Source organism: Myripristis murdjan, chromosome 18 (assembly GCF_902150065.1).
Source record: "Myripristis murdjan chromosome 18, fMyrMur1.1, whole genome shotgun sequence".
NCBI lineage: Eukaryota > Metazoa > Chordata > Actinopteri > Holocentriformes > Holocentridae > Myripristis > Myripristis murdjan.
In genome coordinates this window covers 15,363,660-15,507,084 of record NC_043997.1, presented here as the reverse complement: position 1 = coordinate 15,507,084, position 143,425 = coordinate 15,363,660, and the positions used below count along the sequence as shown (strand labels likewise).

At 41.6% G+C, this 143,425-nt stretch overlaps 8 protein-coding genes and 1 long non-coding RNA gene across 11 annotated transcripts in view; 4 read left to right on the top strand and 5 right to left on the bottom strand.

Annotated features, from left to right (window-relative positions):
* The first annotated feature begins 6,970 nt into the window (after positions 1-6,970).
* Positions 6,971-9,954, top strand: LOC115377089 (homeobox protein HMX1-like). Its single transcript, XM_030076967.1, has 3 exons — positions 6,971-7,559; positions 8,313-8,510; positions 9,489-9,954. Exons 1-3 carry the CDS (start codon positions 7,310-7,312, stop codon positions 9,908-9,910), a joined length of 870 nt encoding a protein of 289 aa, XP_029932827.1. The 5' UTR covers positions 6,971-7,309; the 3' UTR covers positions 9,911-9,954.
* A 36,311-nt stretch (positions 9,955-46,265) lies between these two features.
* On the bottom strand, positions 46,266-54,533 carry LOC115377084 (carboxypeptidase Z). Of its 2 annotated transcripts, none has more exons than XM_030076960.1 (11): positions 54,431-54,533; positions 53,206-53,235; positions 52,024-52,398; positions 49,728-49,946; positions 49,399-49,625; positions 49,032-49,193; positions 48,726-48,884; positions 48,323-48,455; positions 47,931-48,070; positions 47,261-47,360; positions 46,266-47,024 (listed from the first exon to the last, which is right to left on the bottom strand). In XM_030076960.1, exons 3-11 carry the CDS (start codon positions 52,358-52,360, stop codon positions 46,669-46,671), a joined length of 1,833 nt encoding a protein of 610 aa, XP_029932820.1. In that variant the 5' UTR covers positions 52,361-52,398; positions 53,206-53,235; positions 54,431-54,533; the 3' UTR covers positions 46,266-46,668. The 2 variants fall into 2 exon arrangements, with proteins under 2 accessions (XP_029932820.1, XP_029932819.1); XM_030076959.1 differs by lacking the exon at positions 54,431-54,533 and adding an exon at positions 53,707-54,141.
* On the top strand, positions 54,276-76,835 carry LOC115377090 (uncharacterized). The gene is made up of 4 exons (XR_003929879.1): positions 54,276-54,407; positions 55,154-55,287; positions 75,924-76,001; positions 76,510-76,835. It is a non-coding gene; the product is annotated as an uncharacterized LOC115377090 (long non-coding RNA).
* On the bottom strand, positions 59,311-63,303 carry gpr78b (G protein-coupled receptor 78b). The gene is made up of 3 exons (XM_030076966.1): positions 62,151-63,303; positions 61,881-61,994; positions 59,311-60,879 (listed from the first exon to the last, which is right to left on the bottom strand). Exons 1-3 carry the CDS (start codon positions 62,816-62,818, stop codon positions 60,642-60,644), a joined length of 1,020 nt encoding a protein of 339 aa, XP_029932826.1. The 5' UTR covers positions 62,819-63,303; the 3' UTR covers positions 59,311-60,641.
* A 7,402-nt stretch (positions 76,836-84,237) lies between the features above and the next one.
* Positions 84,238-98,834, bottom strand: trmt44 (tRNA methyltransferase 44 homolog). Its single transcript, XM_030076962.1, has 11 exons — positions 98,424-98,834; positions 98,218-98,332; positions 97,164-97,383; positions 96,976-97,044; positions 95,588-95,695; positions 94,959-95,030; positions 92,376-92,482; positions 91,735-91,918; positions 90,301-90,649; positions 85,084-85,200; positions 84,238-84,497 (listed from the first exon to the last, which is right to left on the bottom strand). The coding sequence occupies exons 1-11, from the start codon at positions 98,764-98,766 to the stop codon at positions 84,256-84,258; spliced, it is 1,926 nt and encodes a 641-aa protein (XP_029932822.1). The 5' UTR covers positions 98,767-98,834; the 3' UTR covers positions 84,238-84,255.
* Positions 98,835-101,063: 2,229 nt separating this feature from the next.
* Positions 101,064-115,394, top strand: tnk1 (tyrosine kinase, non-receptor, 1). Of its 2 annotated transcripts, XM_030075610.1 has the most exons (15): positions 101,135-101,181; positions 101,307-101,410; positions 104,242-104,431; positions 106,164-106,234; positions 106,331-106,516; positions 107,403-107,555; positions 107,658-107,935; positions 109,439-109,565; positions 109,723-109,869; positions 110,598-110,692; positions 111,971-112,243; positions 113,087-113,154; positions 113,397-113,887; positions 113,990-114,085; positions 114,752-115,394. In XM_030075610.1, exons 3-15 carry the CDS (start codon positions 104,269-104,271, stop codon positions 114,926-114,928), a joined length of 2,325 nt encoding a protein of 774 aa, XP_029931470.1. In that variant the 5' UTR covers positions 101,135-101,181; positions 101,307-101,410; positions 104,242-104,268; the 3' UTR covers positions 114,929-115,394. The 2 variants fall into 2 exon arrangements, with proteins under 2 accessions (XP_029931471.1, XP_029931470.1); XM_030075611.1 differs by lacking the exon at positions 101,307-101,410 and having other exon boundaries at positions 101,064-101,181.
* A 2,323-nt stretch (positions 115,395-117,717) lies between these two features.
* Positions 117,718-127,814, bottom strand: LOC115376141 (phospholipid scramblase 2-like). Its single transcript, XM_030075612.1, has 8 exons — positions 127,402-127,814; positions 126,192-126,279; positions 123,292-123,623; positions 123,002-123,044; positions 122,517-122,737; positions 120,710-120,871; positions 119,335-119,496; positions 117,718-118,536 (listed from the first exon to the last, which is right to left on the bottom strand). Exons 2-8 carry the CDS (start codon positions 126,202-126,204, stop codon positions 118,477-118,479), a joined length of 993 nt encoding a protein of 330 aa, XP_029931472.1. The 5' UTR covers positions 126,205-126,279; positions 127,402-127,814; the 3' UTR covers positions 117,718-118,476.
* An 8,730-nt stretch (positions 127,815-136,544) lies between these two features.
* On the bottom strand, positions 136,545-141,618 carry phf23b (PHD finger protein 23b). The gene is made up of 5 exons (XM_030075613.1): positions 140,982-141,618; positions 139,684-139,715; positions 139,451-139,543; positions 138,704-139,322; positions 136,545-138,518 (listed from the first exon to the last, which is right to left on the bottom strand). The coding sequence occupies exons 1-5, from the start codon at positions 141,007-141,009 to the stop codon at positions 138,325-138,327; spliced, it is 966 nt and encodes a 321-aa protein (XP_029931473.1). The 5' UTR covers positions 141,010-141,618; the 3' UTR covers positions 136,545-138,324.
* Positions 141,619-141,639: 21 nt separating this feature from the next.
* elp5 (elongator acetyltransferase complex subunit 5) overlaps positions 141,640-143,425 on the top strand; it is a 2,977-nt gene continuing 1,191 nt past the window's right edge. The window contains exons 1-5 of the mRNA XM_030075614.1: positions 141,640-142,032; positions 142,123-142,183; positions 142,307-142,387; positions 142,474-142,685; positions 143,342-143,425. The exon at positions 143,342-143,425 is cut by the window's right edge and continues 92 nt beyond it. Coding sequence (XP_029931474.1) covers positions 141,978-142,032; positions 142,123-142,183; positions 142,307-142,387; positions 142,474-142,685; positions 143,342-143,425 — 493 coding nt within the window. The 5' untranslated portion in view covers positions 141,640-141,977. The remainder of the gene's footprint in view (positions 142,033-142,122; positions 142,184-142,306; positions 142,388-142,473; positions 142,686-143,341) is intronic.

The window sequence follows — 143,425 nt, the reverse complement described above, 5'->3', positions numbered from 1 at the left end:
CAAAACAAAGCATCAAAAAAGCCATTAGTCCTATAAAATCGAATTTTTAAGACCCATCATTTGCTTGCTGATTTATTATTTTTATTTATGTGTATTTTAACTATGGCTGTGCAGAAGAGAAGTTTCATGAATGACAATGAATGGCATTAACAAAGCATGGAGCAAGCCAAAATAACTCATCCCATCTTCAGGAAATTTCTATTACCTCTGTTTATATGTTTGTATACTTCTTTGATTTTTTTTCATATATATATATATATATATATATATATATACTTATAGACATTGCCCCACATTTTAAAGGCCAAAAAATCCATGACAGCATTTTTAATTGGTAATAATGACTAATATATAGATGGGGATCTATATTGTATATGTTACTTTATATAACATATGAGACCGTCTTCAAGTGTTTATTATCAAAATTAATAACTCACATTTCTTTGCTCATTATGTGCCTTTTGGTGGAAGCAGGGGTCCTACAGGCAGGCTGAGCAGGCCTCACTGTAGCCGTAATGGCCCGGGTATTCCCAGCCATCCTTCAGGAGCATGATTTATTGAAAAATATGGACCCTGTGTATAAGCTAATATGACAGAAGTGCTTTGACCTTGGGGGCAGTGCACTCTCCAGTCAGCTGTTACATTCAGCGCACTCCGCTTCTTTCTCACGCAATTCCTGTGTTTGTGAGGGACTTCAGACATCAGGGTTATTTCAAGTTTATAGGCAAATACAATCTGAGCCACCCGGGTCAGTGAAAGTGTGCTGGGGCACAAGCAAAAGATGCCTCAAATGACACAAAAAAAGCTCCACTTTGAGTTTTTCTAAGTTGAGAAGTTCTGAAAGCCTCTATTAGATTTAAAGTTTGAACATGGGGTTTGTTTGTTTTTTAAAGCAAGATGAATTGATTTATTAAAAAAAAAAAAAAAAAAAAAAAGTGGTCACAGTGTTATTAAGCTGAAATGATCTGAAGAATCAAGTGCTGTCTTGACATCTGACCTCAGTTCCTGGCACAGCTACAGGCATTAGTGGAATTACGCGGCGCAAACACAACCTGTCTTGGAAGCAGCACTGATGATTGCTCATTGATCTGATGTCCCATAAGCCTCGGTATTTGTGGTGGGCCTGTAATCCATCAGAGGTGCTGCTTCATTCCCACCCCACAGGGATAAAACATGCTTCCTGTGTATGTTGTACCTGCTGGCGGCTGCACTTATCTCATGTGATTAACCTTGAGTACTTAAACTTGCACGCATGGGAAAGAGCCAATGATTGTTAACGCCGGGAGTGCAAAGTGAAGAAAGGCGAACAGGCTCGGACGAGTTTCCAAAAACTTACTTTTTGTGAAGATAAAGCACATAATGAGACGCTATTAAAGGCCATGAAACCGATGCGGCATATGATCTGTTTCTTTAAACCTGCGGCTTGAATGTTTCTGACTTTTGAGGAGTAAATCTTTGGTCTAACCTCCCCCTCTCCAAACAAGGAGAGAGAGAGAGAGGGAGAAAGACAGGGTGCAGTTTTGTGGTATTAAGCTGTAATGTGCTTAAAATATCATGCCTTTTCCTCCTTTGTGCGGAACTGACAAGCTGTCTCTAACAGAGGTTAATTTGCTGTTAAAGGGTTAAACAAACTGGCATTAGCAGTTTATTCCAGGCAAGACTCAAATGACTTTCGTTTGAAGCTCCAAGATTAGATCCACACCAACAAAGCGATACAGCAAGGTCGTTTTCGTTAATTGTTTTTTGTGCTGGTCCACTCAGGCTTTTTGCAATCTGTTGAATAATGACCAAAACCAAACAGCTCCCAGAATGCCTTTTGCTTTGTGCAGATGAACCGCGGCTCTGGGTGCACTGAGGTGAGAGCTAATAGGGATTAAGCTGGAGAAGTATGTGTCAGTTTGAATGGTGGTGATCTGGAGTGTTCTTTTGGAGTTCCTGAGCGAGCATAAAATGCAGATTAAAGAGCACTCTGATAAGTGACAGCAGCAGCCCCCGAGTCGTGTTTTCATGTGGGGTCCGGCGCTGACCCGCTTGACATGGACTGCACTGGAAACGACGTGGTTAAAGTTTCAGCGGACTGCCGTGAACCCAACATACACCACAGTGGAAACGGGACATGGGGGGAAAGTAGAAGAGTGGAGAATATCTGGGAAATTCATCAATAGCTTCACGTTAGATAGGACATAAAGGGGCCTTCTGGTTGACTGCCTCTGTTTAGGCCAATCCAAGATGTCTAGACCTTGCTGACCTCATATGCACTATTGCATTCTGGGCCGTGGCTTTGACCTCAGCAGCCTGCACCACCACAGTGGCCTATTATTGTCTCTCCCTGCGCAGTAATGATACGGAGGATTCCCAACAAGACTATTAATACAGTCATCCTCTATAATCCGCATGGCATATAGTATATGGAAAGACAAACATACATTACTAATGATACGGGATTGGAATTCCATCTGGATGAGACTCGCAGCGGTTTTGTTATGGATGAGCTGTCTCAAGATTAGCACTGAAAATCAAAATAATCACTGGGCAGACGGCAGAATGAGAGTTTGAACAGGGTTTTTTTTTCAGTTATGTACATTTTCACTGCGAGAGCTGAGAGCTTTTCAAAGGGATTAAGTGATGAGAGTTAATGTATGATTAAGAATGTAATCTTTTCCAAGAGGTAAATAAGGATAACAATGCTAGGCTGTGGATGCATTATGATCGAGACTGGAAAACGCCTGGAAAATAAACCTTACAGTAATATAGGAGAAGTGATTATAGTCTGGAAAAGTAACTAATATTAATATATATCATCTTTCTTCATCACATCCTTTCACAGCAGTGGTGCAAAGTACAATATTAGACATGTTGAACATCTTGAACAGCCTGAAACAAACTGTTATTTTTGGCTGTTGGCAAAATAGAAAGAGATCATTTCAAGGCTGTATCCAACTGCCTTAAAAACCTGACTGTCTGAATTATTGTTTGAGGAAATACTGCAAGAAAACAGTAGAATGTAAAAGTTTCTACCATTCATTTTTTTTTTTTTTTTTTTAAATCTCTCTTCAATTTTTCAATTTAATCATATTTGTCTGTATGGTTATAGGTTTTTGAAACAGGACTGTCCAAGCTGGGGCTCTCCACAAAATATTGCAAATGTTAGAGTAATAGAAATAAAATATGACACAAGGTTAACCACCTTAACTCTGCTGCTCAGTGTTTTCATCACTGCTGCTCGCAGTCAAGCTTTGTACAAACTAACAGGGCTTTAATTTAAGTTCTAGTGGAGATGCCAAGGTCTCCAAAGACACCAAACATGTGCTGGTGAATTACAGAGAAATATGTATAAAATGATGCACAAAACACCTATATATTTTCTGTTTGATGTGATGCTGCAGCCCACAGATACAGAATATGTAACACTGTTGTACAATATGGGCAAACATGCTTTGTTATTGCTGTTTTTTTTATGCTACTTAAATGGAAATTCAAAGAAAACAGGAGTTTAAGGATTTAAACTAGTAATTTTCTTTAACAAGCCTGTATTTGAACCAGAATGGTGTCCATAATTAAATTAACGCCAACTTTTCACATACTACCTGAATGCAGCTTACACATAAAATGTTAGATAAGAGTGACAAACTCTTATATGTTTTGCACCTGAAATCCTCTTGCACATTGGGAACACAGTGACTCTGGCCCTGTTCAACTGTTTACTCAGCTAGTAGAAGCCAGAGTATCAGGTCGATATTTGCAAAGAGGCTTTCATAGAAGTCAATTTAGTGGTACAATAATGAACAATTGTGAGCTTTGGGTAATTCCTTTACTTACACAAAAGGTTTGTTGTTCTCTCCTTCTCATGCTGTACACGGATTAAACTGATTATTATTTCTCCTTTCTGATTCTTTGAGTACAATTAATTGCAATGCTGCATGGCATTTGCAACACTGCAATTAGCTCCTGGAAAAAAACACACTGTTACATTCAATCTATTGTTGATCAATACCGCTGAAAGCTGGAATGTTCTGAACAGTTCCTTACGGATGAAAGTAAGCTTTTCATAGTGTTTTAATCCTATTATAACTCAAACTCATGGTGTTTTACTCCACTGGTCGCAGTTTTTTTTTTTTTTTTTTTTAATGCCAAGCGGACTTTTTTTTTTCCAGCTTCTGCGTTTCTTTACTGGTGTTTCCACTGACGCTGAATTCAGTGGGACCTGAGGAACGTGTAAAATTATTATTGCAGAGGGAAAAAATAGCGTTTTATAGATTTTATGGGATGAAAACAAAAATGTGCGCAGAGGAAAGTGTGTGTTGCGGGGCAGGAGGGCTTGTCTGTGTCCATCAGGTTGAAAATGAAACAAGATGTTTTGTGGTGTGTGGGCTGGAGCTGGACCCTTTTCCTTTTCCTTACATTTGAATTAGGCTACCGATACTTGTGTAGGCAGGGCATAGTTAATACAGAACTGCATATCTATAAACTATAATCTATTAGGTGGCATATTATTTTTCATATTTTTTCGTGAGATTTCCACGCTAGAATTAATTTAGAGGGTGTTATCCTTTCCCAGGAAGCGAGTTTAGTGAGTTTGTTAACCCTGACAGGAGGCAAACCCTTGGTCTTCAGTTCCAGAGAGAGGGCTAACTTAAACTCTGGGTCAGATAACATGGTGACTTGCTTTGTGAGCCTGACCTGCTCAAGAAGCCCTGACTTTCTCAGTTTCCTCGTTGGTTCAGTTCAAATCAAAGCGCATATAGAACCGGGTTAACTATCGGAGGTTTATTTTGGGCTATACTTATATTGGGCTGAATATTCGTTTATTTATCAAGAACTAGCCCCTCTAAGGATGCCAGTCATTTCTCTGAACAGCAGTTTGTGTCTTCACATTCAAATATCAGGCCGCACAGCGCGAATTCACTGCCAGCTCAGAATAAAACCCCTGCAGGTACTTTTTCCACTGAGACTCTGTGCACACAGACACCTGTCAGTTTGTTAGGGCATAGGTCCTGCACTGAAATGTGTATGACACTTAATGTCTAAAAAAAAAAAAAAAAAGCATCGACTAATAACTCTATCACTCATGATGTGATTGGTCGCACTGATAGAACATAATTCTTGTGATACTGGAGATTAGGTCTACATGTTAATCTAATATAATCTGAGTGAGCGCAGCTGCAGGATGGAGATGGAAAGTGAGTGTTTTGATTTGTTTAGTTTTGTTTTATTTTGTTCGGTTTGGTTTGGTTTGATTTGGTTTGGTTTGGTTTTGTGGGCTACGTATAGTCTGGGCGTGTTTTAACAGCATTTTGGTGGCTGTGGCTTAAATTTAGGCTACTCAGCTACATTTGTTGTGGTAGTTTAAATACAAATACTGAATGCTGTTGAGTCAAGATAAAAAAAATATATATTTGTCCAAAAATCTGAAATCTACTGGATTTAAAGCTCGTCGCCTTTTTAAGTGCAAATCACCAAACGCATGCGGCTATTATTTATATATTTCATCTTCAGTTGCTGTCCCCTGTTTTTTTTTTTTTTTTTTTTTTTTTTTTTTTTTTTGGACGACGCCACCAGCCTGGTGTGCACAGTCACATATCATCCATTGAGGAAATGTAAGTCTGGTTAGAGATGAATTAATGGACAACAATGAATAAAACTTTGGGCTATGGTGTCAATGTGGTTCTACACATGACTCACTTTTTTTTTTTTTTTTTTTTTTTTTTTTTTTTTTAAGATAAATGTGCACCGTCTGCATACAAACTCATTAATATGTTTACATCCACTGGATTAAAATGGACTCCCTGCCTTTTATTCATTGATGATAGATAGATAGATAGATAGATAGATAGATAGATAGATAGATAGATAGATAGATAGATTGGCTATTTATAAAAAGTCTAATAGGCTATAGGCTATTACACCTCCTCGGTGGACATGGGGCCTTCTGCGCATAAAACTGGATTTCAAGGAGTTTCAGGGAATTTCAAGTCAAATTATTTTTTGGGCTTATTTTGGGCTTTATTTTACTTCGCACCGTGGGGAAGGCCTAAGATTTGACGCCTAAGATTTAAATCCACTGTGATTAGGCCTAAAGTAGGGCTAACATGTGACAGGCCTACCCACACTCACAGGGAATCATGTTCACCAAGAAACATGACCTTTTTTTTTTTTTTTTTTTTTTTGCACGCTGCAGTGTGAGGATACACCGAGCAATATGATCGGTTCAATTCTTGACACTTACAATGCCAACATGCTATTCATCTAAACATATAATTAAAATAATTATTAAATTCTGTAATACTACTACTACTACTACTACTACTACGACTACTACTACTACTACTAACAATAATAAGAAGAAGAAATTCGACTCAAATTTGTAGGCCTAGTACTCTGTAGGTTGTAGGCTTATGTGCCCACTTTCTCATTGCCACTTTCATCACTTAGCCTACAGCCTATTTTATAAGTTATAAACTCTCAAAGATTTGTTGTGTCTGTTAATTGAACTAAGGCTTAAAGTATAGTAGTTTAGGCTACTGCAGTGTGTTTTTGCTCAATAAACTTAAACCGTTTCCCCTGTATAGCTAATGAAGGAAAAATAACAGCATTAGCTATAAGACATGCCTTGTCAAAGAGCCAGAGCCTCAGTGGGGGTAACCCTTTCACTTAAAAAACCCTTACACTTAAAAAAAAGAAAAAAAAATTATTTGCCAGAGAGTGGCCAGTCAAGCGCCTCTCTCGTTGAGAAAAAAAATAAAGTGCATCAGAGAAAGATTTTTTCACGGTCTTGGCTTCTGCTACATTAAAATAAGAGTGTAATTAAGAGCGTAATCTGCATGACACAGTAAATTTATAGTGCGCATAATAAATATACAGTGTGCAAGGACCGATGTAACCAATAGGCGGTACTGTGCCATTCTCCATGAAGCTCTGCATCTTCAGCCCTGAGGACAAGACTGTATCTCTGCTTTGGTTTGCTCCCTAATTGACCTAAATAAAGCATCTCTGCGACCCCCCCAAGGCGGACTATCACACAGCGAACAGGAGGGCATTAGACGAGGAATTCTCTGATTTTTCTGAAGTAATTCTCCTCGCTTTATGCTCTGCTCAACCTAAGACGAAATTTCTGGCTGGATCTCGCACAACCGGACAACTGGCTCGGGCTATGCTGGCTCTCATGGATCGCGTCGGTGTGGCTTGTGAGGAGCTGAAGACACCACTGCTGGGAAACAGAAGAAATCCACGGGAATGACTTTATAGTAGCTACAGCGCCATAATTAAAAGGTTAAAAGCGGGTGGAAAGGGACAAATAGAAAACCTCAGTATGCTTGACGATAAAGCGCCGAGATCACAGCGTGGTCCTGCTTCGAGAGGCTCGTCGTTTTACATTGAGAATTTACTTGGGACTGCAGACAGAGGGGTTTCCGCTGAGGACCGGACTGAGGCCACGGAGCCGAAAGAGACTGTCCACAGACAAGTGTCCTCTCCGGGGCTGGAGACGCGACGTCTGACCGGCACCGACTTACTGAACTGGTGCGAGACATCACCCAGCAAGCCGTACAGCAGCTCAAGGAGTGAGTGTCGAGTTTGTCCTGTGTAATCTGTGTTTTTTTTTGTTTGTTTGTACTCTAATCGATCAGCTATGGGCGCAACAATCATAGTTTGTATATTACGCCTTTCATATATTGGCGCATCTTCCATCTAATGCTGTATAGCCTATGTGGATAATCAGGATCAGACTAAGCCAGACGTGCCAAACGGGGTCGTGACAGCAATTATCTGTGATGTAACATATCAGCGACCATTTGCAATGGTAATTTTCTCAATTCAATAACGTTAAAAATAATTACATAATGCAAGAATCAGTCCCTACCCCATGCGTAAAAGTGTACACGCATTATTTGGACCGGGGCGACGGGCAACCGTCAACCTCTACATTTAACAAAATCACATAAAATCTAACTCTGATGCTTCAAATAGACCAGTAGTGGACATCATATCTGCTATAGGCGAATACGTGAAAGTCTGTTTACTCGTGCGTAAAACACAGCAACTCTCCAAATATTACTCCATAGGTTGTAGCAGCCTTTACGCTTTTCACAGTAATCTCACCACGGTGCTTCAAATAGGGTTTGCCAGCAGTGCAGAGAGTTGATGCATAACATAGGCTATTTATAATATTGGAATCAACAGAGGGCACGAATGTGTGTGATTCTCATGCTGTTAACCAATTTGAAAGATGCGAGATTTTGTGCAACTAATTGTGGGCATCTCCAGAGTGATGGGTGTTCAACATTTGCAGACTTCTCCCATAACATCCCTCTCAGGCCCACAGTATCAGCACAGCCACTCGGATGAACGGGGACTCCCTGTGCACAGCAGCGACCGGGATTCCCCGACTTTATCTAGATCTGCGGAGGACGGCGAAGAGCCGGAGGAGAGAGGAGACTGCAGTGTGACGGACGGCAGAGAGGAGGAGGACGCGCGGTCCTCAAGCTGCACCAGAGAGGACGGCAGTGAGACAGGTGACACCAAATCAGTGAAAAAATATAAATAAAAAATCAGAACTATTACGCACCCTTTGGTCTGCAGAAATGGAAACTCATCACGCATGCGCTTTCCCCGCGAATTATTGCCTCACACACAGCAAAAGCATAGCCGTTACCATAGCAACCGATTTGATACACACCTAAACAAATGTCGCTGTCAAAAACAACTCGGGAAAAACACACATCAAGTTTTAATGGTGGATGTGGCTGTAACCCAGTTTTGGCTTTGGTATAATTGTTCTTGTCAGAAGGTGGTGGACGGTATCTGTGTCAAAATTTAGCGTCTGAGTTTTACATCTTACATTGTCTTTTAAGTGATCTATATAGAGTAACATTATTAAGCGTTAATTGTCTCGAGATTAGTCATCGTCTTGTTTTGGCTGCTTTTCGGAGGCCTAAAGCTCTCCTTGTCCACCTCTGAGGCACCTTGACCTCTGCAGGCCTGCCTGGTGATACAGCATCCACTTAACACAGAACTGCCTACAAATATAGGCTACGGACTGTGTCCATTTCCGGACACACTCTCTAACATTATTTCGCATCCTTTGGTACGATTTTGTGTCCGATGATGATGATGATGATTACTCTACCAAGTGGTCCGACTTCACTCATTAGAGACATAAGAGACTTGAATGGGCTATACCCACAGTCTACAATTCATACAGCTGTCTGAAGATGTGAGTATATGGGAAAGGCTAATAGTCAAGGTGATTTGAGGGATATTCTATTTTAAAACTGGGCACTATTGGGCAGACTAATGACTTGTTTGAAAATGGCCTAAAATTATGGGAAAAGGTCAAACTGTGAATGGTTAGGCCAACTACCCGAGGCCATACAGTTCTTTCTATCTATCTATCTATTTATCTATTTATTTATTTATTTATTTATTTATTGGGGGATTATGCTGAATTGGATCCAGTAACTTTAAGTCAAAATTGCATCTCTCCCTCTCAGGTGACACGAAAGCGGCGCGGAAGAAGAAGACGCGCACGGTGTTCAGCCGCAGTCAGGTGTTTCAGCTGGAGTCCACCTTCGACCTGAAGCGCTACCTGAGCAGCTCGGAGAGAGCAGGGTTGGCCGCTTCCCTGCAGCTCACAGAGACCCAGGTCAAGATCTGGTTTCAGAACCGCAGGAACAAGTGGAAGAGGCAGATCGCAGCGGACATGGAGGCCAGCGGAGCCGCCGTCCCCTACCCGGTCCAGAGGATAGTCCGGGTTCCCGTGTTGTATCGCGAGAACCCCCCGCCTGTGCCACTGACCAGCCTGCCTCAAGTGTCGCCACCCGTGGTTGGCTTCTCTAGTGCTATTAACTATCCTCTTACCCATTTCGCTCACCCGGTGTCTTTCCTAACTTCGCAAATGACTGGACTGGTGTGACTTTAATACATTAAAAGCGGGTAGTGGGGTGGAGATGCTGCTGGTGGTGGTGGCTCTAATGATGTAGGCCTATATGCTGCAAAATGTCCATAGTAGCATTTGGTTTCATATTTATGTCTTCAAATTGCTTTATTATTGAAGGAAGGGGTCAGATAAGTCCACTTGTCTTGTTTTATTGTTTGTTTGTTTTAATATAGGCAATACTCCAGGTTATTGAATTATATCCCTCAAAGAAGTGGATTTACATCGGAGACAAGTGAAATTATCCCACCTCTCTGTCAGATTTTTGTTTTCACGTATTTTATGAAAAATCAGATTTAAAACTCAGTGCAGGCCTATTTGGTTCAAAGATGGATTTTTTTTTCACTGCAGTAGGCTGACCAAAAATCCTGTCCACTGGTCCAAACTGTGGACATTTCACACAAAGTCACAGAACTGTCAGCTACTCTATTTTGTGCTGATTATTCACACAAAATGTATGAATGCTCCACTGGGACATCTATGCACTATAACCTTTGATTGGGCTTCGACGTAGAAACTTGACAGACGTTTGGGTGTTTGTGTGTGTGTGTGTGTGTGTGTGTGTGTTTTTTTTTTTTTTTTTTTTTATAGCGAAGAGCATGGGTATGTCATACAGCTATATTCTTTGATTGCCACATTCTTCTTTTTTAATTTAAAATAATTTCTTACAAACTTTTGTACACTAATATGTCCACATGTGAATAAAATAGTTCGTTATGCACACAGTGTCTTGTGGTTTCCTTGACAGGGCAGCTTTTGCACAGGTAGAGCGTTTGCCTGCATATGCAAGAAGTCAATGCATTCTCCACGTATATTTAAGATTTTAATGCTGAAAATATGCAGCCACAGTGACAAAGTTATTGTATGTGGGCAAGAATAGACTAACTGGCCAATTCAGAGGTTGGATTACATTTACAGAATATGCCTACACACCTCTTGGACAGCCGAATAGGCTTCCCTGGAATAAATGACACGAAAAACAAAAAGCACCGTAGGCTATAGAGTGGCCTTTGTTTTCCTATTTATTGTAGCTAGGAGAAAAAAATATACAGTCGCGCAATATATTTAATTCCCTGTGCATTACGGTGCATTAACCAAGCAGGCATAATCTCAGATGACAGAAAAGTGTTTAATGCTAGAATTTTGCAGCCAGATGTAAATATGCATCCCGCCCTCATCTGCCCCTCAACTTCACCAATCAAAAGCTGCTAAACCACAGTCTTCCGGTTCATTGAATAACGGTGCGCCGGCTGCGCTGTCCTCTAGTTGCAACCGAGGAGCAATGGTGCTTGGAGCATCCAAAGATCCACGTCCATGTTTTGGGAATCTTGCTGGAGCAAATTAAACGCCAGAGAATATGAACAAAGAGGATACCCCATGTCGGACTGCCTCTCTGACGTTCACCATTGACAGCATCCTCAACCTGAAGGGCAGCGGCAGGGACTTGGATGATCCGAGAGGACAGACTGACAGTGGATGTAAAGGTGATTTCAAAGCCCGGTATGATGAGGTGTGGGACGTCCGGAAGAAGCATGCGTCTGACAGCAGACCAGGAGAGACAGGTGAGCACCACATTACCCAGGGAATGTAAAATCATAGAGAGGCTGAGTCAGTGTCTTCCCAGCTAAACTAATATTGTGTGCAGGGGTAAAGTTGAGGGTGAAGCCGCCTGGACCCCGTTTACCCAGACGGGGAATACGAGAAACACACATTTGTGGGCTGATAAATCTTTGAATTAAATTTAAACCAGTGAATAGGTTATACACAGAGGACTGAAGAAAGTTTAACCCCCTTTTTAGTTACATTAAACACACGGATATCTTTACTGTGCAGCCATTTGCGCGCAGAGCTTTTGTCGCAAACACACCATGACACTTTACTTTTATACTGCATCAAAGCAAGTCTTGTCGCTTCATTTCCACAGTGCAGACAAAAGCCAGGGTCCCCTGTCCTGCAGAGAGCGGGGAAAACGCCGCCCTGCCCGGCTCGGACTCCTGTCCCAGGGCGGAAAGTGCGCACAGCGCCGAGGACGCGTCGGAGCTGCAGCAGCAAGACGCCAAAGCGGCGGTGAAGAAGAAGACGCGGACCATCTTCTCCAAGAGACAGATTTTCCAGCTGGAGGCCACCTTTGACATGAAGAGGTACCTCAGCAGCTCCGAGCGGGCGTGTCTGGCCAACTCGCTGCAGCTCACCGAGACGCAGGTGAAAATCTGGTTTCAGAACCGCCGCAACAAGCTCAAGAGACAGCTATCCACGGACATGGAGGGACCCCTCGCCGCAGACCACTTCTCAGAGGCAGGGAAAAACGTGCAATTACCGACTTTTTACAAAGATAGCAACCTGCTGGGAGGATGCTTGTTACCCATGCCTTTCCCTGTCGTGTACCCAACTGCAAACGCTGCGCCTTATATCTACTTTTCCAATTCTGGTAAATATTTTGGCTTGTTTGATGCAGACTGATGATTTCAAGCGGCTGGGATGTGGAAGATGACTTGTGTGGACAATGGCAGCCAGCCGGACTTAAGTTCCCAGGCATCAGCCATAGGCCTGTCACCTCTGTTAATGGGGCTCAGTAAATCAAAAATAAATCTCCAACTTTTTTTCTCAACATATCAACTAATCCAAAACATGCATGTGCCACTTTTTGTCTTTCCCCCAAATAACTTTGGGTTAGTTGAATTATTATTATTATTATTATTATTATTATTATTATTATTATTACGTTTGCGTACTTAAATTATTAGCAAATATGCATGCATTAAAGAAGGCCTATCACACATTCACCACTCTGAGCAGTAATGTCATATGAATGAATGAATGTAGCTTCATGTTGTCCCTCAGAATGACGCTGAATCTCTCATCTCACGTGATCAGCATTGTTGCTCCGCCGCTTTAGGCCTCTTTGTAATATTTTCCAACTTTTTTTTTTTTTTTTTTTTTGTCTTGAATCGGTTTTCAGTCTTTGCGCTGCAGTAGTGTTTTTATTTGTATTTATATGGCCTTACTCTTATTCATGACGAGGACGATTTCTTTTCACTTGGCATTTCACATGCCAGATTGTAAAGCTTTGAAAATACAGTATATCATGACAATGATGAATATATGCAATAAAATATGTAATATTTGCAATATCTTCGAAAGTTTGTTGAAGCACATTCGGACTGAAGAAAGTTTTTTTTTTTTTTTTTTTAGCTAGCTGGGGCATTAAATTATTAAATCTATCTACTTATTAAACAGTCATTGAATGCGTGATTTGTATTAGTAGTAGTAGTCGTACCATTATTAATGTTATTATATTTTGAATTAGGCTACTTGCGCTGTATTTTAATATTGTATTTATTTGGTCCCAGGAAATAAGTTAAACTTTGTATATCAGGAAGAAGTCTGAAAGTTGCTCATATGCAAAAACTTAATCATCACAGGCACCGTATTCAACAGTTGTTGGAATTTTTATTTATTTATTCATTTGTTTCTTTAAGAAACTTAGGGAGGAAAATAAATGGATTTTATTTGCAAAGTTTACCTGCTGTAAAATGTGTCAAGACGCGGCCTTTTTGCTTAAATTGCAAGAAAAAACATGTGAAGTTTGCCGTGAAGTTACCCTGAGGCAGCTGAAACAACTTGTGGCTACATAAAGTTTAATCAGCTGCCATAACAGCCCCTTCCTGAGTTATGGAGAAGGCTGAAGCTGTAAAGGGTCAACAGCAGTTTGTTTGGTACTTGTCTTGATTTAATTGTGTTGCTGTGGACATCCTCAGCGTCTTAAATGGCATCGTGGAGCAACAGCTGCTTCGACCTGCCTCACTGTCAGGAAAGGCCCGGGGGGGAACTGAAAACTCTCTCAGCTCAGTGATAAACATCAGGAGCCGCTCCCACATGATGATATTGATGCTGACAGAGCAGCTCATCTCCTGTCAACAAGTACATGTAAAATTGGGATTTCTTTTTTTTTTTTTTTTTCTAAAAGTTTCAAAACAGGCCTCTCCATGCTTCTCTAGGATTTTTCAAGTTTGCTCTCTACATTATAGTGGTTTAACTTCTTCTTCTTTTTTTTTTTCTTTTTTTTTTTTTGCAGCATAACCTGTTGAAAATAGCCATTATATCACAGCTTTGATTATCATAAAATACATTTGGTTTGCACTGGCATTGTCTTTGGCATACTGGTACACTGTTTGCAGTGTGTTTGCACTGGCCTGCATCACTATGGTGTGTGTTTGTCATCTTCCCTGCCTGTGATTTCCCAACTTTTCACTGTTACACTGCAAAAATATTCTTTAGAGTTTACAAAACTCATGCAAACTCACCTGAAGTGTCTGAAAATTTGATTAACCGAATTGGTTTAGCCTGAATCATTTTTTAGTTGAAATGATGCAGTTCAAACTCAAAGTAAAACCTCCAAACTTGTGAATTGAAACATGGGCTTTGCATGTTGTTCCAGCACTATCTCACCTGTCCTGTCACACTGTCTGTTAAACATGCAGGCCACACGTGCCATAAGGAACTAAAACCATGTACCTCCCTGTGACTGTAAATTCACTCTGAAATTAATTTCTGAGCTTTCAAAACTATATCTAACAGCATCTGATGGATTAACAGTTTTAAGTTACATTACATTGATTAGCAAAAGCTGCAAAAAGGGGTTTGTTTGTATTTCCAATGCACAGTGGAGCGAACACACCTTAATCTTAAACTGTGATGGTCTAAGAAAAATATTTCTTCATTCATAAATCAAATTTGTAAGTAACCTATAACATTCATTAATATACTTAAAGTTTAGATGGTAAAAAAAAAAAAAAAAAAAAAAAAAAAAACTTTGCATGAGTATAAGAATGACAGCATTGTGAGCTTAAAATTCCACCCAGCTTCACACCATATTTAGTCTTCAATGTTCTTCATCAAGCACTAACAAGTTCCTGTATCTGTAACTTTGTTAAAAAATAATGATTTAGCATTACTGGGTGCCAAATTGGGATCTAAAGTAAACCAAAATGTGTTTTGTTTTGTTTTGTTTTGTTTTGTCTTTTTGTTTGTTTGTTTTTTGTTTTTTTGGTGAGCTGTGGAATACGTTTGAATATAAAGCCAGCATTTCAAAATGCCATGATATCCCTTTACAGGCTCAGTCCTCCAGATACAACAGAGGGGAAGCAGCTGCCAAAAAGTTTGGTGACTATTTTTTTGTTCCCATTCTCAACCAGTTAAAATAAGTGCAGATACAAGTTTAAAATGTACCATGAAGCTGGTGAATATCTCTTGCATTTTAAACACTGAAAGTAGCAAAAAGCTTTTCGAAGTTAGACAGGTACCGAGTCTGCATTTATACACCAAAAAATAATACTGAAAGTTTATTTTAAGCTCCTGTTGAGGCTTTTTTGGCCCTTTTTAGGCTCTATGCATTGGCTATACTGTAGTTTGTTTGTTTTTTTCAAACAGGCAGATCATCTTTCTGCAGAGGACCTATAATGTTCCATTTTTGCAGACAGACAGGAAACACGAGAAGAGAATGCAATTTCGTACATGTGGAGTAGAAAACCCGAGTGGTTTAAAAAAAAAAAATCTCACCCCAAAACAAACAAAAGAAACAAACCACAGACAATAGTACGTCATTACGATGCTGATTGCTCGGCAGTTTACACATCCTGCAGCAATAAGCAGCAACACATGCATATTTAAGTAAAGGCAAGCGAGTTTCAGCCAAGTCTTTCTCTGGGAAACACAGTGAGAGTAATCTAATGAAAAATACACTTTTTTACCACTTCGAGAAGCCACTGTAAGTCAAATATCCATCCATACTCTTTATAAACTAGTTACAATTGAGTGTTGCTTTAATTACACCAGTGAAGCTCTCATTTAATTCTGTGAATATGAAATAATACTGAGTATTTGTTACAAGCCTATAGGTGACAACCACAGTTGGGATTTCCTTTTTTCTTTGCCCGGTGTGTGCACCGGTGTAGCAGAGTAATGCATCTCTGCCGAAAGAGAGGGAAAAAGAGAAATGTGTATTTAGGTAGACTTGCATCAGTGCTTCTGGAGAGACTTTTTTTCCTAAAGGGCCCAGCAAGCTGCACTTACACAGTGTTTCCGGGTCACTTCCCCCTTCAGTGCTGGAGCCTCTCACTGCTTTCTCCCTGTCACAGCCATTCAAAGCCCTGCCGCTGTTAACCTGTTCACTCAACCACTTAGTCTGCCTGCAAATCAGTTGTTTTCTCTACTAAATTCCTGTCTACCTTCCTTCTCAAAAGCCTGCGCTGCATGTCGATTTGTTCCTTATAAAGAACCGTATCCTTGTTATGCGCAAAGGAAATTAGAAGTTGTTGCGGCGGCGGCATCAAGTCCAGGAGTATTATTTGATTTGATCAATTCTCTGTCTGAATTTTACAAAAGAATAGTCGCTTCAGGATAATGAACTTGACCTCATTAACTACACACAGCCATACTGTACATTCTTGAATATATAAAGGGATGCTGTTGATTTCTGATGTCAAAAATGCAAAAATAGTTGAAAGAAGTGACAGTAATCACTTTTTTTTTTAAACAAAGTACACATTAGCTTTATTTTAATTTGGAAAAAAGGAAAATTCATAAAAGCATTATTACTAATACTTTCCCTATGTTTTTTGCACAGTTGGGTGTCACATGAAACGGAAAAAGTATTAAACCTTAAGAGAATGCATTTCATTGTGAATTACTGTATTTCTTCAATGAAATATTTCAGCTAAAGACATCCAGACATATCACTGACATATTTTAATTAATAGATCATCTATAACTTGTACTCTCACATTAAAATTCTACTGTTTTCGGCTATAGCTTTCCATTTCCAAAGCTGTGTATCTGAACTTAATCCAACACACCAACAGACAAAAAATAAAACGCTGCTCTTGTGTTTTCATGTAAGCGAGAGCAAATTTGTGGATTGTAAGTTTTAAAGTGATTATTTCATGAATTATATTTTATTTCATTTTCTTCTTCTTCTTTTTAGTTTTATTATTATTATCATCATTATTATTATTAAGAAACCAGCAGAATATTAATTTTCTAAGATGATGTTTCCTTCAGTGCTACACAGTTGGATTGAGTATTGGTTTATCTTTGCCCAACAGACTAGTACTTTGTAAAGGTCAATAATCCAACTCAGACTAGGAGTGCTATTGCTTCAACAACTACTCTGCCATCACTCACTTTAATCCCATTCAGATGATTAACCCTTCATGACACTGTGGTCCGAGCCACTGAGGATAACAGAGTCTGGTCTTTGCTATAATATCCTGACCAGTGTACACTGAGCAAAACAACAAGAAGAAAAATGTACACAATTTAGGCGGCATATTTTTTTAGGCACTGACAAACATCAGGGGAGTCAAAGCTTATTCTGTAGAATAATAATAATGACAAAAAAAATTCCACACCCATAAGGCATCTTTCAACACATTACAGTGCCGCTTGTGTGTCTCAATGCACTGTTAAAAACACATTTGTAATAGTGTGAAAGCCACTTTAACAATGATATAAAAAGCCTTAGAAGTGAGGTGTGAATGATGGAATTTATAGCCAAACTCATCACTGTGACTGTTTATAGCATTATAATGCATTATGGGGCTTTATATGCACTTCACTTAAAGTCTTAATTGAGCATTTAAAGTTCCTGTGAGTGCTGGTGTGTGTATGTGTGTGTGTGTGTGCCTGCTTGCCTGTCATGTCTTCATGTGTGTCTTGGCTGGGGGTGGGGCCGGGTGGGGTTTACAGTCGCCAGACTTCCTGACTCTTCCAGTGTCGGACACTTGTGAACGCAGCGTTGGCTCTTTGTGTCTCAGCACTCTGCTCTCCAACCACAAGGTTCAAATGACCCCGCCGGCTGCCTGCAGTCTGCCCCGGGCCACGGTCTAATCCCCAGCCTTGTCTGTCAGAGGCGAAGAAAAATCCATTAAAATCTCAACCTGATCAAAAAGGATCCCAAAGCCGAGACACCATGTGCGCTCATTTAGGGCTATCGATGACTGGCGAGCACCGTGGGGTAGTTTAATACATGCGATTGACTTCCTGCCAACAGTGGCTACAAAAAGAGCGCTTTTCTACAAAAGAAATGGAGCTGCGAGTTTGGCAGAGTTATGTGGGGCTGATGTACACCTCAAGGCCATCCAGAGCTGTCAGCACTTTCCTCGAGTTTGACCATCAATAGCCTGCGCAGCACATGGTTTTGATTCTGTCTTAAACGTATGAATGTTGAGCGCTATTGTTTGAAATCATTGATCCCAAATTGCAAGTGATGATGTGGTCCCGTTGAATGATTGTGGTGGGAGTCTTTCTCATGCTGCTGGCATGCAAACACTTACACTGGAATGGAGATGTGACCAACTGCTTTGGCCTCTTTTTACCATCAGCGTGCCCATTACTCTGTTCAAATGTCTGTCTCTGCCTGGACAAGTCGTTTTAAATCACACTGAGAAGGTTAATAGATGCCTGTTTTACAATGTGTGCTAGTATGACTTACTGTGGGGTACAGTGTGTGTAGGTGAGCGTGCATTTGTGTGTGTATGTGTCTGTGCGCTAGTTAAAGGATCATCATCTTACTTGTCTCCATCTCAGAGAGGATGGCATGTTGTCATATCGCATCACATCTTCCTAACAGGGGCTGACAACTTGGCTTGAGATTTCCGTATCAATCATTTATCAGCGGCCTTGGTCGTAACTAGACCTGAACATTTGAATAGATGTTTAATAACCCTGATAATGAGTGATGAATCTGTGTTCCCACATCCTTCACACTGCGAGAAAAACAGGCCAGTTTTGCCATGAGCTCTCCGTGCAGTCTCCAGTGGGATTCATAATTACCAGCAATTACTGTTAAAGCTGCCTCAAGATAGGCTGGCTTTGACACAGCAACCACCATGAATGTGCTATTATTCTTAAAACGACAGTTGTAACTGCAGTACAATAGCTCTACTATTTTTTTTTAAAGATAAACTTAATGGCACTGGTGCAGTTTTGATAGAAAACAGTGGAGACCTGACCTGAAAGTTATCAGGAAAATAACCACATATCCCAAAAGTTATTTAATAAAGTGATCTTTCTAATAACTTCTCAGTCACTTTAGCTCTGTTTGCACTGGAAGAACAGCAGCTTGTTTCCTATTTTGTGCTGTGTAGCGACCTCGCAGATCTCCTGTGAAATTTGACCCACACGTTATAAAACATACTGCAGAGACTGGTAAAGGCTGCCAATCTTCTGGGGATTGGTCTTACTTGTTTACTGTAATTATACTGATGTTTCAAAATTAATGAGGTAATGATTTATGGTGGTAAAATGCATTTAATGTACATATAATGTTTGCAAATCAGCACACATATGCTCTCTCCAACACCAGATTCAGTCAGAACAAAGGTCTTACTCTGAGTGCGCTTTTCACTCTCCCTCTCAGATTCTGCCTGGCAGGTTTGGGCATTTGACCTTTAACCTTTAGGTCACACACACACACACACACACACACACACTAACATCTAGGCTTCTACAGCCTTATGATGACATGCATGATTTTGTAGAAGGTGCACAATCCATGAAATCCATAATACTGCTTGTATGGTGCAGCATTACCCTCTGAGCCATAGGCACATCCCAAAATTGCCCAATTTGTGGCAGAGTAAGCCTGTCCTTAATTGATTTGTCACCCAAAGCAAGTCTCACAATTGTTGTGACATGACCTTAAAGTGGTATTCCGCTGAATTACAATTTCAGCATCCAAATATGTTTTGCTTATGCCTCAGGACAATTCAGCTGGTACTGGCAAACATTAGCTAATGACCCCCCAAAACCAGAAAAAAAGAGAGGGTTTTGTACCGAACATAAATATGTGCTGCCACACTAGTGCAAAACGCAACAGAGAGTGAATTAGTAAAGATGGAAAACACAACAGTAGGAACAACAACCCCAGGGATTTTCTCTATAATGTTGGCATGATGATTAAACAAACCTCATCTGACTTCAAAAGCTCAAACTATTGTTTTGGTGTAGACTCAGCATCTTACACATTATTAGCAATAAGATAGATCTTCATGTGTTCAGACATGGAATGAACTAAGTCAAACCACAGGGAATTAACACACACGTTGTATTTCTGGCTTTAATATGTTTTGTGCATGAATTTTTTTTTTTTTTTTTTTTTTTAAATTGTAGTCTTTCAAAGGCACTTTCGTGACACAAAACGTTTCCATTTCCATTTTTTGGAATTATCAGTCCTCTTGGAAGGACAGGAACATTTTTAAAACGGGAATTGCGTAAGCTGGCTCTTCTGTGAGCTCTTGAAGAGATTGTCATTTTGCATTTTGGTAAAGCAACTCCAATACATCTCTAATGAAAATTACTGTTGTCTTTAATTTTGCACATCATTTTGTGGTGTCCTCATCACAGCTGTGAAAAACATCTCTTGTGGTGTACTAAGTTCTCGCAAAGAGGGTGGTTTGTTCAAAGGACTCAATGATGCTGCACTTTACAACATAAACAACACCCCATTCATTATGCCTGGTAACCTGATAGCGACTGAGGGGATCTCGACCCTCCCGCAAGGCTTTCAGAGGGCTTATTGATCCATTAATTTAGTCGACTTTAGTGGTCTGGAGTGACAGAGTGCCTCTGTAAATTGAATGGGGGCTAAGGGATTACAATGACCGTATCTCATGAAAAGGTCCTGCATGAGTGGCAACGACATAAATAAAGCCAAAGGTCATCCATCTTCCGCTCTCAGGGACCGGTCCTCTGTGTTGAGGAATATCTAATCTCATCCCCTACGGCCCCCTAGTGGCAAATCATGTCACTGAAGCACATCCAAACGTCAGCATAGACGCTTCCATGTTTAGAAACGGTCGCACAGTGGGGAGCACTGGGAGGAAGCACTGGGAGGACCAAATGACCAAGACACTGGACTCTTCAGACACTTGGGGTATCAGGTTTATATTTCCTGTGCAGGTTCTGTCTACCACACTCTGTACACCCACTGATAAAAATGGCATTGATGTAATTTTCCAAGCTACTCCCGCCAATAAAGTCTCAACATCAAGGTGACGCATTTGTCAAAGCAGCCTGACAGATGTAGGCAAGTGTTTGCATCTATACTCTCCAGGGAAATGTGACCATATTGTGCCCCATATTTGCTGTGATATCCTTCTATGTGTGACAACAACAGGTCATTTCATCGTGGCCTCAGAGATGAAATGCTCTGACCTTCTGGGGCTCCCGTCTAGCTTCCCCCCCCAAGCCTCATGTCATCTGCAACTCTATCAGATGTCATCATGCTATCAAACACATCTGCTTTTAGCTGCAGGGCAGTTATGAGCAGGGATGAGGGTGCCAATGCTATGCAGAGTGACAGAGGTATTTAGAAGGTAGGAAACTCAGGAACGTCAACGCCCCCACTGACAGAGACCCACCTTGCACAAAAATTGTCCCTGGTTTTAAGATCATTACATACTTACATACTTTGTACTAAAGACACACAGAAATCAATACTACAAGTTGGAGGAAACAGATACTTGAGACTAATGGACACTGGGAATTGCGGCTGACTGCTGCAAGGGGCTGGAATTCATATTGATACGGACATCACAGGCCAGCAGGCTCCAAGGGGGCGAGAGGAGGTCACAGGTTGCTTTGACAGCCTACCCCATCTTAATGGAAGCCTATCGACTGGATTGTGAAGAGGCTACTGTGACTTACATGTTACTGGGAGGCACTGAGTCTGTGTATGCTGCACTCAAATGTGTGTTGTGTGTGTGTGTGCGTGTAAGCACATCCGTGTAAATATGCACATTTTCCATCATGTACGTGTGTCAGTGTGGACATATCAGATTCATGGCTGTCTCGAGGGATTCTCGTTCGGATCAATAGCGGGTTATTAGTTGCTCATTACTGGCATATAACATCAAATCACCATTTTGCTTGTGACCAGGATGGTATATGAAAAATGTCAAAATATCAAATACATTGTTCATCTATGGTTCAGTGTAACAGAGTTTAAAGAAAATCTGGTTGTTGTTTTTTAATTTTGTAGATTTAAGTTTAGATCTGATATCTCGACATGATCTACATGTTCCAGTCCTGTTAAATTAGGCACCCGAAAAGCGTGGCCATGGAAACATTTCTGGTGGCCATGGATTAAGGTGACATGATGACATGCATACATTATATCTGGTCCAGTTCCAATAAAGTTTCAAGCCAACCTACATCACACAGTATTTGGCTTTTAAGAATGATAAAACTGCGCCCCCTGGGCTGAGCTGTCAAGTTAGGAAAGGTTGCATTGCAGCTAGGCATCTCATCATGACTTCACTGCAGGTACGTTAGCCAGTTAATGAGATGGAGGAGCTGGGGCCAGTGCCCAAAAAATCTTATGGCAACGAGGAGAAAAGGAGGTTTCAGGAGAAATACAGCAACAGGTACTTCATTGTACCTCACGGTTTGGATAAAGTGCTGTGCCTGACCTGCAACCAGGTGAATGCAATGCACATGGAGTTTAACATAACACAACGTTATGATACAAGTCATACAATGTTATAAATTGTGTTTATTTTACATAAAGCAAATCTTTTCAAAATCATAAATGTAGACCTTGGTCATTAAAACATCTACATCTGGACAAATAAGATTTTTTTCTCCTCCAGAAAATACAACACAGAGTTGTTTGCAATTTCTGTGTTTCTTTTGTTCTTGGGCAGCCCTCGATCCAGCATTAGGTCCCTAAATTGGCCCTCAGCCATCAAAACTTTGAGAACCCTTGAGTTAACTGCATACCACTGTGTGAGTGCAGCACTATTTATGAGGTACAGTAGACTGCAGTGGCATGAGGTGCAATAGTGACCATAGACACTGGCCAGATTAAACTCTTAATTGGATTGATTTGGTATCGAACTAGTGTGAGATTTCCAAAAAAAAAAAAAAAAAAAAAAAAAACCTCTTAAAACAAAAATGGCATACAAGGCTGTGTTACAGCAATAATTAACATCAGTATTTTCTGCACAAACCAGTTCTATCTCATTTGAAAGGAGGCTTCCTAGTTAGGCATCATTTCTAGGACATATGGCTGCTGATACAGGACCCTTTGAAAATCTTTGGTCATATCTGTTGCTGTGTCTCCCACAGGGTCTTGTGCTGCTCCATAGGGAATTGTTTTTACAAAAGTCAGAAAGGTTTATGGCAAAAAAAAGGAAAAAAAGAAAAGTAAATCTACATTGAATTTCACAGTCGTCCATAATCCTTCACCTAATCCTTTGGTAGACATAGCCAATATGACCTAGGATTACCAAAAGGTCCTGTATCAGGGCTAGGCTGCTTACAACTGTCTCATTATGGAAGGAAACATCAGATACATCCTTCTTAGGTTCCTTAATTTGGCAAAATTTTAAGTGAAGATCAAGTGATGACAACTGTTAAACTCCCTCTGTGTAAAATATAACTTTGGTCATAACATAATGTGACTTGCCTTGCACAGCCATAAGTTTTTCTACCAGAAGTAACCTAATTCAGTGTCATGTACCTCGCTGTGTGGTAGCTAAGTTATCTTTATGTTGCATTTTTTCACATTCGAGTTTGATGTGAAGCTTAAGAGCCAATGGAAACTGATGACATCTCACTGCATGGAATTAGTCACGTGACAGTAGGATCAAAATTCATGTGACCTTTTCAGTGAAAATAGGTTCCTCACCCCTTACTGTTCTGACATCCCACCCGCAGGCCCGGCTGACATACTGTCTTTCAGAGGATGTCGTGATAAGGATGTAGGGTGAAGACACTGGTGTCATGTGAAACTAAACAATCTAAGGAACTAGCTGATGTCCGTATGTCATGGTAGGTTATTGCTAAGTGGGCTGAATATTGCTGCAAAGTTTGGCTAAATGTTGGCGAGAGAAAATCTATCATGGCTATTTTCAAAGGAGTCCCTTGACGTGCGACCTCAAGATATCTGAATGAAAATGGATTCTCTAGTTACCCACAGGTCTTTACTTTGCAGACATGCCCACCTTATGCTAATCTCATGCATCTTGGGGCACAAACCATGCAGGGATTTGCATGCAGTGCAAATGTATTATTTTCACTTGTACTAAAATGGTGTATTTGTGCAAACTGGGGCCTAAACAGTCTTGGAGTTGCATAACATGGGCTTGACTGGAAAGCTGAGACTCCTGAGGTTTCAGCGAGCCCAATTTTTTTCATGTGTGACGATGTTAGCTCATATAGGAGCCATTTCATTGTAGTGAGAACATTTTTTGAAACTTGACATCATCATATAAAATGACCTATTGGGACCTCTAGGATAATCACAGCGTCATGAAACTTTACGACCACGAACGAGAGACCACGGGCAAGCTGACAGGAAGCTTCCTTGCAAACAAGGCAGATTCATACTCTAGAGTTCATTGTGGTATGAGCAATCAATCAATTGCAGCTTTGTGTAATTTACAAATATGTGCACGAGCACAAATCTCACATGAAACTCTTGGAGCAATTAGTGAGCTGGTAGTTGCACCAGAAAGGGAGCCCCTCTTTTCATTCAGTCTTTAAATAACCTTTTTATTTCCTGTGATGTAAACCTATACAAACTGCTGACTCAATCTGGGGTTGTAGTGTGAAAGTGACAGTTAATTGACAGCTGGTGTATTTCCTGTTGATTTACCCTCCACTTCCAGACAATTGGCGACAGGACGGTAACCTGACCCACATTTCTTACCACAAAAACATAATCATCTGTGCTGGAACCATTCTGCTTCCTTCTGAATTGGCAGCATGTGCTCGTAGTTGAGCGCTCCCCGAGGGCTGAGCAGCTGTGCATCGCTCAGCTCATCCTGTGTGACAGCTTCAAATCACAAGTGCAACAGCCCAGTCATGGGAATTTATCATTGGGAAACACATATCACTGAGCAATCAGCGACTGAGTGGAACATAAACGGAGCTGTGGTTGATGCAGTGAAAAGGACAACTCCTACCCAAACAGGGATCACTGGATTGTGGGCTAATAGCCTCAGTGGCAGCCTGCCAGGTAGATGCACCTGCGGCTCCGAAACAGGCTGTGTCATCACAACAGTTAAACCATTACATAGGGCTTCAGTGTACCAACAATCTCTATCAACTCTAAACTGCTGACAACCTTTACTCTTACTAGCACAAATGCAGCCTGTGTGAGCTAACTTCTTAATCTATCCATGAGGTATTACATTTCACAGCTCCCTAATTTTAGTATTAAAAAAAAAATGTTTGTTGTTGAACTATGTTGTTGTTGTTGTTTGAGAGACCGCCCTGTAATTTGGGGGACACATTATTTCAGCACACTTGTGCTGCATGCATTGCAACTCGTGAAAAAAAAAAACATCTAACTTCAGTCACAGTCACAAACTGGAAATATTCAGGTATTATTTTAGAGATGTGGATTCTCCTGTTTCAGTTCTTGTAAAAACAATTAGCATCTTGAACAATTAGCATCTTGGTGTTTACAGTGATGTGATGTTTATTGATGTTTATTGATGTTTTGATGTTTATTGTTTATTTGTATGTCCATTTGTTACCTAAAGTAACAACTAGTCTTCGTGGGGTCCACATTAAAACATACATGTAAGCTACAATTGCTAACAATTATACTCCACATATATAATACAATTAAAACAACAATCCAGTAATTTAATCAATAAAAGAGTGTTTAAATACTTCTTGAAGGAATACTCCAAAGTTTTGGACAAAATATGCTTTTTCCAACTTACCCAGACTGAGTCAAGATGTTTGATACCGTTTTCACGCCTGTACGTCTGCTGGTTCACTTCATATGGGTAGGATGTCCTGTTAGCTTAGCATAAAGACTTGAAGTCTATGAGAGTCATTAGCCTAGCTCAGTCAAAGTGAAAAAATAAACCTTCCAGCAACTCCGGAGCTGTCTTATTTACACTATGTATCATGTGCATTTGAAATACACGATTTGGGATTTTTTTTTTTTTTTTTAAGTCATTTTAGGAGAAGTTAGATTGTGGAACTATAACCGCTGAACACATGTATCCTTCCATCTATTGCAGTGATCTGTGCACTGCCAAAGGTAGAGGTAGATCAGGCACCAATTAACTTCTCCTAAAACAACTTTCACTTTTTTTTTATTCCAAGACATAAGTATATTTCAAATACAGCTGCTACACTGTATGAATAGGACAGCTTTCGGAGGTTTATTTTTTCAGCTTGACTGATATAGGCTAATAACTCCTATAGAAATCAAGTCTTTATGCTAAGCTAACACTAAATACTACCCACAGGAACTGAACCACTAGACATTCAAAGGTGAAAATGGTATTGAACATCTCGTCTCAGTCTGGGTAAGTCAGAAAAAGGGTACTTTGCCCAAAACGTTGGAGTGTTCCTTTAAACAAATACTGCTGCATCCCCTTTTGGTATCCCACATGGAGGAAAATGCACCGTGTCATGCCAGCATCCATTTTCTTGAGTTTGAACAGTGAAGGTAAAGTTGCTGCATGTCAAAAATTTTCAAGTCAGAAATTTCAAGTTCCAAGTCAATATGAACACATCATCAATATGTTCACCCAGAGCCATGTGTCCTGTCAAAGTGTCTCATTGAGCTGTCTGCGCCCTCATTGAAAGCCTGGACATGCGCATCAGTGAAACAAAGAACCAAACGACAGCCACAGCCACTCATCATCACATGTGGCGATGTGCCATTCTGTTTGAAATCAATCGAGGTACTATGAGAGTACTACTGTGCGAGTGCCCTCAGATTGTTTGCGAATCGGCAGCGTGATTAACTAATGAACGGTTTGCCATTCCACTTGCCCTCTGAGTCGGGTCTCTGAAGCAACACAGGTCACATCAGTGCTAAACAGTGATGCTGCCTCTGTGCCAGGGCTTTGACCCGTTCACCAGCTCTTTGGCCCTCACTGGAATCCCAAGTGAAATGCAATTTGTAACACTCCAGCTATTTGTGTTTGAACCACTCATCTGAAACAAATCCTATGTCTCTGACTGATATGCAGATACAGATGGTGCAACAGAACGAACCACACATTGCTGCTCAGTGGGCACTCAGCTACTGCCATGCCTCTTCCAGAAAAGTGGACACCCACAAGCTATATCACTGGAAGGATTCTCATTGCAACATGCAGATAATGCTTCCACAGGCTGCATTATCTGGTGTGACAACAAGCAGGGTGGGCATGTTTAGTGTGTTCATATAATATTCTGTAACCAAAACACACAACATGTCTTTGCACTACGTTTGCCTCTCAAGATGACATCATGAATTCTTATCACACACACACACACACACACATTGAATGCCTATAATTATTGCCTATAATTAGCACAATCACAATCTACTGCAGATGCTCAGTACTTTATTCAAATTAATGCATTGTAAGCTATAATGCCAGCTAAGACATAAAATAACAAAGAACTACTGTGTATATGTGCACTGAATGGCGAGGAAGGCACAAAGATCCTCTGCACAGGACATTTCACTTGACAAGTGCAGCCTTCATGACAGCAGCCTGAGGTTGAACTCTCCTCAACGTCATGATCTGCGCAAGGAAGAGACGCTCAAAAGACTCTCATATAATATGTCATCCGCTATTCAAGCCACCATTAACACGGTTGTCGAAATGACTCGTCAGCCGAGATGAATGATGTGCTGTAAAGGTCAGAGTTCACTGCCACTTTAGGCTATCAGCAAAGGTCTAAGAGTCGTGTCACTTGTATGTGGAGAAAAAATACTGTACTTGATATACAGTCTGTGAAACACCTCACTTCAATCTGTTGTAGAGCGTTTGATTTACAAAAGGCACTTGAGCTGCTTAATGTCCTGCCAGGATAACCATTTTTTACATTTGGTCTTTAGAAAGCTTAAAACACAAGTTTAAATGGTGAAGTGTCACTGCTAGACCACGTAACACTAAAAAAACAGGGTTAAATAGTTACGATTTTTTTTTTTGCTGGATATCCTTTAAATAAACATTGCACAAAAAGTAAGGAAATTTGTGTTTGGTAGATTATTTCTTTGTTGTAACAATGCTTCTTGGTAATAAATCGTATACTGTTGGAAAGCCTGTTTATCTCCCTTTTAAATGGTGCCACATTTGTAAGGAACATGCATTTGTGGGATGAGCAGCAGAGCTGAGTATGTGGGTTGCGCCCATGAAAAATTTGCCAAATCTTCTCTGCCAATGCCAAATAGCTTATTCTGCCATTGACTCTTGTTTGGTGTTTGGTGGATTGGAAGAAACAAGACATATTGGCAATTTAACAATTTATTCATTTAACAAACAAGAACCTCAGTAGCGTGTGGAAGAACCATACACAGCCACAACAGCCTGGCACCTCCTCCTCATGCTGGTCACACACTGCTGTGGGATGCAAACCTGCAAACCTTGACTACAAATCTGTAGAAGACAGCCTATGGTACCTAAGTGCTAACAGGGTGAGGAAACGGTCTTCTTGGGGTGTTGTCTTCTTGGGACGCCCACTTTACAGCCTGTCTCTGACATCCCCCGTTATGTGTAACTTGGCCATCACTTTGGAGATGGTACTAGAGCTCACTTCAAATATTGCCGCAACTTGGTTTTGCGGAACACCAGCTTGAAGTTGCCCTATCGCACGGGCCCTATCTAGATCAGTCAAACGTGGCATGCCGATTCTTGGAGCAGACACCTACTGACCACTGTAGCAGGGCCCATGCTCACAGGTGCTGCCAATCGGGTGCCAATCAGGCTCCTGATTGGCAGCACCTGGGGGTACCAGAAGCTCAAAACAAGAGTCAGTAGCAACAGCAAAATAAGCTGTTAGGCATCCCACAAATGCATGTTCCTTACAAATGTGGCACCATTTAAAAGGGAAATAAACGGTATACGATTTATCACCAAGAAGCATTGTTACAACAAAGAAATAATCTACCAAACACAAATTTCCTTACTTTTTGTGCAATGTTAAGTTGAGACTTGAGAAGAAGTCCTACTGTTTGATTGCTGAGCTTTTGGCAACAAACCCTCTAACACCTTAAAACAGTGGTTTTCAAAGTGGGGTCTGTGGACCTCCAGGGGTCCTGCAGTGTCTACCAGAGGATCCTCAGCAAGATTAGGATTCGTTTATTTTCACGATAATTTCATTTACTGGAATCTGTTTGAATGTGAAAAATGTGTGAGGAATCATTTTAACATTTTAGCCATGACTTGTAAGTGTTCAAGTATGACACTGAAAGAATTTAACCCTTTGAAGCCTGAGCACTTCACTTGATTTCTTTCAAAAACATTGGAAAAATACAATTGGCAAACAGTTACACATACGTTATTGATGGAGTTATAGATGGAGTATGGTTACATTATGTTCAAGGCTGTTAATATCTTTATAGCCCTTCATTCACATTGAACAGCATCCCTGAAATCTAATCCAATCCAAGTTCCCTGACCTGCAGTATTACCTCTACTGTCTCTGTTTTATGTTTTTTTCCACGGTTTGCCGCCCTCATGAGACTATTGGAAATGGAAGTTTTGCCACAAAGTGAAAGGACACTTCCTATGTTGTCTTCTCAGTGTGGCGTTCTCGACAAGGAGTGGGGTTAGCTGATAGCATAGCCCATCTGTTTGTTCCCAAACCAAACAGCACTTCATAAATATCAGTGCTTACTTGCCTGCAAACCCCCTAGTGTCCAAGAGAAGATGCAACTGAGGAAGACGGATGCTTTCAGCCATGTATTATTCACCACTTTAATTCCACAACCCTACAAAGAGACAAAAAAGAGTTTCTGTTTATTTTATAGATCTCTAAAACCCATAAATAGATAGCTGTAAAATGTTCCTTGTTAAAAATTCATTCACCAGATGATAAGTAGTGTACTTTTGGTATAGCTGCCCCTTAAAAGATTATAAGCAATATCTGTATTTCCTCTCATGGGAAAACCTACAACTCAGTCAGTATTTGCACAGAAAACACAATCGTCAAAATAAGGCCTTTCAGTAGCTCATGTCTGGATATCTGTGGGTAAAATGAGCTGATTTGAAGCCATATACATCCCAATATGGGTTATCCACTGAATATTTTAAATGTTTCTCAGACATTTCTGCAGCTCATTTCACAATGCTAAGTTTCCATCCTATCTTTTCATCTTTTATATACTGCAGTTAGTATAGAAAAAGACTGGTATTTCTGATTGAAAATAAATATTTGAGGTCGACAGAATCACACAGACAGAAAAATTGGAAATGAGCAGTGATATCAGGATGTGTATTGCTCTGACATGCAATCCAAGCAAGAAAGATTAAATAAAACAAATGAAAGCTGTCACCTGAGGAGCAAGTCAAACACATCTTTCAAATTCAGTCGGGTTTAAATTCACTCAAACTGAGGCGTTCTCAAATGCTATCCTCTCCATCCTATCCTTAGACCAGAGCATTCTCCAAAAATGCTTTGAGATTTGGGAGAAAGTGGCTGAACAGATTGTTATGTCACCATTAGGGAGCTGTAATAAAGTCATATTTCTTTTGCATTTTGCATGACTGGAGGGCCTTCCACTCTCGCCTGTCTGCTTCTTTCACATCAGCCTGCTTTAAGTGGAGCAGTTCTGGGCTGCAGGTTTTGCCTCACTGCCGCCAGAGAGTGTCTGTGCCAGATAGCATTGCATGATTACACTCAGTAGCGCAATATTTTGTAGACAGCATTATAGCAAGAGAATAAAATGTCTTAGGCCTCATTAAACGCCCACACTTGGAAATTATAAACCAGTTACTCATCTTTAGGAGGGAAACGAGAATATCCAAACGAGATGCTTTATAACTGGCTATAGACAAGCTGCAAGGAGATGGACTGCTTAAACAAACCTGTCCAGGCGTCACACTTATGTATTTGTCGAATGGGACAGAAAATCCTCTCCTATCGGCACAGAGATCAGGTTATCATAATTGTTCAGGCAGCAGGCCTCTCTCCGCTGATGAGCTGCTATAACTCTATACATTTCACATAAGAGAAGGGAGATTTTATAGGCAATTATTTATAGGTGGTAGGCAATCATGTGCTTATATTTGATTTTATTTCTGTTGCTGCAAACCATGGACATTACATCTATAAGAGTATATTGCTGATGTTCCACAAATATTATTTGCCTAGCAACCAACATGAAGTGTGAACATGACTATTGTAGGTCATCAGAATGGAATATGAAGTTGCAGAGCATGTTGTCATTTTAATCATATCAGTCATTTTAAGTGGTAACCTGAACATGTGACCCAAAGTTTGCCTGCCTACTAATTAATATTTTACCTGTTACTAAATTATTATCAGCTAAGTCACTGACTTTCAGTCAGTGACCGGACGTGTGTATCAAATTCAAATAAGATAAGACCGCTTCAAAGCTGCTGTAAGGTTTATTTTTTCACTTTGACGGAGCTAGGCTAATGACTCTCATAGACTTCATGTCTTTATTGCTAAGCTAACAGGAAATGCTACCCATAGAAACTGCACCACTGAATGGTATTGAACATTGCATCTCAGTCTGGGCAAGTCGGAAATGGGCTATTTTGCCTCAAGACATTGGAGCATTCCTTTAACCCCAAATAATCCTTGCGATACACCACTTTACCCTAGGTTGCTTAATTTGCCCTTTCCTGATTTCATCCACATTAATCTCAATTCATACATTAAAAAAAATATATATATATATATAAAAATACAGGTTTAAGGTTCCATACAGCTTCAGAAACTTCAAAAACACAGCACTTCAGTAAATAATGTTAATCTGATAACCTGCTTCTCATTTCTTTGAGCTACACTGTCATGATACTGTAGACTCCTTAATAGGTATAATTACCGACAAAAATGAATATCATCAAGCCTCTGTGATCCAAGCTGGACTTGTTGAAGGATCCCATTACCAACCATTCTCAAGTTGGCATCGCTGCTGCTTGGTTCCTCCTCACGCCTATCTGGCTTTGATTTCAGCCAAAGAACCACAGGATACAGCTTCTAAAGCATTAGCATTCTCGGCAGTCAGACAGCAATACTTCAGATCACGCTATAGTTTGAAGCGACAGGCTGCTTTAACTACAGTACATGCAGCGTGGAACAAGTGCCTCTTGCTAACTACAAACATGTAAGGAACAGTGATGGGCCCATGCATTTTCATCTGGAAAAAAAAAATCTGTCTTTCATACAGTATTTCCCAACACTATAGAGTTACACCTCTTGGGTACAGACATGCTAATGCCCTATAAGCGCTTGTGATTTTGTGACATGGCATTGGAATAATGTGACTTGTACTGTGCATCTAATGCCGGCTGTACTCTTCTCAAGTTCTTGCAACAGATATTCTTTGAGGCTAAATGCTACTTTGTGAAAACTGGCCACCATCTTTTTCTTTTTTTTTTAAGTCTTTTAAAAAGCAACAAGAACACTCTCTGCCAGAGAACAGCCTGCAGATACAATTAGGTGTAATTGCACTGTGGGTGAAACCTTTGAAGACCCAGTTTGTCTTGAGACTGCAGCAGAGTTGACTGGACCTTGTTCGCTTGTCAATAGCAATAAAGAGGGCGATCACGTTTAGAAAGCAGAGCTCTGGTCAAAGTATCACAAGCAAGTAGCCCATAAAAAATAACAGTTTAAAAACGAGCCAGTAGTCTATTTATAAGAAATCTGCTTAAATGATTGTAAGATCCTATAGTGAGCAGGGTTTATTTGCACATTTCCAGTTGCCATAATTATCAGAATGGCTGACCAAGAGGACAATCTAATATTTAGGGACATTTTAGAATATATTCACATTCCAGCTGTGGGTTTCCTATCACCTTTCAATAGAAAACAATATACTACATGAGTTGACTTGAAGCTGTAAAGGCTACTGCTCACACCACATGATATAGATTACCTTTCGAGAAACCTGGGCTCCCATTAGCAGTACTGTTTGATCTCAATGGCACAAATTGATCCAAGGTGAAGAAATTGTTACGTAATTATGATTGATGATGACAAGAAGGGGAAATGATTTGCGCCTTTACATTCTCAGTGAGAAAGGCTGCCGTGTTGGGGCTTTTTGGGAGCTGCGATGCATGTGAAAATGCATCTGTTATCAGCAGAAGTCAAGATACAAGTACAGGATGAGCCTAGACGATGTAAAACACATCATGTGTGCATATAAGTTTAGCATTATTTGTCCTGGTTAAGCTTTATGTGACATATGGTACATTTATTAGAAGCTGTGAAAAGTGGATTCAATTCCCAATTGACTCTCATGCATTTTTTGTTATTTTACAAAATGTTTCAATAGCTTGGCCCTAAGGTCATAAAACATTTTGTACATATGGAAAACCGTTACCCCATGTTGTAAATCACGAAGAAATGGGATATACAGTTTTTGTAGGAAAGTGACAATATGGAACACATTACACACAACACATCCGGAACACATTAATACAAGTACATTTAGGTGTATGGTCAGGGCTCAAGGCCAAACGGTGGTGTGAACAAGAGTGGCCTACATTTTATGAAGGTTTCTGCCTGCTGAGAGTCAGATTTGTAAACTTTATGCATGCCCCAAGCTGTATGCTCACCCCATGTACCAAGCAAAGAGTATATTTTCAAACAATAAATTTATGTAATTATGACAATTGCTTGTTCATCCAATATTATAGCCGACAATCTCAGAAGGGATGCAACGTCCACAAACCAAATCATTCTGTGACACATTTACACATGAAAAAAAAACATTCAAAGACAAATGAAAAACCATAGATAAAACCATAGCATTTTTTACTTTCCCACAGAGACCCATGCCTTCAACGTTTTCCTCCAATAGCATCAATTGAGCAGGCAGGATTTTACAGTAGCAGGGCATCTGTGTGACTCGCTGTCTAGAATAACTCTCTAAATAAAGAATAAAAGCAATCTGCTCTTGTTTCACTCGATGCACCTTTCCTTCCCTGTTGCCAGGGGGATGACCAAATGCATTTCATATGCAAGCATGCGCTTGACTGCCTCTGAGCACAGAGCCGAAACATGTTCCACTTTAAAAACGTTAATTTTACATTTTTAATGACTGGCTGATGGTTTAAGTAAGTGAGTACCACTTGAAAAGGTAGATGTAATGCTCAAAGAGGAGACAGATGTGCACATCAACCAGGAGATTGTTCTGGAGTGCTCAGCCCAAAAAACAATGTACATTTAAGACAAAGGTACCATATTCAAAATATAACAGAGTATGGAAGAGTATTAAGTTACCACTTCATTTTATTTTCTGACTAAAACATAACAGATGCATTTCAGCCTATGTAGCCTTCAACAGCGCTATGATGACGGCTCTCTTCATCTTTAATGTAGATATAATGCCCCCACATGCACAACTCTAATCCCTTGTCCTAGATTAAATTATTTTAGTGAATAAACAGTAGTGACTTTCTGGTTCCTGACACTCGAGAAACCCCACTAGTGCATACTAATTTCCAATTTTACTGATATTTTAAGGCTTTTATACCTGAAAAAAAAGGGTTGCAAATTGTACTTCCAGTATTACTGTTGCATAAGTTACACATCACGTGGTGACTCGTGCTGAGTTTGTTGCAGTAGAATCCAGTTAGTCAAGGAAATTCCACAATTTCATGGCTGATTAGCCTGATGTCAGGATTATCTCTTGTTATTTTAAGGCAGATAATACAAGATTATAACTTAATGGGATCTGTGAAATCAGCTGGAAGATCCTGGAGGCCTATCTTAAAGAAATATCTACTAAATGCATTTCATATTAATATAAAGTATCTTATTTCAATTGTTGAATGGGGGGTGGGAGGTGGGGTGATGTAATTGACCATTACCCTATATCTAAAGGGAGCATTTGACACATAAAGCATCTATGTGCAATGCATTAAGAGTTCACATGGAGCTACAGAATGTTCACGCTTTGCACTCCCATCCTACCGTGCAGCTTTTGAGCACTATTTTGTTTTCCCCCCAGTCAACATCTTCATGTAAATTCTCCACATACCGCTACATACCTTTCCCAAGAGCAGCCCAGAGTTGGAGAGAGAGGTTTCAACGCGCCTCAGATAAGAGCTAAGCGGTTTATTACACAAAATCTGCTTTTTTTTTTTAAGGTAATTAGCTTCTGCTCGTTGCTGTCATATCCATAAATGCAGCTGCTTTTGAAAAAACAGGGCAGGAAAACAAGAGGCCAGGCCTCCCCAGGGTCAGTGCCCACCACGGCCTGGATTATGGCACCAAAGGAATCCTGGGAAGCGTGTATTGATTTGGCCTGACACTTGCTGCCACATTTAGCCTAGCTGCAGCTGACTTGCAAAGGCTTCAAGCAGTTTTCTGCCATATTCTCTACTATCTTTAAAGAGCAATGAGAAATTACCTCACGCCATAGAAGATTTATCATCACATAATTAGCTCGATGCACCTAACGGCAGATCTCTTTTGACTACTAATACAAGCTTAAAGTTCATGTGCAGTGGATTATGCTTAATTAACTTCTTAGCTTGAGCATGCTGTGATGAAAATATTGGCCTTTATAAACTACATTTGTACTACAAACTGGGTGCAGTGCTGTGCTATGTGTGTTTGATAACTGCTGGTTGGCACAGGCTATGATTTCATGTAATAGTTTAACAAGTGAGGGCACTATATGTGTCAAAGCCATCATCCAGGAGAAGAAATTTGGCATACTATGAAAAATATCATGGAGTCGGTGTCAGTGCCAGCTTTTTCTTCTCATTAGTCAGCCATTACATTCTTCTTTTGAAGGAGCGCACAGGGATTTATAAAGTTCATCTGTTTCCTTGCGCGAACGCCCTCTGTTTTTTGTTTCAGACAATTTAAATGATGGTATTTTAGTTTCAGGCTGTGCTAACTTTGTGGGTCACAAGTGACTCCTGGAGTTCAAAAGTGCATCTAAATCACTGTTAATGTGTCTGTGCAATCCAAAATAAGTGGGTTGTGTTTTCAGGGGGAGACATGGGGGCAGTGGTGTTAACAGCAGTTCTGGGTGACTTGGGCTCATCTTCTGTGCCTATGGATAGGATTTAAGTTGTTGGAGTCGATGTAAGGTCATCTCTCGTACGTGAATTAGAGCAAATAAATGAAGAAAGAAAGAAAATTCAACAGCACTGCTATTATCATATTCTTCAAGATTCTCTGTATCATGTATTTCACCATAGCAGACCCTGAAAATTGACTATAGTATCTGGTTTTCTGTCATGTATTGTTTGAATGTGTCAACTACTATGAACATAGTAATATCTTATCTTAAGAAGATGAGAAGAAGCAATTTTCAAGCTATCCATCATTTTTATCGCGGATCATACCTTGTCTATTTGTATCCACCAAGATTCACATTGTCATCTACAAACATTCAACAAGCAGCCGAGTGCCATTCTCATATTCTCTGTATATGTAATGCTCAGTGAAATTTTGTTCAGTGTCATGAGCAAATTTGACTTCTCACATGCCCAGTCCCCAGATCTCTGTTCAATTGCAAACATCACAACATCTCATCACTGGACGATTCTGGGCAACTGCTATGTGCAAAGAGCAAATCTTGGCAAATATCAAACTGGAATCATACAACACTTTACCCTTTGGAGCAACTATTAGCTTTGAGTGGCCAAATGCCATCTTATTTAATTTATGTTATGGCACTTTTGCACCCTTTAGTCTGGCACTCTCCTCGAGCAATAGTACAAGTCTCACCCTAACCCTTACAACTGTCAGCTAGATACGATTTCTGTTTTTTATCATAATGTTTTCCATTTAATTTAATTCTCAGGGCAACAGTTGTAACATCGTAAGGCATCTTCTTCCGCATTTCTGTCAGCTACAAATGCAGTTATGGGACCACGCCGGATGAAATGTGCAAAGACAGCTTCACAATTGCCAGGGGTGTTATTCTAAGATCAGGCTGGAATCAGAAGTTTTGTCGGTTTCAGTTAACCAGGGCGCTGCTAAATGGCTTAAGCCAAGCATCAGTGCACCCAGAAAAGGCACTGAGATATTGCTGCATGACAGCTAAAGTAGCTGGGTGCATCATGGACATGTACCCAGTCTAAGGAGCCCTCCGGCTTTCTCTTCTTCATGACTGACTTTTAAGTGTTTTATCCTTGGGACACAGTGATAATGTGCATTAAGATCAAGAACACTTATTTCAATTGTGCTTTATGTTTTATTCTGGCCTCTAATTCAGCCGTGTCTAGACTGTGCTTTGCTGAGAATAGCTCACATGGGGAGATCCCCTACTGCGAGATAAGAGTTGACTATGAGAGCTCAAGCACATTAGCATTAGTCTTCTCTTTCAGTGTGTTGCTAAGAAGGCACTGGGAAATCTCCCTCAACATATTTAAACGGCACAGGCAAAGCAATGTGATTATCCCCCATTAAAACATCTTAATAAGATGAATACACATTAAACTGAGACATTATACAGAGTTTAGTCAGTATCTTCAACAGCCAGATAAATCCGAGCTTTTCGATGGCAACAGAACTGTGATGCTGTTTAGTGCACGGTGCAGTCGACGAAATAATCTCTCCCAATGATGCTGGACAACGTTTTTCGGCTAAATCAATTATGCCATTTAAACCACTGAACCGATACAGGGTTAAGAAAAACATGTCATGAGGTGAAGATCATGATTCACAATTACTTCACATTAATTAGAGGTTGATAAAATTTGCGATATAAGTGACATACGGAATCATAAACATAAACAATCATAAACAAATTGAGCAGCAAATAAAAATTGTGTGGATGTCACGCTTATGATGAGTTGTAGTGGCCTAGAGGCTAAAAATGCAGACATGTGATTGAAAGGTTGCTGGTTCAAATACCAGATTTGTAAAATTTGTGTTGTATGAGTACTAAGTAAGTTTTCCATAAAATTAAAATCCCCAAAACTGTTAACTTGACTGTCAAAGTGATAATTAGCAAGATTTTTGGGGGGAGGGACATGGTTGATGATAAGTTTTGTCATTGCTTTGGTGTTTTGCTTTTAATGTTGGCAATGGTTGAAAATACTCTAACAATAAAGACATTCGGTGGAGACTATGGCTTTTAAGATTTATTTTGCCCACTTCAGTTTATTTGAAACATATCACTGTTGTTGCATGCAGAAATATAAAATACATAAGAATGTATATAAGTACTGGATGAGAGCAGCAAAACGGACATCATTTATAGGAAAAAGTTATAGTGTTTATTATTATAATTTGGATGTGGGTGATGATATTTATCAGTAGTATGTATAGGACGTTTGTATCCAGCCCTGATTTGTTTCTGAGACTGATCAAGACATGGACCTGAAAGGACAGATATCTTCATCAAACTCATATCTGGTTACGGAGCACTAGGCCCTAAGGCCAGCAAAGACACATGAGAGCTGTGTAACAGAAAACCATCGATGATGAGCCAAAACACTCTTGTTCTCTGGCAAATATGAACTTGTCTTGATGTACGAAGGCCCATATAAATTCATATATACACTGGATAAGCTCTGGGCACAGACTTTCAAGGTGTTTTCCAAATGATTGCCAACTGATGATACACAGAAACAACGACTTGAGGAATCAGTCTTACACAAACCAACCAACAGAAAAAGGGGGAAAACGTCTATTCTCCTTTGGTCATCAGTGTGTACTGTGGAACAGACAGAAGAGCCCAGCCCGAGGATGTCAGGGTTCAGTCTGGCTTGTACAAAGTTAAAAGGTCAGGAATCCAGTCTGGATAAAAACCAGGAAGTGCTTTGAAAGCAATCAGTAATACCCCAAAATGAATTCTACAACTAAGCGGTAACCAATGCGAGGCAGCAAAAATTGGAGTTGTATGATATTTATCTCCAGTTGTACATTCATGCATGTGACAAATAGAAATCTTGAATCTTGACTAGAGTCAAAGAAGCACCTATAAGATTTCAATGCTCCCCAATAAAAATGTGTTATCCTTCACTTGTCCACTCTGACCACACTGCCTCACACTACCTTTCCTGCTCAAAGTGAACTTTACCTCGACTCTCCACTGTAACAAAATCAAAGACGGCCAACATACACTCTGACCTTTTCATTGGTGCTGCACTTCCAAGAAATACACTTGCTGCCCTGAAATGGTGACAATTTGCAGAATTTGCTTTATAATTCACTCATTTTCATTGTTCCTGATGTATTCATTTTATGTCGGCTGTCTTTGATTTTGTTACAGTACTTGTGTTTAGCTAACCTAACTGAGCTGACCTGATGATAAATGCGACAGAGTGGCTGCATCACACCTACAGCAGCAAGCAAACTATAGTCATGCAAGCCTCCAGAATCAATTATTCTATCATATGTAACCCAAAAAGTTCTCCTATGTGTAATTATGCATTCTGTAAGAGAGAGAAGGCTGAAAAAAGGCTGAAGTATTGCTGCCACACCCTATTTAATGCTACACAACTACAGTATTTGGCATACATATTTGGATTTTTATTTAGTAAAGTATTTGTAATATCACAGAAAAAAATACATAAAAATCCACCCACATCGGTACCCACATATGTACATGCACACACCACACTACAGTGTATGACTAAGTGTAATTAATCCCCGTTTATATTCCTTCTAAAAACAGATATGCAAATTTCATTCCACTCATGCAAATGATCAAATCATTGTTTTTCTGTATGTTAATTAATTTGTCTCAGTGGATTTCAGTGTGCATCTTTGGAAATGCAAAATCACTGCATATGCTCTGATTAGCCACAAATAACAAATCATCCTGTCGTGTAAGGATATACTGGAAATCCTTTGTGCATAGTTAATCAAGGAGAAGAGAGGATATCTTTAGTAATCTGGATACAAAAATCAAAGCAAGCTAAAGTGCTAAAATAACCCAGCTTTTGCTGTCATTTGAGATATTTGGGAGAACAGATACATAGAAACTTTGTTTGTATGTCAGAGGAACAAGGAGTGGCTGGTATGTCATTGGTCTTACAAGGTGGATCCCTCCTGTCACAGATGATTCACTGATTCCAGCCCATCACACTGCTCAACAGGAAGTTGTAGCTTCCCAGAACCCCATCTCTCCACACATACACTCAACCCTGATCAAACTATGAATGAAGGAACAGAGATTTATACAAGGTTATGTTGCCAAACCAGCGAGTGGATTCCTCTCTCAGAAAAAAAAGCACCACACCTACAAGGTAGTCTCATAAAATTCCATGAGTACAAGTGATGCTAAATTTACCAATGGGGCAGGGTTTTTGGTCATGAAATGAATGAGAAAAACTTTGACCAAAATCCCATTGGTACACCAGGAAAGACGAAGGCTAAGCTGCAGCAGCCTGGGTTCGGATCTGGCCCAGACTCTTTGCTGCATGTCATCCCCTCTCTCTACCCTCTCTCTCTCTCTCTCTCTCTCTCTCTCTCTCTCTCTCTGTCTTTCCTGTCTTTCCCCACTGTGACCATCTCATAAAGCAGAAATGTCCAAAAAAAATAATCATCTTAAAAAAAAAAAAAAAAAACAATTTCACTCAGTAGAAAACTTCTAAGCAAGACTTGGAAGCTGAACCCAGCTTGGCAGAGTTTGAAGACAAATGCAAATGCCCATGCAGCACTGCAACCCCAGCGCCCTTACTTTCCACGCACTATTTAAACGTCAAACTACTGTGTGTTTCCAGTCATGTCTCCGCGTAATCCTTTTGTGGCACGGAAACATACTTCTCTCACTTTTCACGCATGGAGAATGTATTTGCATTTTAACACACTGTGCTCCTTTCACAAAATTTCAGGAGACCTAAAAGTTTGCAGGGCCGCAATTGAATTTGACTGCTTCTGCTCAGTGCCACCTGGCTTAGCTGTAGTGCCTATGGATTCGTGAGAGAGCTCTGTTTGATTTCCTGCACATTTTTCCACAATATTGGTACATTAGTTTACAGCTGTTCCCGGTTATCACTCCAAATGCATTCAGTTAACTAAGGAGGGCTAATTATTTTTTTCATACCTGAAGAGTACATGTTTAATTACCTTGTACACCAAGAAAATGGGAGGAACATCGATCTTGTGGCTGACCAAATCCAATATAAAACACACCAAACTGCAGAGAACAAAATGGTGAGGCCAAAGACGTTTTCACAGTTTATCATGAAACTCTGCCAGGTAATTTGTAAAGCATCAGAATGTATGGTAGGTTTAAATGGGGTGATTTTTTTTTTTTTTTTTTAATTGAGGGAACACTGGGTCTTTGTCCTCTCTAACCTATTTCTGGGGTGTAGCACACAAGGAGAAGTTGTCTCTTCACTTTGAAAAGGGAGCTGAGAATCCTTTTTTTCTGCTGGTTTCATAAATTAATAGATGCTTAAGTTCATGACCTGAAATTATTTTCACAGGTGATGTTACTGTACTGCAAAGCATATCTCAGTAAATCACATTTAGGTGCATCATCATTTTGAATTTCGAGTGGGCATGCATGATTGGATTAGAGCTGGGTGGACTTGTTCTGTGCTGCTCCGGTGCCATGAGGCACCGGCATGGGGCTCAACAAGTAGACACCGTCCCTATACAGTTCTCGCCTTTGATCCCCCAGTGTAAGGAAGTAGCAGAGCATTGCGAAAACGAATCAAAACAAACGAACACAAACGGACTGAAGAATAATATGTCAACAAACATGGCGGCTGGATCTAACTGATTCTTCATAGAAAAGAGCCAGTTGGTCAAATTAGTCTGTGTGGTCTTTTCTGTACAGTGACCTCTGACCGTCACGCTTAAAGAGAAACACCAAATAGAGCAACAGAAAAAAAGCAACAAAGAAACTTGCAAGCCCTCAATGTGCCTCACAAGTCCCTAAACACCAGCAGTCAATCAACCCGCATGCACCCTCTTATTTTCAAAAGGAAGTGACTTTCACCAACAAGCAGCTGTATTTCCTATTGTTACATTCTATTATGGCTGGGGATCCCAACACTATTAAAGTGGAATCACCTTAACCCAGTTGGACCTGCTTTTGTCATAGTTGAGGGGTTTTCTACAAGGACGATTGGTGGGTTTTTGTATACACTCACGCTCGACTTGTCGCATTATCTCTGCTTCACGTGTTCCACCCGAGTTTGTTCAGGGTCTGTAACAAAGAAAGTGGCTTATTATCACCCACTGGAGAAGTTGTCTGCACATGTACGATTCGGTAATTGCTGCCGCTTAAGGAGCAGACTGAATTGGACTTGACACTGAGCCATTATTAGGAAATGAAATGCTGTTTTTGCAATTATGCGAGTTTGGCAGGGTACAGTGAATCACCCCTATGAGGCTCATGAAAAGTTAATCTAGTTGCATTCATAGAGCTTCGGCGGTACCCTGTCATGTTAGAGATGTACAAGGTGAACACTGCATCCACAATAAAACCTGGGGAAATTATGAAAGCAAAGACATGTATTTTCGATTATGAGAATTGGTGTGGTTATGATTTTTTTTTCCACACACACAATAACGCAACCCTAAGTGCGGAGGCTGCCCTGGCTACTCCTCTTCATTGGTGACAAACAAAAATTATTTTTCTGTGGCTCGAACATCAGAGCAGCATCAAAGTAGCATTTTTTGTTTGGTTTTGTTCTTGTGCCTGTCAGATCACTGAGGAGGTGGGATCTAAAACCCTCACATCAGAGTCAGCACAGCCAATCACAGTGAATATGAATGAATTAGTAGCAACAAGGCAGCAGGCGTGGGTCATCACAACACCCACTTCATTCAGCATTGTGTACACAATAAGCAAAACAGATGATGAACAGGAAAACACTTGCATGCTTGGTTTGATAGCAGTTAAGGGGAAATGCCATTCAATTCAGAAGTTAATCTTTGTTCTGAAAGCCTACAGCAATTAGCATTTGTAAACACATAAGTGTCTTTCTCAAAGCCCAAAAGCAGAAAAGAGAAGAGGATTACAGTCATGAGGAGAAAGCCTGGAGCTGCACTGTTTACAATGAATAAAATAAAGGTTATGGAAGCATATGTTGCATCCTTGATACTACATACTGCCACTGGCACCTTCTCTAGGGTGATTCATTCATTCTGTGCAGGTGTAAACTTATAGCAAACTCCATTAAAAGTGAGGAGAAACTTGACTTTTGTTTCTGGCTTTGGGATGCACAGCTGAGCATTCACAAAAACTGCACCAGGACAAAGAAATAAGATAATTGAAAATTAAGATTCAGTAGTATTCTCCAATTAAACTGCTAGTTTGAGTAAGAACAGTGTTAAACTTTAGTCAAGTTGCTACTGAGCCTACTTTGGTGCATTTTAACCTCCTAAATGAGCCAGCTAACTTGTTTATGCAGCAGGGCTGATGAAAGGTGGGAGAATTTTTTTTTCCTTCCTAGACAAGTAAGCAGACAGTAAAGAGGATGCAGGTAAGAGTTTGAATGCAGTGACTCCAGCTCCACTGAACACAACATCTCACTTGAATTTGTTTTGGGGGGCACATAAGGTAAACAGTATGCAACTTAGTCAATGGAGCCACTCATTCTAATGATGACTAATTACACGCTCTAATAAATAAATAAATAAATAAATACAGTGAATACTACAAATGTCAAAACTTGACAGCTTCCTATATTAAAGCTGGTATCTCAACTGTTGGACATGTCCAGTCTTTGTTATCAAATCAGTTAAAAATCAGTTAATGAGTATGACATATTAAAACCAAAAAATAATTGAGGTAAACATAAACCACTGGAGTGATATTGGCACAAGGGGTGGAAGTACAGTATGTTCGCTACATTGAGGCTTGAAACAACAGTAATGGCCGCAGACTGAGTTTGACGAGGAACATAAGCATATTACAGCCTCTTTGAGAACAGACAGCAGATTCCTTGAACTGAAATGAGGCATTACTTACCTACTTGCCAGTCAGATGATGCTAATACAACATGGCATTTTAGGGGAGCTCTGTGCTACTTTCTCAGCTTCCCCAAGTAATTGGTGACCCAGCACCCCACCTCACATGGGTAGCTTGGGGAACAGGTCCCAGAAAGGCAAACAGGGTCAATCCTATGTAGGCTTGTCCTATGCATGTGACAAGTTCAACAAGTCATTCACTTAAACAGAGAATGGCACTGACTAGTCATGCCTGTCTGACTTTAATGTGGTTTGGCTGCAACCTCAGCACACTATGGTAGTAGCTTCACTAACCTTAACATCCAGTTCCCATATCTGTATATTTTTGGCGAGTTAATGATGCCCTTGGAAGTGACCTTTGCTCCTTTCATCCAACAATTTTCATGTTTTTTCACCTAAAATATAATTTTAAGATTCACCGTGATCTCTCTGAAGAGTGGTTTTCAATTTGGGGTCAGGAGGAGGACATGCCTGAGACCACTTGAGACCATCAAAGAATGTCAGATTTTTTTTAAGTCCAGCTGTGAGATGCTTGCAGGACTTATTGCTTACTTTGCTATCTATACACACTGTCACTGGTTGAAGTTTGGCAGCACGATTCTTCAATAATAAATCTAAATCCTAGACACCATAAAACCACTTTCTTTAAACTTTATCTTCTCTACACTTCCCCTTTTCGTCGCTTGCCCCTGTTTAATTTGAGAAGCTGCTCTGATGCACTGTGCCACTTCCTACTGGCAATGTATTAGCTCCCCTACCAGTCTCCTCTGTTTTAATGGTGTAGGACTGCTCCATACGGATTTCATTTTGACAAGAGGACCCCGTGGTCCTGTTGCACTTGAGCAACGTTATCCCTCCATCTAAGCAATAGTTTTGCGTACTAGACTGCTCCTTTAGGTCCACTTCCACTCAGCTGCTAGGGTAGGTGATACTTGTCATACAGTTGTATCTTTGCACTCTGTTGCCATCAGGTCAATCTTCACATCAACTTTTGGACATCTGAATCATCAAAAAATTTATAATGAGGTAACACGAGGACCCCCTTCCCATACAGTCCTCAAGAAACAGTGTTGAAAACTTAGAGCTTATCATTCACAGTACCATCTCAACAATCTTTATGAGTATCTAATTCATCGTCAATAGACAGCCCAAACAGACATCACAGCTTGACGACACGGCTTACTAACACTGGCCTTTCTCATATTTATCAGCTCTCATCATAACCCATGAATCTTTTTTGTGTCTGCAGGGTTTATTATTCCATTTTCCTGATGTTTTAAAACAGGTTTCCCCAATTCGATTGGAATTACCTCTCATTCAAAGGAGATTTCTTGGTCTTACAGTTTCCCCTTTATGACAGAGATGCTTTTTGTTTGCTTCCCACACACAACTTTCATAAGCTTCCATAAAAAAAAACAGTATTTTGTTTATCAGATTTGGGACTCCACTGGACCCTGGGGCTAACTTTGCGCTACTTTGCCATTTGGTGTCCTGGCTCTTCAGCTGCTTCAGGATATATAAAGCCTCAGCTTCCAATGCCTTACACTCTGTGTGCCTTTTCTAGTGAGCCCTGTGGCCTCTGTACCCTCTTTCTCATTTTCTCGAGCATTTCTCCATTCCTTTTTGACCTGCCAGATCTGCAAGTCCGTCAAGTTCATCAAGTTCATGTATTGCCATGACTTGGGTCTAAGGTCACCTTCTCTTTTTCTCAAAACCTATTTTATCTTGTTCATTCTTAGCTGTGTCTAGTGCTATTATTATTATTAATTCTTAAAAAAAAAAAAAAAAAAAAAAAATCTTATTTCAGTAAGTCCAATAAGTTGTCTATTGGTTCCATCATGGGCTTTGGTGTCAACACAGAAGCTTTTACAGGTCATAACATGGTGTATGCCCTACATGTCTTCAACAGTGGTAAGAAATTAACCCGCACATTACCTCATCAAGAAATTTGACAGCTGGTAATACACATAAACATTAATTAAGTTTGAAGTAGAAGTTTACCAAACATCATTTCTGGTTAGATGTGTGAGAGATAGCTGCCACCTTTGAACCCTGTATGTACTATTTGATGTTCTACTTGAACTATAACAAGAATTATACTTAATTAATATACTTAATTATACTGAACTATAACAAGAATTCTACTTAGTTGTTATATTTTTTTTTTGTTAGTTTGTTATTTATGTGTGTAAAACTGAGAGTTTGGGTGTTTCCACAGAGAAAGGATTGGGAAACACCATGACAGAAGAGATAACAATGAAAAACAGGTAAGGAGAGCATTCTGAACCTATCAAAGACACAACACAATGTCATGACTGACCTGCTGACTTTATAGAAGTCTAATGGATTCCACGGCTTCTAAAACTAACTTGGACCAGGAGTAGAATCAGCCTGCCCCTTAGTGGCCATCGTGTTTCATTACCTGCTTTACAAACTTTCGCAGCATTGGAAACAGCATTGGAATATACACCAATTACTAATCTGATAGTGAACACAAACGTTCTTTATTTATGCTGAGTTGTAAATATTCAAATATATCTGTATTTCATCATGGCCATAAAGTGAAGCAATGTGCTTTTCAAAGTAAAGGCTTGTATATTGCCCACAGTAAAAATGGTAGTGCTTACTGACTAGACTGTGGGACTCAGACTGTGGCTTACTACAGCTTGCATGGTGTTATGATGAACTTGGCAGGAAACGCAGGATATGCTAAAATTATGTTAAATGGTAAAACTGTCAAAGCTAACTTGATGGCCGACCAGCTAAACTTTCCGCTTTTCTGCAGCAAAATCCCAACAATTAACAGCATGTGTTTTACATGATAGCCTGGCTTGTGTGTTCTGTATATTGAAAGTAAGAGTAAGTGCTCGTTGACTTCTTTGGAGGAAGCTCTAATAGTGTCTGAGGAGCCAGGTGGGGGCGGAACCTCCTGAGCTAACAAAATAGTTCCACCACCAGGGCTTCTCTGCCCTCTGCTCCTGGATCTGAGTCATCTCAGCAGCGGCGTAGCGCTCAAAGTGATTGTAAGGGTCAAAACGTTCATAGGTGCCCATAGATGGGATGTTGATGTCGTCCTCCTCCGTGTCTGGCTCTAGCACAGATTTCTGCAACACAAAGTCCACTCGGCCCGCTTTACGCATGCGAGCAGGTAGGTGGACTTTCTTCATAGCTCTGGTGTAGCCTGGGGCTGAGGCTGTCAGGATGTGGATACCAGGAGTGAGAAGGCGCCAGTAGTCTCCGTTTTCAGCTGGGGAGGGAGGGACGGGCTGTGTTTTGAACTTGCAGATCACAGGAATATCTTTTTGTTTTTCACTCAATTAAAATGAAGTGCTCAGGTTACCCACAGTGTACTGAAATAACAGGACTTAGACACTGAACAAGAAAACAAAGGCTAGGGATATGGCTTTCATTCGCTTGACACTTTAAAGACAAATAAGCATTCTTCTAGGAAAAAAGGCACAAAATGTGGTTTAGTGTTTTTACCTGTAGTAATGTCATGTCTTATTCCTCTGACTGATACCCTTGCACCTTTGATTCCATTTCCATCCTCATCTTTAACTATGCCTTTGACACCACGATGGACCTGGGAAACAACATCAAATAAGAAAAATCATTTGAGAACAGGTCAATTCAAATGCATGAATTACAGCTAAGAATTCAACACATACAACTACCTCACCATCTAATACCAATGCAGAGGATACTGAATTGATATGAGGTCAACTAACTGTACTTGTACCGTCCCATGTGTATGGTTTCACCTCAGGGATCCACCAATACATTGGCAGACAATTGCTATTGGCCAGTCGCAGCTTTAAAAAGCAATATCAATATTGATCCATTCTTACTTTTAATACCAATATTTGGACAGCTGTGGGATTGGCACTTTTGTTAACTTTTTTTCCAACAGAATGAAACTTATGTGGTCACTGTGGTTAAAATAACGACTGTCTGAAAAGCTTAGTCTATCTTGGAACTGCATTTTTACCACAGTTCTCACAAATATGCATATTGTGCTTGGTCCATTATGGTTGGAAACATAATCAGATATTAATACCAAAGTCAAAAAAACATATCAGTGCATTCCTAGTACCCTCCTAGATTGTGCAAGCTAGAGCAAAATTCTGTAAATAAACTGATGACTGATTCTTACTGCCTCCATAAATGTGAGTAAAGCCTCCTTGTTTTCTTGCCAGCCGGTGTACAACTCCTCCTCAGCAGGGAATTTATCACAACCCAGCTCCACGGTTATCTCTAAACAGTTGGTGTGTAGATAGTTGAAGTCTTGCATACCTGACCAAATAAAGAAAATAACTTGCTTTACTCAGGAATGCATGATACACTGCAGCATGCTGTCATTTCCCCTCGACCTCACATAGGTCCTTGGCCCTGCAACTCAGGTCTCAGATTAGCTGAATAATCACTGGTCTTAGAGCAGCCTCTAGTGGCACCATCGACCATTTCACTGGTGTTTCTGAGACAGTGAACTCATACAATACATGCACCCTAGGTTTTGTAGAATATTTTTAATTTCTTTAAACTTACCCCCTGCAAAGCTGTACCACTGTGCACCATTAACAATTCCTCCCTGACTGTCACGAGATGATCCACACCACTCACTATAGTTTGCCATTGTTTCATGAGCGTTTGCGTATGTTCTTGCAAGAAACTTGAATACCTGTGGAGTTAAAACCTATGGATTATTTTCCTCTTGAAAGAACATTCACAGTGAGAAGTTTACCATTAACTGCACTTTGAAGAGCAATCCCAACAAATTAATGAGGGCTGGGTGTCTAGCAATTATTAATTATATGGTTTCATATCATGTATGTCTGGGATAGACAAGTATTTTCTTATGGCCAACAAATCCATAGCCAGAAATAGACACCTGACTATGTAGTCGCAAGGTAAACACTTAAGTGTTTTGTGATTCAAGGAAACTGTTCACCTGATCATCTGGAGTCGGGGAGAACATGTTGCGTTCCAATGGGTGTTTGGAGAGATCGTAGGGGTAGGACACCACCAGGTCCCCGCCATGGAAGTTAGCGGACAGCACAAATGGGATGGAGCGTATCCATTTCATTACAGCATAGGTTTCTGGTGCAACCTGGATTGTAGCATTATGACTTACTGGGACTGACAAATTAAGTCAAGTCAAGATGATGAAAAATAGCTTGCTCAAGGGTAACACCCATTAAGCCACAAATGATCATAAGAGACAGAGGATATTTATGGATAAAGATTCATACTGTACCTTACCAAGCCAGTAAAAGTCTGGGATTGGGATGTGGTCAGTGCGGTAGCCCTTGTGTCTGCGTCGACTGTAAACAATGGATGTCAAATCGGGAAAGTTTCTATTCAGGTCAATGTTCTGGGCATTGTTTCGGCCAATGTTCCATGTATCATATCTGGGACCCTGTGGAATATGCTTGATAATTACATATGTAAATTTGTGACATTACCAAAACTTGCAGGACAATACTACTGAAAAACTATCATCAGAACAACTGGATTTCAGATATCAAAAGTAACCGTTGAACCTAACAGAGGAGCCTGATTGGTGGTATGTTAATTGATGGATTTTTGTTGTTGTATAAGAATATAAACATGAAAAAACTGACCTCTTCATCAGCGTAGTTACTGTCCTCAACCCCGGAGGCAGCCATGTCGTATCCATCAGGGTTCATTGAGGGCAGAATGTGGATGCGGGTGGTGTTGATGAGAGTCTGGATACGCTCATTCCCCAGAAGATACTCAGAGCACAGGTACTGAATCAAGTAGATCAGCAGCTCACGGCCCATGACCTCATTTCCATGCATGTTGCCGATGTACTTTATTTCTGGCTCAACTATAGAGGGTCACATTGATCGAACTGATTCTTATTTTGAAGTTCCCAAAAAGGCTGCAGATTTGACATTGCAGAGTCAAGAGGTTGAAAAACATTACTTACGCAGTTCATGTTCACCAGGGTTGTTGGAGAACTCGATAACAAGTAGGTCCTTGCCTTCCACACTGCGGCCGATACTGTAGGTAGTGGCTATGTCGGAGCATCGAGCCTCTGTTTTCTTAATGATGCTGTTCATCTGAGCGTTGGAGTGATAGGTGAACTGGATCATGGTGGAGGAATCCTCAGGGGGAGCGCTACTGAAGGCTTCCACCTCTTCCTCAGCTGTAAGGAAAAATTATGGTGTTATTTATCATTTTTGCACAGTATTCTTTGGGCTCTAACACTAACTGGCAGCAGTTCACATTTTCAGAATGCTTTCTCCATTCTTGTAGGGCAGCCAGGCTATAAATTGTGGATTTGAGTGTACAGCATAACTGCATAAAAAAAAAAAAACGTGTGGAAAGTCTGTGTAATGCCTGATCAACCAGTGTACATATTTCAGCTAATACATCAGGCTGTATAACCTGCTGATGTTGCATGTACAGCTGACCCATTCAAATGCAACAGAAGTTAATACTTCCTATGGAAGTTCAGTGTAGTTGCCATACTCTAAAAATCTATTCAACCCTGCTGGTCCCATCGATGGGTTTTTAATTGCTGTATTGCCAAGCTTTGTTTAAACTCACAGACCTGTATTTTAAATTGTGGTGGAGATCATAAAGTTTCTGAAGATACAAATATGTCCTGAATTAGAGAGAAATGTGATGCACAAGATATTTTCTATTTGATGTAATGATGCAGCAATAAAACAATGGCATATTGGGCTTCGCTCAATAGAGGCTTGATGTGAAGCTACTTAAGGGGAAATTTAAGAGAAAACCAGGGTCTAAGGAGTTAAGTTCTTCTGTACCAAATTTGCATATGGAAATTTGCATATGAAAAATAACCCTATTGTGGTTAGATTGTTTCTACTCGCTTTTATCATATCCACTCACTGGCCACTTTATCAGGTCCACCTGCTCAATCTAATGCAGTTCAATGCAACAGCTCTGCCATAAATTCTACCATTTAATAAAGTTTATAAGAGAATGTGTAAATATAAAAGCAGGTTTATTAGTGAGGTTGTAGTTTGCAGAGGTCTTGTGCTGGACTACATTATATTGAGATGTTTATAATTTTTGCTTCTCTCTATTTATATACATGAGGGTGACAGAATATTAGAAACACCTCTGAATAAAATGCAGTCCAGTACAACAGCACCACTAACTATGAACTCAATGCCAAACATAGGATTGAATGAACACCTCCATTACTGACAAAAAGAAAACCTGAGCATTATAGGCATCACAAAAGTAAACTTTAAGGCAGAACAGCTGTATTGGTTGTATTGGATTGTGCGGCTGTACCTAATAAAGCGGCCACTGAGTGTATAACATACCATACTGCACCACTAATTAGTTAAATGCTTCCAGTTTGTTTGGGTACAATTCTTTGGAATCCAATTTGTGATTTGTCAACTTTGAAATTCTTAGTCACCAGAAAGAAAATGTCATCACGTGGAGTGAAATGTACTCAAAACAGGAACAGGGACATCAGTTTGAAATTAAAATGAATATGGGAATAATTATGCAGGCCCAATGGCCAGACATCTGAACCAAATTCTGCTTGGGGAAAAAATGGTCTCATCCACACTAAAAAGTGAGCTGCAATGTTGGTCATGCAGATTAATATACTTTGTACCAACAACTGCCTATCATAAAAACTTTTGCTATACACAAACAGTAAAATGAGTAGTCTAAATGTTCAAATCAGTTCCTTCTGCTGAAAGCTGACATCTCATGTTTATGGTCTCATATGGCTCACACATGATACTGTTGAAGTTGTGGGGGCGGGGTCAAGTCACATTTTTTGGAATCAGTTTTGGAAACTTTGTGTTCATTTTATTTATATAGCTTTTAGAGGTACTCCTAAATATATTGTCAAACCCTGTGTAGGTCACCATAAGAAAATGTTTTAAAAAGGTGTAGGGGAGATAAAGACACTTGAACGTAACCACAGAACAAGAGTAAGTAAGGGTTTATGTGGGGAATGAAGGCATTTCACTTGACCGATAATAACTTTGAGGTGCACCATATGTGCATAACCAGATGACTGCTTAAAATCTGCTCGGGAAAGCAAATGGTCTCTTGAAATTCATGACTGCTGACACTGAGTAATATTTTCATATTTTCATTTCATCACAACAGCCCATCTTTCTGCAACTGTTTCTGCAAAGGATTCATATTCACATTCAAAAGACACACTCACAGACAGGTTCATCATACCAGTGATGTATCACTTAGGCACCTGTAGTCCTTACCTCTGAGGCCCTCCAGGGGGTCATAACAGCCTTCTTGGTCACTGACAAAGAACCGATCGCAGTCCAGGAAGTAGGGCCATGCCATATCTATTCCCTCAAAAGCATGGACACAGCTTTTACGCACTGCCTCACAGATGCTGCGGCAGGGCTTCAGTACCTTGTCCTTCTCACAACGTGGGGCCAACACCGAGCAGCCCAGCATGCGGATATCTGGGGTGCACTCTCCACCAAGCAGTGTTTCCACCACACTCAGGAGAAGGTACTCCGTGCCCAGCTCCACTTCCTCCCGGGTTTTGTGGCCGACGATGTTGGGAAACATGGTCTGGGTATAAGCCATGTCATCGCAGTAGGATAGCAACAGGTCTGTGCATTTAGCTGGGATTTAAAAAAAAAAAAAAAAAAAAAAAAAAAAAAAAGGTAATTCAGTCAGACTGATGTGAAAAGACCCTAGCCAGCAACAAGACATCATTTTGGAAACTATGCCCATCTCCTCTCTGAGCTTAATCTGACTGCACAAGCTCTTCAGTAAAAACATGAGGAAGTGCAAGTGGATATTGAGAAATAGTCATTTACCTTTAAATAGTGGCCAGTATCAATCTAATTATCATTTACATTTTCAGGGATCAAGACATGTATCTCTATCTCTCAAGCATTTAATCACACACTTCCCACTACTGTCTTCAATCATCAAGTCCCCAATACTTCTATTATCTCTGGAAATTAGAATCTGAATATTTCATACTGCCATTGATCATCTAAAAATACACCTGATGGTTTTATGGCCTTTGGGACAGATTCCATTAAGGCTACAGCCAGAGTGACTTATGATCTCATCCTTTTTGTTGTGGAAAACACTGTCTCAAATCTAATCCAATGGGATTAGATTTGAGACAGTGCAGAGTTAAGCATGCACTTCACTTGTTCAGCAGGGTGAGGTGATTTTAGGGCCTGGACTGCTGCCATAATAAGCACAAGTATTACTGCAATCACATGTCATTAAAACAACATTAGTTAAGTGCTCAATTGATCATAGGTGAGAAAACCCGATAAACACTTGTAGAAAAGATAAACATTTCTACAAGTCAAACAATTTAAAAACAGATTGGCTACAGTAATATGCAAGCCTGATGTCAAACAATTCACATATGACACCACTCTTCCTGCAGACTGAGGAATACTTACGTTTTTCTTCAACTATTGGCTTGCATCTTCCTGCAAGACACGACAGTATGTTATTGTCATGTGGCAGACACTAGATGGCACAGTGGTTTCTGTAAATGTTTCACTGTGGCCTAGGGGAAAAAAAAGCCTGCTGATAAACCTGTGCTCTAGCTCCAATAACTCTCCAAAATGCCTGTCTGTCAGTAAAGTCTCATTAATTATCAAGAAGCTTGCGATTTTGCACTGGATTACTATGGCGGCTGAAAAGGCACAGTTACATGCAGCAGTTAATGCCATTAGGCAAGCTAATAGGCTATTTCATCTAGTTATATCTCATCAACCAAAGTTTCTACATTGTGGATTAAACACTAGCTTTCTGCAATAAGCTCTATGAAAAACACTTCTTGTAAAATGTAAAAGTAAGGTTGTCTTCAGCCTGCACATACAACGATGTCATGTTCAATTTATGCAGCAGGTCATGCATGCATGCACGTTTATTCATAAGAAGCTGAACAACTTTACCTAGAAAATATTGTCCTGAGTCACATCTTGGAGGAGCCGACGAGACAAGAGTCAACAACTGTAGCAGGATCAGCGCGAATTCGCTCCTTTTCCGCGATTTCTGTCCCATTTTGATGCGACACCTCACACACATACACACCCTCTGGCTGCGTTTGACTCTCAGAGCCTGCAGAAACTCCCCTGAACTTTCCCGAAAGCGGCTTTCTCACTGGCATTACGGTCAAATATCAAATTACATAGGAAATGGCTGCGCGGAGAAGCATCTGACTGTAAAATAAATGCAAGTGAAGGTGCATGCAGATTTGGTGAAGACGGCGCTGCAATACTTTTGCTACTTTCTATTTGAGTTGCGATTAACATTTAAATGGAACATAATAGCCACAAGACTGGAGTGAATTTTATGACAGGAAAGGCAAAGTGAGTGACCATTTTTTTTACTGTTCATCTGCCTCCGGGAGATAGTGTTTAATTGGGAAAAAGTTCCTGTGTGCCAGCCTCCAACTCTCCAGCAGCATGACCTTGTTGAGCCAATAGCTGCACGTCAGGCCGCCGGCATCAGCATTTAAAATAGAAACCAGAGCCGACACCCTGCTGGGAGAGCCGCTGACAATTTAGCCTAGTGGAAGACCAGCGCCTCTTCCTAATTGGTGCCTGTTACACCTAACTTAAATGTCCATATGAAAAAAAAAAACTTTGAGCAAGTATGACCCTCATTCCTGCTTACCTTGAACGCATATTAGGCAGCAGCTGTACCCAGTTCACGGGACTGTCAAGTTCAGGAGCCAAAGTGTCATTGCTAGCTAACAGCTAGTTGTTTGGTAGCTAGGCTAATCAACAGCTGTGCGCCCCGTGCTAATTTACGTTTCCCAGTACAGCGACGGTTGTTTTTTTTTTTTTTTTTTTTTAACTATTTAGGGTGGTCAATTTGGCTGTCTGGTTAAGGTTAGGTTTAGGTTAAGATTATGGTTAGGGTTAGGATTAGGCAGAAGTCTGTTATGGCTAGAGACAGGCTGTAGAAAATTAATATAAATCAATTGGAAATTCCGCCGCTGTCCTAGGAAACGCAAACTCGTAGACTACCCCGTGACTTATTTCGTGTTGCTAGGCAACAAAGTAGTAGATAATGTTGTATGCTAGCAGTAATTCAGAGGTTTATTTCTCTACGTGGAGTATATTTTTTATAGAGTTAGTTTTGGTAAGTTAAAAAGTACTCAGCAGATGTGAATGATATGATGCCACCGATTGCCCAGTTTTAACGATTTCTGAGCTATTTTAAATTGGCCTACTCGTTCAGTTACCGCATATCTACTAAAGGCCAAATGAGCAGCGTGGAGTCTTCAATTGTTGTCTTATGTAGTTGTTAGTATACTTATTCAAAAACAAGCAAATAATAAAACCGGTCATGCATTCAAAGAAACTACATGTAGTGTGTTATTGTCTTACCCAGGTGAGGAGACTGCTGAGGGAGGAAGCGTGGTACTCCACTTTGTCTTCAAGGTTTTCAAGAGGTAGTAGACCTTGGTAGTTCGGCACAGAATCATCAAGATCAGTGAGACAATCTGATTTATCGTGCCTGCCAAGGTGAGTGGATGTGATACTGTCTAATTGCATGTTCAGTGAGTATATGGCTATGACCCAAGCCTGCTCTGTTTCCTCTCTGCTGAACTGTTTTTTGTTTAAAAGTCTGAATGACCCAACATCCTCCAGCTGTTGGGACCCATAAGGCCATGATGCCTGTTGGCCTGTTTGATTCATGATTTCTGTGTCAGACACTGAGTAGATGGACAGGTTGAATGCAAAGGTTATGGCTCTGCAGGGTGCAGCACTAATTGGAGAATGTGTGAGAGTTAAGGGTGAAGGCCTCTGGGCTCTCACATCTGAATTCAACTGTGCAATCAGCAGCCACTCTGACTTGTGGTCTGTATCACCCAAATTTCACTGGCATTACTCTTCTCACCTTGTCACCTGTTCTTTATGTTCATCCATATTGAAAATGATCCCAACACGAGGAACAAATAGTTTGATCATGTGATCTTTGATGCTGTTGTTGAGGTACTCACTCCAATTATCTATCTAATAACTCTCTCAATAAGGGCAATACCTAGACACCAACAGAATATGAAAAAAAATCATCTTTAGGCTGTAGTTTGTGACTGGAGCCCAGCTTTATGTATGTTTGATTGCATGATTATTAGATATGCAGGCAGGCTTGGGTTCATCACTTTGCAGAGGATCCCGAGAACAAGCTTAGCCCTCTGGCTGGAGCTGCCCCTGTAATGAGTGGAGTGGTGATGCTGCATTAATTTTGACTTGGAACTATTCAAAAACAAGCTCTGGCTTGTAGAAAAAATGAGCTGAATGGTCATGCAACTCAGAATTACATGCTGGAAAATCGTGTATAGCTCTGGTTTCTCCAAAGTTCAGTTCCAGTTGCCTCAGAGCACACAAAAATGGCCAAAAAAAACTTTTTTATTTGTGCTAAGAATTGAATCAATGAGAGTATGTTATCACTACTACAGGAAATACTGCTGCATGCACTTTGGTTATTCCCCTTGGCAGAAAATATAGAGTTTTTGTGGGCATCCGCTTTCCCAACAACACTGGACAATTTACTGGTGAGAAATTCTGAGTTTCGAGTTGAAATAAACCCACCATGAGACAGGGGATGGTGGGTACAGGAGCTGAAGTCTCTCCTGAGGTAGAAATATCCTTTGGCAAACTCAGGAATATGAATTAGCCCTTTAAGGTGGTCATTTATTATGCTGACAGACGGTGTTTTATGGGTCAGAAATTAGGTGGATGTGGAGCCTCCTGGGACAGATGACTGCCTCTGGGAGACATCCATGGACAAATACTCAGAGAGTCTGATTGTGAACACATGCAGATCTCCCTGCATGGTAGACAGGGACCATTGTAATGTGCTGCGTATTTGTACTGAAAAACTGAAGGTAAAAAATAATGAATGGCATAGATGGATCCTGTTAGTCTGGCTTTTTATGGTGCAGCTTGGTTGTGTGGAAGAGTATGATTCTATGAAAATAAATTGGGTTTTTACCATCATTTAAGAATGAGATATGGCAACAGTAAAGTTTCATTTGCAAGTAATTGCAGAAAATGTGCATTGTGTATAGCCAGCCTGCCTCAATGGATAATAGAACGGCATTTTTCTATGAACTGTTAGAAATGAAAGTGTATATCCATCTACACCTGATTGTACCTGGAAATACCTGTGCAGAGAAATAAAAGTTTATTTATTGTATAAATGGGTTAATTGAAAGAAGCTAATGACTGGTTAAAAACATTGTGGTGGTCATTTGAAGCAATAATGTGCAACACAAGGTCAGCAGCCTCAGAAGTGGCAAATGCCTTGACATGAGGGCAGTGATCATAATATGAAGTAACTGAAGAGGGCAGTTACATAAAGATCATTTGCTCCTAAGAATAGAAAAAGAAAGGGTAAGAATGGAAAAAAGAAGAAGCAAGCGTTGTAGCAAACAAGCAGCTTTTTCCTTTACCCTTTCTGAGAGAATGTCAGGGTAAGAGAAATTAGGTGTGTGTCAAGATGAGTATGATGCATTTTTTTTTTAAAATGTCTAATCTCAGTTTTATCATTCTTGCTATATTTTTATAACATAGATAATAAAATATTGAGTCCATAATGTGGTTTTTCATCAAACTTAAGTTTGAGAAGATGTTCACCTCTTCGTCTACATCTTAAATCCTTTAAATCTTGGACCCCTGAGATGGTTTTAATGTATAGGTGTAGCATCTGCAGACTGGGTCAATTCCTTGCGGGCAAACGAGTGCCTCTTTACATCCTCATTAGACTTAACTTGAAATCTGTAACTGGGACTGCATGTCAGAGTCCAATGCTACTTGTCCACTGGAGACTTGCAGGGTCACAGCACAAGCAAATGTATGACATAAATAGTTTCATCAGCGCACCACATGATAAATATTAATACTTAGACTGGGGAGCCACAGTGACTTTAGTTTAATGGGTGGTGCCTCACAGTGTACAGTAAGCCTTCCAGCTTCTCAAGACTCTGAGTAAACTGTAAACTGCACGACAAGACAAGGTGGCCTGCTTGTGGTTTTAAATCTGGGTCAACTCGCATTTTAATAGGAAAGTATTGTCCTTGCTAATTTTAACAGTGCCTGTACAATAAGTGCTGGAATTTCGTTAGGCATACATTTTCCATTTGAATAGTTTTAATCACCGGTTCCCCCTTGATAATGTTTTTTTTTTTTTTTTTTTAATGAGTGGGGTTAATAAGAGGATGGGGTGATGTAAGCAAAACCTAGTTTCAATATAACCTTGAGATGCTTTTTGCAGTAACGGCTGCTTGAATTCAGAGGTGTTGGGTCTAGGTGTGGAAAAAAACACTCAAGGAAGCCTTGTTTTACTTCATGCTGCAAGTAATTACAATTGCTCTGGTTCTATGCATCAAATTAAAAATGCAAGAATGAGTTGTTACTGGGTCAGAATAAATTAGAACGACTCATCGGCTGGAATGATCTTTGACCCGTTGCTTTAATTGCTCTTGGCAGTAATGCTGCTGAAACAGAGATTACTCATGTGGCGCAACCATCACTTTCCATAGTGCATATCATCTACAGTGTAATTAGGCTCGTGAGGCAGATGGAAGGGAAACAATGTGATGCAGTAACAGGTGTGTAGCTGGTGGTGGATGGGGTTCAATGCACTTTGCAGTTGCCAGTAATGGGCTGTGTTTCTGTGAACCTGTGTTCTTGTTCCAAAGTGACATGATCAGCTTTCTCCAATGATCTCTAATAATTTCAGATATTGAAATTTGATCATTTTGTCCACATGAATTTCCTCTCAGCACCTTAAGGGAACAGTTTGTCCAAAGTACAAAAAACAGGAATTTCCCCATTAGTGCAGCCAATCAGTCCAGATAGTTTCTGTGCAATTTGGTGATGTTTCCAGTCTGCTGCAATCTTTCCTCTCTCCCAATACAGTGGGGATTAGATGGATTTTCATTTTTGGGACTCAAACAATCAAAAGTTTACAAGTGAAAAATGACCAAAATGACCGAAAAAAAAATGGGACAGATATCCAGCATAGTCCACAGGGAACTAGTTCCTGCCAAAGAATACTGGTAAACTGTAACCATCCGCCAAATATTCATACTCCTGTGCGGTGGATAAATTGCACAAGGAGCAACAGGGAAAATATCTATTTTTGTGTGTGTGCGTGTGTGTATGTGTGTGTTTGTATGTGTGCGCGCGAGTTTAGGTCCAACTGTTTCTTTAAATATGTTTCGCATTGTAGGTGGCAAAATGTCATCATGCACAGGTAAAACAATGAGACAATGCTCCTCATGTTTGCATCATTTGATTGGGAGACCTGCTACTAACTGCCAATTAGTGTCCACGAGTTTTACCATACCCTGTTGCTGTTGGTTGAATTTAGTCTGCACATTTAAAAATAACTTCCACATTTAATCACGACTTGAAATACGCCGCTATTTAATAATGTTATCTAGATTTAGTACCATTAATGTAAAGCTGGAAAGATGAATATGTTTAATGCTTTTATAATTGACAGCTTTTATTGCACATATTCCACTAACAGCTAATCACACTGCCAAAGAACAGCAAGTGGCTCACAGGAAGAAAAATACATGTGCATAAAGTACATCTAAAGAAACAAGTTTTAATAAAAGCAGCTACCTTGGTTATAGTATTGAACAGCCAAAAAAGTCATAGTATAATCTGGCACAAACACAAAACAGTGTGTTTAAAAGCACTTTGAAAACATTCGTATGCTACATCACATTGCTTCCATTTGAAGAAAAGTATCTAAACAAATAAATTGTTCCTGTACAGTGCAAAATATAGAACATCATGTAAATATCCATACAAACATTTTCTTCAGTCAACTGGCAAAATAAAGTACGGTCGTACAAATGCATATCAGTCAAAAGTGGGCTATCTCTAGTACATTCAGTAACAACTCAAACTTTTAATAACATGGTATAAATGTTATTTGCCTTTGGCTCCTGTAACTAGTAGCTCTGAGAGAAATTAGACAAAGTGCATCAATATTCAGTGATTGACATGACATTGTGAACACCTGCAAAGTTTTCTAACACGGTCAATACAGAACATGGCGATCACGTGCAGCTCTCGGAGTTTCCACACCTAGGCTGCTTCCGTTCACTGAAAGTACATTTTTCCAGATGTGATGGCAGTGCACCGGTATGTAATGACTGACAGCCAGCAGGACCAGTGTACTGTAACGTTCACATCTTCGCTCCACCGCCTATCGACCGCGAGCCTCCCGGTCTGTTCCTGTGTTCTGCAGAGGCGGAAAGGTCACTACATGTGGTTTTGCCAATATCATTATAAAGTGGTTCATATGGTACAAAAGGCCACTTTATACATGTCTCCTACTTCCAAGTGAAGGGGGTGGGCATACAGTGGGGTCTCCAGTGGTGCAGTCCTTCAGTTTATGATTCATCTGAGCCCATGACTTATTCAATGAAATTGATTCATTTGATCTAGGCTGTCTATGTGTGTGTGCATGAGTTAACGTCACCAGTGAATCACGATCTGGCTCCCTTGTTTACCAATATTGTCAGGGGCCAACATCTCAGCATTGTCCCCAACACTCCCCTATCTGTGCAGCCCTCCCTCACTTAGTCTCACCCCTCTTCTTCCTCCTCTTTCCACATCCATCCTCCCTCTCATTACTGTCTTTTCATTCTTTCCACGCACTGTCTTTTCTGCTCTCGCTTTCTCACTGCAATCTGTCCCCCTATCTGCTCTCTTTTTCCTCCTAACAATATCCTGCCCTCTCCATCTCTCCGGCATCCAGCTCATTCTTTCTTCCTCCTCCCACCCTCTCTACCAAGAGGCAACCTTTATTTTTGGCCCGTAGTGTATCTGTCATGTCCGCGCATTTGCCATTAACTGATCCTCTGGAGACAGTAGTCGTTCTCTGTGTCTAAGGAGCTGTTGTGGCCAGACGAGGGGTACAGGTCACGACGAAGCACCCTGTTGACGACAGTAACCAGGACCTTCTTGTACTGCTGACGTAGGAGGGAGTAGGCGAAGGGGTCGGATGCGGCCTTGCTGTATGTCAGGCACTTACTGATGATTCCCCAGTGGCGGTTGATGCCCACAAAGGGAAGTAACTCCGCCAGCCTGAAGGAGTGGGAGAGGGGTGGCAGCAAAAACAAGACTAAATAAAACCCCATTTTATGCAATTCAGACCATTTCCCTTGAGTTTCCCAAACAACACTGTGTGAGGCTTTCTTTCTTGCTTTCTTGCTGTAAAACCTTTTAGTGCCTCTTCAACACTAACCTGAACTACTGAGCTATAATGAAACAAGATAAAATTTAGCGCAAACATAATGAACAGGAAGTTCCACACAGTGATTTCTAGAAGAGGAATGAAAAGGCAATTACAATTTTACTGTCAGTAAATGATATGCCCGAATGCTAATTAATACTATAACAGATAGTATTTGGGCAGAAATCTTCATAATTAGATGTTTTGGGCTCCAACAGGTCAGTTAGGCTACTTTCAGTGGGTGGGCTGGTCAGGGGGTTATTCCAATTACTATACATACGTGCACCAGAGTTGTCAAACTGATGGATGATCACCAGTACTACAGGTGCCTGATAGGTTATGCATGCCCAGAGGCACTTCCTCTTTTTCTCTGTAAGGAAACGTTTGTTGCATGTATCAAGTTTGGCCCTATACATGATCATTTCTGTGGAACCAGTGTGCCAGCCAGCCGTTCATAGAGCAATAATGGTGACAATGCGATCAGTCATCTAATGGCTCATTTAAGAGATGAAAGTCATAATTTTCAGGCTATTTAAGATGTGGATGAAGATAAAAGGCATTAAGGACATACCGTTATTTGATAATGCATTTCAATTGGTCTTGCGTTGTCTGATATGATAGAATTTAATGACTGTGTCTTTTGGATTTCAGGACAAAAAACTAATTTTGTCATTTTGATTTAATGTTACCTGGATCCTATACGATGATGTTAAAACTACTGCATTTCTGTAGGTTTTAATCCAGTTTTTTCATAAGGCACTGTTGTGAGCAGTGACATTCGTTTGTGTGAGTTTCATAAGAGTTTGCAGAAACAAAATAATTAATCTCTCAGTAGGCTATCAGCTTGACTTACCTTGTGATAACATATGGAGCAAAGCAGATGATGAATGAGCCGATGAAGATGCTGATCTTTTTTGTGGCTCTCTGCTTTCTCCTCTTTTGTTCAGCCAAACATCTTTGTTTCACGCTGAAAACAGCAAAGGACTTTTAGCCTTTTTTTTCCCAAATACTAACAGTATTAGAAATGGCTGACTGTTGTGCTTCTAACTGGATATAAATTGGAAAGGCTACAAGAAAATGTGCTAATAAATGAGGAATGCATATTGTACATTATGTAAAATACCTTGGGTGAATATCGACCAACAGGAAAAGAGTCTGCATGGTTATTATGTCAATCCTCTTGCAATGAAACCTTGCGACTTTTAACACCTTCAAGTATGTGAAACACAAAATAAGCAGGGACAGCATGAAACTGGTGGCATGGAAAACGACGGTGAAAACTGTAAACTTAATCCTGTCGCCTTCCTCGCTCAGTTGCAAGGTGCAGGACGCGTAAACGTGGCTGTAGTCGACCCAGGAGAAGAGCAGCGCTGTCAGGGAGAAGGACAGGGAGTGCAGCCAGGAGTAGCACACCATGATCACCGCGTCCTTGTAGCGCATTTTAGTGGAGTAACTGAGGGGGAAGACCACCGCTATCCACCGGTCTATGCTGAGAGCTGCCATGCTCAGCATGGTGTTTGCAGTCAGAAAGGTCTCCAGAAAGCTCACTGTATGGCAAAGGCAATCCCCAAAAGGCTGCCGGTTTGTGATAATCCCCACCAAGGTCGTTGGCATGTTCAAAACAGTGATAAGTATGTTGCAGAAGGACAAGTTCATGGTGAACACACCAGGCACCTGTCGGCGTATCTCGGTGCTGTGGACGAAGCATAGCAGCACCAACAAGTTTGACAGCAGCGAGACGACCGCGACCACGACGATGAACAACGCGAAAATAATTTCAGCAAAGTCCATGTCTCACTTCAGAAAGTCCACTCTCGAGTTAGCTGTGCCTGTTGTTGATAAAAAGCACTTAAAATCCACCATGGTTACCAGTCGTACATTACTCCAGCACCTCCCCAGCTCAATTAATCCTCCCGTCCAGGTCCCGCCGTCCTCCACAAGTTCCCGGAGCGCTGTCCAGAGTGCTGAAGCGGAGAGAGCCCGCCACCATTTCTCCCCTCAAGCCTGCGAATTAATTTCTCTCAACATCCGACAAGTGCAACAGCACACTGCCCTGCGAAGTGAAATTGGGCGTGTGTGGCATCTCTTTCTGCGGATGTGGACATTTAAACAGCTTGAAGGCGGCCCACTTTTGAAGCAAACATAGATGGGGTAGGGGACTGAAGAGGACCACGTTACAAAGCCGCATGCCTTTTAAAATAAATGATCATCTTTACATATCACGTGAAGAGGCAGAAGTCACTGTCAGTGACAGGAAAACAACTGCTCACATCCATAAAACAGCGCAAGGCGCATTTTGAGAAAGCCCCCTTTCTTACATTTTTTATTTGCCGACTCAGCTCGTTTAATTTAACTGCGCAAACTTATAAAATGCACACCCGTCACCTGACATAAGTTATACACATGCGAGTGTTATGTGTCGCCCGTATCGATCACGCCTTGCTGAATTTGATGTGGAGCTGGAGGCAAAAGAAACGCAGTGGAAATCCAGGGATGTGCTGCTGGATAATTGGAGACGCGCCTCCCGTGACCAAATGGCACCAGGTGCACCCGCAAGAGAGGCACATGGGCAAATGGATCTTTTTCCAGAAATGAATTATTTACAGCCCCATGCCTACTGTAGACACGCATTCGTGTGTGGCATGCCTGTGATAATTTGTGTCATCTATGCGAAAGATGTATAGGCGAGCGATATTTTAGGGTGGAGCAAGAGGCGGAGGCAGAGATGTACAGTATGGACTGTGGCCTAAAATTACTGTTGGATCTTGACTGAGAAATAGCAGTATACAGTCATGTTACGTGTATTTCAAGTGAAATTCTCTGCCATATGTTTGCAGTTAAGAGGAGTTGATTTGATATCTATTTGAGAAAGCAGATCCATTTAAAAGTTAAAGGTCTGCATGTTGATTAATGTCTTGTGACCACATGCCTGCAGCTTGCATGAATTCACACCCTATAAAAACTGGGAATGGGCAGCCTACACCGTCTTTTAATTTACGAAACAATATACTAAGCATTATTGTGGTATCTGTACCAAATGAGACACGCACTGCTCAACACACCGCAGCTCCCAACAGCAGTCTATTTCGGAAATGTTAGTGCTGGTTGTTGAGTCATGCCCAAATCTGAAATAAGCTGGTGTAGACAGTGACTCACAGGGGTCAGACACAGCCTGCAGGGGGTTGAGTATAATTTTTTCTCCTTTTTTTTTGCGCTTGCTTCATACTCCCACCTTTATGATCCTTGTTTTGGTGTCTATTCACTCCAGTAAAATCAAATAATTTATCTATTCAACTGTGATATTAAAGGACTCACCGCACACAGGACCTCCCTTGCCCCCTTATAGCCAGCCTTAACCCCAGCCGAATATTAAAGATGACTGGCTGAGTCATAGTCAAATCTAGGTTAGGGTAACCCCAAGGCTAAATTATCACAAAGCGATTGCCCCAAACGCTGCATTACCATCAGAAATTAAGTAAAGTTAATTAACCTTTCATATTTCAACCGGTGGTAGTTTACAGCAATGTGTGTGTTTGTCTTGTGCATGCCAATAATGTGTGTCCCTGTGTTTGCATGTGTGTTGTGCATGTGCATGAGTGTGTGTGCGTGTTGAGTCAGTGAGTCAGAGAAACAAAGCACCAGTGGGTGATGTCAGCCCCCTACAAACAACTGATCAAATGCCTGGGAGAAAGCTACAGCTGGGCTCCTGGGGGAAAAGTGCAGAGCTATTTATAGGCCCAATGGGGTGTCACCTCCAATAAAACTCTCAGTGCCGGTGTATTACCTAACCAAGGTACCAGAGTAAAGCGCAGAGCATGATATTGGGGCCAGAGATGTGATTGCTTTGATAGGGTTATTGTATATTTTGTGAGTAGTCAGCCATTACACTTGTAGCTACTCTCTGAAGCAGCTCAAGGACCCATTGGGTGATCAAATTCATTCAAAAACGGTGAGGCAGACGCTGATTATTACCGGGGACCTCAGCCATTTGACTCTGACAGCTCTTTGTCTCACTGCTGGCAAGCACTGACACATTGAAGGCCTTCCTGAGAAAAAGCTATTGCTAGTTCATGTAATAACGACAACAGCTAGACATAAGTATGATGCTAATGCCCTGCTCTTGGAGAAAACGGTGCTCAAGATAAATTTTTAGCGGCACCAAACTGCAATTGATTTTTGAGTCATAGCTTCACAGAGGAAAGGTGAGGAAGTAGGTAGCAGACAATTTAAGACATAAAATGTGCACTACCTGTTGGTACAACGGGGGATTTATGCCCTGAACACAGCTCTAAGATGCGTCATGACTCCTCAGGTATTCCTACATATTTACACACATTACAGCAGGCATTAGTCAGGTGCTGGTCATCTTTTTTTATTCGGTTAACTGTCTCTGAAACACTAAGGATTGCAAAACTAGTATATGGTAAGAGTTGCATACAAAACAGGCATTTTCAAACCTAGATAAAACCACATGGAGCTTTCTATGCATTAAAAAGAGCACAAACTGAACCCAGTGCTGTGGCAGGGCTGGATCAGGGCTAACTAGGAGCAAAATGGATCTTTGGGGACCCTGAAGACCCTGATGCCAGATACCAAGCAATGCAAAGGGACCTCTCTGAAAGCTGTCAATTTCTCTATCTCACCAAGGGATAGATGCTAATGATTTTGCGTAACAGCTTTTGACCTTCATACAAAGCAACCCTCTGATCACCCTGGGACCTCAACTGAAGAGAGTGCTTTCAGATGACTAGGCCAAGTGTGATCTCAGCAGAGCTGTGACATTCCCCTGCGACCCCCCAGGTACCTGGAATGTCACTTGGAGTGTGTACCTGCGCAGTGCCTTTTAAATCCATGGCCTTTGTAGAGTTTCCAGGAACCATACAAGCCACGGGGCATATATCAGAATACAGTATATTGTTCAAATTCACAAATGTGGGCCAAAAAAGAATCACAGTATTAGCTAAATTCTATCCTGTTTTAGTAATCACAAATGGAATGGGTTACCCATCACAGTCTTTTGCTTTGATAAGGGATATAATGATATACCAATCATTATTATGAGAACACTGCTATTATTACTATGTACTGTTGCTGAGTATGCAGATATGAACTGCCTCACCAGTCGGCCTTATAAAATTACATAACTATATCTGTTGACCTTATAAAGATATGGGTCAAGGAATTTACTGCTGTTGTTGTTTTTATTTTTATTTATTTATTTATTTAGAAGTTTTATTTATGGTGAAATTGCATTTTATACTGTAGTTATTCCCAACCATGCCTGTTTCAGAGGCACGCGAAGAACATTAAATGGTGTGATATCATGTTTCATCGATTACAGTTATTGACCTAATTTAACTCGGACCAACTAATGTGTGTGAATGTTGTTTGTAAATGGTGCTCATACTGACCACAGGTCAGCTTGTATTGAGCCAGTATGGAGAGAGATACAAATAGGGTTAGATACAAGGTCAAAAGTCATTAACCTTTAAAGCCTGTCCATGCTCAGACTCAAATGATCCATCATGTATTTAAATCAATATTTGATCCTCAGGTAAGAGATATTTTTAAAATCAGCCTCCACTGGTTCCATCTGTCGTACAAACAAGCCTATTTGAGGGCATGTACTGTATGCATCAGAACGCTGTGACATTTCAAAACAGATATTTCCTGCGTACTATATGTACTATAGCTGTGACTCCGCTGCTTTCTTATTTATTTTTAATATTTATTACTCCCACACATACGGAAAGTTGAACCGCCACTGGCAGGTAATGAGGATAAAAGGACCGGACTGTGTTGTGAATGACAGCTCAGGATTGTGTTTACAGGGTTAGTAGTGCTGTGACAGATGGGCCTCCTCCACACCTCGCAGAGCCATGTGAGTGACAACATACCTGAAACTCCACTCAGAAACAAAGCTGAAGCACACATTCAAACACCTGGCGTGCACACCTGCACTTTGAATGGTTTAAGCAATTACCAGTCTAATAGTAAAAAAGGTGTTTGTATTTTTAAGTATTATGCCCGACAACTAGTAAAGACTACCAAATAAACATTTAAATGTATTAATTTCAAGGCGCACTATGCAAAATTACCCAAGATGGATTGAAGTGAGGACCCTTAAGATTCAGCTAACAAATAAACATGGAGTAAGCACGTAACTTGATGTTGGAGCCTAAATGTTTCTCATTGTCAGACTGTCTCACTGATAAAACTGCGTGCTTGTTATCCATGTTTTGATCAGCTGAGTCTCGAGGGTCCACCCTCAGCAATTTTGCACGGTGCACCTTTAATTTATGAGTAGAAGTCCCATTTTGAGTCATCTTTTCACCTGCTGCTCCTAACAGAGAGATAAGAGCTTCGCTTTATTGATGCTGAAACTATCACTCAGTGCTCAGGTAAACAGTGCTTATAAGTAAGCCACACAAAAACCTCATTTCAACAGACTTCACTTTTTTTGTCTGGGTCTCAGTGTCGCACCAGACATCTGACATGATATCTTATTGGAAATTGAGGCTCAGTGCTGCTGGACGGCAAACAAAGAAGCATGAAATAGCTTTCATGGGTACTCTGCAGCTGCTACAGGTAAAGCAGGAAGACGTGTTGTGATGAGTCATGTTTCTATAGCAACACCCCAGTCTGAGAAGTTATCGCACCATCTCTGGCACCACATGTGCTCGATGTGGACGTAAATATCATTTACACAAGGTTGTTATTGCCATCTGAGCAGATTGTGAAGTCTTAGTTATCCACAGTTGTTTTTTTTTCTTTAATTACCTCGTGAAAGGCTTGCCATCATGATGTGGAGGAGATTAAGTAAAATGGTGAATGTTTTTCTATTTTATGGTATCTAAGCAACTGGAGAACAGTTTTGACAGTACTCAGAGGCTTAAACACATGTATGGCTGAGCCGTGACGCAAGTAATTAGGTCTTTCTGAAAATTTTCCTTGTCCTACTCGACTGACAATCAGATTCCTCTCCTCTCCCATAACTGAATGGTCTATCCCAACTTAGATAGTCCTGCTTTATCGAACCGGAGCCCGCTGAATGGTTTGGTCCACTGCAGGCGTCCACAGCTCTGTCAAACCTTTCCTTTGTTCACAATGAGCCCTCTTTTATCTGGAGACCTAAAGGAGCAGACAGAGAGATAGCAGGGGTGAGGAGGAAGCATCAATAGATTGCTTTGACCCAATAAGGACAGACCACATAAGCTCACATTTGAAAAGCCTCCTTTATTGTTTTATTAATGATTCATCTCGCCCTGCCTGTTTATTGATTTCTTCAGCAGTCCCTTCATAAACTATATTCAAAGATTTTATTCCTGAAGAATCGCAGTGCATAACAGAGGCCTGCTACAGTAGATGGGACTTCCAAAAAAACAGATGCAAGGGAAAAATAGTTCCAATATCAGTCGTTTCGCCTGATATCACATTGCTGAGTATTTGTACTGGATTTGAGGAGCATTCCTTTGATTTGGACCACAGCAGTCACAAAAACATTGTTTTTCCAGAGGGTTCATGACCACAGAGCCGGAGCCCTTTAGGGTAGCCTACAGCAGATAAATGACTGAGGAAAACTGGCAGCAGCTCCTCTCGCAGTGGGCTGCGGTGAGAGCAGCACAATACCAGACTGTAACGTGAGACTGAGGGAAACAGATTGACAGAGAGCCACTAAGCGCAGTAAGCAGACACACAGCATTCATTATCATTAGGCGACAGGAGCGCTTTGAAGCCAGCCGAGGCTTCAACAGGCAGGCAGATCAGGCCGACGGGCACGTGATGGAGCACTAATAGCTTCTGCAGCAAACTATGAAAAGAAGCTCGTAAAACGCACTGGCACACTGATGAAGAAAAACAAGCTTTTTTACAGGCAGGGTGTAAAGAACAGCTCAGCTCTTTGGAGACAATGTGTAGCGATCACAAGAGTGCTGTGAGGTGTATGTGCTGCTGTGCAGGCAAAGTGTGGCTTTCAGGGGTGTTGAAACATATTACTCTAACTAAATGATTGTATTTGTATTTAGCCTCTTCAGATACCAAATATGTCCAGTTGAATTACAGGAAAAGTGTATAAAATGATGCAAATCTAGATATGTTCTATCTGATGTAATGATGCGGCCATAAAACAATGGCATCTTGACTTTGAATATTTTACTCAATGTGTGTATCATGCAGCTTCAGTGAAGCTTCGCAACCAGCAGATACAGAATATACATGTGACATTTTCATGCAGTATGGGAAAACAGAATTTTTTTTTTTTTTTTCAAAATTTGAAACTATTTTATAGGGCTTTTAAGGGAAAATCAGGGTTTAAGTAAAGTTAACATAAGGTGAAGCTGCAGTAAGAGTACTTACTTAAATTACTCACACAAAAGCACAGCACATAATCATAGGCTACATCAACGCTGATTTTGCCTTATCGTTCTACTTTACTATCTTCAAAGTTAGATTTTTTTTCCATTATGTACAACAATTTTGTCACATATTCATAATACATGTTCTGTATCTGTGGGTGGCAACACTTCACTGAAGCTACATCATACTGAGTGAAATATTCAAAGCCAAGATGCCATTGTTTTATGGCTGCAGAATTACATCAAATAGAAAATATCTAGATGTTTTGTGCATCATTTTATGCACATTTACCTGTAATGCAGCAGCACATATTTGGGATCTTTAGAAACCCTGGGCTCTCCATGAGGATTTAAAATAAAGTTCTGTATTACCATATAGTGGATGAGACCAACAGAGTTGACGACATGTAGATATCCCAGAACTGTCCCTACATAAAATTTCTTATTTCAACAATATTCACAATTCAATTTCAGTAGGTAAAGTCTAGAACGGCTCACTGTACTGCAGATTTCATTCCACTTACAACCCCTGCATCTAAGAATAAAACTTAGGTAATTCTTAAAAAAAAAAAAAAAAAAAAGCAGTTGTGTAAAATTAAAAATCCAGGCTTTTAAAGCAGAGTTAATGAAGCAACTCAGCTGAAGAACACCAAGCTGTACCAAACTGTACTCAAGTACAGTTTATCCATCACTCAATCCAATAATAAAGCCATCACTGTCATCTGTAACAAAATCACACATTTTAATGACCCTCTGCAATTACACTGTACCATTATACCATTACAGAGTGCTGTGCATAAATGTTTTTATTCATCACTGCTGTTGGAGGAAAACCATATATATCCAAATAGTCAACTCTCTAGGAAATAAGGACAATTTTCTTGTGATTTTGAAATTATAGAACAGGTTTGCAAAGTTTTATCCTTCTAAGGGCCATGAAAATTTCTCGACATATATGGGACCATGTAAATCAGTGTCAGTTCAAGTAGCAATGAATTTTAGTTTAAGAAGTTTTCATGCCAGGTGTTCTGTTGGCATTTATCACGGTTTTGTGAATTTTTGAGCTTCAGTTCAGCCCACGGCCTCTCTTCATGTTTTCACCCATTTGCCTGCCTTTGTTTACTGTAAACCGTTACATAAGGGATCAAAAATATTTTTTAAGAATATGTTTTTCTGAGCAGCAAGCGTGATAATTGTCCAACAACAGGCTGTTTCATCACTTTTCATCAGGTCTGAGGCGAGGGAGATTTATTGCAGCACGTTGTGGTTTTAACAGTTTTTGGAAATGATCAGAGGCATGAGGTTGCATTTGGCAATTTTACAATTTCTCCACTGCCTCGTGAATATGTTATGAGAGCTATAATTTCACCAGTTGTCTCACTGTGCCCCAGACCCTTTCCTTTGTAAATACGCGAGCATTGACTCACCATGCTCTCCCTTCCTCTCCCTCTCTCCTGCACACACACCGAGTGCTGAATCCCCAGGTGTATCCCTTTTGTCTCGCCTGTGCATTTCACACTGCAGCTCCTCTTTTTCATCCTCATCAAACCTTTACTGTGACATGCCAGCCCTGAGGAAAAAATATTCCCCAGAACACTTTATATCCAACACGGCTCACAAAACACACATTTCAACCATCCTTCAAGACATCCGCCAAGGTTTCCCAGGCTCCGACGCTTGTGTGAAGTAGCGGGGCCACCACCAATAGTTACATAATGGAAGAGGTGCATGAGTCACAAACACCCAACGCCGGATGGAGAAAGTAGTCTGTGCACACCTCAGTGCTCAGTCTGGGTCAAGACAGCCACCTTTTGCTTTCTGACTGAGCTGAGCCACACAGGCATGGGATATTTATAAGGCCTCGGAGGCGAGTGGTAGCTCAGGTCATCTAGAGTAGGTGAGTTGTTACAACAGGCTATGCGATGGCAGCATGAAGATTAGACGAACCACTGGTTTCCGTTGCAGTGAACAAGCACGTTCCCCCTGTTTTAGAAAACATTGTCAAAGCGCCCATTAGCAGAGTGCATGTGCTCCTGCTGCGGCTCTTTGCCAAGTTGCCAAAAGTACAAGGTGGTAGTTGTACTAGGCAGTCCCCGTGTGCGTGCATGTGTGTGTGTGTCCCTCTGTTACTCTACAACATCTCCACAAATAAGAATGCTTTTCAGTAGCCATCCTAGGTGAACACATGATTGTATAATGTCCTTCTAAAGCTGGTGGGAGTTCATTAATAAAATATAACCATGGTCGGTGTGTATGATAAATTTAGTAGTCTATTTTTCAAACTTTGTATGTATGTGTCTTGTCTTCGGGGATGTAGGATGGGGGTCTGAGGACACAGCAATGCTAGTTTTAGACTCGGCAGCAAAAAGAGCAAGAAGACGCCCCAAGAACTGCTAAGACTTGAAAGCAGACACGTCGGCCAGTCTCTTGCTCTTCCGGAAATGAGAAAAAAAGCTGCTTGAGGTTGTGCGCGAAGGGAAGACATCATTGGTGGCCTGTGTGACTAATGGCGGAACTAATGAATAATGGTGTATTTTAAGGCTTTCATTTCAAGTGTGTGAGGTCCACTACCGCGACAGTAGTCAAGATGCAAATTGTGTTTTTCCCTGCATGTGTCCAGTGAACTGCTGGGGTCGTTGAGGATATTTGTTTTAACATGGCAGCAGTGCTCTCTATCAGTCAAGACAACCATCTGTTTGCACTTCAAACACAGAGATAACAAATGGAGAACCTCCACTTGGACCTTCTCATGGGGTGTTCATCATTTATTCAGAGGCATTTCACACAAATCAGTGTGATTAAGTCATTTGGCGGACGGGAGCAGCCAACGTATCAATGGGTTGGCGACGCACCAGCTCCAAATTTTACAGGCTGTCATGACAGGATTGATTCCGCCACACCGGCGGATGTCATTATTTTTTCAGCATGGTCCATGCATTATTAACAAGTGTTATGTAACCCCAATCAGAGAAGTAAAGTCGGGCTTCGAGAAACCTCCACACCAGCAAGCAATTTCTCGTTAATCTTTAATTAAGCATAAGGTGCAGCGTTGATTCATCCTTTCTCGGCGGGTGCTATTTTCAGCCGGCGTCGCCCACTCTTACTCTCTCTGGGGAGGTAGAGCGAGTCTTTAAAAGCAAAGAAGAGGCTACCAAACATCCCTGGTAAAATGCGATTACACTGAGTGGAGCCATTTCAAAGCAGATGTCTGTTTTGATTGTGGACATTCAGGCTGGCTGAACTGATGAAATTGTGGACTATATGTGGCTTTTGTGCTTTCTATTATGTCGGTGAGCTGCAGAAGCTTTGCAAAACGAGTCAGGTGGATATTCAATCAGACCTTTATGCTCAAAACAACACAGGAAGTAATTTGACTCCCTGATGAATTTTGTCACATGGTGTGTCTTGGCATTAGGCTTTATTTTGGTGTTGCGGTTGCCAGCTACCATAAATTGTGCACAAAACCACACTGTATCTCAGCTTGTTTAATAGCATCATTACATTTTAATATTTTTCTCACAGTAACATGATGATGACACATACCATAATCCTCTCACAGACTTGAGCACTAAATATTTTAGGCCACTTCTTCAAAGCCATTTGGCCAGAAGTCAAGGTGCCTTGCTTAATAAGAACCCAGAGTACATCTGCTCAACAGGATGTGGACTTCTTGGACATAACTCTCCCTACCTGGAAATTAATGGCTCATAGTGTTGACAGTCTGCCTGCTTCACACTGTGTCCTGCACTGGGAAAGTGATCCGAACATTTTTTAAAAATTTAACTCCTTTTTTTCTCATTCGGAAAAGCACCAGTGTCGAGCTGCCATAAACTGACCTTTAAAGCTTGCACTGTTTGGCAGAAGTTTTGTATTTCCATACAAGGCGAATAAATACAGAACAAAGCCTTCAGGTATATAAAATCTATATCAAATGTGTGCTCCAGTGGCCAGCTTCCATTAAACAAACAGCACAGCGGTGGCCCTGTCACTGTTTTGACGCTGATGTTTGCCCTCCCCTGCAGGGCCACATGTTTCTGTTTAACTTTTCCATATTGGCTGCCAGTGGTGCCTACGTCCAAGCAAACACACACACACACACACACACACACACACACAGTTGTCCCTTTAGCTAACATGCCACATAGGCAGTATTTGGAGAAGCCTTGCCTGATGAAAGGTAAATACAGATTCTGTTTTTCTTGTTCACACACAGCACATACAGAGGACTCTGTGCATCCCGTATGCAACACAGTGATTTACACGCTCACCATGTCTGGGATCGCACAAAAACACTTCTGGGCGACACCGTGTCACTGCCTTTTTTTTTTTTTTTTTTTTGGAAGGGGGGGTGTTATCAGACACTGAGTGTAATATTGAAGGCGTAATGGTGCGACAGGCTCAGCTGTTGTGTCATCTGGGTCACCTTGGCCTGTCTCCCATGGTAACGACACCCTCCAGTCTGCCTCTGTGGTAACCCTCCCCTCTTTTTTTTTCAATCCCCATTAAAGCTACTGTACATAGCAATAGGCCTACTTCTATTTTCATTAGGAACTTTGTTGTTACTAAGTTCCAAATACAATAAATAAATATCATAAAGTAAGTGCTGAAAGATTTATTGACATCATACAAAGGACTATGGACTAAGCAAAATGTTGGTGGTTTAATGCCTTAAATGCTGATATCCCCTTAAATTTAACTTTAAGTAGCTTCAAAGCATTTTTTTTTTCATATTGCACAACATCTTACATAGTGAAGGTAGATCACACTTATGACCTTATAACAAGATGCCATTGTTTTGTGGCCACAACATTGTGTTAAATAGAAAATCCAGATGTCTTGTGCATCATTTTGCACACATATGCTGGTGATACAGCAGCACATATTTGGTATCTTTGGAAATCTTGGGATCTCAACTAGAATTTAAAATAAAGCTCTGTGGGATTGAACAAAGCAGCGAGTGTTTGTAATAAGACCACTGATGTGACTAGTAGGGTATAAAGAGGTTAATAGCAGGTGAAAGGTCATTCAGTGGAAGACGTATTCCTTGTGTTATTTGTGGTCCAGCCCTGATTTGAGAAATGTTATCAACACAACAGTGAATTGACACAGAAAACATCTGTATAACTCCTGCTTACCCTGAGTTCACCGTGTTGTGTAACTGGGGTTTCTGTGTTGTGCAAATTGGTTGCCTGGGTCACAAAGTGTTTGTTTAACTTAGCCTGGGTGGAGGAACTTGGAAATTACAATCGAAGAGGTTCTGAAACACAAAACCTAGTTTTTGTTTACCCTGTTGGTCAGTAATCTTCTCTTCTGGTCTTCATCACTGTGTTGCCTCATCATTCATTGTTTTCATATCCCCTGCATCCTCTCTCTCTCTGGTTCCCTTCCTGAAGATATCAACAGGGCGAGCGGTAATTTGAACACGGTATGAAATATGAAAATCTGTATTTTGATCTCATAAGCGGGGTGGGGTTGAGGGGGGCGAGGACTGGGAGAGTGGGAATTAATACACACTGTAAAACATTCACATTTTGTGGAGCAGACAGTACTAGATTAACATCTCATCAAATATTAATGCAGTGGATTAGCTCTCAGCTGGAAAATTCAGCAGCTTCATAAAAGTATTGTTATACTGTAGATCTTTCTCTAACTAAATGTGTTTAACCTGCAAAGGTAAATGTTAACTAAATAAGTGAATACATTAACAAATTCGGGCAGGGTGATATATTGATCTTATATGGATATTGTCTGTGATTTAGGATATTGTAATATGGTGATATGGCATGAGAATTGTCTTTTCCTGGTTTTAAAGGCTACATTATAATAAAGTGATGCAACTTTCTGAACTTATGTGACTGCTGTGGCTGCTTATTCATCAGATCCACATTACTAATAATTGTTTATCCAAAATCTTGATTGTAAATATCTTACAAAAACACCAATACAGATCCCTACAATATCATCAGCATATTGATTTTGAGGTATTCAGTCAACGATATTGTTATATTTGATTTTGTCCATATTGCCCAGCTCTTTTATAAATAAATGTATATCTGGGTGCATACTGTGGGCATGCAGGCGAGTTTGAAGTGAGACATCATGGCACCTTCTAATTTTACCTCCATGTAAATATGTGTTAATTAGGCAAATGCCACACTGTTGCCCATGCTGATGTATTTCCATCTCCTTTGTCGAGAATGAGCGCCATCCACACTTGGCAGCTCTCCATTGTATGTGGCATGATGCTAAATGCTGAACTTATTGAATTTCAAATAAGAACGTGTTGAATGGTTGAAATGTCAGATGGAGGCATTACCACAACCACCACCCCCCTACACACACACACACACACACACACACCTGCCCCTCATATCCTCCCTCTCTGGTGGTGGTAATCCCCGTCTGTCTTGTGGCAGCGCATCAGAGAGGAGCAGAGGAGGAGAGCGGGGGTGGAGGACCGTCCACACAATGCCGCATTTAGGAAAGACCAGGTATGACAGCTAGAGCACCTAACACCCTTATCTTTGTGTGTCACCCTGCAGGTCTGTGCGGCTGAGATGTGGAGGGAGGCCAGGCCAGAGGGGAGGCTGAGGAGGTGTGGGCTACCGAGTCTGGCAGGTGTGAGTACTGTGTGAAAAAAAAAAAAAACAACTAAGATATCTCATGGAAGCCAGGAGTCTCTTATCTGTCCTGACCATCCTCCCTCGTCGGTTTTGGGATATTGATCGAGTGTCCGCATGAGGACAGCGTCCTGGGCTTAGAGAGGCTCAGGTGTGAAAGAGAAGTGTGAAGGTGTTGTGGAACTTTCCGCTGTTGGGAAATGTTCTCTGGAGCTGTTTTTCTCAGAACTTTACTCTTAAGGAAATAGTTTGGGGAAGTTTTTATTCATCAAAACAGTTCTCAAGTATTTTCTTTGGTCTCATTTTGCTTCCCATGAAACACCTAACACCACTCGATAAATGGGATTCTTTTCATATTTGTTCGTATCAATCTGATATCTATCTCATATTTTAACATTTTATTGTCAAGCTTGGCAAGCCGGCTGTTAGACTGCAGGTTATTAAAGGTCTGCATTAGGTTGTGTTGCTTATACTGTTAATGTTTTCCTTCTTGTCTTCCAAACAACAGAAATTATGTTGCTATAGCGAGCAGACAGAATGCACCAGTGTTCACGCTGATTTATCGCAGACGCATCTCGAAGCACTTTACCAACAAAATGAGGCGACGCCGGTGCGAAACAATGAATCAGAGCAAGGTGACAAAACAGAGACGGAGAGTGAACAGAAACAAACATGACTGGGACACAAAAAGGCCCCAGAAAACCTTTTTATGTCGACACACATGCTTATTGAAACGGCTGAAAATACATTTTCTGGCATTCTGTGCTTGTTTACCTTGCTGTTCATTTTTTTGTTGTCTGGATTTTAGGCAGTAAAAATAAAAGCCTTTCAAAGAATTCACTAACTTTCCAAGATCTACAGTAAGAGCAGTTTTCTGAATCTGCCTCAATTTAACTGGTTTATGAAATCTACGATTCTCGAAAACTGATTTGATTATGCTGATCCAGTGTGTTCACGATGGCTAGCAGTTGTCCAGACTCTCAGCCCCCCAGGGGACCTTGAGCACGTTTCTGAGCTCTCCTTGCGAAACAAACACTTGAGTGTCACTATTTTTTCCACTCACTCAACGTATAACAATTTCTATTCTGAGCAGATTTTATTCCGCTCTTTGCCATCTCCACCCACAGTCTAGACACATAAGCAGCTCTACCCTATCATTGTTAAAGGAAGGACAAAAACCCTCACGTATGGGCTCCGGTGGAAAAAAAAAAATCATATCAAACGGAGGTCTGTTAGCTAAGGTGTGCGGTATCTGCTTTCCTTCACATGATAAAATAAAGAGGAAGCTCGGCCTCATCGCTGATCTGACAGACAGTCATTAGAGCAGTCTTTAGGATTGATGAGGACAGGCTCAGTGCAGCTCTCCAACTCTATCTGGCACGGTGAAGTGGATGCATACTCACTGTGTACTACTCAAGCGTGACACAATCTGTCATCTGTTTATGATCTCTCCTCCGTAACTGAATTAGATAACTGCCATCAGCGTAAATAATAGAATATCTTTTATGTTTTGTTTACTGTAGCCCTGCGGTGACACTGTGACTTCTCCTGAGAAAAATCCTCGACTTCCTTCCTCCATTCCTCCATAGCATTATCATGCGGGAACATTCCTTAACCCTGCCCTAACATTTTGCTCTCCTCTAAACTTTGTTGGAAATGGACCATGAATTTTGAAAGAATGGACGAGTTTCCGCTGATTTCTTCGTCTTTTTATCTTCACCTGAGCTTCTCCCTCTGTTTCTACACATCAGTACACATCGCCATAACAAATTACCCAGTGACTAATTGATATTTTGTCATCACAGCTCAGATTAATATGGAAGGGAGTAAGCCACTCTTCAAGGTGTTGCTCAGTATTTACAAGTGCAGCGGTGAATATTAAGCAGCAACTGGGGGCGAGGAGGAATACTATAAGCAGTACTCGAGTTGAGGGGGGATGAGGGTGGATGGCATCCCCCCTGAAATAAAAACGGTCAAAATCATCCCCTCTTTAAAACTGCCATCCTCACTTTTCATCAAGTGAAAAAAATTGACCATCCCCCCTGCATTTTTTTTTTTACAATTCGACTACTGACTTTAAGTGTTATAAGTGTCCACCTGGTTTTGGACACCATTTCAGGACATGATACAACTTCAATAGTGACAAAAAGTATACTTCATTGATATGCATTGCAAAAATCTCATAGTAAAAAAAACATCTCATATTCTGTATTAAAAATGGTGTTTTGTTCAAACAAGTGAATAAAATCTGCCAGTGGGGTGAGATCATTTCATTTGTTTCCAACCCAATCGACTTTTTCCTCCAGAGATTTCTTGAAACAAGGGTCATTTTCTTGATCCTAGAGGGCTGGTCTGCCTTATTTCCAAATATTTACATTAAAAAAAAAATCCTCAAACACAAACTTGTCTGAACAAAAAATAAATAATAAAAAAAAAAATTGACACAAAATATGAGAATTAATTACTTAAAGTGGGAGATTTTTGCAGTGTAGGGCAGGACCCAGATTTATGCTCACTTGCCTGTAAACCTCCTCCCTGCTGAGGTGTCCTTGAGCAAGACATTGAATCCCTACAAAGTGCAGGGTTTCTGCTGTGTCGCTGACCTTTGACCTCCTTATGGAGGAGGGAGAATCTAGTGAGGATTCTCCTGCAAGCATCACTAATGTATCATATTGCATTGCAGGTGGCTGAGTTGTGAGCATCCCGTCTGATTACTGTGTCCTGGGTTCAAACCTGGCTTGGGACATCTGTTTCCCTCACTGTAGAGCTGATAAAAAGGGTTGAAAATTCCCCAAAATTAGTAAAAAAAAAAAAAAAAAAAAATACAAGTATCACATCACAAGTTTGCAGCTTTGCATAAGCACACACAGACACACAACTAACATTCACCCAGGGACATCCAGAGGCGGGCCGGTGCAAAGCCTCCCCAACAACAGCAGGCTCTTTAATCCTCTGCTGGTTTAGTCGGGGCGTTTACTAGTGACCTCAGTCTGACCACATGCCTGGCTCCGCGCTCACACTGTCTGTGGAGCAGCCCACGGTGCCCTGAGACCAGCCGTCCAGCTGGATGCCCTCACTCCTCACACACTCACACATACATATGAAGAGTCCCACCCGGCCAACACACACATTACTCATCAACTGGACTGCACAGGTTTCCAGTGTTGCAGGGGCTCAGCTCGGTTTAGGATGCAAAGCACAAAGACCCACATACACACACTGCAAAAAAAGAAAAAAAACCTCCATCTTAACAAGTCATTTATCCTCGTTCAGCGTTAAATTCTTGTATTTCAAACAAGTGAAGAAATCTGCCAGTGGGATGAGATAATCCCACTTGTTCCCACTGCTAATCAACCTGTTTCTTGAATCAAGTGTCATTTTCGTGATCCAAGTGGGCTGATCTGCCTTGTTTCAACATATTTATAAATGTTCCAGGAGAAATTCCTTAAATTTAACTGTTTGTGGGATTATCTCATCCCTCTGGCAGGCTTTCTTTTCACTTGTTTGAAGAAAAAGCAAGATTTTAACATTTGAATATGAGACTAAATAATTTAAGATGGAGATTTTTTTTTTTTGCAACACATGCTTTCTCACAGATTATTGATTTCCACATTAGAAAGTGAGTGAAAGATGAAAGGCAGGGGTCTGCCCTCAAATTCCTGCGCCATCCTTCACCAGCAGAGATGTGATAAGGATACACACACACACACACACACACTAGCACACATACTGCTTTGGCAACAGAACAAGAAGAAATCTACACGTCACTGAACCACCCTCTCTCCAGACAGCTCATGGATAAAACAACTTTTTTCCAGCAGTCAAACAAAAGAATCCATTGCAGTGACAGCTGTCAGCGTTGCCCTACACAGATTGCTTTGCCGAGCGGGGTGGGGTGGGGGGAGGAGGGGTGGAGGGCTTCTGTTTGTCCAAAATAATGTCTCAGAGACAGTATATTACATCGAGCCCCATAGTGCCACAATGAATAAAACATGAGAGAAACACAAGGAAAGTTGTTGGCTTCCTCAAGAGATGCAGCCACTTCTCCCTGACCTAGATTTCAGGCATGGGCAGTGATTTTGTCTGTATGTCTGCTAATGTATTTCTCTTTCCCTTCTCCTTTTTTTCCTGTTTAATTTGTGTTACTGAAGCTGCGTCTGGACTTCGTCGCAACAAGCAGATTTACATCATTCACATAGAAAATAAACGTGCACTTCTTCCCTGATATGTATCATACAGCTGCTATAAATAGAATAAGATTGGTTTGATACGGCATACGATACAAATAGTCTCTTTGTCATTGTTCGCTCTAGAGAAATGATTGAAATTTTAAGTACCTGTTGCATAATAAGTAATTGAAGCCATTGTTCAGCATGACACTAAAATCTCCACTGACAAATCAGCCATTGTGTAAGAAGGATTAACTTTTAAAAGGAAACATTTTGTTGAAGTTAGTGCTGCTGGAGGGGATTTGGTGCAGGGTTCACAAAGTTTCCATTGCTTTTTGTGACAGCAGTAACAGAATCCTGCAGAATCTGGCAAGGGATTGAAATGGACATACAAGAGTCAGATTTTCTGTGTCATAATGTGGAGCTATCTGTGATCTCCTGAGTCATTATAAAAGAGATTTCTCGTAAGGTTTGATTGTGTTGTGTTGTCGGGCAGTTGCTATGCTTTTCCTCCTGTAATTGGGTAAGACAGACGGCACATATCCAGCCAGCGAGGTTGCACTGCGCTGCTGAGTGGAGGGTTTGGGGTTTGAGCCTGCATGCACGGCGGCCAAGCTGGCAGCTGCAGATAAGTGACACCTTAGCACATTTAAATCTAGCCTTTCTATCCGCCATCATAGTCGAACTAGCCATGAAAGTTGTTTTTTGGTTCCACAAACGTTCCACCCAAAAGCAACAGCTTCAGAAACCTTGCAGCATTAAATAAGCACATCCTCACTCGATGCCCCAGCCTCTGAATAATGAAATCCCATTCAGAAGCTGCATCCCTGCCCTTAGTCAAGCCAGCACATACTTTCCTGAGAAAACAAGTTGACTAGTTTGTTTCTGTTTGTTGTTTTTGGCACGATGGTGCATTCTTTTGACCGGGTGAGAGACGGAGTGCCGGTGATTTGTTTGTGATCTGGGGGCTGAGGGTGGGGGCAGGCGGGGGGGGGCTGACTCACTCTATGTGGAGTGGGCAGGGGTCAATCTCGCTCGCTCTGGGTGCCCTCGTCTCCTCGGGGGTCTCCAGGGCAGCGATGCAAGGCAGATGTAAAAAAGTAGCAATAACGGCTTATTGGATGGGGAGTGAGGAGAGTGGGCAGGACAGGCTGGGGTCAAAGGGTTACAGACAGAGCGAGAGCGTGTGTGTGTGTGTGTGTGTGTGTAGGATGGTGAGCTCCTCCACTCTGCTACGTCACGCACCTCAGCAGTGAAATGTAGGGCAGCAGGTCGATCAGATGTCAGGATCCTCGCCGACCTGGAGCCGCGGGAGTATTTACAAGAATTGATTTCTTCCTGGAAACATAATGATGGGGGGAGGGGGGTACGACTTGCACAGCTCATTAAAACCCACACATCGCTGTGCATGTGTGACAGCCCACTACTATTCAGCAAAACATTTCACTTCAAGGTCCACAATACTCTTATCACATTTATCTAATCGTGGGTTTATTTCCCATAAACATCCTTCACACACATCGTCCTTTGCCCTGGTGGCTGTGCAGAAAACCAGTCCCACTCTTGGCTTTTCCTTCGTGTTGACCCTGCGGTCAGGCTGAGGAACTAGTGTATGTCTTCATTAGTATTCAATAATACAGCCATCGAGCTCCAGGGGATGTTGGGGCATCCAGTCTGCTAATATGTAACTAACCTTTGGATGTCCCTTTCAACCGCAGTATGGATTTTTGCCCTCTGAACAAGAAAATCAAGACAAATGTGGAGCACAGTGTGCATGGTGACTGTCTACACGCTGTTCACTGCTGCGGGTGATATTCAAGTAATTATTGCTCCACTTTCCCTGCATATTGAGTAACATCTTTTTAATACTGATGCCCCCGATTACCTTTGAATTAAAGCTTAACTAAGTGACTTCACATCGGTGTCGCCAAATGGCAGTGAAAAGGAGTTTTTTGAACAGGGGTTAGAAGTCATGCTGTAGTTTGTTATATTCAAGATTTACAGAGCAAAAATTCAGTTGTCTATGGCAGAAATGAATGGGGGCTTCCTAATTCATTTGAAATGTACATTTCAGCCTGACACTGTAATTTTAAAAAATAAAAAGGTAGCCACCTGTGATTACCCGTGCTACAATTGAGGTTGTAGTGATTCTCCTCCTCTTAATAGTTTTGTTTTTCATCCTTGAACAAAGATAATAGATCAGCCAAAGAAATGGACATGGTAACTAGCTGACCTGGTGTTTTTATGGCCCACAGTTCATTTATCAGACAAAGACGATCACAGAACAACAAGCTACCAGTTAAATGATGTTACCTTTTAGTGAGAAAAACAATTATTTCGGTTGGAAGGTGGCTGGAGAATCCAGTGGATGCAGTCTCATTTAAGAGAAAGGAGCAGATAAAGACCAGATCCACTAGATCCAGTTTTAAGCACCAGTTTAAGTCACAGACTATTGGATAATTATGTGAAAATCCCAAGGATATTCCCAACAGGGAATTCCATATTTGGCCTTTGGATTGTGCTTAACATGACTTCTGACCTCTGATGCCTACTTCAAAAAACACAGTAATCTGGTAACGTGATGCTAGTAAACTGCACACAGCGTGCTCATGTTTACCAATCTGACAAGTGATCTGTGGTCACTAAGAGAGATCTCTCTTGATTGTTGCCACTCAATTCAACCTCTCTAACATAAAGCCTGTCTGTCCTCATGTAGCTTTGACAAAGCTCCCTATTTCCTTGGACTTTGTGGGTTTCTGTTTCCACTTCCGTCCAGTCTGCAGAGTATATTTCCCCAAAGAAAGCAGGAAGGCAAAACCAAGTGAAGTGAAATACGGAGCTCTTTGAGGCACAATCATGCTATTTATGAGACTTGTACAGATGATTTTAACAATTAACAATTTCCCTTTTCTTGTGCAAGTTCAGATACACAACTCGAGAAACCAATCAGAGGTCTTGTTAGTGCTCTTCCATTTTCTACAATAATCTGAGATCCTCTCCCAGGGTTTTTATACTCTGTAGCCTGGGAACGAGGACAATCCAGGCAATGCAGAGGTATACACTGTGTTGTGTCCATGGCATTACATAGATGTCTAAAATAAAGACAGATGCCCGCCTGCTCTTCCTCCCAGCGGCGCCCCCTCTCATCGTCCCGCTCCGGTCCCTGGGTGGGCCGCACTGTCTTTGACTGACATTTGAGCCGCATGGTCACAGCGAACCGGCAGAGGAACACAGCACAGAGCACCGGGCCACTGGGGACAGCGCGGAGCCAACCCCTCAGCTCCACCCAACAAATAATTCATACGCCTAACATTTACTTTGTTCAAACACTGTCCGGTCTTTACTGCTGCCCCATCTGTGAACCTCAAAGTACCTGTCTGTGGTGAATTACTCTATGGCTAAAGTGTCAGGGTAAAATAAGAACACAAGTTTTAAAAGTTTTTGCTCCAGAAACAGGAACATGAAACAGGGCACTGCTGAAAAACTGCACTCAACAAACCCTCTGCTTAAATACTGGTTAAGAAAAGCCTTGCTCCTTCTTAAAAATAAATAAATAAATACAAAAATATATTTTGAGATCCAAATGAATAGAACAGAGTTGTCTGGGCTTTACAAAGGTCTTCTTGTGAAATAGTAAATAGAAAGCCAGGTAAGTTCCTCAAGATTAAATTTCAGTAGCTCCTATTACTTTCTTCTCCCCTCCCTTGTCAAATTTGTCTACAAGTGTCAGAAACTGAGACCGAACTCCAAGATTGAAACTCAAAGCTGGACAAGGCAGCTTCACATGTTGGCAGCCCCAGATGGGAGAGAGAGGTAAAACCATTTGAATTTTGAGGTACATAGTAATGTTGAAACGTGCCATCAAACTCTTATTACACACTATCCAGTATAGCTGGATAACACAGATGTATTTTCCATAAAAATTGTGCATTTCAGCTTTGGGACAAATACGGCTGCTTGCATAAGCAAATGAATTCCCCCACTTTTAGATCAAAAGGTTCATATATGGTTGGTGGTCTTTAATATCAACAAAGTAAGTAATTGAATGGAAAAGTTAAGAGAAAAGGTTCAAATTAAAGAGCCAATCAAATGGCATTGTTCTTTATTTTTTTCAGCGGTCTGGTGGAGGGTCGGAGGTCGTCGGCCCCGTGGGCAAAACTACACTGTTCAGCCTGCAGGGGGCAGCCCTGAGGGTGGTGGGCGTGGAACCAGCAGGGGCGTGTTTTCAGGGCACCGAGAGCGACGGGCTTCCTCTTGGCATCTGTCCTGGAAGCGTTCCTCTCGGTCATCGTCCTCCAGTCTCTTATGTGGACCCTCCCTCCTTCCACTAAGAGGAAAAAAAAAGAGAGGGCAGGGGATTTCAGAGATTTGTCTTGCAAGACAGCTTCGGAATAAAGCGCTCTATTAATAGTCTTTCACATTGGCAAAGGTTATGAATAAATCTAGGTGAAGTGCTCCTACCTAATACTCAGCCCAATCAAAGCAATTAAAAGTGGTTTACCCATCACATAAAGGCAAATTCATTTAAAAAAAATAAATAAATAAATACTAAGGCAGGCAGTTTTCCCAAAATTATTTTACTGGCCTTGGAAACAGAGAGAGTTAATACACTGAATGTACACAATATTAGGCAAACGTTCCTGGTACTAAGCTGCAGCACCTTTTGTGCTATTCACATGTCTGAAAGCCTTAAAATCCTTCTCTAACTCATCTGCATGTCTATATCTACATCTCCTCTGTCATTAGTAAAGCTTTAATAAGGGAAATCATTGGAGGGACAAAGGCTTTGACCTAGAGCCTCCGCGTAAGTGCACTTCACCAGAAGAGGATACTATTATGAATTAGTGTCCCTAATATTTTGAATAGTCAGTTTCTATCTATCAATTTGCATGCTACATTCTTGGCAGCGCTACCTCTAAAGACTTGGTGGTTGTTCTTGAGCAGCGTCTGAAGGCCGCCGCACTCCTTCTTCAAGAGCTGCAGGGTCTCCTGCTGCAAGAGCTCAGCCACCTCCCTCACAGAAAGACTGCCTGAGGACGAATAAATAAAAAAAGAATGAAATGGATAAAGGAAGAGGAGCAGGAAGACAATAAATGTACCATTTTAGCGCGCTGCTTGAAGTAGGGCTAGGCAATATGGACAAAATCAAATATCACAAGATCTTGATATTATTATTATTAATATTATAGGGATGAGATGACATGAGATTTTTGATAAACTGTCATTGGTATTCTAGAAAAGATGATGAATTAAGCACGTATAGAGGCAAATAATAGAAAAGGCAGTCTAATATGATTGGAAAACTGCATCCCTTTACTTTACAACCAGGAAAAGACAATGCTCATGTCACAATATTACGATATCTGGTTTCACATCATGATATCGGTATAATATTGATATGAAATGCTGAGGCCAAGACTCTGGTGATCTGAGACGTACTCCCGGCCCCGCCCCTCCATCTCATCTTGTTCTCTTCACCATTAAAGCTTGTGAATTGTCCTTTTCAGCCGTCTACCTCTGGTGTATTTGGCTGAGAAAGAGAGGCAGAGTCATGAGTCGCTGGTTGGGAACGGATGGGAGCAAAAATGTTCCAGGAGAGGCAGGGTGAGAACGGGGGAGGGAAGATCACTGCTACATACAGAAAGTTCTGCTGGAAAAAATATAGGAAAAAAAATCCCCCCGTCAGTTTCTCTCAGCATCAGTCAGGGCTGTGAAGTGTGCTCAATTAAAATCACTCCAGCAAGCTGTCGGAACAACCAGAGTGCATTTCACCACCGCCTCTCCCACCGGTCATTTGACTGCGTGAGTCATTGTCATCACCAACTAGCAGCTGCCTCCCCCACTGGGACAGTAACTTTGGATACCAAAGAGTAAAAAATGGAGAAAGGGGAATATTAAAATACACCAAGCTCTAGCCACGAGCTTTGCTAATCCGCTTTTAATCAGCAAAACGACTGAGGGCCAAGACAATGTACAGAGATGAATGACGTGTTCGCTCGTGTCACACGGCAGCCAGTCGCTGGGCTCCATTTCAGGAGAATTTCAGTATTTCTGGCTTGCCCTTTTTCCCCCAGAAGGGAATCCAATCTGGGCTGACCTTTGGTTTGTATAAATGACAATCTCCTCCTCTTTCTCTGACATATTGGAGAGCGACGCACCGCAGGGTTTCTAATGCTCCTTGTGCCATTTCGTAACAATATTTGAAATAAAACCTACAGATGTATTGGTGTAATGTTACGACTGGTGTAAAGCCGCTACTGAAAAATGAAATAAAGCCAACGCAGGCTACTGAACCTGAACACAACACCAAAACTGTGGTGGTAACCCTGTGGAAACACTGAACCGCATTAGTGGCTTTGATTACATACTAAGCTGAAATGCGATCCTTCCCAAGATTTCTTCAGTATTCGTCTCCCTTTTGAGGAAAATGGGTGTTTTTGGTGGAATTTTTATTTTTTCCAGCTACGAGAGCTCAGATCAGGGGTTGTCGCCTATGTTGTCTATAAATCGTGGGCCTTTTAATTCCTTTGAGACTGCAACAGTTATTAAGGACCACAAAATAAACCCGAACTTGAAATATATTGTCTGTACTTTTGATAGAAGCACAAAGTTGCATGTATATTTTATTAACCTTTGTAAAGAGAGTAAAATACACCTGCATTTTGTTCTGGAATGGCTTAACTAAAATTTATAGAAGGGGAAAAAAAAAGTTTTTGATCTACAACTGAGATTTTATCAAAAACATATGTGCAATCAAATGTACCTAAAATATAGATGGTGAAACTGCTGACATAACAGCTTAAGTTATGCAACCCTTCTTCCATACATAGGTGCTGACGAAGCCAAACAAAGGCCTGCGCTCCAGAGTGTGAAACTGGGCAGACGGTCGTCTTAAAGCCCAGACGCCAGGGAGCTCCAGGCCTTTATATAATATCAATACACCGTTTAGAGCTGCCCTTTACTGCCTGCAATGTTAATGGGGATTAATGGGCAAAGGGCAGTATTGACAATGTGGACTCTGCCTGGACGAAGGCCAAGCGTAGACGATTATAAATGGCTTCGCTTCATGTACAGTTGGACCGCTCCAACTTTAAACGTCCTCTGAGCAAAACGCTAAGATGGCCAAAGACTGATTGTTTGCTGGGAACAATTGTTTTGCTGCTCGAGCCTATTTAAAAATCAAGCTGAGTAGAGAGAAATTAGCTATAGTAATGCTGAGTGGTGGATAAAAAAAAAAAAAAAACTGGAGTCACCGGAAAACACGGCCGTGTCCCAGGGTTTTTATCAGCTTCTATGCTGTAAGAGTCAGTGAGTGACAGGAAGAACTTTTCCATCCTTTCCTGCTCTTGTACGTCATAAATGATAAATACCTACTCAAAAATAAAACATAAATTTCCTACCATCAAGTATACCTGTGAAAAGAAAAAAAAAACCAGTACAGCTGAGTATCGCAATATTTTCCGCATTACAGTATCGATTCTCAAGCCCCGTGTATCCATATACATCATTGAGGCACTTATTGAATATGTAATACATAATTAAATAACAAATTGAATTAAATTATTTTGAGTCAGTTTGTCACCATACTTATTCATTATGTTGTACATTCTATTAGTTTACCCAGGTGTTATGCAGCTGGCTCTACTGCAAGCTCTATTAATACATTTTCAGTCCGCTCTGCTGCAGTGTATCATGATACAAACCAGATCACGACCCACGTATCATTATTCTTATTTTATACTGAAGTCCTTGCAATATCCAGCTGTTCACATAATCATAGGGATGGGAGATGGCAGGGACGTCCCGAGACAATGAGATTCACGATGCACGTAGGTGCTGATTCGATATGTGCTGCAATTCTGTAAGTACTGCGATTCAATATTACAATTTACTGTTGATTCATTAAAAAAAAATGATGGAAATCATGAATCCTACTTTGTTTTACTGTCATGTCACCATCAGTAGGAGCATGCTCATCTCCCAATTTGATACCATCATGATATCTGGGCATCGATTCAATATGTATTGCGATTCTTAAGTATTGTGATTTGGTATTACCTACATAATATGAAGTGAAAGTGCATTTTCCTATCACTAACTTTGCAACCATTGCCTGTTCAAAATCTACTGCATCTTTTGCATACAGCAACAGAAAATTTGTTTTCTCTTTATTTACCTTATGAACTGAGTTTACATGTAAGTACAGGTTTGTGTAGGTGAGTAGAGTTCAGATCAGTGATTTTCTGGGGCCCACAACTCGACTGTTGAGCCGTCTGGAGGAGGCGGGAGCCTAATGAAGCCAAATATCTGTTACATCATGAGAAGCCTGCCTCATGATGTAAGTGCTACAGCCACTAAATGACCTACTGTCATCCCACCCACTTTTACATCCAAACTAGGTTTCTCCCCACCCAAACAGCACAGGGCTAGCTAAAGTACAGCACATCCTCTATAATTTGGCAAATCTCAAACCTATCTTTCACAAGCAAGCGAGCATAAGAATCTGGATTTAAATGATCTGATGTTCACAACAGCAGAATCACTCCTGTCTCTGCAGTGAAAAAGCAGGCTCCACCGTCTATTTAGAAATGCGAAGGTAACACACTGACTTTCTCTATCCATGAAAGCAAGAAGTATAATACAAGAGGCTTCTGTACAGTACAGCATGCATGAATTAATAACACGGCGTAAGGCTGTGCCGGCCACTTTCCTTGTTGGCAGCTCTGCATGGCAGCGAGAGGGAACTGATTGAAACATTTTAACCTCAGTACTTAGAAATCCTGCACAGTGAACATCAGTAATGTGTCCATGTTTACCAACCTGGCCTGTGATTCTTTATACCAAACAATACAGAAGGGACAAACCTCATGCTGGTGGATTCAGCTCTCTGCGGACAGAGCGCTCATTTGCTGCTGTTTAGAGGGCAGTTTTGATTTTGCTCTTAGTTTTTGAATCATTGCTGACTGTGACGACATCAATTCATTTGGGCTAATAGGGCAAATCTGTGGCGTCTCAGTTAGCAGGGACGTTGGCAGCCTCACTATGGGATTTAGGCTGATAAAATGTTTATGTCAAAATCTTCAAAAGCTTTAACGACGATCTTAAATGTCAAGAAATACTCCATAAAAATATCAGTAATCCTCATGAAGGTGCAAGTGAAAGTGGCTGCCACTTCATAAAGTCCTTTCGCTGACAAGGCTCACCTCATCCCTATCCAGTATAGTCTGTCTTTCCACCCTTTGTTCTTACACAGCAGATGAGATAACTGGCTGGAATACCTCAATACAAATGCACAGTCATGCATAAATCATAGATCATGGTGCATTATTCATCCAGTCATCTCTATACAGAGTTACAGACCCTCTCTCTCACTCTCTCTCTCTCTCTCTGCTCCCTCGCTCTCCCTCGTATTCTCTCTCTCTCTCTAATTTCAGCCCTGACAACCTGACAGAGGATTTTTTTTTTGTTTTAATCATAGTAGGCCTCATCTCCTTATCTCATTCGCATTGTGTGTGTGTCTGCGCGGTGGAAGGGGTGCAGAGGCGTCGACAAAGGTGATGCGTGGGTGGTATATCAGTGAGACAGTGTGTGTGTGTGTGTGTGTGTGGTGCTCTCTGCTCTATGTGATGCAGGAAGTGGCTGGTGGAGGGTGAAACACAGGGTTCAAAGTGGTGTCGCCCTGTGCCATGAGGGTCCTGCTGACTGACACAGAAAGGGGAAGAGGTGACGTGTGTGTGTGTGTGTGTGCGTGCATGCATAAAATAACAGAAGATTCAGATAAGAGTCACAAGCTGCAGAAGCCTCCACCGACATGGCGATGTACCACAACGCGGCAGCTCGCAATATGTATTTTAAGGCACTGACGGTGAATGTGAGAAGTGATTCATCCCTCTTGTTGTGAAAGTGTTTCACTTGTTCAGGTTGTATCTTCCACCGCCCCGCATCAATTATACATCACAAGGCCTTGTAATGAATTCAGTAACCCAGTGTTCACAATAACAGTGCCGGGTCAGCCAAACAGTAGAAATAACACGCTCTACTTTTGATTTAATCCGAACCCGCTCATCATTTGAACACAGGGAGACTCTGTGTGTGTTACTGTATTAAACTTTTGGTGGCTTTCCTCCTACCGCCTTGGTTCCAGACGCCAGGAGAACCTCCACTTTCCTCCGCTGTCATTCCCAGCAGAGCGTCGGTGACCTGCAGGACGACGCCGTCTACAAAGTCCCGCGGGAGAGCGGCGCAGTTTCTAACGGTTTCAACTCTTTCTCGGGGCTGGAACCCGGCTCCCCAGTCGCTCCCGGGGGTCCGGTCTGTGTCTGCATTGCAACGACAACTGCCTCTGTCATCTGTGGCCTGCGACACTTGAACTGCGACCCCTGCGAGGCTCCGGCGGCTCTGGATATAATGAGCTCTGCGGCGCTCGGCCTGCGCCTCGTCAGACGGCTGGTAGTTTCTCGACTTTCCCACCAGACAAACCTGCAGAGGAGGAGGAAGCGGCTGTCAGACCTGCTGCAGACTGCAACGCTAAGATTAGTGCCTCAACGCTGAAACGGCAACGCTAATCTTCGCTGTGTGTGTTGAGATCGACAAAACAAACATCATAAATGCCACCCTAATGCATGAATGTGTTAGTTTTGTCGTAAAAGACGGCGTAAACTCAAATTTATTCAAAAACACAAAAGGTTTCTGCGCTTATCACAACTTATTTTTTACAGCCAAATTAAAAACTTTTCCAGCAGGTTTTGCTTTTATGAACTGATTATGACTGCTCCCCATACATTAAAACGCTTGTTGGTTTTATGTGTTCATGTGTTGTTGTTGCCATAATCACTCCCAGCTATAAAATAAAATGGCCCTTTGGAGACAATAAAGACTTACTCCACTCCTCTACTAGACGTAATCCTGTTCGACATGAGCTTGAGGTGGAGGAAAAGCAAGAACACACAGCTGTGACTCATTCACGGGAACAAGTTGGTATGGACATTTTCCTTTGAAATCCAATAGTTCACTTGTGAGGACAGTGGACAGTGTGGAGAGACAGGAAGGATGGGAGAGAGAGAAGGGGACGGCATACGTATGAAATAAGACTTCAAGATTTCAACTCAGGGTGTTATGAGTGGGGAGGAGCTCTTCATTTCGAGTTTCAATTTACTGTCACACTGGTGGCCATTTCATAAAAATGTAGCAACACTTTCTCCAGAGTAAGGCCTGGTGCATTAGACAGGGTTTCCACTCTGTCACATTTAAAAATCCCTAACTTCTACATGACTAAAATGTTGAATTTCATCTGCTATCAAGGTAACACAAGTTTTTCCCCCCTTAAAACTATAACTCATTACTTAGTTGTTGTTTTTTTAAATGAGGCTGACAAAATTCCATGATTTTTTATGACCACTGGCCAAAGCTTCATGAATTTCCTGGCTTCTGCTGTCTGGAATAGACTTTTCATTTCATGACTTTCCAGGAATCCCACGACCCTTGACAACCCTGAGCGGAAGTCAGTTTTGAATCCTGAACCGAAACCTCTCAGGACTCAGGGCTGTATTTTTTTGCAGGCCTACCCGTTTGGTGGACGGTATTCTCAGGCAGTCCTCCTCCGTGTTGAAGCCACTGGTTTGGCTGACCTCGGTGATGAAGTCGATGTACTCCTTATACTGGGATTTCTTACACTGCCGCCTCTGGTATTTCCCATAGAAGTCAAAGAAACAGCAGGGCAGGACAAAGTACCGGCAGGAGTAAGATGACCTACGATATGAAAACAGAGGAAATTCCTTCACCCGGGGCCAATGACACTGCATGTTTGTGCTGCTGTGGTGATGTCGAGTGTAATTCCTGTTACAGTCACTCGCTGGAATTGTACTGTCGCAATGTCGGTTGTTTTCCAGGTTATTTGAAGTCTGTTAGTTTCAACAAACAGGAAATGGCAAACATTTAGGAGGGAAACATCATTACAGGAGATTACCAAACAATTTATCTGTGGTCAGACAAGAGGAGAGAGAAAGAATTAACAGACTGAGGCTCGACATCGCCATCAGGTGGCTGGATTTTTAAATACATGCCTCTGAATTTACACACACACACACAAACACACATGCACACACACACACACACTCACTCCCCTAGAGCAATAATGCTATTCCAAATTGGAGAGATCAGCTGGCACTTGAGCTGCCGAGTGAGATTGTGTGTGCTGATGACTTGCCTGGCTGCGATGACGGGGATCCACGGCGTGAGCTCATCCGAGTGGTTCCCAATCAGCCAGTCTGTGCCGGGGAATAAGAAGCTCTCGCTGGGAGTGATTGCCTTTTCCTGAAATAGCAAAGAGCCCAAAAGCACAAGAGCTCCTCAGACGGGGGAAGATGCACGCTGGCATAATTGGACTCTGAATCACTTATCAGACATTGTTCGAGACGCGCCGGCACGGAGCCAGGAGGAAGACTCTGTATCCTCTCAAACTTTTAATAAATCAGGGAACATGGATGAATGTCACATTGAGCGCACGTTCAGCGTGATTATCAAAACTCATTTAGTCCCTGGACAGGCGGGTGGTCATTAAGCCTGAAACACGTGCCGCATGCTTCAAAAAATACCAATCACAACACACAATTGAATAATGACAAGACTTTAACTCGTTTATTCAGACAGTCTATTAGTTGCCTAAATCATAAACTAACAGCCAAAAAATCAGCTTTAGAGAACTTGAATAATAAAATCCAAGGCTGAAAGTCGATTACTCTAATCATCTGTCTAAACCCTCTGAGGTGGACTGACAAGTTTGAGTCAAGCATTTGTTTTATTTTCTTGTCAAGGTCTGCTGCCTCTAGTATTCCTGTATTATTTCTAATAGATCAATAGTGTGGCTGCTGTTGAAAATATGCGTGCAGAACAAAGTTGGACGAAAAAAAAATCCACAGGAAACACTTAAAGCACCATGACGACGGGTCTATTTAGGTCTAAGATGTTTAATAATTTAACTTTTTACGTTCCCATGTTCAGACTAGGGCCCAACAATATGGTAACACAATCATATTCCAGTTTATTTTATAGATAGTGATTGTGATGTGATTCATGATTTTAGTAGCAATGGCCATTTTTGCATTTTCATTTTCACTGTAAAAGCTATTGAAATGATGATGTGATTTATGGCTAACCCTAACCCTTACATCTGGAAAATACAATTTGTAGGCCAGTGCAGCTTTGTAGCCCCATAATATTTTCTTGCCAAAAATATTTTGTCATGCATTTTTACCTTCTCAAAAAAATTGCTGCTCCTGTGACTTGAATATTGCATTTAACCATATTGCAGTTTCAAGCACATTTCAATTAATTGTTCATCCCTAGTTGAAACAATAAAGATGTTAGTTGTATTTATGTAACCCGTGTGCTGTCTCATTATTCTCACAAAGCTGCATGGCAGTTCAAATTGGCAAGCAATTAAAAGCAGCATGCAGCCTAGTTTAGATTTTAAATACTCATGTTTTCTGACTCTGTTGTATTTGATTATGAGTGATTATAATTGCTTTGATTTTTATTAACCTGGTCTATCAACACTGAAACTTGCTAATGCTTTTTCTGACTGCCAGAACGAGGGAATGCAAAAACAAATCTTCAAATAGCTGGATCTAATTCAACTGAAATTCTTGCATCCCTGAATGTAACAAACATGTAAAAGTGGTGTGTATTGTATTCATTCCTTAGGCCGGCCCACCATCAACACCACAAACACTGTAAGTTAAGAGAAACGAGGCCCAGACGGGGTCCAAATAAAAGATTCAGACGGAGTACGGTGTCCCTGAAGGCCCAAACAGATTGGCCTGCCACTTCCGCCTTGGCAAAAACATCTCAGTCAATTATGGATGTCTGGGAACGGGGGCAAGGCAGTGGCTTGTTGGCAAATGAAAGATTGAAGCCGGGAGGCCGACGGGAAGGCACAGTGTGTTTTGGGGAGCTTCCCCTCAAAGGTCTGTGTACGTGTGCAAGTTCAGTCGTGTTTGTACTGGAACTCTGGTTGTACTTGCAGGTAGGAAGTTCCTTGTAGCGATAATTAAAACGGGATTCCCTTCAGTAGAACGTTTCACACCTTCCGCCTTTTAGCCGACAATGCTGACTACCCCGGGTGATGTCACTCCTTTGATGCTGCTAAATAAAATATGTATACAGGCAACAACGATGCAACCGGGACAATGTTTTTCTTTGTCTTTCTGCAGATATCAAAAGATGACTGCAGATCCCCAACACACAAAATGTCAGAGAGCAGATCATGAACTCTGCATCAAGGTGTGTGTGTCAAACAAGAACATCAACATGGTCCAGTTAAAAAACACTTAAAGGCCTATTTGTTAATCCAACAGTGCTACCACCAAATTTTTAAATGTATTTTATAGCTGTGAAATACTAATTGAGTCCATAAAAACAAACAAAAAAGGTATTTTGAGATGCCAACTCTGTAAGCTTCAGATCTCAGAACAGCTATATTTTTTATCCATACCATGTGCAGCCTCACAGTCTATTCAAAATCTGCAGCTGCGTATAATCACGCACTGTCGGCATCAATGGGCCAATCAATAAATTTAAGGGTGAAGAATATTCAGTTCGATAAATCAAAACATAAAGCAGTGGTGTGATTGGTGGAAGCTAGAGGGGGGGAAAAAATTCAAAATAAACAGAATGAGCCTTTATCAGAGCTGCAGCACATGGCATGTCAGATAACGTGGATTTCCTGTTTTCTATGAAATAACACGAGCACTGACTTCATGTCCGCTGTCTCCATGTTGACCTCGCTCACCTCCAGGAGGGTCCGAGGGCCGTACGTGTCCCAGATCTTCCTCCTGCGCACGTCAATGCCTTTTCCAGGGTGCTGCAACACAAGACGCCGTGACGGTCAGCGCCTAATCGCCTCAACGGGCCACATCCACACTCTGCCCACCGACCACTGTGTGTAATTCCAATTACGGCTGTCCTGGGCGGTGATTGGGCGGCTCGGTGGCATGACACTGCAGATTATGTGTGTTCAGAGGCGCTAATCCCTCTCACCTGGGCTCTGACTAGCCCCGTGTCATCGATTAAACTGCCGATGAACATTTGGCTGATTAAAAAGACTCGAGGCTGTTTGTCTGTTCATGGAGTGGAACTATTCAAACAGGAGCAAACTCAACTACAGCTTTTAAAGATGACATTCATCTCTGAGTACTTTCAAAATCCTGTTGTATGCAACCTCTTAAAGACTGCCATACTGTGTGCAAATGTTATGATAATGAGTAATTTCAGTTATATCCCACAATTAATTTTTCTTTCATGCAACGTATTTGGTAGCTGGAGCGCTCCACCTCAGACAAACACAGGTGAAAAAGGCTGTTACTTCAAACGGGTCTAAAGGAGACAGAGGGGCTAATGTTCATTTAGTCGCTGACTCACCCCCTCATTGCACAGGATGTGGACCAGCAGGCCGTTTCCGCAGCCCAGATCCACAAATGACTGTTTGTCTGTCAGGTGTTTCTCTGCTCGCTCCTCAGCCCACAGGACCTGCACACACAGCCACAGAGCACCAGCTTCAGGACGGGTGTCATTCCTTATGGTGCAATCCCAGTCCACAGGTGAAATACGCCACCACCTGCTGAGATCCAGTCACCCCCATACTGTCTATATTTATCAGCTGATTTATGGGGTTGAAGCCATTTTTCTCCCTACAATGACCTGCTCCTCTTTTGATAAAAGAACAAGCAGCATGTGACAGACAGACATGAGTTTTCATGTGCATGTTTATACAAATTTGTTTTGCAATGGCCATCCACACTTAAATAAAAGACCTTTGCACATGACAGTGGCAAAATGCTAACTTGACATGCATAATTAACCTCTTCAAGAATATAGGCGATTACTAAAATGTGTGGCCCTATACACGGGGTTCCTACACCTTTTCTTAAATCAAATTAAAGCTCTGTTCCAGCATTCTTCGAGGAGCATTTTCAAGCTTTTCCAGCACTTCATGGCTCTAGTAAATTATATGCACTGAGTGGCCACTTTATTAGGTCCACCTGCACAATCTAATGCAATCCAATACAACTGTTTTGTCTTAAAGTTTACTTTTCTGATGCCTTATGCATGTTCATTCAACTCAATGTTTGGCATTGAGCTCATAGTTTGTGGCTGTTGCACTGGACTGCATTTTATTGAGGTGTTTCCAATATTCTGCCCCCCTCATGTATATGGAATAGTGAGGACAAAAAATTAGAAACACCTCTCATTGTAATGCAGTCCAGTACAAGACCTCTGCAAACTACAAGCTCAATAATAAACACAGAATTAAATTCACACATTCTTGACAATGTAAATAAAAACTGAACACTATAAACTTTCTTAAAAAGGTAAAATTTATGGCAGAGCTGTTGCATTGAACTGCATTAGACTGTACAGGTGGACCTGATAAAGTGGGCACTGAGTGTATATCTATCTATATACTCAAAACTATTATTTCATGTCTTCATCACATTAAATCAGATGTTATTGTTCTATAAACAACCAAAATTATTTTTAGTGAGAACATTCTAGAGAGGGGAGACAAAGTAAAGGAAAACACAACCAAGTTTCAAGGTTCAAAACATCACGAATTCAGCCATTCACAATGAAAGCAATGCAACTGCAATTTCAAACAGTTTCGAGCACTTTATTCAAAATCCAAGCACAAACCTTGAAAATACCACATTAAAATTCAAGTGTTTTCAAGGATTTCCAGCACCGGTACACACCTTACATGCAGGGTAACTTACTGACTGAACACACATATCAGCCACGGCTAAACTCACCAGGAGATACGTAGCAATGGCAACGTCCTCATAGACAAACTTCTCTGGATCCGTCACTTCGGGCCAAACCTGGAAAACCAAAGCGCTCAGTTATAACGATGTACACATGATGACATTCAGCCATAAGAGAAGTTAATAATCACGCAAATCCACAGTATAGAAGACAGGTTCCAGGTGTGCATATTCACCTTAACCATCTCCCTGTATTTGTCCTTCAGCTGCTGGTAGACGAGGCTGTACTTCTCCACCGGCAGCAGGGACAGCGTGCTCCTGAACTCGCTGCTCCTGCTCTCGGTGGCCCAGCGCACCAGCTTGGGCAAAAGATCTGTGGAGAGCCAGGACAGCTTTGGGAAGGCCACCCCGTCCGAGAGCCACTCCTCTGGGCTGAGGGCGTGCAGCTCCAACGCCCTGCGGGTGAAGAGGACGCACAATGTAGAACAGGTTTTTACTGCATCATAACAGTTTGTTGAGTTCAATAATAAAAAGCCATAAACCTAATACATACAAAAAGGGAATCTGGGTAAAAGAGGCTATAAACTGCAGAGGAAGAGATATCACTGACCTCACATAACCTGAATAGGTAGTCTAATCATTTAAACACATACCTCTCATGAATTTAAATGACAAACTTAATACATTTACTGCTGTTACAACTAATAATGCAGCACTCAGATCATGTTTTAGGGATGCGTGTAATATTTCTGTGGCTCAATATCCTTTGTTTGCATCAAATGTAAAGAGGATTTAGTCTATAATTGTTCATTGTGCTCACATAACTTAAGGCCTCATTCAGAATATTTACAAGACGCCTGCCTCATTCATTTTCAACACTGACTACCATGTGAAATTCAAAATAAAAGCAATCTTAAATTATTAATCTTAAATTATGATTTCATTTACAGTTTTTTCACATAACGTGACAAACAGTGTGTACATGACAATGTGTGTGGGAAAAAAAGGAGTGAAACATTCAAACTCAGGATGTCATTGTTTTACGGCTGCACCTTTACATTAAATAGAAAATATCTAGATGTCTTGTGCATCATTTATACACATTTCCACATAATTCAGCGGCACATATTTGGGATCTTTGGAAACCTCGGGGTCTCCACTGCATCCCAAACTATTCACACAGGCTTTTCTCTCCATTTGCCATACTTCCATTCTGTCAGGATTGGGATTAGGCTTTAATAATCTGACATAAACACTCTGGCAGCCCATGATGGACACTGACCCACTCACCACTGCTCATCCTGATGGAGCAGCTGGATCTGGTAAATGTTGCCCTTCCTCAGACACACACCGCCCTCCTCATCCTCTTCAAAGGGGAGGAAGGTCACGCGTTGCCTGTCAAAGTCTAAAGAGGCGGATAACGAGTAAAAACAAAGCTTTATAGCGAGTGTACGTGTGTGTGTTTGCTGTTTTAAGCCAGGTCCGTGTCTGCACACCTTTAAGGATGGCTTCTTTGTGCTCTGTGGAGGCGCAGCGCTTCACTTTGGGGATAAATGTCCTGACACTGAAGCACCAGAGAGTCTCCTCGTCGTGTCCCGCTGAAGGTGAGACTCCTCCGGTCAAAAACGAGAGCACATCTGAGGCTGAAGCGGCGGTGTTGTCGTCCAGCAGGAAGCCCAGAGCCCCGGCTCCCACGTCTCTCCTCTCCGCCTCCGTGGCTCCGCACAGCCGCTTGTTGACGACGTGAGGTTTGTTTACCCACACGTCGACGGCCGGCCAAAACCCCTCGGGAAGACTCCTGCATTCTCCTGGAAACTTTACAGCAAACAGTTTGGGCATAATTCAACATCAAACCCCACTGCGAGCCATGTGTGCAACCAGTGACCTCACTTCCGGCTGCTTTTATTTTGTAGTTTCAACATAAAACGCACGGATAAACTCGCAAATTTGTATAATAAAACAAGCACAAAATGTAAAAATAATCTCCTGAATGTTGCCGTAAGACTGACACTTATTTTGTAGTTTTATTGTTGACAGTAGTGTCTGAAAAAGTAACTAAAAGTTGTCGCTCAGTGATGACGCTTTAAGTCGCAAAAAATATGCTTTACCAAAAACCTACAGCAGGGGTCGCTGCTGTTGTGCGATTTATTGACTGTCAGTGCAGGAAGCCCCTTTGCGTTCATTCATTTTATTTTAAAGATAGAATTTAAAAACTGTGTAGAACAAAAATAAAAGATGAGGAAGAAAACTAAACAGTTGCCTCACCATGTTGTTGTGTTGTTTATTTTTCTAGCCCCCAAACAAAGAGACAGTAATTGTAAGAATAATATTTTTAGTAGTAGCAGTACTATTTGCTTTACCAGTAATAGTAGTAGCACTAGCTGTAAAGGTTGTATTATTACCACTACAAAATAAAATAAAATAAAACATTTGCAAGATTTAATAATAAAGTGCATAAACCCCCATGAGGAAACTTTTATGCTTGTTTCTGATTGCATGAAATGAGAGCACGAGTTCAGCTGCAAAAGAGGCCTCCTGGTGGGAATTGCGAGTCTTGCTCAAGCTCGCTTCATTTCATCAGTTCATATTCTAAAAGTGGATGCCTGTTGATGGAGAGGTTTGGCCCCGGGGCCTCTGGTTTTGTTCTCACGAGGCCACCTTGCTGCTCAAGGCTCAGGAAATGCCTAGGTACAGGATCACATTGTGGCCACTGTCACAGAAATCAGAGAAATCCTGCTGTCAGCCTGCAGGAATGCACAGACTTCACAGAGTGAAATCACCAGCCTGGCTCCCCTGACAGGCCCTGGTGGTTGATTGGACCGATGTACTCATGTTCCTTATTGGCTGTTGGCTCAATAGTTGGCCTGTATGTACACCCTCACATTTCATAGTTAACATCCACTCTGCCCAAATGAAAGAGACTGATGTTGCTGATACTTCCATGGTGATTAATCACACCATGTGAGGCCACGGTCACGAAACAACAACAATAATAAGGAGCTTCCCACGCTGTAAACTGACACTCTTAAACTTTGTCCACCGAATCTGAACCTCAGATAAGGTTCAAGACAGTGGATGGAGGGTAAACATCCCTCCCACACACACACACACACACACACACTCCTCATTAGCCCTGGAGACTCAGCTGCTTGTCAAGTGGAGGATTTGACAGGGCCTTACCTAACTACCTGCCAGATGAGTCACTTTGCAGCACTGTTTTTAAGTGGGCCATAAAAATAAAGCTACATCATTATCACTGATCGCACAAAAAGTAGTCCCACATCTCATCAAAACTTGGACTTGACGAGGCCAGTGGAGAACAAATGATCGCTTTGAGCAACCTATATTGTGAAACCCTGATCCACCGTTTAACACTGAGTCATCACACAAAAAGCCTCTCAAATGTCCCAGAAGTTAAAGCTGATCTTTCTTTCATAGTTGTGCAGCAGTAATGCCAGAGTCCCAGTCAACTATGTAAGTGATCTGCAAGGCCACTCCTGTCTGCAGGATCCTCTGAATGGGAGCTCCACTGCCTCTATTGTGTATCTATTGAGTAATCCGGGTAGGGAGGAGATGTGAGGAGGTTCTGTACCAGGAAGTGCAAAGGACTCCTCACTATTTCTGCTGCTGCTGCTGGGTTTGACATTCAAATGGGCAGCCACGTGATGGCTAAAAATCTTGCCAAACTCGCTTGGCAAGAGCACGTATGGAGGAGAGAGAGGGAGAGAGATAGGGAGAGAAAGACCATTTGAGTTTCTTTCCTTTGACTCATAGCTTGTGGCAAGTTTCGTTTGCGTCCAGCATTTAACCCGGACAGCAAACACTGATCAGTATTTCTCATTTCTCTGATATAAAATAAATCAGGTCCCAGTGGTGCATTGGTAAATAAAAAAGTGGAGAAATTATGACCTCCAGTGATTATCGCCATTGTGAAACTGGTTATTATATCATTATTATACCATTTGTCTCTCCAGGATTCCCAATATTAAAGCAAATGTGAGTCAACTCAGTAAAATATGAACTTTTATTGGCTTTTTATTGGCATGATTAGACTATAATATGATTTTTTGTTGTTTTTGTTTCTAATTGTGGCCTGGTATCAGTGCCTCTAGTTTGTTGTCGCTGTTTATGGCAGCGGACCTTTGGCCGCCGTCAGCTGGGATCTGTGCGTCGGAGCTCCAGGTGACAAGAGGTGTGGCCGGAGAGGAGAAACTCAGCCAGGAAGAGGCGGAGAAACGAGCCGAAAACACACAGGTAGACCGCTCGAGTGTTGTAGCAGCTGACAGAGAAATGTGAGGAAAACTTAAAACACAACAGTGGAGCTACCAAACGGCGAAGTTAGAGGGTTTTTTTTTTTTGTTTGTTTGTTGACGTTTCAGAGCCGAGTTGTGATGTGCGGGGCGTCGCCGACATGGATGTACATTAACCTGAGATTACAGGGGGCACTCTGCGTTTCCACACGGCTGAGTCGCTTTCATTAACGGTGGGTGTCTGGGCTTTTATTTTAATTTGGGGCATGAAAATGAATAGGCCAGCAAGTTTTAATGATACTAATAACACGATGCTGAATTCTTACCAGGAACAAGCAAGTAGCTGTGTGTTTGTCGAGAATATTCCTTTGGCTAAGTTTTGTTTTTGTTGTGTTTTTTATGCTAAACAAAATGCCCGTTTAGCTTTGTTTTTGGGGAAAATGTGCTTATTTTTTCGTCTAGGCGTTTTCCTGTCACCCTGACTTCATTTCCCAATAGAAACAAATAAGCTTCCACACACTCCCATCCTATTGGACACACTCCAGAGACAGTTGTGCACAGGACTAAGGTCACACTTACTTTTTTTTTTTTTTTTTTGAGAGGCACACCCTCTGTTGATACGTGCAGAGCAGTTTGACACTGTGGTTGCCAGTCGTGCACCTTTTGCAGGGGTGTTGAAGCTCTTGAGGTTTTGTCAAAAGTCTTTTCCTCTTGTCAGATCAAGAGTTTGAGTTGATCTCAGGTTTGATCTTGGACTCACCCAGAGGAAGCACACATCACACACAATGTGTAAATAATGAAGGCACTCAAACACAAGAGCTGCTGGCCCTGGGTAAACAGAAGGATGTTTGAAGGCGACTTGGCTAATAATAGTTTGCATGATAAAAGAGCTGCAGGCTTCACCAGAGGCTCTTTAGCAAGATTAAGTGAATATTTGTGGACTTGGTCACACGTGCCATTCGGCTGAGAGGATTCGGTAGCTGGGTTGGGTTAAAGATTCATCACTGAGCACACAGTTCTCAGAGCTGGCATGAAAAAAGCTTTGTTTACCAGCTCACTGCAGATTTTTGGGGGGCTTTTTTGGGAGGGGATTTGAATTGCAGAGAGTTTGTCTGGTGTGAAATCCAGTTGTGTAGGTGTGGGCGAGGGTGTTCCTGGGAATTAATTAAGGGACAAGGCAGCTCATGCTCAGGCTGGCTCCTTCTTGCACTTGCCCGGTTACAGTGCTGGTGTGTCTGAGAGCGTTTTATAACACTTAAACATAATCACTCTGCTCTATGGCATGGCTTTGTGGAGGAGCTGTTACAGTTTCCCAGGGGTAGTTCACACAGGAATGCTGAAGGTTTTTCTCTGTGTCACACTCGCTTTGCTCAGTCTGCTGAAACGCACTCAGAGGTTGATTTATGGCCACAATGCCCCCGAGGGACACATAAACCTGAAAAACTACACATATTTTAATTTTTAACTAAACCAGAGGTAATGCAAGTTTTTATCGCCCTTGCACTATTGGCCTGGGACGGCTCAAACAGAGGACTGTGCCTTAAAGTGTTATTGTAAATCTAATTATTAACACTAAAAGCAAATTTGGAAACAGATTGAGCTTGAAAGTGATACTGCAACTCATACCGCAGCTCATTCAGAGTCATACTACCCTTTCATTGAGTAATGTCCAACCAAAGTATGTCATCTTGTGGCTTTTGTAAAGACAGTTACGTAAAAACTATGTGCAAGCGATCCTGTCGGACAGGTATCCCCAAACTAAAACACTGAAAAGTTAACATTTTCATGTCTGGGTTTGTGTCGTGGAGCTGCAAGATCATCGTCTGTAAAGTTCAAGCAGAGTCACGTCTCTTTCAGCGAAATCGACACTGGACCCTCTGGCTTCAGAACAACAACACTTTTGTCTCTGTCTGCTCTGTCCCCTCATCCATCTGTTCCCCTCTTCCTCTTCCCATTTATCACTTCATCCCATATCCAGTCTCGACAGTGTAGATAACAACTGGGTCATTAATTTGAGTAGACACCCTCTTTTTTTTATCCTAAAATAAGAAACACCACAGTTTTCCCATCCTGTGTCTATTTTTGTGTGCACCATTCTGTCAAGGACAAAATATTGTCTTTGTAAAACGCACGGTACAATAAAACCTCAATCAATTAATTCCTTGTTTGAGATTCCTCCTCTTTGCTGGATACCAACAAACAGACTGTTAAATGCTGGCACACCACCGAATGTTAAACAATCCTGTCAAAGGCTTTTTGTTAGATCTCTATAGGAACCTAACGAGGCCCCAGGCGGGAGCACAGCGACTGTAAAACAAGCTCTTTAATGAGCTGAGGAAGCCTCACCAAGGACGCCGTCTCCTAATTGCATCTTTGGTGTTCATTTTTGTCTCTTGACTGGCTGAACAGCCAAATTAGAAAATGTTTGAGCGTGTTTCGTATAGGGCCTGGCAGTATTTCAGTATTATACTGATACTGAGCTGTGAGACTAGGCATCATCTGGGATTTTGGATTTAATATGGTGATATGGTTTAAGTGTTTGTATTTTCTCATAGTTATAAAGGCTGCAGTTCTCTGAATATGCTCCTCGTCTCAACCTGCTCAGTCATCATATCCATATTACTTTATCATATTCCATACTGACTGTTAATCAAAAATCAACAGTGTGTAAATATTTGATTAAAGCACCAACAGTCATCCTATCATTTCAGTACCAGTACTGAGATATTCAGTCAAAAATACCATGATATTTGATTTTGTCCATATTGCCCAGCCTTGGTTTCATACAGGGAATGCATGAAGAATGCAAGGCATAATGGTTAAAGGTTTCATACTGAAGGAGAAAATACTTAGGCACACTTACAAAATTAGTTTTGGAGCAAAACGACGAGTGAAGGCATCAAGAAAAATAAAACTGAAGAAAATCCTGACTAGACTGAAACATCTGCAATAAAGTCGTAGCTGTAAGTCAAGCCAGGCTGTGGGAAAGGTTTTAATATTTTTAAAAAAAATCACTCAAACTGTCGGTGCACTGTGTCATGACCTTTGCCCTCTGTTCCTCAAGGCAGGGGAGCGCCTGGCAGGCCGGGTCATGCTGATGGACCAGGACACTCAGTGGCTGTACCAGCTCCTGGCTGAGGTCCAGCTGGAGAAGTTTTACCTGCGCGTCCGGGACGGCCTCAACATCACCCGCATCGAACACTTCGCCTACGTGAAGGAGGCCGACCTCGAGCAGATTGGAATCAGCAAACCTGGTCAGTCTGATGCGCTGCTGCTTTTTATTCAGGCGGTTGTTTCCTTTTGCCACGGAGGGTTTTCTGAGGGCGCAGGATACAAGTCTTGGTCCACCAGAAAGAAGCGCAGGGTTTGAATCATGTCTCGTATATAAGCATTGTCTTGTTCTGGTCACACTGGTACGTTCATTTGTTTTTCAAATGCTGGTATTCACTTCATGGGCTCATTCTGTGAGTCTTTTTGTTTGTCTTTGATTTCAGGCTGATAGCTGCTGTATTTACAGGTTTGACTCACAGAGCTGCATTAGTTACAGGAGCTCTTCACAGGAAGCCAGCATTAGTTGTCTTTTGTGCTCATTCATCATGCAAATATACCAGAACTCCTAATAGTTTGGCATAATGTCACTATAGTTAGAAATTAGTGATGGTTGTAAGAAGTAATACAGGATAATATAGCAACAGTGTATCAATACTGTGCTGTGAGACTAGATATCATGAGGGATTTTAACTATGATATGACATAAGGGCTGTTTTTTCATGGTTGAAAAGGCTGTATCACAGTAAAGGGAGGTCATTTTATCCACTAATGATTGTTTAACATAAATACCTCTTGTGTCAATATTTTGCAAAAGCACCAGTAGTTATTCTTACAGTATTTTCACAACATGGATATGGAGTTATTCACTATTATATTGTGATAGATATTGTGATATTTGATTTCCGTCCATAGCGACCAGCCCTGTTCAGAAGTGTGTTGGAGATTCTTTAATACAAGAGAGAGCAGGTCTAGTAGTCCCTCTAAAGGCTTTAGTAATATTACAATATGGAAAGAGCATTACACCAACATTGTTGAAGTTGCTTGGTGCAGACTGATTCAATTAAACAAACAAAAAAAATCTTCACTAGTTTTACCTTCTGGTTTTAGTCTGAATGGCTGAAGCTTTTGCTGAACAGAAAACAAAATCCCTATTAGGTCATAAGTTGGTCATAATTGGTTAAGTAAACGTCTCAACAGTATCTCACACACACCACCGTTACAATGCACAAACCTGTTTCTCTTGGTCATGTTTCCGAAGCGTGACTCAGCGGTTTCACCACAGGTAAACTAAATGTAACAAGGACAGTGTCGCCTGTTGTTTTGGTTTGCTTCTGTCTAGAAACTCTTACAAAACATGTGAACGTAGAATAAGCACAGAATGGAATATGCATGAATATGGAATAAAAGTGGTTACATGATTTTAGTGATAAACATAATCAAATATTTGATTGTCAAACATGAATACATAATGTCTATGGTTTGTTTACAGTTTGTGTGAGATGAGCAACCTTTCCAAAAATAGCAACATGTACTGAGTTCAACGAGTACAACAAACTCACAGCATGTGATTATTTTCAATGATTAATAGTTGATTTATGAAAATATATATATGAAAAATAGTAAAAGTCCATCACAGAAATAAGAAGATGGAGTTTAATACAGCTTACTTAAGTGATGAAAATTAAAAAATGACGTAGCTAAAAGGCATGAAGAGGGACATTCTATGCAGCAAATATGTTTTTCAAATCAAAACAACATGGCACACCTTCAGGTTTACATCCTCGTGTTATGGCGTTATGTAATGAAGTAAAGACAAGAGCCAAAAAATTTTTGAGGAGTGATTATCGTGCTGTGAAGTTGTTAGTTTAGAACCAAATCTGCTGAACCTGATTTGCTGTGTCATGTTGAGTGTATTTTCCTGCCTCTGTCCCACAGCACAGAGAAGATTATGGGACGCTCTGAAACGCCACAAGACGTCGATGCGGCCGCGGACATGGATGAACAAGGTATTCAGCTGAGTCATGCCAGTCATGTGCTGCTTCATGTAGTCTGGCAGGTCAGTCAGAGATAACTTCTTCAATATTTTATTTTTTTATCTGCAGGTGTTTAGCGGTCGGGGTCCGGATGGAGGTGAGCAGTGGAGCGGAGGGGGTCCCGGCCAGGAGAGCAGCAGCCGGACCCTCCCCTGTCTGATCCAGGACAGCGAGCTGACGCTGGCGGAGAAGCTGGGATCCGGATCCTTCGGGGTGGTGAGGAGGGGCGAGTGGCAGACGCCCACCGGCCGAGTGGTGAGGGACTTCAGCACACACTTTTTTCAAGATTTTTTTTAAAGGACACATTGACAGTAGCTGCTGAGAGAAGGGACAGCTTTTCTCACCATTTATTCAAACAATCAGATGTTATTTATACAATTCATTATGTACATTAATATGCAACGGAAGACAATAGCTTTACATTAGTGATGAAGAAAAAAAAATATAGAAAAAAGTACAGATAAAAAATGAAATAGTATAAAAGGAGAGATTCAGTGTAAAACCTAGTTGAATATAGTGAAATGCAAATGAAATAAAATGACTTAACAAACGTAGGTTTACAGATAAAGCCGTGACAACAAACTGTTCCTCGGTAAAAGCAAAGCCAAGCATGTGTGTCAAGGCAGAATTTAAAGGCTTAATTCACTTTCATCACTCAGATGCTCCTATCCTGGCTAACAGCAGAGTCTAAAGACGCTTTCTAGTGTCTGGAAAGACTCTTGTCAGCTTCTCACACAGTTAATGATGGACTGATTTGTCCATTGTGTCCAACACTGGTTGGATTTCACCAGCTTGAAACGAGTGAATCACAATCACGACCACGATCTAGCTGATTACAAAGCAGGTTGAGGGGCGGTGTGTATTCATTTGACTGTCAGGCCGGGGGTATTGCAAATTCAAACATGAGAACCAGTCAGAAACAGCGATCAGAGTTTGAGTGAATACTACTCCAGTTTCTCCAGCTGGTCCTGAGATTCAAACTGGCAACCTTCTGGTCACAAGGCTGTTTCTCTCATCTCAAGGCCTTAGAAATCTTGTTTGTCGAATTTAAATTAGAACAGTTTACAAAATCTGAGCAATAAATCATGCAATAAATGGTCTTTTTTTTTTTTCTTCACCTCTGCCTCTTTGCTCCCCTCAGCTGCCTGTAGCAGTGAAGTCACTGAGGAGCAGTGTGTCCAGGCAGACAGACACGCTGACAGACTTCCTCCAAGAAGTGACCACCATGCAGTCCTTGGACCATCCCAACATCATCCGGCTGTACGGAGTGGTGCTCACACAGCCCCTCAAGATGGTGAGATGTTTCACGCAGCGTTTACTGAGGCGATAAACAGAGGATAACATCTCTTTTCCTCCTCGCTAAATTATTTCTGTGCTCTGCCATCCCCTCTCCCAGGTAACAGAGCTGGCCGCCTTGGGCTCCCTGTATGACACCCTGCACTCACGACAGTATGAATACCCACTGCTGCGTCTCTGGCTCTTTGCGACCCAGATCGCCGCAGGTATGGAGTACCTGGAGAGCCGGAGGTTCATCCACAGGGACCTGGCTGCCCGGAACGTCCTGCTAGCATCGAAGGAGCTGGTGAAGATTGGGGACTTTGGCCTGATGAGGGGCCTGACCCAGGAGACGGACCACTATGTGATGTCGGCACACAGGCGGATCCCGTTTGCATGGTGAGGAATTATTTGGGAAGTGGATATGAGAGTGGTTAAGATTGGTAAGAAGAAGCTCAGTTCATTTTCAGGTATGAGACTGTTATGTTATGTTTACAGTAGAGCAGAGCTGATCCAGTGCTGAGTGCTGAGTGGTTGATCTTGTCGGTGCAGGTCTTGTCATCGCCTGGATCTGTGTGACAATCATGAATTTTAAAGGAGAAATCCACACACACTGGGGAAAAACTGGCTTATTGTAGTTTAACTTGCATTTATGAGTTCACCTTTTTGGTTTGGTGGTGTATTTTTGTTTTCCTGCAGATTTTCTTGTAAAATTGACAGTGACGTCACATCAAGATTCTTTGTAGATACTATTTTGCCACAGCATTCAGCATCATCCTCTGCAGAAGATGACACTGATTTCCTGATTGATAGTAGCGTCACTAGACTAGAAGGAATGGTTTTGTTTTGAAGAGACAGCTGACTTCATTTTTCACTGGAAAAACTGCCACAATTGAAGTCAAAGCTACAATACGCAGCTTGTCACCTTGAGGCAGGAAGTTTAGCCCCGCCCCGTCCCCCTCAGCTGAGGGAGTTCACGCCACAAACTTGTCAGTCATCTTGATCATCTGTTTTCCCTGAAACAGCCTGCAGCTGATATTTGTCTGCACTCACCATCTGCCTCCTCAGTGCCTGTCGTCGCTTTACAGTCCATAATGAAAAGATGAACAGTGTTGATGTTCAGCGCGTCTGTGAGCAGGTCCCGTCTGTCTGCTGCACGTTTAACTTCACTACATGGCGTAATCCACTTGTTCCCAGAAAAAAATCCTGAAACAAGTGAAACTGCTCTGAAAACAGTGCAAATATGTTGAAAATGTAAATATGTTGAAAAAAGGCAGAATGAGGCAGATCAGCCCACAAGGATCAAGACAATGACACTAATATAATTATTTCATTTATAGAGCACCTTTTAAGCAATAAGCACAAAGTCCATAACAAGGTGAGAAATTTCAAAACAATAGCAACTTTAAAGCGCAATTGTAAGAGCTAAATGTACGCATAGGCCACACACAATTGAAATACATGAGACAAGAGGCAAAAAATGAAACTTGATTCAAGAAACGACCTGGAAACAAGCGGGATTATTTCATCCCACTGGCAGATTTTTTTTCACTCGTTTAGTTTTTGTTGCTCTTAAAGAGTATGCAATGTAATTTTTTTCATATATTCTTTGTATTGAACTACGTTATTTAATTTTGTTACTTGTTGGGTTCATTTTTTAAAGATGTATATTTGTCTCCTCTAGTGTTGATAGGTATGTTTTGTGTAGTATTGTTCCTGTGCAAGATAGAGTACATCTATATATCTGTCTAAGAAAAAACAATATTAATACTGAATATGAGACTGAATTACTTGATAAAATGGAAATATTTTGCTGTCCACAAACAGTAATAATAATGTCTAACATATACTCTATAAATTCTCTATTTTCTCTCTTCCTCGCTCCTCCGCCTCGTCCTCCAGGTGTGCTCCAGAGAGTTTGCGTGTCGGCTCTTTCTCCCACTGCTCAGACGTGTGGATGTTCGGTGTCACCCTGTGGGAGATGTTCACCTACTGCGAGGAGCCCTGGTTCGGCCTGAACGGCAGACAGGTGAGAGTTTGTCAACTGTACCAGAACACTGACGCTGTGTTTTGAATGTGTTTCGAGCTGTGTCTCTCCCTGAGGTTTCATAACACGCTCTATGACTTGGAGTCTTCGTATCTGTATCATTAATTCTCCATCTTGGCTGGGTTTTTTTGTAATCCAGATTTTGTGGCGTGTGGAGCGGGAAGGTGAGCGCCTGGAGAGACCGCCAGATTGCCCGCAGGAACTTTACAGCGTGATGAGGAAGTGCTGGGCCTGCAACCCGGCCGACCGACCCACCTTCTCCCAGCTCGCCACGCTGGTGGCCGAGGTCAGTGACACATGTCTAGCTGAAATGTATTGTGTGTTTTAGGGACTTTAATATTCATCACTTTATTTTTGAGCGCTGGCCCTTTTCAGTATTTATGTTGGATTTACTACTGGCTTCAAGCATCGTTTTTTGTCTTTATCTTGGTTGAGGTTTGGGTTCTTATCTGTCTATAAAAGAACAAACAACAGCTCTTATCTTTTGATTTGTTGGGAGCTTTTTTTTTTTTTTCAGGCATTACTGTACAAATTCCCTCGAGAGAAACAGGGCAACTGGTGGAGTCTAGAAAAGGGATTTGTAAAATTGTAAAACAGAGCAGTCCTCTAATCTGGCTGTGTCGGGTTCAGAGCTGTCGTAACACAGACACAAACACACACACACACACACACACACACACACACACACACACACACACACACACACACACACACACATTTATTCATGAGTTCAGGCGGGCGCTGGAAACTCTTAGGCTTGAAAAGTGCTTGGATTTTGAATAAAGTGCTTGAAACTATTAAACTTGAAGCTATCTGTCTATTTATATTTGATTTGAATTGATTTGATTAGCTGCTTCTTCAGGAACTGAATGGCTTGGTGAAACAGGAACATTTAATGATTATTTAATGATTATAGATTTAAAATTCCAGCTGTACCGAACATGTGCATGTCTGTTCTTCTGTTTTCTTTGCTTTTCGTATTCTGACTAATCACTCCTCGTTGCCTCCCTGCAGGCTAAACCGATGGAGGTGCAGGCAATACGGGACTTTGCTGAACCCAGGAAACTCGCACTTGTGCCCAACGACCTTGTGACCGTCATAGACCATGGGTGAGAGAGAGAGGGAGAAAAAACAACAGCAGGACACAATGGTTCTTTGTTAAGATCAGACGTTGGGTTTAAAATCAGCCCACTCTCAGAAGTGCATTCCAGCCACGATTTGACTGAGTCCAGCCCTCGTCTTTACTGCGTTCATTTGACTGAATTGAACAGCTGTGACATTTTGCAGAGTTTGTACAGAGAAGACCTATGGTAAATAATCTGTTTATAGTCCTAGATTAACAGGAATCAACACAAAAAGTCATGCATTGATATGTTTCATTGAAATTCAACTCATCAGGTATATTAAGTATTTATTTTGAGTCTTCAAGTGACATTTTGACATTTAATGCCAGTAAAATAAACCAAGCGTTGACCACACTGTCTGTTTGACGCTGATTTTAAGTTATGGTTTTAGTTAGTTTGTTGTTAGTCATAATGCATGTGGCACAGTGGTAGGGAAGGTGCCCCATTCTTCACTTAAGTAAAAGTAGCAATCCAATATTGGGATAATACTCCATTAAAAGTGAAAGTCCTGCATTCAAAATGAGACAGACGTGTAAGAATAGAAGTATTAGCAGATTGAAAAATAAAAGTAGTCATTGTGAAGAATGGCTCCTTTCAGTGTTTAAATTATTGATGCATTAACATGTAAGATGATTTTAATGTTGTGGCTCTAACTGCTGCATATCCGGTTGGCTTGTTTACCCTCTTCAACAGTGCATCACATTTCATGTTCCTAGTAGCTTGCATGTTGATTTCATGTTTTGCACGTTACTTTGCAGAATACGCTGCATGCAGTGTATTCTGCAAAGTAACAAGTAATTAGCTTTTTATATGCCTTGCCCATATGGCCGGTCCACATAACAGTCAGTGTGATAGAGTCTATATAATGATGTTGCATGTAAATTAGTGTTTTTAGTGTGTGGTGATGTCTCTGTGTGTATGGACCGCAGGAGATGGAAAATAGCTAACAGTTAAATCTGACAGACGTCATCTTTCCTCATTTTGAGATTAATACTTTCTGTGCATGATCCTTGTTAAGCTTCAGTAAAAAAACAAAGAGTATAGCCTAGGCAAATAAGCATATAAACATGTAGACATAAACGCCATCAAGATCAAAATCAAAATGTGGTGTAACAATTGAATATGTTCTGCAATGAGAGATGTAAAATGGTAATGTTAAAGGCATTAAGAGAATCTGATAAGACTGTTTACAGCCCCTGTGCCTCCATGTGGTAAAACCTGTGTGGTGTCTGTTTGATGTGTGTGTTGTGTCTGTCTGTTCAGTCTGGAGCTGTGTGAGTGGAAGGGCCAGAACCAGAGGACGCTGGCGGTCGGCTGGTTCCCTGCCAGCCTGGTCGCACCGTGCCTCCCTGCTGCCAGCGCTGCCGGCCCCGGCCCCGCCCCTGCGCCTGGCCCCGCCCCCGGCCCCGCCCCTGCCCTCGGCCCTGGTCCTGGCCACGGCCACATCTCAGCTCCCGTGAAAGGCAGCCTGAAGCACACCGGGCATGGAGACATCAAACCTGAGCGCAGCTGGGGGACACCTGAGAGGCTGGACGAGTCAGTGACATGTTTTCATTTTTTTAAACTCCTCTTCATCATCTGTCGATACTCTGTGACGGTCAGCGCTGTGCTTTGAGAAGAAGTGTTTTAATTTGCTGTTTTATTTTTGGTGTACGTTTTTTCCCTAAACCTACCTCGTCCTCTTATGCTTCAGCTTGTGATTTCCTACATTTCCCAGAATGACTTTCAGTAATCTCAGGAGAAGGGGTGTTAATATTTTGCACGTAGCTCTTGGGTTTGTGTGTAGGCGGAGAGGGCAATAGCATAGTGTGAGCAAGAGGACTGACTTTTTTTCTGTCGAGGAAAAAAAGCCATGCTCCTTACTCAGAAGCGCAAGCATGTCTTGTGGCTGCATTGCATTCTTGTCTGTTGAGGTTATTGTCAATTGAGACTTCAGTGTCTGCCTCTTTAATAGATTTCTTTCTTCATACTCGTTAGCATCAGTGCAAACTAGTAGAAAGAGGCCATTCCTCTTTGACTGTTTTATCTCGACATGACACCACGTTGTCCACATCTGGCCAACAAACGCACCAAACAACAAAATGAACCCAGAGATGCAACGCATGTTGATGTGTTTAACAGCATTAAAGCGTTAGAGGCTGGATTTTTCCTTTTGAAGCCGTGTTTCTTTTGCAAGCTGTGTACCCTCATTGAGTTATTGTTTTATTACTGCAAAAGTTTCTTAAAATAGTACACATAGTTGGAGATAAATTCCACACTGCCTATATTACATCCACTCACACCTTTAGTCCCTTCACTGTAATTTATCCCATTAATATCCCATACATTTTGTGGCCCAAAGCTGTTTAACTAATCTGTTTACTGTTGTGGTTTCCACAGCAGTGGCAGCTGGAGGACCGGCCTGGCCAACAGGGAGAAGGAGGGGTCCAATCTCCAGAGAATGGCAGGTAGGGAATGATTAGAAAGCCTGTTGCAGAATATGACATAGAAATGCAGTTGTGGGATAAGATGTAATGAGCTTCTAGCATTTAGAAAAAATGATGCAAACTGGTTTTCCTGCTATTTTACATATTTAGTATACCAACCATGAATAGACCTGCCAGACCGATAAATCGATAAATGGATGCAGAGGGGACAAAACAAGCCTGTACCTTAGCACTTATGGTAGGTTTTGGTTTCTCCCTCTCAGGTATGTCTCGCAGTCTGGAGTCAGTTTTGAGTGGGCCGCAGGGCAGGCCTCACACAGGCGGGGGGGTCAAACTAGACCACCAGGGGAGGCCTGTGCCCTCCATCATGATGGCCCACAGCGTGGTGATGCAGCAGGACCACCGCAGATTCAGCGAAGCCAGTATCGTCCCACCTCCGCGGCCTCCACCCCCCAACTTCAAGCGCCTCAGGCCTCAGATGAGAGAGCGGAGGCCCACGGTGCACCCTGTCCCAGGCAACCCGTGGCCGCCGCAGATGCTCCCCCAGTGCCAGCCACAACCTCAGCCCCTACCTCCACAGGTCATGGGGGGCAGCAACCTGGTTAAAATGAGTCCCATGACGCGCTCCACCCCACTGCTGGATGACAATTCAGAAAGCAAAGACAGGGATCGAGAGAGGGAGAGGGTCCGAGAGAGAGACAAGGAACGCTACTCACCTCAAGTGCAGCACTCAAGAGACGCCGTCATCGCACAGGTACGACACGGCTCTCTGTTATTGTTATTTCTCGGTGTATTTTGTATTCATCTTTGATCTCTGGAGTGAAAATCCAAGTTTCCCTGTTCTACTCTTGGTCAGGTTATGGAGGCGGTGCATGGAGTGACCACAGAGGAAGTACACAGCGCGCTTCGCCGCAATGACTGGAACCCAACGCGAGCTGAACAACAACTCAAGGTCAGATCATGAAGACAAACAACATCTCCTCCACCCATGACTTCTGTGGCTGGAGATCATTTGTGTCATGTACAACATCTTCCTTTACTGTGAAGTTCAAGCTGCACTGGGTGATTTTGCATATCGGCACCCCAAAAATGGCAGTGATGGGAAATTGTTCTTTAATTTTATGGTTTAGGTCGGGGATGTTTTCATTTTCTATAAACTGAAACTGTAACAGGTGATCTAACTAAACTTGAACCTGAACTTAAATCAAGATCAGATCCTAAATCAATGTGACATCAGTCATTTTGACAAACTCAGCTGCTCTGTTACAACTTAATACCAAAGGACCCCACACGGATTATAGAAAGATCTGACCTTGCTGAGTTCACCTTCTCAGGACAGTTTTTATAGTGGATGGAGAAGATTTCCCATCACCCACCACATGTGACACTAGGATTTCATTTGGGCCAGTAGGATGAACCCACCGTGTTTGGGTTTCTTTTACATGTCATGCTGTTGATGTTGCTTAGTCTATTTTGTACATTCATGTTACCTTCGTTTTCTTTTTTCTTTTGCAGTGAGCCGTTTTTATTGATCTCTTGGTTGTTTCTTTATAGTTCATTTTGTCTTTCATCTTTCACCTGGCATTGACTTGTGTCTCTGTGTCGTGTCTCCCCTCAGCTGGAGCAGCTGTACTCGCTGAGCCTCTGCTCCAGAGACGACTGTGTGAGGATCCTCTCCAAGTACCAGTGGAACCTGCAGCTCGCCAGCCGCTACGTGATCCGGATGACCCGGGAAGAGCGACTGGCTCCGGGCGAGAGGGAGCGACCTCAGATCAGCACAGAGAGACGAATTTGAAATGTTTTTTTGTTCTTACTCTTATCGTCTGCTTCTGGCGAGGGACAGTTGACCTGATCACCTGAACACCTGATCACCATCGTTGAGTTTGGTGATGGTAGTTTTTGGAATGGGACAGGATCTCTCATTTGCTTTTCCCAGCCAGTCCAGGGCTCAAACCAGTGATCGTCCTGTCACAAGCCGACTTCTCAAACTGTCCAGGCATCGGACATCACCACAGAGGATATAAAAATGGAACAATGAAGATGGATGAGTGTAACTAAAAAATGAAAAGACAGGAATTTACGAGGACTCGCTTTTTCTCACCACTGTTTTATACTTTTAACGAGTTTGTACCCACCACATTATCTATTTGTTTTTTTGTTTTTTACAAATAGTTTTCTATCTTTATGAATTTGTATATACTATATTAGTAATGATTGCCATGTTGAATAAATAAATGATGAATAAATTGTTGATCAGGTGATATTTGAGGCCGGTCACACACTCCTCGGCTCACCACATGACCACACTGCTCATGTGGTTTTTCTGATGGATACTTTTTTAGTTCCCCTCTCTAATTTTTTTTTTTTTTTTTTTAATTATGGAAATACACAGGCATGTTCTGCTCTAATTGCCAAGTTAAATTTTTGACTAGGATAACCCTTAATATTAAAATTGTAGGTTTGAGGCTCGCAATGGGCTGCTTTCATTTTTAGTGCATCTACAGGCTCACTGTGTTAACAAGGCAACACTGGATGGTTTTATTCTTTTGTATTAAACCATAGAAACATTTTGTCAGTCCACAGTAATACACAATTTTCATACTTTCATTGTGTACCTTAAATACTTATTTGCACTTATTTGCTGTTTTTCTGATAACAAATCAACCAAGTACTCAGACCTAGAATACCTTCAGATGGATCTAATTTTTAATTTTTCTTTTACATGGAATGGGTTTAACAAGGTCTTAAAATCTTAAATTCGACTTGATATAAATTGCAGACAACCTAGACATAGAAATGTGATTTAATATACTAGATTAAATATTTACATTGCTCAGTAACAGGTAGGTCAAGTTAGTCAAGCTCCTCCTGGTTGGTAAACGACTATATTCTGTGACGGCAGTAAAACGTGACATTATGGGAGCACAACATAGTGAGGATGAGGATGGACATGCACAGACATGTCCTCTCACCAACTTGCACAGTTGTATTTCCCACTTGCTCCCAGGTGGGGGCGCAGTAAGTTATTCATTGTGTGTCCAGGGAGGGGAGTTTTTTGTTCCAGTGCACTAAATGCAGCCTGCATTTCTTCCATGTGCTGCAGGTTTTGGCTCTGCTCTTGGTCCCTGCAGCCTGTTTCCTCCTCTGCAGACAGATAAGACCAACTGGAGGGCAGCGACAAGCCTGGAATCGCTCTCCAGGAAACATAAATAGTGACAGTATTTGACGCTGGTACCCACCTATATGCGTGCGGTGAATGTTAAAGAGCGAGGGAAAGGGACAGTGACCTTGAGTGGAACCGGGCTCAGTGTTTGGCAAGTGGCAGGTCCCAGAATGAGAGAGTGGAGTTCCCCACAAAGCAAGGATCATTTTTTCCAATTCAAACCAGATGTTTCTTATTTAGACCAATTTTAGAAAGCCTGCCCCCCCTTTCTCTTCCAGCTTTCCTAATCACTCACTCACTGAGGAACACAAACAATACAATCTTATTTGATTACTTTTATTATATATATGTGTGTGTGTGTAAAAAAAAAAAATGATATTCAAAATTGTAATAGTCACGAAAATGGTACAAAACAAGTTGAATAAGAACATTCAAGAATAATAAAAACTGGATGCAATTAAAACATTCACAAACAGTGAGTGCTGTGAATGAACATCTAATGCAAGACTAATCCCATTAGATACACATCCTTTGGCTACTTCCTGTTTTCTTACTAGTGGTCACATCGCACACAGGCTGAGTATTGTGATACCACAGATAGGCACGCATTAGTGAAAAACAGGCAGTAAGCTGCATATTTAGGAGCTTTTAGAAAGTGAGTGAGTGCGGATGGAGAGTTGTGGTCTGAAACTGGAAGTACTAGTGGGAAACTGAGCTTCAAAGGAGGCACACCCACATAATGGGAAGTTGCACACGGACAACGCAGTTAAAAACAGGGCGAAAGAAAGAGCAACAGAGAACATTTGCAGTTTGACATGCCCTCCTTGTCATCGACCGCGATGCACAGCACGCACTTGCCAGCTAAGAATCTCTCAGAGCAAAAATGACACTATTACAATAAAGTGTTTACCTAACCTGCACTGGCGGTGTTTTACAGCCATAATGATGTCACATTAATGCTTAGTAACTTCGACTTCCACGTTTTCAGTCCTATTTCTCTTTTACTGCCCCCCTCCTCTCGCTCCTCCCATTTTAACCTTCACCCTCATTCTCTCCCTGTCTCATCGTGTCATCACACTGGACCCAGATCAACACCGAACTGCCTGGAGGAACGAGGGGCGAGGAAACCGTTGGGATGCTGCATCAGGAAATAGGCCACAAGAAGCAACACCACACACAAGACACACTACACAAACACACACACAGAGAACGCTGCAAAAGGTAGCTAGATCACATAAACTCTATTATGCATAGTAGCTTTGACAGACATACAGGCAGCAAGAGGAAGAGCAAGAGCACTTTGGTTAGCACTGTTGAAGTGTCAACTCCATTTACTGTTCACAACTCAAACCAACAGACTCTAAATTAATTCCCTCTTGCGACACGGCCAGCACTTCCCCATTAAACAACCATCATCGGTGCTGTGGCTAAGTGCTCAGCTTTTGCCAAGTGATAATTTATAAGAAGACAAGACCACTAATGCAGCTTCTACAACCACAACAATATTGCACGTATGAATCCTGTAATCTATTGTGATTTCTTCACAAAGCACGATGTTACCGGAGTGTAATGCTGATACACGAGAAGTGGAAAAAATGAAATATCAGTGCTCAACAAACTGGCGTAGTGCACTTTCTAAAGCAACTTCTGCACACTTCTTCGGAGATGTGAGCTGGTATTTATCTTCTTAGGCACAGAAAGAGACACTGATGTCGAGGTTGGCTGTCTTTGGTGTTTGGCGGTGTTGGGTTATGTCTGAGGTGGAGGTGCTACTCCGATGATACATGGCGAAACTTGCAAACAGATTGAAATCACTTGAACTCTAAATGCAGGTAAATACCCTCCATATTGAGGGTAAAAAAAAACAACAGGACATACAGGCAACACGTCAGTCCTTGAATTTGGATGGAAGAAGAATTTAAAAAATATTCCACAGAGAACAGCTGCTATCAAAAAAAGAACTCATATTTGGTTTTGTCTGTGTGGCGAAGGATTCTGGGAATGGCATGACGGTGGCTTCGTCCTCCAGGTTTTGCATTCCGGAAGAAGCTGTGTCATCTGGAAAGAGGAAGGATCTCAAACAGGCAACGGAAAAACAAAGAGTGCATTAGCAGAGATTTCAGTAAGGCAGGATGTGGAGAAAAGTCCTCTGCTCTCATGCTCCTGTCACTTTTCTTGGGTTATGAAAACACGGTGCTGCGCTGGTTCATCTCCCCGACCTTCTCGAAGAACATGAAGTCCTGCGAGGAGACGACAAAGAAGGAAAAGATCAACATGGTGAATTTCCTTGCAGATTCTACAGTTCAATGACAAAACACATACAACAGACTCAGGCAGCAGGATCCAAAAATTAAAATTACATTATTCAAAAGGTTTATAATAGTGCCCAACTGATGTATATCCTTTGGCCAATATCATTGGCTGATATTGGCCTGTCATATATAGAGGTTTGCTAAATATCGCTCCAAAGTTAAGCTAAAATTTGGCAAGGGGAAAATGGCATAGTCAGTTTCAAAGGGGTTCCTTGACCTCTGACCTCAAGATGTCTGAATGACATCTTGACAATCACTTTGGTGCAAACCCCATGCAGGTTTTTGCGTGCAGTACAAATATGTTACTCAATTTTGCCTATGGTGAAATGGTGTATTTCTACACACTGGGGCCTAAACAGTTTGCATAAATTGACTGGAAAGCTGTTTCATTGCAGTAAGACCATTTTTTAAAAACTTGTTCATTTAGCTATTTATTTATTCTTTAATTTTTCAGTATTCATATTCATTTCATTTTAAGTGGCTGACAATGTATAATAATGTTCAATATTCTTTAATATAGTCATTTGTTTAAGAAAACAGCCTTGACAGTCATATCAGTGTAAGATCAGTGCACAATCCACAGGCTCTATGTCATTCCAGCTCAAAAATTCACTATATTGGCTGCCATAGTGGTAATCAGGTTGGGGTTAGGGTGATAATCCATATTGGTCTCAAAAATCCCGTATCAATCGGGCACTGGTTTGTAAGAATGACGTATGAACTTACGATGAGGAAGCAGGCTCCCATGAGCACGGCCTTCATCTTGACGTCCATGTCCAGCGGGAACTGGATGCCAAAGTTGTCCGTGTCTGTGAAGACCTCCTTCAGGAGGCCGCTCCACTGCTTGCTGATGCGACCGATGGGTTTGCCGCCACTCTTCCCCTTCAGCTGCAGACAAATCATAACAACAGAAACCTTAAGACTTGCTGACCGTTTGTTTTATAGATACAGGGACTCTTGTTCTTCTCTTGTTATCTAAACAGATGAAAAAAGAACAGTGTGTGTGTGACACGACTTCCTGTCTGGACTGTCCCTGTTCACTTGTGGAGCACAAAGCCCAAAAACAACAACCAAGGTGACTGAACCAATTACCATCTATTGAAGATCAGAGGTTCTCATAAGTGAGAAACCACAAAAAGTTTTAGGGGCGGCTAAGGGGGTGAACAAGATATTTCTGAAGGATTTCTAACTTTCTAAACTGATTTTATTTTATTAGTTATTAACAGGAAACGATGCTGGAGAATAGCTAAAAGATTTGTCATTTGGTTAAAGAGGAGCTTCAGAAATAGGTCTGGGGATTTTTTAACAAGTTTTTTATACTTTTCCAGAGTAAAACAAACTCGGCCCTTTTCATGCATTTCTGTGCAATGTAGTGTTGTGTCGAACATTAATAGTAGGATAGCGTACGCCACATTCACATCCTCATTGGATTTATGGGATGGTTTGGAGGTTACCACTTCCAGGTTTGCAAATTTAGATCATAAAAAAATTATTTGCATTCATATGTTTGACCAGCTTTGACTGGCAAGCCAGCTTGGGGACTACATATATCAAACAAGATTTTTTTTTTTTTTGATACTCTTACCCCCCCCCCTTCTCATTTACAGAGAACAGTGTGCTTTTGGATCCCAACAGGGCCAATTCATGTTACATCCAGATTCAGTCGACTTGGCTGCATGAGTCGGGTTGGGTGTTGGTGTGCACATCCTGCTGGGAAACTGGAATATACAATATCAACTCATCAGCCAACTTGCTGAGTGTCTATGGGATCAAATGACAGCTACATGGTGAACAAGACATCAGGGAACTGAGCTATTATGAAGGGAGGGAGGGATGAGGGGCTTTATCTAGGCTTTTTTCTGGGGGAAGGCCCACAGTGTCAGACACTGAAAACCTCTGGCCTAGATTAATGTCCACTGCATGAACTGACTGACTTGTAAAGGGGCAACAGTATCTCCACAAGCCTCACTGTACTACTCAGCAAAGGAAAGCTGTAATCCTGATTTTGCTTTTGCTGTGGTTTGAATGAGGCATGAAGGATGGATTTGTCACTCAATTTGCATCGCTGAACCACAGTTTTCACAGGCCGGCGCGACAATACCTCAAAATTGACGTCTCCGCAGCAGTTGCAGGCAAAGCAGGGCCCCTCCAGCTTCATCACCGTCTCTTTGTTGGCTCCCTGGATGGAGAAGACCGGCACACACGGGTGCCAGTCCTGTTTGACATAGCCTATGGTGGTGCCGGGCGGCGCTTGGACCTCCATCTTTGGGGGTGACAAACACAGGTGCATGCACAAGTTAACAAGGCGCGACACAAAAATAGAAGATCATTCCAGCTCGTTAAAATCTGCCTCTTTCCCCTGACACTGCGGCTATAAATAAAACATCACGGGGTTACGCAGCGTGTCAGCAGGGATGAGTGATAAGTGAGCCAAAGAGTGCCTGATTGTGGCATGGCATAACAAAGGTAATATGTTTCACATGGTTCCCGTCCGGCCAGTCAACACAGCGATGCTCTCTGTGAGAACGTAAAGAAGGTAGGGGCTTGGGCTCGGGCCCATGGGAACGCACTGTAGCCAGGCTGCCAACAGTGTGACTGAACACAGACAGACAGAGAGAGAGAGAGAGAGAGAGAGGTCTCAGAGGTGGAGGGATGGCACAGGATCAGGGGAGTCTAGGAGATCATTTGGACGGACAAAGAGCCATTCTCAGTCTTAACAACAGCCTGCTGCACAAAGCCAGAGCTAAAGGCACTTGGAAATTAGTCACCATGACTCCATGGGTTTTCATTCTAACACAATGCAGATGATTTCACCGAACACTTCCTCTTCTTTCTCTCTCCTTTCCCCTCCTCTCCAAAAACCTTCACAGATTTGCATGGCTCATGGTTGAGCCGTCATCACTGGTGTGAGGTATGGTGCCCTTTAAAGGGTTGGGATCACAGAAAACAGGCTTGTCTTTGTTTTTTTAATGGGTGCCGCATTATGGGAATGCTATTTCAATTACATTATAAGATGGTGTTGATATTCCTTGGTATTTCATCAAGTCTCAACGAGCCTAATCCATCCTCAGGTGGCACACTTAATTTGGACCGATGTCTTTTTTGAGGCCAGTATGATATCCAAAATCTTTCCAACTATAACACCTGATCCCAAAATATTCTTTTTTGCAAGAATCAGGACACAAATGCAGCCGCGAAACAGTTTCAGATTTTCACTCAGAGCTGTCTTAAGAAAATGGACTTTTTTCTGAACAAAAGACTTTCTTTTCTTTTACTAATTTGACAGTTGAAAGACAAAAAGGTTTTCATAACAAATGCAATAACTCTTCCATTAGAGACAAAACAGCATTGCAGTAGAAATACTTTTCGGACCAATATTGATAATGATATTTAAAAATTATAGCAATAATTTGCCTGGTGCTGTGTGACGAACTCTGTAGCTTTGTCTCAAAAAGCACTCTAAAAATAACGTTTACCATGTCATTATTTTTAACATGATACGATTAATTGTCTAAGGAACAGGTTGATAAAACTGAATTGTGCCCACACTGCAATAAATAGCTTGATCTCCAGAGTCCAAACTGATATAGTTAAATATTAACGACAGTGACAATAACCCAGTTATCATTGAACACCAGCATTAGGACCCTTAGGTCAAACATTAATGTCCAGATAACGAGGACTGTTTACCCATGAGTACTTGAGGTGAATTCTCAGGGCGGGTTTGGCATTGAATACGCTACAGATTTGTTGCATTAGCTATTCATGTTGCATTGCAAAATCAAAATGAGGTGACTCAGGATTGCTTTTGACACACATGACTCTCCCACACCTTACGCACTGTCACTTGACTCCCTCTTTTACTCAATCAATCACTCTAACACCCACTCACCCACACACACACACACCTCTTGCAGGCAGCAGGGACACCAGCAGGAGACGCAGCGGAAGGGCCGTATGAGGCGGATGACCTCTCTGTCCATGTTGTCCTTGATCTTCATGTCGAAGCTGCGCAGGGAGCCGCAGCAGTTCCTGGTGCAGCAGTCGTTCTTCTCCTTGGCCTTGTAGATCTTCTGGCCCAGGCTGTTTTTGATTTCGTACTGGTTGTTGGTCTCAAACCCAATGAACGCTGAGTGGAAAGAGGTGGGCGAGGGGAAGGGAGAAGAATGAGGGGAAGCAAGTAAGGGAAACATTGAAGGGGAAAAAGGGTGAAAACGGTGGGGAAAGAGAAGAGGGAAGTGGATGTGGAAGAGAAGAGGTCACTTTCTCATTATGATTTATTAATGAGGCTGTTGGAGCTAGCCAAGAGCAGCAAACACAAATTCCCCTCTGGCAATTTGTTGTTTACAAAGTAGTCTGAGGAAATGAAGACGGATGGAGTAGAGGGTTTTACCTTCTAGAAGCTCGACTTTCTGGTGGATCAGAATCTGGTCAATCTAAAACACAAGAGAAAGGAAAGTGAGAGACAAAAACAGAGTAACCATATCATACCTATAACACAAGTTATTAACAAGTCATTTTTCTTAAAACAATCTGCCAACAGAGAGAGTTTCACTTTTTACAATGCAAATCAACTTCCTTCAAGAATTTGTCACTGTGCTAGTGACAGTAGTGGAGAGAGGTGATTTGTTGGGGTGGGCTTTCATCCTACTACAAAACTGAGCAGACTTCAATCTTTGTTACCTGTGTTAGATACTCAAGCCCAGGTGGAACCCCAACAGGAACCGCTGCTGGAGCTGCGGCTGGAGCCGGGGCGATCCCACCCGGAGCCCCTCCGTACTCGTGCCCTGGCACGGGCCCCTGGCCTGGAGCCGGGCCCTGGCCCACCGGCCCTGGCTGGTACATGACGGGCTGTCCCGGAGAAGGCTGGGGCTGGTAGCCCACACTGAAGCCAGGTGGTGGAGCAGCTTGACTGGGGTCTCCGTACCCGCCCTGGGGAGCTGGGTATGGTGTCATGGAGTAGCCGCCACCCTGGGGCATGGGGTAGGGTGCCTGGTTGGGCGAGCCTGGGTAAACTGGGAAAAAAAGACCGGGATTTCACCTCAAACATCATCCATGCAATGCAGCACCTCAACATCTTTACACTTGAGAGGATGACTTTTACTTGGCTTTCTATGAATAATTAACAGACTGCTCATCATAATGAATATATACTGACCACAATCAACTTTATCTTGGACTCAAAAGGAGGTCCATTGTTTCATACAGTGTGATGTATGGTTTCACCATCTAATCTCATATCTTGATTGAATGACTAGGTCTTTTACATGCTGAGTCTCATTTTTGCATACTAGATAGCAGCACCATTATGCAGGAACAAGTGGAAACACCCTGGGGCCAGTGATGCACCACATGTTATAGTTAACGGAAGTTGGCTTTACTTGTGAGTGTAAAAATATGCACATAGGCCACCAGTCATGTGTGGCGTTTGGTTTCTCATTTTTTCTCAGCAGTGGTATAAGGTGTGTGAGAATGCACCAACTAACTGAATATTTAGCAGCAGCCTAAATATTTTTCCTGTTTGAAGCCATGGTCAAAGGTCTTTTGAGCAAGTTATATGTGCACAGACACAACGGTCTGCAATTTGGTGAGGGCTAACAACAGGGACATCAGCAAAACTGTTACAAACAAAAACTTTAAAACATTAGCTTAAAAAAAATAGGTCACAATGCAAACACACTGTAATTCGCTGGGCTACCAGACAATGTGTTGGAGTTGAATGTTAAAGGGGATCCAGGTCAATTAGAGAATGCTGAATCTCTCAGTCATTCAGAAAGAGTTTGAAGAGGCCAGTGGTATTATGAGGACCACAGAGAATAAACTCCAGTGTTTCTGTAACACCACCGTGCACAAGGACCTTGTCACATTGCTAATTTCACTAATCGGAGTACCCTGACTGTCATGTGCTCTTAACCGGACATCTAAAGGATGATGCCAAAACAAAAATCTGCTTTCAGGTGGAGCCATTTGGGCGATGCTGTGGCCAAAAGTCTGAATGAGATCCATAATAATGACCCATCTTCTCTCTTCGCCAGAGCTACACCGACCAAGCCCACCCATGTCAATCAACTCAACCAAGAAGACGCATTGAGTTTTTAACCTCTACACTCTGTAAGTCCCATTGGTGGATTTATTGCTTTGTTAAAACCTACAGAACAGCAAACATGCCCTGCTGAATGACAGAGAAATGTGTATGAAACGACGCACAAGACATCGATCTATAATCAGGACTTCTCTTTCACCTGTCATTGTGAACACACACTATAACAACACACCATATATAATTTCCATGACACAATCCGGCCAGGAAGACATCAGTCTTAGTGGCTTACACGTATTTGCTTATGGCACCGCTGGCAACTTGTCTCAGAGCTGACCAAACAGGTTTTTGTGAGCCGGGTAAAATAGCGCAACAATGGCCCCTATCATCCCTGCTAACCTGTTTTGGAGGTCATTTGACTGCTTGGTAATGTCAGTCGAGCCTCACCAGGGTTTCTTAGTTGAGGCTGTAAGCATTCTCACTGTTTTACAGCAAAAAAAGAGTGTCATGAAGACTTTCCTCAATTCCTGAATCACGTTTCTGATATGAATGCCAAAATGCATCACATGCCTGAAGCGAAAAAGAGGTTGTCCCTTCAACTCTGGGATATGCTGTTCCTCCCTCTTTCCGCATTCCTTCTCTCACGGGCAGGAAACAAAAAAATTAACCAATGTTTCCCTTCTGTGAACGCTGCAGAACATCAGGGATGGTAAAATTAGGGATGTTTTCACTTCAGTTTCCATACAAACATTTGGGGAATTCCTCTCATATTTTGCCACTTCGGGGAGGATAAGGTTCCCTTTGACGGCTTGGAGACTCCGGGGGTGTGACGAGGTATTCACTCCCCGTGTACCAACGCTCACGGGAGGGTGTGCCAGGGAAAATATTGTGGAGAGTTTTGAGATGAAATCCATTTCATTAAGTCTTCAGGATGTGACGTGGCAAAAAGTAATCAGTGGAAGTGCTTGAGAAAGGAGCGCGAGATAAATTAGGCTTGTGAAGGATAAGCACACAGCAGTCAGGCCGACATATTGAACAACTTAGTAAAATCACTCTGAGTCCATGTTTCAAGATAAGTACATAAACATTGAGGCACACCATTTCAACATGATCATCTGACATAATTTAGAACAGTTTAACTGGGGCTACTATTGCCAAGACCTGATTTTTTTTTATAGCATCCCATAATAGTTAACAACACTGTGGTGGAAAGGTCATGTTATCAGAAAACATTTAAGTTAAAAAAAAACTTTATTGGACAGCGACTTTGCTCTTTAAAGCCCATCTATAATTGCAGCATAGCACAGATGATTGTCCAATTTGTAAGTTATTATTATCTAAGCTTTTGATCCCAGGACTGACACGATGTGATAACTGCATCCCCCAGTGTCAGCCAGCCACGCATTTTGACTTAAAACGAGTTACGAAAGCTCCTGAAAAGCTTCTTTCCAATGCAGAATCAACAGGTCAACAACACTGATCTGGATCAGGGACAAAGGTAGTGGTATATTCCCCTCCCTAGATGCAGCATAAAGCCACTTACCAGGAGCAGACATGGTGAATGTTTAGCTGAGACTTGTCTGGACGCAGAATGAAAGGAGGTCACGCTTCCTTATCCACTCCCAGGGTCTCTATGGGAATCAGGAGGAATGAGAGGAGGAGGAGGGAGGGGGTATAAAAACAAGAACATGATGAGGGGAGGGGAGGGGCGTTGCAGAGAGAGAGAGCAAAGAGACGAAAAGACGATTTGAAGAGTGCAAAAGGCATTACACATTACCCAGATCATGCAGTCATGCCACTAAGCTGTGCCTCAACTCAGGCTTATGTATGTTTACGACACACACAAGGAAAGTCCACAAGTCCAGCGTGCCCTCACACTGGGAAAACACGGCAAATTAGTCACACAATGGAAACTTTAACGGAGAGCAAAATGTTCTTTTGTTCCCGCTGCTTCGTGCTGGAGGAGCTGGGTGGGATGCATGGAAAGTGAAGTGGGTGTGGTGTGTCTCAGCAGTGAGGCAGAGGTCAGCCTTTTTTTTTTCCACAGGACCCCACTGAAAAGTCCTGTCTTGTCTAGCCTGAATTGGTATGCAGTGGGTTTATTCTTCAACAAACTGGTGTTGAAATGACTCAACCTGCCTGTATTTCCAGTATAGGACAGGGTGAACTTTAAGGGGTTAAATCCAGAGCCTTAATAGGATCACTGCCATTTCATTTTAACCTCTTCAGCCCTGACACTGCCATGGGTGGGTTTGTCAGTGCAAGTGCAACCGGAGCAGCCACGCTCTGTCCAAACCCACATAACTTCATTTTAAAGTCTATCCCAGTTCCCAAAAATACCAAATATGTCCCGCTGAATTACAGGGAAATGTGCATAAAATGACCCCCAACTCATTTGAATATTTCCTATTTGATGTCATGCTGCAGCCATAAAACAATGGCCTCTCAGGTTGAAATACTTCACTCAACATCAGTGTGATGTGGCTTCAGAGAGGCGTTGCAGCCTGCAGATACAGAATATGTGCATAACACTGCAGTACAAGCTGTAAAACAGTGTCTTTTCTAACTCTGAAGGTAAATTTAAGGGAGAATCAGAGCTGAAGGAGTTAAAGTGCCCCCTCCTCCTGCTTCGTCTTCCTCTCTAACACACACATACACACACACACACACACACACACACACACACACAGTTGTGGTTTGCAAAACAACCTGCTTGATTAGTCAACACACAAAAAAACGAGAAACAATCCTACCTCTCGTCTTGACGAACGCTCCCTTACTTCAGTTAACAAAAAACAATAATAATTGTTATAATTATTGATAAAGTAGCCGTAAACGGTGTGAAAACCTCAGCTGTGGTGCCGAGGAGGCGCCTTCTGACGCAGCAGACCTGCCTGCCCACTATCACTCCTCCCTGCTGACACTTTTTATTTTTTCCTCAGAAAAATGCTCTCCACCCCTCCGGTTCACATGACGGCTGACGAAGCTTCCGTATAAACTAACATGCTGCAGAAAAAACGCCAAATTTAGTCAAGAGCTCACCAGCAGCGAGCAGAAACGGTCCACCATAGATCTGATGCATGTTTACTAAATTGCAAATATGCTCTTTTTTCATTTTTCAGCGCAATGTGCGGCAGAGGAAGACTCGACAGCCCGCACATGTTTACGTATTTTGCGCAGATAAGCTGGTGGCAGGTTGTTGCTCTGCTGCGATATGATTCACATTTATCTTTTTGTCACATGTCAGCCGCTCACGGTCATGTGAGTCGTGCGTTTTTTTGAGCGACAGCGCCCGACGAGCTGCATGAGAGGCAATTATTTCGTTATTTAGCCTTTATAGTTTATGGTTTTTGTCGGTGAATGCAGCGGGAGGGTTTGTAATCGGAGGTAGACACGGTGTTCAACCAGCAGAGGGCGCCACCGGTTCAACAATGACTAGGACCAATCCAGTATAAACTCACTCTAAAGCAAAGATACTAAAAAAGTAAACCAAAATAAAATCTTAAAAAAAAAAAAAAAAAAACGACTTCTAATAATGTTAATCTAAGCTATGCTCAACCTTAACATCAGCAACTTTAATAATCTGAGACAAATTCAATACTAGTTAACAACAAATTCTAGGTGAAATCTACCATATAACTAAAGCTAAATTAAGTTAAACCAGTTTAACTTACTTTGTATCAAGTGGCCTGTGCGAACTGCAGTAACTGTACAAAAACAAATGATGTGACAACCCAACCGGATCCATTCAGTTCAAAACAAAACAAATGCTATCAAATTCAAACCAAAACAAGACCAAAACAGAACAGTTAAACTAAACTGAATTGGAATGGGGGAAAAAAGCAAAACAATCTAAATGGGGGAAAAAAATCAAATGAAAATAATAAATAAAAAGCTAAAAAGTATAAGTAAAATATCTATATGCTACACCACAGTAAAAGCTAACATTAAAAAAGGTTTTTAAGACTTGGATCCTCATTTTTCTGGAGTCTCTTGCTTTGAAAAAAAAAACAGTTCATGTATTCAGCTCTCACTGAAGAACAACTCATGTATTTACTGTAGTTACACAAACTTAAGAAAGATATTGATTTTTTGAAGTGTAAATGTGATTAAAATGTCATCGTTCCCCTGGTTTCTGTATTTGTTTCAAAATATTCCAATTAAGCTTTTGTTGTCATTAAAAAAAAACTTAAAAAATGCCATTTGTTTAAAAAAAATAATAATAAAATAAAAAAGGCATTATTACTGAATTAAAAAAAAAAAAAAACTTAATTCAGTAATATTGCCATTTGTTTTGGGGTATAAAACCCACTGTATCTCCAAGACTCATTTACAAAAGTCTAAGAAACTGGGAGGTTTATCTGCTACAGTGTTCAAACATTATTACTGGGCAGCCAATGGCAGAGCCGTGATTTAGGATCAAGATCAGTTCCCCCACATAAGTGACATGTGAGCTCTCTGACTGGACCTCAGATGGTTTCCAGTCTCTGTGAACAATATCTCTCAGCTCTTCTGTCTTCCACTCAGGGCTATCCACTGCATCTGGTGGACAGTAGTTTGGTCCTGAAAAACTCGATTAAAACTTTGAAACAAATTAAAAACGTGCTCCAAGCGGCTGTACCAATCTGATCAAGCCTTTCCTTACTGGAAGGATAAAGGTCTGACAACCATCGCAGACTTGGCAAAAGAAACTTTCTCCTTTCCTCATGCTCATTTTTTTCTTTACTTACTGGTCAGACATTTTGTTGAGATTAAAAAAAAAAAAGAAGAAGAAGAAGAAGAAGAAGAAGAAAAAGAAAGAAATGAAAACCCTAAGATTGTCCCTTTTTGGTGTGATACCGTTATTTTGTACAGTAAAATGTATGATTTGCAACTATGACCTGATGCATTTGGCCTTGTTTGGCTGTTCTGAACACAACACTGTTCAGGTTGGTCTCAGGGATACAACCTGAGACCAACCATCAAAGCAACATACATGGTTTTCATAAAACATACATGAAAAATTTGAGAGCACTGTTGGCCCAGTTAATGTGATTAAAGTCCCTGTTGCATGATATCTAGTTTTGCTATTCTTTGCCATATACTTTCTCTTTAATAAAGGCTCAAACTTTGATGGGATTATTTATTTCTAGTCTAGCTTCACCCCCTTTCCTTTTCTTTTTGTGGTTGTTTATTTGAATTTAGTTTAATTTTGAATTGGCTTTTTATCTTTTTGTAAGGAGACTGTGCCTTGGTTCTCTGCTTCCAGCCTCGAGCCAGGCAGCACTCCCCTCCTGTGTAATCTAATCTAATCTTACAGGTAACCTGGATTAGTTTACTGTACATAAAACAACATTTTATGATTCTTGATCCTTGTAAGAAAATGGCTTACGAGACACATGTTTCTAAAGTCCAGGTGCCATTCCTGTGCAAATTCAAAAGCCATATAAATGGAAAGACAAACTATGACCAGAGACAGTTTAATAACAGAAAGAGACTCAGCGCATCTCTTCCTCACATCGTTTTCCCTACCTTAACCATGACAATGAACATTTTCCTAACCTTAGCCACTGCAGCCTTCAAATGGGGTTGTGTTTACCGTGTTCATGAGAAGAGTCAGCCCAATATCAAGGCCACCGGTCTGTAACAGAGCCGCCGGTCCACCAGAGGAAACCTGTCAGAGTGACGATGTGTGTCGCTGAGGTGTGAAAAATACAAATTTTTAGCGTGTTTGCTGATGTTTGCTAACATCGCTAGCGTAGGTTTCCTAAGTTTAACCTTAACCTAACCATAACCATAACTTAACCCTAACCATAATCTCATTTTACCCAAGTGTTTTAGCTAAAGAGATAAGAGGTTAATGAGATAATGATTAGTTAATGCTAAGAAGCTAATGAGCTAACGACTAGCTAATGTTCAAGTATGTTCGTGTGGTTGTGACTGTTGTAACTGGAATCTATCCTTAAACACAATCGCTCAAACAATCAACCAGAAGTGAAAAATACATTTACTGAACGTGATATTGGGAGACCAGCATAAATGAATGAGTCCAAAAATAGAGAAGAAACTGTCATGGGCTTTCAACACGCCTAACATGAGAAAACGGACAAGTATAAGCGTATATCCCATCAGAAGAAACGGCGAAAAGCAGCCACATAACGGTTACAAATAAACGGTTTTAAGCTAGTTCTTTAAATTCTCAAAACTCGTTTTGACTGGCAAAATGCACAGCAAACTACACAACCCATCTGCAATAATAATATTGTGTAGTAATAACCTGCTGTGTGGACTTAAACCAACATTAAAATCCAAAATTCAAACTTTATGATCGCGTTGCCCTGAATACACACCTTTTTCAGTCAAATCCAGCACAAACTGACGAGAGACGAGGAATCAATGAAGCAGTTTGTCTGCTAACGGTCAGTAGAGGGCGCTAAATCACAACTTAATACAGTACTCCCAATACTAAGTACAGAACAAATGAGGGATTTTGGTGAAATTAATACGTATTACAAAAAAAAACAAAAAAACAAACAAACATAAGAAACAAAAATTACAAAGATTAGTAGTTATTTTTCTATCTGTTACACTTTGGCATGATATATATCACATGACTGCCCCGCTCTTGTGGTACTGACAGGTTCAGCACATGACCTTTTCCTAACCTTAACCAAGTAGTTAATGAAAATGAAGCCAACGAAAGTGGCTAATGCTAACGTTTGACTGGTTGAGGCGATATTATTGATGACAGGAACAGCTGACAGCAGCCCTCTGACCTATAGAAGGTGCAGTCGGCCATACTAAACCATAAACCATGATTATGATTGATGGCATCCACCCGTGATGACAGTCGGTGGTCGTCTTTGAAACGCCCTGGCTGGTAGGATCACAACCAACAAGACAATCTTTGAATGGAGTCGGCCATGTCTAACACTCTGGCTGAGGTATTATCATTTTGTTTTCATATTCAGGTTCACTGTCAAACTGTAAACAACACGGAGTCATAAATGTGTTGTTACGACATTAGGTTTTCCACTCACTGAGGCTTACACACATGCACGATGCACAGCCCTCAAAAAACTACAGGATTACCACATTGTGCTTTGTGGCAGCCCTTGGTATTACCTATTACCATGGTAACTGTAAAAAGCCAGGTCAGGCGTGTTGTCGTGTAGCTACAGAGACTGTTTTCAAAATGTTTCCGTTAGATTTTGACCTGCATCAGCTGCATCAACACGTCTGTTGTAAATGTCAAAGTTGTGCTGCTACACAAAATCTGAAGGTGTGATTGGCTGATCAGTGTCTTCTGATGACGTGCCACCATCTTCAGCGTGCACCATCTCAATCTATTATCAAACTGTTTGTGACTATTCAAACAGGTTCTGCTGGCTGAGGCAGAACAAGATATGATGAACTTTAAACATGAACTGTTTTCTAAGGAAAGTGGATTGTTGCAGTCTTTTGTAGGCTACACACATAACTAAAATCCGCTTTCTTCTTGGAATAATATTTTCTCAATCTGAGTCAAGAGAGTGAGCGTGTTGTTTGTCTGGTTGTTTTGTTTATTATTTGCATTTTTTGGATTATTTTTTTCTGTGGGTGCTAATGGCTCTGGAGGGCGCAGCCTCTGCTTGGTCTATATTTGGCACCTGCTGCAATGCAGGATACTTATAGGGCGCTGAGCAGGGGCGGGGTGTGGGGGAAGTCACACACACACACACACACACACACACACACACACACACACACATGCACATTGGGTACATGTTAAATTATAGATGAGAAACCCCTATCCCTCACTTTAACCCTCTCAATTACACGCTGATCTTCAGCCTTTACCTAGTTTAACCCTAATCCTAATTCTAATCTTAACTTTGAACCCAAGTCCTAACCCTAAACCAGCCTCTGAAAAAGACAGACCCTGTGCCAGTGCAGAAATTCAAACACAGAATGTCATGAAATTCAAATTTAACTTCATCCTAACTCCAGTTTAAACCATAAATTTAAACCCTAAACTGAACAAGTGAGCGCTAATAAAATGGATTTTCCTCATTTTTAGACATTTGTGAGAACATTTGGTGCTTGTAAGAATAGAAATACACGAACACACACACACACACACACAAAGGCCCCTAATGAGCTGTCCCTGATAATGGAGCTAATCAGTGCTGCCTATCTGGCCTCTGCCCCTGCTGACACACTGCCAGGCGGAGCCTTGCAGGGCCCAGGAAAAACACGCCAGCCTTGCCCCAGTTTATTTATACACGCCTGATCTATCAGCACTAGCTCTACGTTTGGTGCGGCTGGCTGGCTGTCCCAAAATAGAAATAATTAGGACAGGGCGGGAAAAGAGGAAAAGCGAAAACGTGTCTGAACGCAGGTCCACTCCAAGCTGACAGCCCCCCCACCCCGACTCCTCTCCATCCATCCCATCCTTCACTGTCTCCGCTCTGTGTTGTTTTCTGGGGACATGAGCAGCAGCAGGGTGTGTGTGTGTGTGGTCTGGATAGGGTGGCAATCCGCCGATGAAGTCGGGCGAAACGAGACTGATCAAGTCGTCCAGATTGCCACACACACTGGCAGCAGCTCTGTCTGGCATCAGATATCACTGGCAGAAGTTATGTGTGATCTATCTGCTGCCTGTTATCTGTTCTGTTGCAATCACACACACACCAAACACACACAACACTAAAAATCAGCAGCTCATTAAGGATGGAAAGGGATTCATAAACACTTAAAATAATAAAAATAAATAAATAAATAAGAAAAGACATGGCATAATAAGTTGGGGAGCTGTGTGACCTTCCTAAAAACACTGATTCACTAAAAATAAATGCTGATACATTTTTCTACAGACTAACTGATGAAAGTGGACATTTATGACAGCTTTAAGAAATGGTTATGAAACCAGCTGGAGGATAATCTGTAACCACCAGATATCATTTAAAACAAATGAAAACATCCACAATAACCCCCTTATCATGTTCTCATATCCACTGAGAGGAAAGTGGACAAGTGGAGACCGTAAGGTTTCCAAAGATACCAAATATATCCTGCTGAGTTACACAGAATGTGTATAAAATGATGCACAAGACATCGTGGCATTTTAGGTTTGAATACAGGGGCACAATGCAACCAGCAGATACAGAATGTGGATGTGACATAGCTTTATAATATAGAAAACACTGTTGGTGTTTTTCCACTTTGAAGCTACTAAAGGGGGATTTAAAGGCAAATTGAGAGCTTAAGGGGTTAATGCTAGCTTTTGAGGTTTCACACTAATGATGGCGATGCCAGGCAACAGATGTAATTGGCATGTCTGCAGTCGCGTGGTCTCCAACACACACACACTCATACACACACACACACACACAAACACACACTTAGCCTAAACAGCCCTTGATCCCAGTGCCATAATATAAACCCACCCCAGATGCATGGCTACAAAAACCAGCCGTCCACACCGGCCGCCAGCACGGGAAAAGACACAGAACTGGAAGCAGCATCTTAGCCGACTGAACACACACGGACTCCACCAGACGGGACAGCAGATTTAAGGTGAGCGTGTGGCTTTTTCCAAATTAAAACTCCCCCCGCTTGTGTGTGCTTGCCATTTGCTCCAAGTGGGACTTTTAAATTTGACTCTGACCATCAAACTGTGTGTGTTCAGATGCTTTGCTCCAGGTGTGTACTGCCTCTTCTGGCTTTTTACCTGCTGCTGGAGGAGATGTCTGCCTTTGTCTTACCAAAGAGATCCAGAAAGAGAAGGGTATGATTTTCCAATAAACTCATCCTACTCAACATTTTTACACTTCTACGCTGTTGGGAGTCTTTCTACTTTACAAGAACCTGCAATTTCCCACCTTATCCACAATCACTTACCACAAACTTAATCAACAAATCAAAGTGTTGCCAGCAGCTGTTAGTTATTTAATCATTTAAATCTAACCTTTTGATGCTTTTGTCCCGCTCCTGTCCTCAGGATGTCAACTGGCCGGACCAGGAGCTGTTCCCCCACCCGCCTGGGCAGCTGGAGCAGGGAGACCTCTCTGTAGGCGACGCAGGGGACACGAGCAGGGACCGGGACGCGGAGGGACGCCCCTCTCACTCTGCGGCCTTCCTCACCCCGCTGGAGCACCTGCCCGTCCAACGCCACAGCCACCAGCGCCAGCACCACCACAAGAACAGCAACAAGAGGTGAGGAGAACAAAAAAAATAGCTCTTATTGTCCAATCAGTCCCATGAGGTCAAACACAGGTGCATGCATGAGGCTAGATCAGTGTCATGGTTAAATGGATGCAGAGAATAAGATTAGTTGATGTCTGATGTGTCTAATAAATAAGCAGTACAAATGGATTTTCCTCTTGCACAAAAATGCAGTTTCTCTCAACTCATATTATGTCAGGAATCATCTGAATAAACATGAAAGATCTTTTATTTAAAGAATCACACCACCAATGTATTTCCAAATTTATTTTATTTATTTTAACTATTTTGATTATAGTAAAGAACGTAAGAACTGACATATATACATTTTGTTGTCTGCATTAGTTAAGTATAGTTAGTTTTATTTTTGCACAATTAAAAAAAAAAAACATTAAATTACTAAAGTTAAAAATTTCATGGTATTACACAGAACACAAAACGTGACATACAGTACATAAAAGTCATGACAAAGAGTAACAAAAATATGTAATTAACAATAATAAAAGTAACAATATCAAAATAAAAGCAGAAAATGTGAGTAACATGTTTGACTGCATGATGAATGTTTGTGTGTGTGTGTGTGTGTGTGTGTGTATGTGAGGGGGATATTGTTTCATTTTCATACAACTGTATTGACGGCTATGCAATAATAATAATAATAATACATGACTGTGAGTGAGAAAAATGAAACATGGACAACACATGGCAGCAGTTACAGATCAGCAATTAAATGATCCTTTAAACATTTTCTGTAACATTTTATAGAGGAGCAGATTTTTGCCAGATGGGAGAAGCCATTCCATAATTTAGTACCCCTAAATTTTATACAAAATTGTTTGAAAATTGATTCATTTAATTATGAGACTCATTTAACCCCACAGATTTGGAGGCTGCATTTTTGCACTTGCTGGTTTCACAGATTATTTTGCATTCAAAGCCCTTTGAAGTGAAGCGGATCTCCGGTGAAGTGAAATGATGCTTCAGAGAAAGGAAGATGAAATAAGTCGGTTGTGTAGCCGAGTGTGAACGTTTAAAATGTTTCTATGCGTCTGCACCTCACAGCAGTCATGTGTTACACTTTGAGTGTGTGATTTTCCTTTTCTGCTGTGTCTACAGGAGGAAAGTTGCTCCTCTGGACTCCATCGGCAGCTCTCTGATGTCAAGCAGCCGAAACAGAAAGGTAACAAACAGGAGACAAACTTGATATCACAACTATATTAGAAGCAACAGTGCAAAAATGCCCATTTGATCTAGTACAGGCATCAGCAGTGACATATGCATTTTTTTTTATTTTTTTTTAAATGCATTTGGGTTCATTTTTTTCTAAATTATTCTGATCAACAAGCAACCATGCTCATTTTTTACAGCTTGGATGATGGAAAAAAAAAAAAGAAGGAAATTCTACAAAAACTTGAGTGTTATTTTCCTGAACTTGCATAGCCACAGTTTTCCAGCTGTGGGACTTATCCAGGTTTTCCATGAGCAGGGCCCAGTCTAATCAAAAATGTAACAGTGGCTTAGTATCATGATTAATCAGGACGCTGTCTTCTTCAGACAATGAACTGAGCAGCCATGTGTTGTTCATGTTGCAGGACGAGCCCGACGTCTACTGGGACGACTACAGTGACTAGAGCATCTCCAAACACCGAGCTCCAATCCAAATCCTCCATGATATTTAATTTGTACAAGTATTCCTGTGATAGAAGAGGTATCAGAGGTAACTGATATTTATTTTACTGCCACACTAACCAAGTTGGCATGCCTGTTGACAGTCTCCCTCTAGTGGCGGAAAACACAAACGACAAACACTGCTGTGTGCTTACAACTAATAAAACTGTTTATAATAAAAATGTTACTTATTTCATGTCTATTTCTATATGATACTTATAAACAATTCAAAATTTCACCTCTGTGTTCCCCAAAAGACTTTTATTTTTCAAGCTACAATTAAAGAAAACAATATCAGAATGCAGAAAATATAGTATTTGCTTGGTTATTTTCTCTCTTCACTTTCACATATGTACAGTTGTCAAAGAAATAGGGTATGTACACAGAATTGAAAGAGTGGTGGTGAGAGTGCAAACGCTACTGGGTACTAACCAAGACTCTCCCACCGACAAAAGAAAAAGCAAAATAGTAAAACCAACCAACAAAACGAGTGCCATAACAGGAGTGGCGTCAACGCATTTTTCTGTACACTACAGTCAACTTCGTTCTCCATGTGAGACAATCATACATCCATTCTGATACGGGAACATCTCTCTTCCCGCTTCTCAGAAAGCTAAAAAATAAACAATATGAAATAGAAAAACAAATATTTTACAACCATTCATGCGCAGGCCTCAGAGCCACTTTGACATTGTAAAGCATTGGCCCACCTCTCATCTTACATCATCCTCCCTTATCAGATGACTTTCAAAGATGAAAAAAAAAAAAAAAAAAAACACACACAAAACATGGAAACAAAAGAATCAAAACTGAACAGTTTTCAATGTTTCAATTTATGTTGTTCATGGTAAACGGCTGCCAGCAGTTGACAAGCCGGACAGAGAAACATTGAGCGCTGCACCGCAAATGTACAGACACAGCTACATGCTAAGTACAGATTACATCAGTTGTAGCTAAACATAATTCTAATACCATCTTAAGATGCAGAGGAAATGGTATTTCAGGCCTACATTTAAAAAAAGTGCACTGTTGAAGCACAATTGTCTGTGTGCAATTCGATTTTCAGCAATTTAGATTCTGTTCAGAAAAAATAAAACCAATTTTTATGTGGTACTATCAATCCAAAAATCACTTAGTCTAGAGTGAGATCTCTACGACTTACCGTTCAGTGATAGGAAAAAAAAAAATGCTGACTGAAAGCGAACAAGAACATAAAATCGCTAAAATACAGTCAAAAATAAAATGAGCTGCCCATCTAGCAATGTTAGATACTTCTACACAAAATATCAGGAGTGACATTTTCCTTCTCTTTAGCTATACATTTTGTCAAGGTGTCAAAATTTAATTGATTCAAAGTTGAGAGAAACAAGGCTCTCGCTTACAGTGAAACAAAAACTAGTTTTCTTTGGAACACTGAAAGAAATGTTCTACCTATATCCTCAGAAAAATAACTCACAATAAGCTGACATGCACCTTCCATGAAAACTAAAATGTGGATATTTCTGTGCACATCACTATTGTATTATATAATTGTAAAGCCAATCAACATAGGAATTAGTTACAAATAAATGATTCTGCACTGTCGTTGCTGCCTTCTGTCCAGTTTTCACAGGCAAAAAAAAAAAAAAAGTAAAAAAAACACACTAAGGGATAAATAAGAATGGTTGTGATTGTCAACAGAAATCCTACAAACTGACAATACAGGTGCCATCCAGGTGAGAATTTAGGCTGTTTTGGCTGTAGGCGTCAAAGAAAACAATGGGTGTTGGAGGAAAGCGAAAAAGGAGCTGGGGGGGGTGTCATCCTTCCCCTCCCCTTCATCTCTAGGTGTCTTTTTTGTGTCCTGACCGCCGCAAGTCCCTGCACTTGTGGCAGTAAAAGATGTCGGGAACGTTGGACTTCTTGATCTTGGCACATGACAAGTGCACCCATATGCCGCACTGGTTGCACTCGATCATTGGCCGTCCTGCAAATGGCTTTCCGCAGTAACAGGTGATCAAGTCCCATGAGTCGTCGCCTGTGTCGGGAAAAGGAACAAAGTTATTGGCTGCTATAGTAGATATTATATTTATATAACAAGAAAAGGAAAACAAAGACAGCCTTGTGGTGTTTGGTGCTGGAGATTTTCTAATCAGATGCTGTCAGAGATGGAAATTTGACAATATTTACATCATTTGGCAGTGTGAAGGTGTGATGACCCACCTGACTCCACCATAATGTCTTCATCTGCGATCCAGGTCTCCCCCTCACTCGAGCTCATCTCTGCTTCCCTGACCGACTCCTCCGGCTGCATCTTCCCCAGCCCCTGCACACCTGGGGTGGAGGCCCCATGCACCGACAGCTCCTCCCTGACAGGCCGTACCTCTGTGTGTGTATGGCTCGCCTCAGAGTCTGTCTCACTCTGAGTGGCTGAGCTCTTGAGCTTCTTGGGTGCTTTCGGCTGTTTGGGGTTTTTGCTGCGCTTGATGCGGGCTCTCTTCTCGCCCTCACTGCTGCCGCTGTCCACCACTGTCATGGCCGAACCCAGAGACAGCTTTTTCAGTTTTTTGTCCTTTTTCCGCTCTGCCTTCGTGCTGGCCTGGCTCTCGTACAGCGAGTCCTTCAGGCGCATCTTGTCCAGCAGAGTGCTGTCTGAGTGCATGCGACGAATGTTTTTGCCCTTATTTGCGCGAGCTTTTCGGACAAATGTGTGGATGGTGTGGATGTCAGAGCTTCCGTCTCCCCAAGCAGCACTCATGGAGCTGCTGCCTCCACCGCCACCATCTGCCGACAGCCCTGAACTGTGAGCAGAGCTGGAGGATGTAGGTGACCACGAGCTCTCCTAGAAACAAAAACAAAACAAAATGGGGAAAAAAATACAACAAAAACAATGTAGCCAGTTTCTCACAATCACATCACAGGAAACAACATCGCAATAAAACAGTATTTCTAACATCTAAAGCAACTTACCTCTTTTGGGCTGGGGATGTATCCGGCATATGCCAGGACAAAGTTGCAGAACTTATTGAAGTCCTCGACAGTCCTCTTTTTCCTCTCTGGGGGCTATGGAAAACAATTGTATTCATATTTTAGACACACCTACAAGCATTTACAAGTGAAGCTCATACAACAAAAAAAAGGGGAAAACAGAAAAAACACTTGAAGCTTTTATATGGCATATGTATCACTCAAAACATACTCACCAGAGGCTCCGTTTTGCACGCCAATAGTGAATCTGGTGGAGAGAGAGAGGGAGAGAAGCTCAATAAGTCACAAGCACATTTAACTAAGATTTACTGGTGTATTCCAGTTGTACTGAACACATAAGGTAACCTGGGACACGCTGACAAACCAACTAACGCTAGCACATGCGAGCCTGCTAACCTCGCACGTTAACCTCCTCGAGGGCCGTTCACATTTAACGTTACCGTCACTACTTCACTAATTTACATGTATTTGAAATATCCGACCGTGATAAGTCAACATATTTAGTGTAGCATCGCCCAAAGAACAGCAACCGGACAGTCAGTGAGCTTTTGGTCGCTAGCTAAATTTAACCCGGTGGACTGGCCAGATTTGTTCATCACATGCACCACGCTCTTCATTCATTTAACACCTCACCGTCGCCTTAATGTCAAACAGCTTCTTCATAGTCATAACTGATGGTACACCAATGTTACTCGCTTTTTTATTATGTGGCTGCTAGGTTGCCGATGTTGAAAATGAGGAGAGAAGCTAGCAGCACTTTACGTCGAGGCGTTAAAACCCCGAGCAACAAGTTTGGACGAGTGTTAGCTTGTGTTCAGCAAACTTAATGCCTATGATTTACAATTGTGGAAACGGCCAGTTTATCACAGCACTGCAACTGGACCAACTCAACTGTTCGATAAATACAAAACAGACTAGCACCACCGAGCCAACCAGTTAGCCATCTAGCTAACAAGGAGTCGAAGTGGGTGGCTCACTATCGTTAGCCAAGTTAGCTTTGTGATAGCAAGGCGAGCGTAGCGTTGACCGGCCATGTCACCACTGCCATCCGCATTCACCCTGGACATATTCGTGCTGTTTGTTTCACATGTGGGTCAATTTAAGCCCAACTTTAAAACCAGCCGAGTTAACCCAAGTTACCGCACTGTTTCCTTCGAGCGACTTTGTTAAGCAGCTCGTATTAGTTGTGTCGGCGCGGTAACTGGCTAGCTAACTTAACCCCTGCAACTGTACGTTAATACCGCGATAAAAGTAAAACACTAGAGACCCGACACTCGCTTTAAGGTTACCCTACCCTGCTCTTTAAAGTATTTTGACACTAAAACTTGGTTTTAAACACAAGTGTAAAAGACCAACGTTAGCTGAACGTCAGTGTTAGCACACACCACCAGATAACATTAGCCATACGCTCGGCTTTGCCCGCAAAAACACAACGGATATCTAAGTTAGCAGTAAATTTATTAACATCTGTGATATCTATCATATCTATAGTGGCGTGTGTGGTGAAACATACCTTGGTGGTCGGACATTATTTCGAGCATTGTCGCCTCAGCAACGAGGCCTCGATCCGAGTGGAAGCAGCGGGCGAGCTAGCCGGAGCAGCGGCCGTCGCGCTGTGTCTTTCTCCCGGCGTGGCTGCACCTCTCCGGCGACTTTAGCAGCGCCGAGGACCAAGGGCGCGGATCTCCAAATTCAACTCTATCCGACAAACAGCCCGCTGTAGACCGAAGTTGTAGTGTCCCGTCGCCGGGGATCCGTGTCAGGGGTTATTCCCAAAGCAAGCTGCGTCTAAACGGTCGCCACACCAGCGCTAACCGACTGAAAATTAACGTTAATTCGCCTGTCGCTTAGCTGTACGAGCTCATTTTTCTTCGTCACCGCTAACGTTGTTGCATACATAATCCTCGCAATCAAACTAGACGCGCTGGCAGGGCGTCAAAGTCTTGGTACATACGCACAGTTGATACTTCGTGTAGGCTCCGTACACAAAAATCATTCTTGCGAGAACTTTTTTTCCAGCTGAAGTTGGTCGTTTCTTGTAATGTTACGCACAGAAAACGACTGGAGTTTCTAAAATACGATTCCGCACAGTCCTGTCTTGCGCGGCTCCTCTTGTGGCTCCTTCGCGGAGGTTTCCTGCGAGGCATCATGGGTAACGTAGTTCATAATGTAACCACTCTTCAATACGTTACGCAAGTAGAACTACATATCCCATATGTGGTGAAGACGAAAGCGGGGTTCGTGGGATATGAAGTTTTTACGCCGGCCACACTCACGCTAGCTAATCATCTCGGACTTGGATAGCAGAGAAAATCAAGGTTGTGGTGAAATTTAACTTTTAACGTCTCGTATTTTCGCCCACCTCACTTTCCAAGCTTTACTGTTCTTTATCATACAAACACCGAGTTGTTGGATGTTTATCGTGGCGGTTGTAGCTGTAAATGGTAGTGGATTCAAAACATGCTAGCTAGCTAAGGCTACCCGGACCTGCTTACAGTGTGTTGCTACCATGTTACCTGAGATATTGCAAGGGACTGTCGGTGGAGGGTTTGTGTTAATACAAGGTAAGTGGATTTGATTTGTAATGATACCCCCCACCCCTCCATTAAACCGTAAAGTTAGCCATGCCATGTAAACTAAACTTTCATTCGCAGACTCCTCAAATTATTCTGGTCGCCAACTTTTGAAGAGCTTCATTCACGCTGCATTGACTAGGTAAGCCAAGAAAAGCTGTGTTTATGTTTTTGATAATAACTGTTGAATTATTTTGTCATATTACATAATTCTTGTCAAATGGCGTGCTTAAAACCCCTAATTGGTCCTTTTGATTTGACATAGAGAGGAAGTTGTTCATGTCCTGGGCTTTGAAGTCAGTGAGGAGGAGCTCAAAGATGGACTGAATGAATCGTCCATGCAAAGGTTATAACGAGCTGCTTTTGGGAGACAATATATTCACTGTATTGCTAAACCAATAATTAATTATGTGTTTCCTTTGTTCCCTTTAGGCTACACTTTCATAATGCTTACATAGACCCCCTTGGCTGGACTGAGAGCCCCCATTTCACAGTTCACCAGTTCAGCATGGAGCAGCTTACCAGTCTCTTCAAGCAAACACAGCAAACTAAACCATTTACCCTCGTGATTGACTCCCTCTCGTGGATCCTGAGACACATCAGTACCCCTGTCGTCTGTGAGAGTCTTCAGCAACTTAAAAAAGGTCAGATATTGTCATCTTAATGCAAGCATACCAGTTAAATAACATCTGCATTTTTTTCTTGATAAAGGTAACGAGTATTGCTGCTTTCCTAGATGAAGGTAGGCAGTCAAAGCTGCATTAGTGACTGTAAACAAGCACCCAAACCATGACCAGGGGAGATTACCGTCAGTCACCCTTGCTGACACCTGCGTGCTTGAACTAACTTGGCATCAATGCACACCTTTAGTAAAAGTGCACCTCAGTGTGAACGATGCTATAAAACAGCTGTGTATCGTCTGTAATTTTAATCATGTTGTGGTGCTCTAGTTGTGTCCCATATCTGTCGCTGTTTTGGTCTAAGTCATGTTTTCAAGTTGCAGTTCTAGTGTCATATTTTTTGACATAATTATATAATCGTTGCTTCTAAAGCATCTCAGCTTACACTTAGTTTAGGGTTAGATTCCATTAAGGCTAAATGACAGTGCTTATTTTGATGACACATTTTCTCTTGCAGTGCTGGTAATTTTTCTTGCAGTGGCAGAACACCACTGCTAAATCAACACGGGGAGAAGCTCTGCAAACAGACTAATGGCATTGATTTCATCCTGAATAAAGCTAAGCAATGAGACCATGCAGTCCATACCACTATTTTGGATCCTTTCCTCTGTTTTCATTAGGGGGAGCTGTGAGAGCTGTTATCGGTCTGCTGCACTCAGATATGCATCAGCGGGGTTTGGTGGGAAGCGTGTGCCACTTGGCCA

What these genes read in the sequence shown, in the direction of transcription:
- LOC115377089 (XM_030076967.1), top strand. Translation starts at nt 7,310, where the DNA reads ATGCTTGACGATAAAGCGCCGAGATCACAGCGTGGTCCTGCTTCGAGA. An exon ending in GCCGTACAGCAGCTCAAGGA is followed by an intron (nt 7,560 to 8,312) that starts GTGAGTGTCGAG and finishes CATCCCTCTCAG; the next exon opens with GCCCACAGTATCAGCACAGC. An exon ending in AGAGGACGGCAGTGAGACAG is followed by an intron (nt 8,511 to 9,488) that starts GTGACACCAAAT and finishes TCTCCCTCTCAG; the next exon opens with GTGACACGAAAGCGGCGCGG.
- LOC115377084 (XM_030076959.1), bottom strand. Translation starts at nt 53,839, where the DNA reads ATGTGTGTGAGGTGTCGCATCAAAATGGGACAGAAATCGCGGAAAAGG. An exon ending in CCCCCTGGAGGGCCTCAGAG is followed by an intron (nt 49,947 to 52,023) that starts GTAAGGACTACA and finishes TTTTCCTTACAG; the next exon opens with CTGAGGAAGAGGTGGAAGCC. An exon ending in AAGACATGACATTACTACAG is followed by an intron (nt 47,025 to 47,260) that starts GTAAAAACACTA and finishes CTCCCTCCCCAG; the next exon opens with CTGAAAACGGAGACTACTGG.
- gpr78b (XM_030076966.1), bottom strand. Translation starts at nt 62,818, where the DNA reads ATGGACTTTGCTGAAATTATTTTCGCGTTGTTCATCGTCGTGGTCGCG. An exon ending in TTGGTCGATATTCACCCAAG is followed by an intron (nt 61,995 to 62,150) that starts GTATTTTACATA and finishes TGCTGTTTTCAG; the next exon opens with CGTGAAACAAAGATGTTTGG. An exon ending in GCTCCATATGTTATCACAAG is followed by an intron (nt 60,880 to 61,880) that starts GTAAGTCAAGCT and finishes CCACTCCTTCAG; the next exon opens with GCTGGCGGAGTTACTTCCCT.
- trmt44 (XM_030076962.1), bottom strand. Translation starts at nt 98,766, where the DNA reads ATGCCCAAACTGTTTGCTGTAAAGTTTCCAGGAGAATGCAGGAGTCTT. An exon ending in CTCCATCAGGATGAGCAGTG is followed by an intron (nt 97,384 to 98,217) that starts GTGAGTGGGTCA and finishes CTTCACCCGCAG; the next exon opens with GGCGTTGGAGCTGCACGCCC. An exon ending in TGGCGTCTGGAACCAAGGCG is followed by an intron (nt 85,201 to 90,300) that starts GTAGGAGGAAAG and finishes ATTCGTCCTCAG; the next exon opens with GCAGTCTTTCTGTGAGGGAG.
- tnk1 (XM_030075611.1), top strand. Translation starts at nt 104,269, where the DNA reads ATGCTGATGGACCAGGACACTCAGTGGCTGTACCAGCTCCTGGCTGAG. An exon ending in TCACACAGCCCCTCAAGATG is followed by an intron (nt 107,556 to 107,657) that starts GTGAGATGTTTC and finishes CCCCTCTCCCAG; the next exon opens with GTAACAGAGCTGGCCGCCTT. An exon ending in GTGACCGTCATAGACCATGG is followed by an intron (nt 110,693 to 111,970) that starts GTGAGAGAGAGA and finishes CTGTCTGTTCAG; the next exon opens with TCTGGAGCTGTGTGAGTGGA.
- LOC115376141 (XM_030075612.1), bottom strand. An exon ending in GGCTTGAGTATCTAACACAG is followed by an intron (nt 123,045 to 123,291) that starts GTAACAAAGATT and finishes CTTGTGTTTTAG; the next exon opens with ATTGACCAGATTCTGATCCA. An exon ending in GCGGAGACGTCAATTTTGAG is followed by an intron (nt 119,497 to 120,709) that starts GTATTGTCGCGC and finishes ATTTGTCTGCAG; the next exon opens with CTGAAGGGGAAGAGTGGCGG.
- phf23b (XM_030075613.1), bottom strand. Translation starts at nt 141,009, where the DNA reads ATGCTCGAAATAATGTCCGACCACCAAG. An exon ending in AATAATGTCCGACCACCAAG is followed by an intron (nt 139,716 to 140,981) that starts GTATGTTTCACC and finishes TCTCTCCACCAG; the next exon opens with ATTCACTATTGGCGTGCAAA. An exon ending in AGACATTATGGTGGAGTCAG is followed by an intron (nt 138,519 to 138,703) that starts GTGGGTCATCAC and finishes TTCCCGACACAG; the next exon opens with GCGACGACTCATGGGACTTG.